At 47.5% G+C, this 142,388-nt stretch overlaps 3 protein-coding genes across 5 annotated transcripts; 2 read left to right on the top strand and 1 right to left on the bottom strand.

The window, feature by feature from the left end:
- Window positions 1-49,104: 49,104 nt before the first annotated feature.
- On the top strand, window positions 49,105-91,635 carry SCHIP1 (schwannomin interacting protein 1). Of its 3 annotated transcripts, XM_075098585.1 has the most exons (8): window positions 49,105-49,176; window positions 49,296-49,838; window positions 82,958-83,076; window positions 86,241-86,358; window positions 87,015-87,212; window positions 87,776-87,899; window positions 89,425-89,518; window positions 90,993-91,635. In XM_075098585.1, exons 2-8 carry the CDS (start codon window positions 49,314-49,316, stop codon window positions 91,042-91,044), a joined length of 1,230 nt encoding a protein of 409 aa, XP_074954686.1. In that variant the 5' UTR covers window positions 49,105-49,176; window positions 49,296-49,313; the 3' UTR covers window positions 91,045-91,635. The 3 variants fall into 3 exon arrangements, with proteins under 3 accessions (XP_074954686.1, XP_074954687.1, XP_074954688.1); XM_075098586.1 differs by lacking the exons at window positions 49,105-49,176; window positions 49,296-49,838 and adding an exon at window positions 55,385-55,728; XM_075098587.1 differs by lacking the exons at window positions 49,105-49,176; window positions 49,296-49,838 and adding an exon at window positions 71,687-71,893.
- A 15,080-nt stretch (window positions 91,636-106,715) lies between these two features.
- On the top strand, window positions 106,716-109,828 carry IL12A (interleukin 12A). Its single transcript, XM_075098363.1, has 6 exons — window positions 106,716-106,842; window positions 106,947-107,143; window positions 108,367-108,474; window positions 108,576-108,617; window positions 108,720-108,824; window positions 109,661-109,828. The coding sequence occupies exons 1-6, from the start codon at window positions 106,716-106,718 to the stop codon at window positions 109,826-109,828; spliced, it is 747 nt and encodes a 248-aa protein (XP_074954464.1).
- Window positions 109,829-111,104: 1,276 nt separating this feature from the next.
- Window positions 111,105-123,727, bottom strand: LOC142059679 (uncharacterized). Its single transcript, XM_075098584.1, has 16 exons — window positions 123,617-123,727; window positions 121,076-121,107; window positions 120,757-120,810; window positions 120,130-120,180; window positions 119,619-119,648; window positions 118,431-118,478; window positions 118,301-118,344; window positions 118,115-118,164; window positions 117,120-117,340; window positions 116,782-117,032; window positions 115,990-116,124; window positions 115,561-115,699; window positions 115,038-115,091; window positions 114,844-114,927; window positions 113,466-113,735; window positions 111,105-112,671 (listed from the first exon to the last, which is right to left on the bottom strand). Exons 1-16 carry the CDS (start codon window positions 123,643-123,645, stop codon window positions 112,652-112,654), a joined length of 1,512 nt encoding a protein of 503 aa, XP_074954685.1. The 5' UTR covers window positions 123,646-123,727; the 3' UTR covers window positions 111,105-112,651.
- Between the last annotated feature and the right edge of the window lie 18,661 nt (window positions 123,728-142,388).

The following is a 142,388-nucleotide window of genomic DNA, read 5'->3' as shown; positions in this document are numbered from 1 at the left end:
CATGCAGTTCTTGGGCCTGTTTCTCTGCAAGTTAACAGACTTTGAAAAAACTGACTGCAGGAATTTTTCTTTAACCCTGGCTTTGAGTAAAACTTTTGTTGTTGAACAAAACTGCCAGAAGCTTATCAGTATGGGCTTTTTTTGCCTGAGTTTTGCTTCAAGCTCATGTTCCTCTGTACCAGCCAGTTATCCCAGGGATGCAAATGAAAACTTCAGATAACTTTGAAAATCTTGTCATTGGCTGTGCCATGCTTCTATAAACGTTCTAATGCATTGTCAGTGCTTTTACTGTGTGTACCTTGAAGACACATTTTTAACAACAATTGTAAATCTCTGGAGCAGATCAATGTTACTTCGAAATCCAGTGCCTTTGATGTATCGCTGTGTGATGTTGTGGACGTTCCTTACACTACTAATGCACAGGAGTATCTAGGCTGGGTATTGCTCTTATTGAAGTAGATGAAAAATGAACCACTGGCTTTAGTGGCAGAAAGATACATTCCCTAAAAAATAATATACTTTTGGGGAAAATCTCTTTATTTCTGTGTTACAGTAAATGTCTAATATTTTATATATATGAAAGAAACTTTGAATAGTTATTTACCTACACATGGCAACTGTAGGCAGGTATGCAGAGGTTAATTCAGCTCACCATAATTACCAGTGTCCAAATCTGAAGAATCAACACCTCTTGTGCAAACTAACCCTTGTACCCGATGCTGTCTTCAGGGACCCAATATCCTAAGTGCCCCAGACCCCTAAAACTGGAGAGAAGTGTATTCACTCTGAGCTATGGATCATCAGTTTTAGTCCACAACAGATGTTATTTCAGATACTTCTCAATGACAACATGTGGATTTGACTGCACAATATTGCAGAAAGTGTGTCTGCTGTGTAGTGAAGAAGTCCCAGCAATGTACCTAGTGTGGGAAACAATGTAAAAACTTTACTAGCAAAATATTATAAGAATTTATAAGCCCAAATATAGTTTGTAGATCAGTGTTTAAACAATGGTTTTTATGTACATGCTGAACAAGATGTACAGCATCACGCATCTTCGAAGGGTACAGAGATAAAATAAGCAATGCTAAACAGGCAGCGGCTGCTGCTCTTAAAAGATCTTCACTGTTCATTAAATTATCTGGTGCTGTCATCTAATATTTTGGGATCAATGATACTCCAGACTGCATTTGTGCTGTTATTAGGTTTTGTTACTCTATTTCCTGTGAATGAAATTTATACTGGTGCTACGTTAACACTATTTTGCATGCTGCTGCGCCTCCTGCCTGAGGGCTTGGATCAATCAAATGAGAGAAGCCTTTGCTAGGTCATTGATTTTCATTTATCCAAACCCATCTGTTTGTTCTGTGTCCTGGTATGGGACTAGTACATCTTTAAAGTGTCCATGGTATAAGCTTGCTGCTGTGACCAGGTATTAGCAATGTGTACATGATGGAAAATGAAAGCCAATACTGTTCTATGGTTTTGGAAGGTGGGAGGGGGAAAGTAAAAATAAGTGTCACCCCAATTAAGAGTTTGTGGGTTCAGTTTGGAGCTCTTAATGCTGTGGGTTTGTCTGGTTCTGCTGGCATCAAAGCTGTGCACTCTGCCCCTGGTCTCTACCAACTTGTTTGGCACTTCCAGTCACTGCCCTGAAATGCAGACAATAACCCAAATGCAAAGTACTTATTGTTGCTTTAAAAAATAAATCAAAGCAAGATACTGTTCTCTCCAGCTGGATTGCATCTGTCGTTAGTGAGAAGCACTTTGAGATCAGAACTGGCCCTCTCTAGAACGAAGTGACTTTTTTGGTGCTGTTGATCTTGCCACTGAGAATGTAGGACAGGAAATGTAGAACAGCTTCTCCAGCACAAGGCTCTGGAGCCCCTTTTTTGGGGGGATGATACGCATAGTCCAGGAGCTCTCTAATGTGCAGGCAGTTGCGCTCTCACTGCATTTGAAAGTTGCTTTACAGGGGAGCAGGGATGGTACATGCAGCCAAACCCAGGGGCTGGAGTCATGAAGAGCGATGCAGGTGGGTGGTCGGGCAGTGGGAAACCTCCAGCTGGCTGTGTGGTTTGTGTGTCTGATAAGGACCACTCGTACTTCAACTGCCTATAAAACCAAGACCAAATTCCGCTCCCCTGAGGTGGTATTGTCAAAATTATCTGGTTTAGCTTTTTTTTTCCTGATAAAAAGTATTTGGTAAATGTGGCTTGGTTGGTTGGAGTTTTTTAATAATTTGAAAAATTAGTATGTACCTCTGGTTAGATTTGGTGTAAGCCTCTTGCATCCCTGCAAGGCAGGAAATGGCACACCATGAAAACAGGCCCTCCTGAAAGCAGAGAGAGCACTTGGTGACCTCCACCCCTGAGCATTGCAGCACAGCAATCAAACCATGAGATCTAGTTGTGGCCTTCTGACATTTTGTAACTGCTCAGTATTTATTTGCAGTATCTGTTCCACTAAAGTCTGTTGCTAATGTTGAGTTGATTGGGTTAGGGACCTTAAAGGGGAAGCAGATTGTGTTAGGCTGTCTGGGGAAGCTGAATGGGTCGGTAGCAGTGTGGGGTCTTTTTTCTTTTAAATGCACCATGCTGCTTTTTCCTCCAAAGGGTTGAATTTCATTTGACTTTCAGGGGCACCAACCTGGGTTTCCTAGGTTTAAATTACTCTTTAGATTCAAACTACTGTGGGAGTCCACAGCCTCTGCCCAGCCCTGGGCAAGCTCTCCCTCCCGAACAGACTTTTCTGATGCTAGGAGAGAGTGAGTGGCCACACATGAAAGTAGCTTACCATGCAAAATGTCCTGGAGCCAAGTGGAGACCAGACAGGATAAATTCTCCATCAGGCATTTTCAGTAGTAACTGCCCGTCTCTGCAGGGTGAGGAGGTCCTGCGTAATCCTGCTGGGCAGACTGTTATGTTGCTTCTGCCCTTCATCTTGGGATCATGATGAAATGGCATTCGGCAAATGCCAGACCCTGGCAAGCCAGTTGGAAAAGCCAGGAAAGCAGCAGGCAGTGACACCTGACCTGTTTTGGGGTGATCTTTGGTATGGACAACCCTGCTTAGGCTGAATCTGGGGCTCACTTGGGGTTACCCCTTGCATCTGGAGGGAGACATGCAAGTGCATCATGCTTAAAATATCTACTGAGAATGGAAAGGTGGGGGCAGGAGAGGAAGTTGGGAAAAGTACCTTGAAATAACCACTTATTGGGTAGTCTTAACAAAGAAATGCCATGTTTAATGTGGGCAGCTGGGTCTATGTCTGTCCATGCCAGAGAGTGGTGGTAAACCACTGGCATCAAACCTGGCACTGTGAGCTGGGCTGGCATCACCAGGAATGGGTGAAGTGCTATCCAAAATACACTTAGCAGAAGACACTAGAAAAATTGACCTTTCCTGTTCTGCTCTCTTATTGTGTGGTATACTTAGAGAAAAACATATGAATTGTATATTACACTTCCCTGCAATAAAGGGATATAGAAAGGCAGAGATTGAATAAAAGAAGCCTTAGTCACATTGAGCTACAACTGTTCTTTCTACATAGCGATTTTGGTTTGGAGCTTTTCCTGGATTTTTGGAAAGTCTTATCCACAACTTGTACATGTGTATTATGGTATTGGGTCTAGATACCATATTTTGTATCTTTTGATGGCTGTAGGATTCCAGTTCTTTAACTCTGCCTGTACTCAGTATTAGCTCACCTAGCTTTTTTTATTCCCCCCCCAGAATATGGGAACGTTGGGTACCTCCCAGGGATTAAAGCTTGCTCGCTGTCATTCTCCAGAGCTGTCAGTGTTCAGGAGAAGGATGCATGAGAAAGCGCTGCTCTGAATGCCAGCAAGTACCTCACGTACCTGTTCGGCCCAGAACTGGTAACTCAAGCCAGAGCTGAAATCACTCCACAACAGTTCAATCCTATTAATGGTTTATTTTTGCTGTTTTTGTTACTAATACCTCTAAAGGAAAAATAATGATTGCAGCAATTTAAAAAATTTTTTCTTCTGTGGGTTTTTGTGTTTTGTTTGGGCATGGGAGGTTTTTTGCTGGGTTTTTTTGTTGGTTTGGTTTGGGGGTTTTTTTGTACCTTGGTTGCACTGGGATTTTATTAGGGCAAAGCCCTGTACCCACACCTTTTATGGGGCTGTTACACAGGCAGTCAGGTCTCTGCAAAGCTTTTGGTGAGGGATTACCAGGCAAAGGGTAGCCATTGCCACAAGGTCTGATCTTAGCACCTGTTTTGGTGGGTTTTTTTAATTTATTTTTAAGTAGAGCAGGTCTTGCTAAAGTAATTAGCTTGCCTGTGATAGCTCTGCTGCTGTTCTTGGTGCTCCCGCAATGCCAGGGAGCATCTTGAATAAAAAAAAGCAATTTGGGGCTCCACTGTGTCTCAAGGGTCCCTTTTTGTACATGCTTATTACAATAGCTCAACAATTATGAATTTGGGCAACATTTTAATTGCATTCAGTTCTCTGTAAGTAGTAGTGTAAAATAAGCCATACCACTGATTAATTTTACAGTGTGATTAAACTGTGAAAATGCAACATTTTTATTTAATCATGCTATGCATATATTTACATACATTTGCATGGACCTTGCAGTGAGATTTCAGTGAAAGCCCAACATGAGAATGGTTTTTGAGGCTTTAGATTTTACTCAAGTGGTTTAAAAGGTGGGGCAGATAGGAATGTAGCTAAAAATCAGAAGTGTCATTGTCATTATTTATTGTCCACTGAAAAATAGACACTATAATTATGGGTGTTGGGTAATGTGCACTGAAGCCAGCTGTGTGCCACAGGATGTAGCCACCTCCCTGCATCTCACTTCTTGGTGGTGCCAGGATCTATTCAAGCCTTTGTGGGTTTGGGGCCCTGACTGGGAGCAGGCGTAGCTCCCTGCAATGAGAAACCTCAGGCTGAGGGATAGGTGGCTGCACATCAGGTTTGCAGAACCCATAGGAATTAAGGAACCTACTTGAAAAGCACATTTTTAACTATTTTCCTCTTTCTTTTAAAACACAGCTATGGCTGTGGTATGTGATGCTTCACTATGGGGAGCAGCAAGGTGGTAGAGCAATAACCTCCAGCTCCAGGGGACCCTGGGGTGACACACAACAGTTTCAATTGGGTTTTTAATATATCTGAAAAATGAAATCCCAACAAAGCATTTGGGAGGAGGGGGGACATACTACAATTTTACTTATTTGCAAATTCACCATTCAGGCTGCAGTTTCTCCTGCACGCCCAGAAGCACCCACTCACCTGCATGAAGAGAATTATACCTACAGAGGAGGGTAAAAATGTCTCTACACGTTGAAATTACTCACATCACGCTGATGGATATGCCTCTGGGGAAATAAGCAGCGGTTCCAGAAGTTCAACTCCTGTTTTAAATTAGATCTATATAAGCAGATCAAGTTATTAGCTTTGCCTGCAGCTTCTCTGGTGCTGGCATTTTCTCACTTGCATCTTAAAATTTTGTTCAGATAATTATTCCAAAATAACAAGGAAAGCAAACCAGAGGCAATTAGTTTGCTCTCAGGTGTATTGTGGGGGATAGCACACAGAGAGGACAAAATGCTGCTGTAGGTCTGGGAATGAGAAATCAAGAAGGACGGGCAGTTCAGCAGTGGCTCCAAAGGCAGAGCATTATCTCAGAAAGCAGTCGATTGCGTGGGCTGAAAGGACTGAAGTCTTGGAGTTGTTTAGTATTCCTCCTAAAAACAAATCACACACAAATACATGCTGCCTGGGTAATACAGGTAAAATGCTACAGTAATTTGTATGGTCACATTTCCCCTGGCTTTATCAGAAATATTTCTCAAAATCTGTCTGGTTTTCCTTATTGAAGTCGTTCATTTGCAATTACACCGTTGGTTTTATCAGGATCTCCACTGAAGAGAGGGCTTTGTTGCTGTTTGGTTTTTGGGGTTTTTTGGTTCGGGTTTTCCCCCCCCCCCCCAGCGTGTTCCCTGTTTCTCAGCTCTTCTAATCCTGCTAACAGCCCTCTCCCCACCACAGCTGGTGTTGTGGTGCTGGGGATGGCTGGTGAGGCACCCCACTGGGACTCTCCTGTTCCCAGGGTAAATGAGGGGGGACATCCCTGTCCATCAGCTCCCCTGCAGAGCTAGCAGTGGGGGGCAGACTGTTGGTCCGCTTGCATGGCACAGGGTTGGGAGCAGCCTGTTGATTTGGCACATGTTTATTTTGCATGGTTGATTTCTACCTTAGAAATGAGCTTGATGGCAGCTGTGGTACATGGTTACCTTCCTGAGCAATGCCTTACGGCTGGTTCTGCTTTCTACCATTATGAGAAATCCCAGCTGGAGGAGACCCAAAGCTTTCCCTTAGCACCAGGGTGTTTCAGCTGGACCCACGGTCATTCCCATCCCACTCCTGTACGTTACAGCGGCTACACGGGAACATGCTACAGTAACCATGGATAACACCATCCATACTCAAGAACAGTAGTGTTGTGTGCGAGTGCAAAGCTTGCAATTAATAGTTACGCAAGATTCATTAATAAAACCGTAGGTTTGCTTTGTCAGTGCTGCTGAGTGACGTTACCTTAAAAATGTAAATTAATGCATCTGATGACTCTGCTTTTTATAGTTGAATAGAGCTCACTGATCACCTGAGTTTACCAGCAAACTAAATATATCTCTTTGGCTAAACCTAAGAATAGATTGTTGTAACATTAGGACAGAAGGGAATATGCATTTACAGTAGGTATTTCTTTTGTATCTTATGTGATAATTTTATTATACTAGATTATGTTCTCCTTGATTAGACTTATATAATCTAAAATCAGTTGTCTCTTTCTGATTAAGTATCCTGATAAATACAAGATAGGTTATAGAATTAATTAATTTTAAGATCAGATTTTTATTGCCTTTAAACGTTCAGTACTCCTCCAGGCTCAACATTTTTCCTGTCTGAAATCTATGTCTGTATGAAGTTACTAAGAAGTTAAATATTATTTTTGTTGTTAATTGGTTATTGTGAAGCAGGGTTTTTTAAAGCTGCACTGTTTTGATCAGTGGGAAAAAGCAGCTTTGTTCCCAAAATTATGTGAGAGGATTTAATTAGACATTCACCAGCAGCAGAAAAAGAACACAGCTATATGCTGCTTACGTAACTTTGAGGTTTTCTTATGTTAATAACCTAGAAACTCCATAAAGAACTTTCCTTTGCAGCATGGATCTTGCCTGAGCATCCATAGCCAGGTCCTGCTCAACAGAGATATAGGTTATTACCAGCCTAAATGGCCTTTTCATGTCTTGAATGGTTTTTCATGTACTCATTAGCTGCAGCTAGAAATAATGAGTCTCAGAGGCTTTTGCTTTGCCGGCATACTGTTCTTCTCCAGGTGCTGCCCAAAGCTTGCCCAGGAGACTGGATGTGAGTGGAAGAGAGCAGTGGTGATGGCTCCTGCAGGAGACATTGACTGTCTCCTTTGCTCAATGAGAAAGTGAGGACTGTGGTACATAAAGGCACCTCCTGCACCCCATTAACATACAACCAAGACAGTCTTACGGATACACTATACTTCCATTCAAAGTTAGTCATAGGCACTGCTCAGGCAGACAGCCCAAAGTTCATCCTGCTCCCTGCTGGCCACTACTGTCCTGGCACTGGCCCACTGCTGCCTGGGAGCTCTGACTTCCCCAAAACTGGAGCTGTTGCTGATGAGCAGCCCAAGGGAGGCTTGATGCAGGATCACATAGGACTGAGCAGATGCAGCTTGCAACTCTTTCCCTTCTAGGAGCTCTTCAGTGCACCTCTTCCTGAAAGGCAATAGTTAGCTCTCACAGGTGTTCTTTCCCTACTTCCCAAGCAGGTGGCTGAGCAGGTTAAAGGAAGGCCATGAAGCAGGATTAGCCAAAGAGCTCTACACAAAGCTTTTTGCCTTTCTGAAGCTGGCCAGAGTAGTTCATGGAGAACTAGACTGAAAATCTCCTTGGCTGGCTGGGGAGACCAGCAGAAATTCTTCCTCTGGACCCATTCCTCTGAAGACTTTTTTTAATATCCCTTGGTCCTTGCCTTGTGCTGTATTCTTGCTCAGGTGCTTTGTGCTCCACACACGTTCACATGTAGCACCTGTGACTGCTGTACAATAGTGGATGGTCTGAACCTGCAAGCGCTGAGCTCCCAGAGCTATGACAAAAAGCAGAGTGCAAATTGGTCCCTGGCACCTCTGAAAAATTGGTCCCAAGGACTTGAATTGGCTACTGGCAACACAACATCATATCATAATAACTTCATCTTGCCGGGAGTTTTGCTAGCAGGGAAAACAAGAGTTTCAGAAGCCTAATGCAATCAGGCTTTTTTTCTTCATCCTATGGGTGCTGCAAATGGGGAGGAAAAAATAAAGACAATGTTCTTTGTGTTCAGACAAAAGGAACCCATTAATTTTGAGTTGCACCAGTCTGAGGAAAGGGCAAAATGACACTGTGGAAAATGTAATTGAGAAAATGAGCTCTGGTCTTAGCAGAACTACTTGTGGTGTCTCTTTAACAGCCATGCAACTAGAGCTGTTGGCTCTTCTCAAAACTTCAGCAAAAACAAATGACTCCCAGAATTGCTTGCAAACAGACCTAATTACACTGACCTACCTCAGAGCAGCAGTAAGAATAAATGTCATGAAGAATAAATGTGAATTCAAACTGTCTTCCTTGTAGGTATGGCTTAAAATTGATTCATTTTTTTCCCTTGCAGTTTTAATACCTGTTAATTATCATTGTATGAGAAAAATGGTTCCCTACTCACTGAAGTTAGTTTTAATTAAACATTCTGCTGATCCTATTTAATAGGATATACACCTTACATGAGGGATTAGTGCAATACTTTATAGCGATCTATATACAAAAATTTTAAGTATTTTGTATATGAAGCTTTCTCTTACACTCTACAATTTACTTAAAAAAAAAAAAAAAAAAAAAAAACCTGAGGAGTGGGTTTTTTGGTTGTTTTTCCTTTCTCTTTTCAATTAAGTTGCAAGCTCTAGGTGTGCTTAGTAATGCATATTTTTAAGGAAAGATATAGTTAAGCCTGCTATGTCTTTTTTTTTGCAATTTGCATATGGAAGGGATAGTGTGAAAAGCCATTTGGAAAGACAGAATTTAGCATATGGAGACACCTGTGCCTCATAGTGGGATCCTGCCCAGCAGCTGCAGGTGTATGGCTTCATGAAAGGAAATAGGATATGCACTGCTTTCTGGAGCTGAGGTGGCTTCCTGTCATGGCTTAATCCCAGCCAGCAGCTAAGCTCCATGGACCCACTTGCTCACTCCCCCCGGGGGATGGAGCAGAGAATTGGAAGGGTAAAAGGGAAAAAACTTGTGGGTTGAGATAAAGACAGTTCAATATGTAGAGCAAAAGCACAAGCAAAGCAAAACAAGAAGTCATTCACTGCACCCCATCAGCAGGCAGGTGTTCAGCTGTTCCCAGGAAAGCAGGGCTTCATCATGCACAATGGTGACTTGGGAAGACAAACGCCATCACTCCAAACGTGTCCCCCCCCCTTCCTTTCCCCCCCCCCCCACTCTATGTGCTGAGCATGGCACCATATAGTGTGGGACATCCCTTGGGTCAGTTGGTCAGCTGTCCCTGCTGTGTCCCCTCCCAACCCCTTGTGCCCCCCCAGCCCCTCACTGGTGGGGTGGGGTGAGAGGCAGAAAAGGCCTTGGCTCTGTGTAATCCCTGCTCAGCAGGAGCAAAAACATCCCAGGGTTATCAACACAGTTTCCAGCACAAATCCAAAACAAAGACCCATACTAGCTACTGTGAAGAAAACTAACTCTATCCCAGCCAAAACCAGCACACTTCCTAAAATACACATTAAAAATTAATATATATATACAGGAAAAATCATAGATACCAGGGAAGTCTGGCAGGAATGCACCCTGTTCTCTCTTCCCATCTCTATTGACTCATGTAGTAAGAACATGAACATACAGTTTAAATAACTGATTATATTTAAATGAACTTATAAAGAGCCAACTTAAATCTAGGTCTTTCAAATTTTGTTTCATTCTTCATTGATTTCAGACAACAAAACAGAGTTAAACTCAATAGTCAACCTACTGCTGTTTCCCTCTTGACCCTGCCTGGAAACATGGTAAGATATTCTGTAGGAGTTGTACAGTTACACTGAAACCTAATTGTTTTAGATCAGTCTTGAGTCATCTGCTGATAAAAATATAAAGTTGGATTGGAAATGCCATTTAAAAAACATCTTAGTTCATAAAGATAAAAGCCAAAATGGAGAAAGTATGAGTAAGCTGTGTGTGATGGAAGTGGTTTCTGTGAAAACACAAGCTGGGTAAGACATCCATCTTGGTTTTAGTACTGAGAGAGGGGGAAGACATGGACATTTGTTTGGGTGGTTTTTAACCAATTCAGTGATTACTGTAACATCCCTCACTGCCACGTTCATCCCCGGCACCCAATTGCTCACAACTGATGGCAAACACTGTGCAATATTCTCTGTCATCAAGTACTGCTTTTCCATACTCAGTCTTGAAGTAAAGATGAAATGCTTATTTCCGTGTGCTCTATAAGCCTTGTTGGCTGAGGAGCGTCACAGCATGCTGCTGGCCAGTCCCAGGCATCTCCCCAGCAAAAAGGCTGATGATCCACTTCACCTGTTACTGAGCAGAGCAGGAAAAACACATGCTAGCTCACGTACACATTTCAAATGTAAAAGATCAATCTTCTAAGGGCTTTCATGTAAGTTTGGGTCTTCATCTGTGTGTGTGTGTGTTCAGCAATAGAAGCCCATGTCTACTTGCTGCTCTGAATGGATTTTCCTTTGATCACTAAGGAAGAACAAGGTCATAATGGATTCAACTTCTGTTTAAGGGTGGAAAGTGAACTGTGCTCATTAAAACTCCAGCTGGTGGTTCCCTCAGTCTGCATCTGTCTTGTGGTCACCCTTGCAGTGGATGGGGTGTTTCAGTACTGCAGTCGTGGTTGGGCTGGGCAGCCCTGTGTGGTGTCCCAGGGGATGCTGCTCTTGCAGGCAGGGTCTCTGCCCACCCCGCTCCAGTCCCAGCAGGTGAATAACAGCATGCAGAAGGATGTTTGAATGCTGTGGCTAGAGTAGGTGCTTACTAATCGATACTAACCTTTACCCTGTGCAAGTGGGTTTTATGGAAGTAACGTGGATTAATATGGACCTGCAGCAGGTTACGTTGGTAACTGAATAGCTCTCAGACGAGTTAGGCTTTTGAGTAAAAAAGCAGCGCACACCAGTACTGTGGCACACTGGAGGTGAAGTGGCAATGAGACAGGATGGGGATAGGAGGCAGCTGACTGCCCTCTTGCTGTGGAGCCTCATCTGTGCTCCAAAAATTTGGGAGGAGGAGCTGGCAAATACCATCTGCAGTGGGACAGGGAGGTACAGCCAGAGTGAAGCTTCCCCTCCTTACCAGAGAGTGAATTCAGATGACATTTAGATGGAATTAGCAGTTATCGGCTCTAAATATTAAAGCTTAATAGTGGAAACTATGTGTGGTATTATGGCAATTCATGCTGCATTCAAGTGATGCAGAGTACAAAAGCCAAATCATTTTCCTCTTGAGACAATTTATTCAACGTTATCATTTGAGTGACCTAATCACATGCTGCCATGGATCAAGGGAGATTATCCATGTCGCTGTGCAAACAAATTAGGGATTCCTCTTCAGCAGAAAATGTATGAAAGCGTAACACAATTTACATATAATCAGAAGTATTAATACTAAAAGCTCTCTTCAATTTTAGAAAAGGGGAAAATCTGTCATATCAGCACAACTGCTTTACTGCTGAATTCAGGCCAGTCTCAGGTTTTGCTAAGAATGAAAGATCAGGATTTTTTTTATTTTTATAATTCCTGAGATGGGTCACCACAGAGTGGCTGGTGGCTCATCTGGTGCTGCTGTGGGTTCGTATGTGCTGACCAGAGCTTCTCACAGCTCTTGGTTTGTCCCATCTCCCATTAAGCAGCTCCTTTTATTGGCTCTTGCTCAATAGTGTAGAAAATAGACCTGTTTAGAAGCTGTACCAGACAGTTACTGTAACACACCCTGATGCTGTTTCATCTGCGAAAGCCACAATTTATCGCACTGAATATGCAGAAAGAAGCAACGATGCATTTAACAACTCCACGCTTGGTTATATCAAGAATTACTGTGGGAACACAGAGTACGGCGCTGTTTGCTGCTTTCCTGTGTGTGCTCTTGGGGTCTTGTTGTAGGAACATATCAGCAGAGCAGCCTCTGCCCCTGGATAGTAATATAGTTCTGGTCTAAACAAATTGGTCTCCCAGTATTAGTTTAAAATATCAGATTTTATCCTGGTTAGAGAATTCAGGTGTTTGTAATACCTGTTTGAGATGCTTTCTGTTTACCATAAGGGAGGTGTGTCCAAACAGACTCTGTCCTGGGACTTTCTTGCATGCCCAGACAGACCTGTTTGCTCTTTTTTTATAGCTGTTCTATCCAATTAAAAAGAAAAAAAAGTTAAAAAAAAATCAGCAGTTAAATGCAAATGGAGGTACATCCTTAGTTGAAGCTTATGCACTTGAACAAATGTTGGTGGAAACAGGTTTTTGTGATTCCCTGGGCTCTTGTGGCTCAGAAAGTGCCCATCACAAGGTGGAAACTGCTCCTAAAATACCCTCCTTACCCTTCTCCCCATTTGGGTTAGTATTCCCAAAGGCAGTCATAACAGTAACAGAGCAGATCTCTGGGAGCCAGATTCCCATCCTTTATTGAACTTGGACTGAGAGCTATTTTATTCCTTAAACAGTCCTGCAGGCTAGGTGGTCCCCACAAGCCAAGTGCTGTAGGACTGAAGGCACCCCTGGCTGGGTGCCCCTGGACCCAAATATTGTTACCCCCATCTTTCTCTGAGACCATTGGACTTCCCTGTCTGATTCCAAGATTTATTCCTGCCTCACATGCACATCAAGCAGGGCTCGAGTTGATGCAATTAGTGTAGATTTAATGAAGGAGCCATCTGCACAAAGACAACTGGAGTGGAATTTCTTTTACTTGGCAGAATCTGTGTTATTTATTTCACCTTTCTTGTCTTGCCTGTTAATTGGGGGCAACCCATTTCAGCCCTCTCTGCACTGCCCAAGCCACGAGTTCCTGCTGTAATAGTGGTGGGACAAGCAGCACCCTCGCCGTAAGGAGTACTGCCTCATTACAGCTGGGTGGTTAATTTCAAATAGAGCAGTGGTCCAGCAGGACCATACAGGTGTTCCTTTATCTCCCATCCACCGTACCTAGCTATGACCTGGTGGCACCACCACCATGACCACACAAGCTGTGGTTCATCATGTGAGCTGCTGTCTTACACCTGCGATGCAGGTGAATAAGTGTTTTAAAAAAAAGAAAAGGGGGGGGATATATCTTGTGTAAACATTTGTATTTTAATTCTCTTTTAATTTCGTAAGGCCCATTATGTGTTTATCAAGGCATGTAACAGCTTTGTGTTAACAACGCAACAATGCATCATTAAATGTGCGCCAGCTGTTCCTACCCTGGTTCCCGTTACCAACAACCCTCAACAGCTCCTGTCAAGGGGGAAAAAAAAATACATGCTTTGCTTTAATAACTAACACTAACACTGCAAAACAAGAAGCAATGGCAGAAAGGCTCTGACACATTTCTTTGACAAAATACTGCCTGGGAACTCATTAGCTGAGCGTGCAGATAGTGCAGAGGGAAGTCTGATCCTGAGTGGTATACATGACAATTTTGAAATGAAGGTTAATCCCAGGGATCACATTGTTGATGTTATTTCTGATGACAAGCTTATTGATGTTTTATGAATCCCAGCTCCAAAGGAAGTACTTCAAATTATGATGAATGATTTCTGCAAAAAATGTTCAGCAAACCTGATCAAACCAGCGCTAGGTAGCTGTGCGCTCCCGTGGGATACCCCCAGGAGCTGGGAGAGACCGTGGGGCACCTGAAGGGAGGAGATGCAGCATGCTGTGTGCTCCAGCATTGCCTGGGGTGGGAGCCTAGGTCTTGACTGCAGGAGATGGCTCCAAGGTGGCCACAGGACCATTTCTGTAAGAGATCTGCTTAGTGACTTTGGGCTTTGCTGGCACATGAAATTTCATTCCTGTTTGTTTGCCTTTTCTTGTTTTAAGCTAAAAAAAATTGCTTATTTTCATGGTATATTTTTGCATTTTTTTGATGAGCATAAAACAAGTTTTATTTCAACATCTATTTGATACTTTGCACGTACAAACACTGTAGTGAAGTGGGCAGGTGTAGGGGTGGAAATCTATCTTTCCACAGCCCTCAAAGTGCAGACGGGGAAGGCTGTGCCCTGGCATGCTGCTTGTACCCACCTGCGGGCTGGGGGAAGGACAGGCTGCCCTCCCCAGGGTGACCGCCAGGTGAGGGAGCACCCGCTGCTGGGAAGGTGCACCAGGGATGCACAGACCAAACCTGGGAGATTCTCTCTGCGTGGTAGCCCTGTGCTGGGGAGCTGCTCCTCCCAGGGCTCCCTTACATCAGGGGCTGAATGTCTGCCTCTTCTGCTTGGGCTGCCCCATATGGTTCAAGATCTAAGGAGGGTTTGAACTCTTGCAAGAAGCTGACATAGGAGATTTTGTTGGAGGGTATATTAGGGAGCTTAGCTCTGCTTGATGCCAGTCTCTGCTGATGGGAAGGCTCAAACACATTTATTTAGGGTAGCATCAACCAACCAGATGATGCTAAATTAACAGGTAGGAAAAATCACCTTGGTGTCATGGTCCCTTAAGGGATTAATTAGCTTGTGTATCACTGACAAGATGGAATATCAAGAGCTGCCTGAGCTGCTGAGAGTCATACACACTGATTTTTTTTTCCTTTCAATTTTTGTACTGCAGTGACTTTATCTGGCTGAGGTACCCCAGCTTGATGGGGAGCAGAGCAGGGGCTGCTGAGTCCCAGCCCTGCCAGCAGCACTGCTGGCTGCTGAACCCAGAGAGTTTGTGAAACCAACTCAGACACGTTTTTACCCTTTTCTTACATGCTGGCAGTGCAAAACATCATTATAAGATGTTCATACGGCCTTTTCTATATTCTGAAAAAGAATTCAATGTCAAAAATTTGGTACTTCATGAATGACAGCAAATTTGCACTTGCGCAAAACACAATATATCATATTTACTCTAATAGACAATAATAGTATATTTAGGTAAAGCTCATACGCCAGCACCTGCTTTTTGTAGGGATGGACACCAGGAAATCACTGGAGGGCAGTGTAAAAGTTCACATTTTTTTCTGTGATTTAGGCTCAACAAATGAGCAAAGGGTTTAACTTTATACTCAGAGGGGCAAATTATAATAGGTATAGTTTGAGTTTCATCACTTCCTCATATATTAATACATATATACTGTCTGTAATTCAAAGTTATCATGAGAAGTTAAAACTTTGCTGTGAAATCTGTTTACAGAAGATTACTCTGGACTGTTTCCTCTAATGGATGGGAAATGGCTGGTTTGACCCTGAGGTTGGTGTTTCTCTCCCTTAGGCTTAGCTGGGTGAGAATGGGCTGTCTGGCCTGTGGCTGACTGCCAAAGGAACACAGATGACTGGCTTAGACCAGTCCTTATCCTTAATACAAACATTAATAGTAAGAACATCATCATTACTAGCTGATAGGCAAGGTTAGATTAGGAGTTTAGTGTTGTATTTTATTTCTCTATTGTTTTCTTTTGTTTTGGCGAACACACTAGGTGGCTTATCTATTTCTTGCCCAGCCAAATCAGACCTTCAAATGCTTAAGTCAGGGCTCCTCAGTCTGTACAGAAGCTGGTGAGAAGACTCATTGCCTTCCCTAGCTCATATTTTGTGTTGTAGCTGTGGCAAAAGTGGAGCAGAAAATGCAAATTAAAAAGGGATGGCAGATAGGGACAACTACGGTACAGCAATAACATTGTGTATTTGTTCAGCTGGAGGCACATGCGCATCCTGATGGTGCTGCCAAGGTAGTCCAACATGAGGATGATGCAGGCTATGCATGCACGTGCCTTGCTTTTGCTTTTCAAGCACATAACACCATCCAAGGGAGAGAGAGCCCACCAGCTGCCAGTACCATGCTGCACAGGTTACGCTTCTCCCAGCAATGTTGGGCAGCATAATGTCAAAAATAGCATCCATGGGTGGCATCCCACCAGTATCAGGGTTCCCAGTGCTGCCAACGCTGGAGCAGATGAGCTGGCACCACTGGTGGTTTTTCCCCTATGTGTCTGTTGACCATGAGCAGCTCCCAACCCTCAGTGCATTGGCTAGGAGAGGCTCCATGCAGATGGATCGACAGCACAGGAAACATCATTCCCAAGGCATCAACCCAGGCTTTTACAGTTGTGATTCTCTGCCTTGTTTTACTGTAGCCCAGTCATGGGATTCTTTACAGAAGCAGCCTTTGGTCCAGACACTTTTGATATTCATGCGCTTATCCAACATGTATAATTTAGTAGTTGGTACTTGTCATGGAGTAAATAAAAGATCTGCAAAACTGTATAATGTAATCTATAAAAGCATTTTAATTAAGCTTAAACCTCTTATAAAATAGACATAGCATTAACCACAGACAGGGTAAAAGTTGGCATTGCTGTAAGTAGTTACACCGCACTATTGGGCCCGTGCAACACTTGATCCAAAACCCCAGTCACCTTACCCTTAAACTCCCCATTGATTTAAAGAACTTCCTTTATTACCTGACAAGCTTTCTCATTCTCTGCATTTATTTTGATTTTGTAGAGCTTTCAGCCATGCCTTTATTGCTGCTGAGGAGTAAAATATCTGTTATAGCCAGAGCCATAAATCTCCCCTCTACCCGGAGACTACATCTTCATGACTATAGATCACTTTAGTTATTGCCAAAAAGTGCCATCATATCACATTGCAAATTAGGGGGCCCAGAGACAGGGCTTTGCTGATTATGCCGATTATGCATGTCTGAGGAAAATCCTTTACTCCCCAAACTCAGTTTAGACAGTTGGACAAAGTTCAGGAAGAAAATCAAAAATTGATGGTCGGTGGCAGCTCTTTCCTTGGTTTTATCTGAACATAAATCCTGGGAAGGGAAGGGTGGCCACCAGCGTATCCCCTCAGGCGTGGAAGGAGGAGGTCAGGACCTGTGCCATCCCATGGGCTTCTGTCCCTCGGTGCAGGGGCTTTGGTACCCTGCCCTGACAAACAGCTTGCTAAGACCTCATTTGTGGAGGGGGCTGGGCATGAGAGCTCCTCAAAGTGATGGGCAAGTAATACTCAAGGTTAACTGATATCCTTTTAGTCACTGAAAAAAACAAGTACCTGGCTGGTGTCCTTGGTGCAGTGGTACCCAGCAGCACTGGGGATGCTGCAACCCATCCTGGGGACCTGCTTGCACCCTGCTGTTCTCCTGTATCCCTCAAACAGCGAGAGCCCAGAGCTCTTCATAATGCCTCCCTCCATGATGGTATAGACCAAAAAGCCTGGAGCAAGGCACAGGAATACGTCCTGCTGATGCCTGAAATACTCTGAAAGGCGCGTTTAATCTGTCCTCCTTCGCACAAGGAGTAGCTTAATTAATGATGGCTTTTAACAGGGCTGATTTTTAGACACCTCGTTGATATAAATGGAGATCAAAGTACACTTTTACTGTGGAAACTGTAGTGAAACGTATGTCTCTTGTAATGCTGAAAGTGCAGCAGAGAAACAGCAGCTGTGCCACTTGTGGCCAGAGTTTTGCTGGGCTCTCTCGGGCTCCCTGCCTTCCCTCCCCTCTCCTCGTGACTACAGTTACACAGGCCCATCCTTTAAGCCTTTCTTGCCTCTCTGGAACATTAGTAAAGTAAAGAAATATGAATAAATTAAATGCAATATTAATTATTTACCAATCTGAAGTGTCTCTTCCTGCTTTTTCAGAACCCAGCATCCCCCTCTGCAGCACAGCTCTATTTTATTTTTTAAATTATCTAACATTTCTTTCAATTTTTAATTCTCCCCCCCTATTTAATAATTAATAGGCTAACTTTCCCTTCAATATCTTTTTCCAAGCAGTGCTGCAGGGCTAAGAGAGAGGCCTCGGAGACAGGCAGAGTGGATGAGGCAGTAGCCCCGTGTCCAACAGCTCTTGTGCCCTGGTGCAGGTGATCCTGCCCTGGTGCAGGTGTCCCCTCTACCCTCAGGTGCCCAGCTGCAAATTAAATTTGAGGGGTTCTTTTTCACCCTGTTAGTGTGGTTTTTCTGGTCACTCTGCTCCTGCATGGACCTTTCCTGCTCCTTTTTACTGTTGGTCCAATTTCTTCCCTTTATTTTACCTTATTTTACTTTGGGAGGCTTCTCTCTCTTCTGTACCACTGCCACCCCACGCTGATTTTTCTCGGGTTTTTTTTTTTCTTTTTTTTTTTTGTTTTTAAGATACTTTCACCCCATTTTTTTAACTTTTGACTCTAATCTTTCAGTACAGTTTTCACTCCTGCTTTGCTCGGTAGTGTTTGCACCAGCTGGCCATGCTGGAGATACTTTGCAGCCAGTGTATCTTCATGATACTTCCATATTTTCAACAGCAGATGGACCTAGAATGCCAAATTCTAGGTTTCCTTTTCTTCAGTGTAGCTTACTGTTGTTTAATCAGGGTGTATTTTGATCCTGGAAAATGAAAAATTATCTCTTGAATGACATTTGCCCCACCTCACGTAAAACCTTGAAGGAATTTCTTGCCCTGTATCTCTTCCCAGAAGGAATCCCCTGAGGCTTTAGCACATCCCTCAGCAACTGCAATGGCAAAAGAGAATATAGCACAAATATCTTTTAATTTAACATTTTTTTCCTGAAGGAGGCTTGCAGGTAGTGGTTTGTACACAGTTCTCAGATGCTCAGCTACCGTTGTATTTTATGTACACCTACATGAAAGACTCGAAGCAGGGCACTGAGGACACCTCTCCTGGGATCCCCTCTCTCTGAGTGTCAGCCTGAATTTCCTGTAAGGAAACACAGCATCCTAACATCTGCGGTTAAAACTTTAAAAGCTTCCTTTTAGTCCATTAAGAAAGAGGATTTTAGCATTCAAAATAGGCTTGCCATTATCTGAGAGAGTATTTCCCCCTGATGGGTAAGCTTTCAGAGCTTTGTTAAGGAAGATGCAGATCATGACTCAAAATGTCAAAAGGCAGCAGGCAGCGTGGTGTTAGGGGTTGGAAGTCAATTTGTCTTTGAACAGTTTAGTAGTGGGTTGGCTTGGAAAAAAGGGGAGACCCTTTCTTGCTTGCCACATCTGCTGTAGGGAGAGCCGACAGAGATGGGGAGGCTGATGCACAAACTCTGCCCAAGTATCGATGCTTTTAAATTAATCCCCATTTCTGAACCTTCTGCAATTTTCTCATTGCTAGAAATATTCCCAATTTTTTTCTCCGATGATTTATAGTACCAGAGGTGAGGTGGCAGAGAGGGGGGTGAGGATGCAGCGTGGCTGGCCGGTCCCCTCCATGGCTGTGCCTGGGCTGGTTTGGGTTGCATGAGGAGGGTGAGCAGGGCCTGGGCTGCTGCTGACCATCACTGAACTATTTGGGTTTGGGTGTTTTTTGTTGTTTTTGTTTGGTTTAAGTTTTAATTTTTTTTGGTTGGCCAGATTGTAGCATTTAGAGAAGTATCTCGGAGTAAATATTGTGTGAACACAAATAATTCAAACCCCATACAGGCTGCGGAAAAAGAGAAAGCCACAATCCTAGAGAGCTCCTTAGAAATCTTGCCTGCAATGTATTAAAAGGGCAATTTTGCCTTTGGGAACCATTTTTCCCATTTGTTTTTATAGCCTGTGTACCACAACACTGTCAGGGCACAGCTGGTGGCAGCAGTGCTGGAGGGGAGGGGACCCGGGGAGGTGTTGCAGGGGAGCATCAGCCCCGTCCAGCCCCTTCCCACCCTGCCTGCATCCCCCGGGAGCCCTCAGGGCTAGTGACAAATGAAACCTGTGAAGGCAGTCCCTGCCATAATGCAAATATTTAAACTGACTGTGATAAATCCTGCACGAGCCCCGGCGCTCTGTAATACCTGCACAATTGAGTGGGCTGCGCACTTTAGCCATATTAGAAGTATACTTTATTCATAAATTCAAATTATAGCCATTTACATACCAGATAACACGTAATTGCTGTTTAATACTTTTACATCCTAATGCTGTTACAAAGGACAAAGAATTATTAGGATCTTTCTCCAATGATCTCTTTTGATGAAGAAAATATTAGCTGGGAGTTCTTGGCATTAATTCTGAATGGCTGATATTGATGGCTTACTGTAAGCTCAGCTTGAGCTGGCAAAGAAGATATTTCAAAGCCCAAAGCAATACAAAGACGTGAAAATGAAGTGACACATACGTTTTGAAAACAGCTTGAGAATAGCTTAGAGGAATAAAACATGGCTTTATAAGTTAAATCTCCCAAGGCCTGGAAACGCTTAACCCCAGCCCATTTGTATTCAGCATCCCTGGATGCTGTCGGCACTTCACTTGCGATCAGATAGGCAGGTGGGTTTTTGCTCATAGAGGATTATGTTAGTTTGGGATTGTTCTTTATTACTGTTTAGCAGAAAGCCTGACGACTTTTTGTAAAGTGAACAGGAGTGATTTAGCGTGAATGCTCAGAGTATCCCTCCTCTTGCAGGAGGCGATGCCACTGCCCTGTGCATCAGATGTGGTTACTGTGCTATAGTATCCTGCCCACTGGCAGAGCTTGAAACAGAGATAACACAAAAATATATGGCACAAGTATAATTCAGGGCTTGGGCTCCCTGCCACAGCACCAGCACCACTGCCTGACCTGTGCTTTCCCCTCCTCAGGCTATCTTCTTCTGATGCTTGGTCCATTCCACGCCACCCCTCACGGCTGCTCATGGTGCATTACAGGCAGCAGCATGGCACAGCGATTTTGACGTAAAATGTTGATTATTGCCAGCAAGGCTTTCAGAGCCTCCCCATTTGCTGCAGACAGCGTGTGGATGTGCAAGGAATGGGGGGTGTATGCTTGCTATAGGTGATGCCCTATGAAACATGTTCCCATGTGTGTATTCACATACATGTCTTCATTTCTTGGCCTTACCAATGAGTAGCACTGAGCCGCGGCACAAATTTTAAAGCTAGCAATTAAGCTGACTCAAGAGTAGCTAATCATCAACACCAAGTAGGGGGTTTTATGGTTTTCATTCACTCCAGGTGCACTTTCCACCCAAGTCCTTGCAGTGCTGGTATTTTACCAGGAGCTACTCTAGTGTGATTCCTTGATATGGCATGGTGAAGACAGACAAAAACTCCACCACCTTCTGCACAGACTGATTAAAATACCAAGTTTTTGGTGCTCTGACCTGGATGGTGTCCTCCCACCTGAGCCCAGGGTGTGGGCTCAGGGCACCTCCAGCTGCCAGCTCTGGTCTGGGGTCTGCCACACCATCACTTCAGCTTTTTTAGTTTCTTGGAAGAAGAAATACTGTTTCATACAATTGTATTTCTTTCTAAGAAGACATTTAAAATCGAATTTCTGATTAATCATAGCCTCTCATGTCAAGGTTTGAGCAGGTTCCTAAAATATTTTATGCTTGAGGAATTAGACTGATCTCTTTGAGTGTAACCTCAGGGAAGCCAATTTTAAAGAGGGGTTATGAAGCGATATCCATCTTTCAGAGGTGACTGCTGTCTATCAACATCCTGGAGTTCATTTAAAATAAATGATTGAGCTTTTATGGCCTGAATAGTCATGCTGACGCTGTACTCTTCTGGAATTGCTTTATCCCAGTTTCCATTGTTTCATGGACTTGGGGCCAGTGAATGGGCCAAGCACTGAAAGATACTTGCTGGTACCAGGGGCCATGCCCAGTACTGGCACTATCCAGCAGGTTAATGAACCACAAGAGGGGATTTATAAAGGGGCCATTACTCTATCAGGTCAAAGTATTTTTTCAAAATGGTCTTAATATTAGTCTTCATAAGAAGCCATTATCGCCAGCTAATAACTTGAGCAAATAATTTATCTGTCTTTTGAGGAGCTTTTCTCCAGGCATCTTGGGATGCTGTGTTAAACAGAAGCTAGAAACTTCAAACAGGGTCCATCGCCACAGGAAAACCATCTCATGAAAACAGGCGAAGGAAACGTGGCAGAGGAAGGGTGTGACTGACAGGTACCCCAGAGTGGTACAGCCTTGGACAGAGAGTGGCTGTGGATGGAGGCACTGCCAGTGCTTGCAGTGGTGCTTATGCATGTTACTACTGGGAGCAGTGCAGTTTCACATCTGCTTAAACACAGACGTGCAGAGGTAGAGCAGACCAGATATTGTGTGCTATCCCTGTCGCAGACTGTTGTTCATTCTGTGTGGACATCAGCTCCTGAGAGCACCTCTCTGAAAGGACAGGAGCTGGGGTGCTAGCTCATTCCCAGCCAGCCCTTCCCAGCAGGTTTTTGTTTGGAAACATGCTGCTCCTCTCCCTTTTTGTTCCTTCTGCTGGTACCTGCCTGCAGGCTGCAGAGCATGATGGATGGGCTTCTCTGTGAACGTTTGTCAGTCTGTGTTACCGTTGAATTTCCTGAGAACAGGAGCTGCTTCTGCTCAGAGTTACAGAAATGGGCTAGTTAGACCTGGGCAGTCCCAAGCACATCATGGCTGTGTCTGATACCTGTTTGCATAACCTCATCTTAACACTGCAAACCTGCCCATAAAGGATCTGGTCTTAAAGCTACCATATCTCTTTGAATACAGTGGGTTTTATTTCAGATCAGGCCTGTTAAGTAAATCTCTTTCAAATATACATCAAGGGAATAAACAAAGCGCCATTATAGTGGCATATTTAAAAGGCAGCTGCGCTAGAAACAACATGCTACTGTGAACCACAGTCAACCAAAATTAAATGGAAGCATATAAACAGAGCTTGCAGTAAACGTTAATGCGTTTTAATCTGCTCTACTACCTACCTGCCAATTAAATTTCACAATACGCTTGTAATAATGAAATAAAACATGACAATAAGTATACAGCAGAGTTAACCCTTGAATGTCTGACAGACAGAGGTATGGGAAGAGCGTGCCCTCTACCACTGACCCAGAAAAGGTTTAACAGGGTTGACCCCATGGCTGTGCAAGGAGACAGCCATACTGAACTAAACATTCTGAGCAAATTATATCTTTTTATTTACAAAATTATTATTACTGGTTTCTAAAAGCCTAAAATGGATGAAAAAATCTGCCAACTTTGAAAATTTGGGGGAGCTGCATAGTCACTGGTGCTAATTACATAGTTACAACATGAGCAGAGTGAGCAGACTGAGAAGGCAAAATTTTAAGTAAACAAAAATGACAGTGGGATTTAATTAAAACACAAGGAACTGCATGAAACCTGTGAACTTCATGTAGCTGCTAGTTCTTGCCAATACCATGGGTGATGGAGAGAGGCTGAAAAGGCAGCAATTGCAAGAGATGAGTTTTTGTCTGTCTTCTGTCCCCCCTTCCCTTAAACTTGAGCAGCAAAGGCTGAGAAGTGACTTCAGCTGGCGCCTGGCTGGCAGGACAGCAGGGTCTGCTCCTCTGCATGGGACCCAAAAGGCTCAGTTTGGGGAGGCTGCTAGTGGGAACCCTGGAGCAGATGCTGCTGCCCATAGCAGAGCTGCTGTTGCCCAGGTCCTTGGCAGTGGTATGGGAGTGGATGATGTTGCTGGAGGTGTCATGGCTTCACCCATCCATCTTTAACCTGGTTGCACTGTGGGATGGGGAAAACAGCCCGTGTCCCCTCATTCAGGTGGGGACAACAGCGATTCAATCAGTTTCTAGCAAAAATCATTACTTATTTCTGGGTGACTTAGGTTTGCAAATTGTGCCGAATTTTAACTCTCCAACAGAAGGTTTCTGTAGCTCTGGGGATAACGCCATAAAATGCCCCTGGAGTAAATTCAATCCCAGCAGCCAGACTTCCTCATGGTTATCATCCCCTTGACACACAGTCAATGTCCCTGAGACAAGCCTGGGCTGCGCTGCCCTTCTGCGACTTGGGGGATGCCATGTGTGCCAGCCCCACAACAAAGGAGCCCAAAACATGGGTGCCCCCTTGCAGCCCTTCCCTCAGCCAGGCCAGCACCACCAGCTCAGCAGTTTTAAAAGTGACTTGCTGAAATATGCATGCGGATTACTTCAGGGCAAGTCAATTTATGCCAGGTTGACTTAGCGCAGCCCTTTGTTTAAAGATACTGAAAGACGATGCAGGCTTCCTTCAGCAATAGTCCCCTGAATGAGGACATGGGGTTTGGGTGTATGTTGCCAGAGATGGCTGTGCTCACGCGGTGTGGGTGTGCATGGCCCCAGACCCTCAGTGCCTGGTCCTGGTGATAGCTCGATAGCCTGCACCTTTCTGCTGCCACGTACACCTCTGCCATGCCTTTTCCCCCCTTTCTGCACATGAAAGGTGAGGGATAGATGGCACAGGAGAGGGAAAGGCTCTTTAGAGCTGATGGTCTGTGTGTGGCTTTATATCCTTTAAGCTAACATCAGGAAACCTCTCTCTTCAGAGAAGATCAGCAAGCACAGAGATGGCGAGAGGCAGTAACCACCCAAATACCACGCTACTGAGATGAGCAGCTTCTTGCAGAGGCCAAGCCAAATGTATTGCCCAGGTGTCTTCTAGATGACAGTCAGACCTTTTTCTTTGCCTTTCTCTGAAGCCTTGGTGACGGGTGAGAGCGAAGACCATAGCATCAGCTGCTTGCGACTATGGGTTGAGGGAAAACGGGGGAGTTTTGTGTTGTGTTTCAGATGGCATGAAGAAGGAAAAAAAATAGGAAAAGCTGTGGATCTAGGGCCCAGGGAAGATTATATCCTGGGTGAGATGGTGAGGACCACTGCCGGGAGAGGGGACCACAAGGAGGTGAAGCAGCACCTCCCTGGGCACGTGGCACAGCATCCTGGCATCTAACCCACCCTGCCAGCATTAACACAGGAGCCTTGGGGTGAAATGATTGCATTACAACTGCAGAAGTGAACATACATATCTCATGGTGGCCTTCAGTTCTCTGAAGAGATTTCCACCTCTCTCTTGCCCCATTCCCCATGTCCCTGAACCTTTCCAGCCCCAGGCACATGCCAGTGCTCCAGCAAAGGATGCTGCTGACTTTTCCCCAGTGTGTCTTGCCCAAGTTGCAGCTCTCCCAGCCCTAAAATATCTCCACGCCTGAACATTTTGCTGATGGGAAATTGTGTTGGTACAGCACTGTCTCACTCCCAAGAAGCAGCATCAGCTGTGAATGCAGCGCTTCCCAGCCAGGCGTAATCAGTGCATTCACAGCCTTTCTTTGGGTTACTTTCATCCTCTTCTGCTATTCCAAATTTTGCGCAGGCTCCTCATTACCCTGGCGGTTAATAGCAGCTTCAAATGCAAATCCAACAACACAAGGGTGAAATTGTGGTACACAAAGAAGCTGGGCTCCTGTGCCTGCCTCAAGTGCCTCGTCCCACGGCTGTAGAGGCAGGAGCAGCCCCGGCAAAGCACAAGCACAGCCCTGCAGCTGCCAGCAAAAGGGAGAGGTAGGAAGTCTCTCTGTGGAAGAGCTACATTTCAGATATGCACTGAAACCAAAACTCAGGCTTCCTTGCTTTGTTAGAAAACTCAACAAGAATAGAAATGTTTACCTGTCGTCTTAATTTTTTTTCTTTGTAGTTATTGCCCAAAATAGGCTTATAAGTGAGGGGTTCCTGAGCACAGCAGCATTTTGGGTTTGCAGGCCCTGCTACACAGAGCCCAGCAGACATGGGAGCTCCCCCGCACCTGAAGGGGAAAGAAGGGCTCCAGGGGGCTTCACGCTGCTGAATCTATGTGATCATCATGCTATTTTTTTTTTAATTAATATTATTCAGTACCTTGAGTATCAACTTAGCCTCCAATCTATAGGTCACCCTCCTAAACCCCGGCTGCTCTGCTCTGCAGAACTGTGTGGCTGCAGGATGGAACTGGTGCTGCTGCTCTCCAGCGTGGCAGCTCCCCGACCACACTTGATGGTTTCTTCAAGACTTGGGCTATGAAAACAATTTGTGATCTCCCACAAGGCAGTTGTATGTTATTTGTATTATGAGATTAGCTCAGGAGCCTGCAGCATCCCGGGGGAGGAGGATGCGATATTTTGGATGCAACAAGGAGTGCTGTACCCAGCACCAGGCTGGAAGGGATGCAGGGTGCTCATCCTCTCTGATGGGGGGCACCTAAACCTGGCAGGGAAGTGTACAAAAGCTGGGCTGGACTTCTGTACAGCCTCTTCCCCCGGCTACAGCTCTGCTGCCTGCAACCCATACCTAGCCCATCCCTCCCTCCTTGCTTTAGGCACTGTGATGGGCTTGCCGGCAGCATCTGTGCAGGTGGCTGGGAAGGCAACATGCTCACAGCTGCTTGAGTGATTACTTTGGGGAGTATGAGCACTGGCCAAGATGTATTCAAGGGATGGACCTGGGAAGAGAATGACAGCACCAGCATCAAGAAAAGCTTTTTAGCTGCAGAGATGTTTGTGCTCCACTCTCCTAAGGAATTAGTGGAAACCTATTATAGGAAGTCCTAATCCTGTATTGGAAAGGTGGGATTAAGCAACCCAAAGAATTGCTGCCGTTCGGGGTGGTCATGCCCATTGCCCTGATGGGGCCATGGCTGCTGCCGGACCCTGCATGGGAAGGAGCAGCCCCAGCAGCTCTGCACCTCGGCTGCAGGCATGGTGTCTTCGGTTTGTACCCCGACCCTGCCTCTCCCCACCACCATGGCAGCCGCCAGCCCAGGGAAGGGCCTTGCTATCACTTTACTTGTCGGTCACTAACTTGTTGGGACCATTCAGTGAAAGGTATTAGGTGCATGCTAGAAAATACTGAAATATGTAATATCTTAGTAGACCTGGTGACAGAGAGAGAAATGAGCCAGCGCAACTACTGCTCAAATTTAGATGGAGGATTCAGGTTTAAAACCCTTTAGCTGGGGGAACAAGCTTTGCTGTTTTTAGGTGCCTAACACTTGAAACTGTCATTTCTACCTCAAGTCCAAATATACTAGGTTATGCACCAAAATGCTTTGTATTTTATAGTATCTTATGTTTTGAACTTATAGCACATTATGAACAGTTCATTAATTACCTCTCACAGCACTGAGCGAGTCAGACAAACTGGTCCTGTCTAAAGGGATGGAAGATCTGAAGCTAGGGAAACATTTTTATGAAAGCATGTAGGCAGCCAACAAAAGACAAGGTCCTCCTCCCCACATCCCACCTTTAATCACCTTCAGTAAAATTAGGGCGCAGCTCCCAGCCATGCTGGTTAGAAATTACCTCTCGGTTCACAATCATTGATTTCAAAAATGCCAGTAAAATCTGAGAAATATTTTCCTGAAGTTTTGGACCCCAGGGCTGGCTCCTGCTTGCGCCAAGGACAGCTTGTCCTAAAGTGCAGCTTCACACTTTCAGCCATAGTAAAAGTCAGTGTAAACATTTACAGTAGTCACGTCACAAGAAAACCCACAATAATTTAGCTGTTGGGAAATGTGAAGTAATTTGCCAGATAACTATGGGCTGGAGCAGGCAGCCACTGCTTGCATAGCTTAAGTAAATTGTGAAATGCCAGTATTGGCATGGTGAAGAGCAGTCCCAGCTAGAGGTCAGGCATGGTGCTGCAGGGAAGATGGGTGCTCGCCCGGCCCCAGCCACGTGCCTGGCTACCATCGCACCGCTGCCTCTGGCTGCACAAAATCAGCTGTTGGCTGGTTATCGGCTAGAGGATAAGACATGCTTGCAATAAACTGGGGGTGTAGAAAAGCTCCACAGAGTCTTCTGTGGGGCAAGAGGCTGCAAGGATACAAGTGTCCATCTGTCCTGGGCATCATGATGCTGAACAGTTCAGGTTCTCAATGCATTTCTGTTATAAAACCAGTTTGGGTTCCTATGTAAAATCCACAAATGAGGGAATCTTGCTGAACTTGGTGGGTTATATCTGTTCCTATTTCAGCTAGATTGGAGCTGCAGCACCCTGTGCATCTCACACCCAGGGTGCTGGGGTGCCTGGGGCCGGGGCAGCAGCCAGGTGCCCTTTGCTGAACTGAGCCCCCATCTCCCTTCATATACTTAGCAATGAGTCCATCTCAAGTACAGAAAATAATTTAAGGGATGATGAGAGCAATGAGTTCAGGCTGTGATTTTATTGGCAGAAGTTCCCTGCTGCTGAAATGTCATTTCCCTCTTCAGATAACATGACAGAAATTTCAGCCCTTCCAGCCTTGAGTCAAGCAGCAGGAGCTGAGAGAAGCATCAGCCTCCCGGCGACCAGCTAATTGCTCTACCCAACTTTCAGTTAATAAGTATTGTCCATGGGAGAGAGAGGACCCAAGGGAGCCAGGGGCTCAGCTGCTGTGCCTGGAGTCCTAGCTGGGCTCCGTGCAGAAGGGGTAAGGATCCTGTGGGCTGTTTAATTCATTTGCAGACCCCAGGGCAAGTCTGGGATCATTGCAGACTGCATCACTGGGCAAAGCTCCAAGGACAGATCCTGGTGTGAGCTGGAGGGATGCACCCACCAGGCAGCACTGCAGGGGGCAGAACCTGGCCTGGCCACCATCATCAAGAATGCCACAATTTGCCATCAGCTTTACTTAAAAGGGATGAAAACAAGCTCTTTTATAGAGTTCACAGCATGATTACCTTCCTCGGGTTTTTTTCTTATGATGCTGGAATCCTACCCTGCCTTCCGTCACCAGCCAGGCTTGCAAGCTGTGAAATACTGCCAAAAGTGTGAGCTCCAAACATGGTTTGCACTGCTTTAGCTAGAACCAGCCGGCACTATCCCTGTTCCTGGAGCTGTTAAAGTGGTATTTCCCACCAGGAAGGGCGTGTATTAGGATGAAGACATTTTTTTTTTATTTAGTAAATCAGATGAATGCTAATTAATATAGTCACAACCGCATTATTTTGAAAGCGGCAAGTCATGTAGGAGAAAAGATAGAAGTCCAAAAGATTAAAAAGTCATGACATATTAATGATTGAAAATGTATGCTGGAGCTGGCAGAACAGAAACTATTATGAATAATTCAAATGAGACAGGATTTCCCTTGCAAGGTCGAGGCATGTAAAAGGGAAGGCTTTTGGAAAGAGCAGCATCGTATTCTCCTGGCGTTGCCGACATATCTCCATCCATCTGGAGGGTTAAGACAAGTTCAAGCATCGTCCAGTCGTTCGGAGGGGAGATTATATTGGAAACGATTGGCACCACGGCTCCTTTGGTGGGACATGACAGCTGCTGGGAAGAGTTAAGCCAGAATCTTTGATGCCAAATGAATTAAAAGTCTATTTTTCAACTCAACTGGCAAGTCCCGGAGGAATGGCCAACGGCAGGCAGGGGAAGGAGGGAGCGGAGCTCTAGGCAGCAGGCACGGGGCTCTGCCTGGCCCGACAAGTGCTGGGATCTCTCACAAAATGGCTTGAAAGAGGAGCCCAGGGAGGAAGATGAATGTGAGTATGCTGCAATCGAATGCTTTCAGGCTGCACTCTGTTTTCACACTGGCCGGTCTCTTTTTTTTTTTTTTTTTTTTTCCCTTTAGCCATCTCTGTAGAAACACAGTTAGGGAGACAGATCCTTTAAATAATGTCCAATCTGAATGCCTCCGAGTGCGACTGCCCATCTGGCTCACCACCTTACAGATAGTGTTGTAAACTGTAATGCAGTTAGGACAATCAGGACTTTACCCGTTTTGATATAATGTAGGTACAAGTGAAAATTATCCTGTACCTTGTCTGAATGAGCTGAGACACAACAGGATTTCTATAAGCACTAGGAGAAAACTAAAGGACAGTGAAGATCTCAGCGTTTCTGATTTCAGAGCCCCAGCACAGCCCGAGCCTATCTCTTGCTGCTTTTCAGCAACTTGCAAAGACATTAGGGGATACGCAGGAAAACGTATTAGCTAGTGCTTTGCGTAATTAAATGTATCGCAACTTCCAGTCTGAAGCATTTGTGGGTGCATCTTCTATTAACCAGCAATAGCAACAGCTACAATGTAGATGTACTTCAGGCAAACCTACTGGATCCTTGAGAGAGATCCTAATTCACCCTAAGTCAATATTTTTAACCTTAACTTGATTTATGTGATAAATTGTACAAGGACTGTTTCTTAAATAGTGTATAAAGGGTAGTTGACGGCTTTCTTGGTGTGACTTTAAGCTAGCAAGGGTGTCTGGAAATTTTAAAGAAAATTATTCCAGCGCCATTTTTAAGCTGTGGTCGTTTGTGGGTATAAATGAGACCCTGCAAGCATCTAATTGCCTCATAGGAACCTTTTTGGACTTGGATATCTCGTTGCAACACATTGTGCTCAGACAGGCAAAAATCTACCTGCAATTCCAAAGTGCAAGGGGCTGCAGATATTGCAGTTATTTTTGGTGTTTGGCTGTGTTTGTGACTCAGCATCTTGAAACAAGCAGCTGCCCAAAAGTAGGCATGGAGAGAGAGGTGGGAGGCAGGCAGGAGGCCACGGTCGGGTCTGTGGGGCTCCCTGGGGACTGGTGGGGCATGCAGACCCTCCATGGCACAGCCTGGCTCTGGGCATCTCTCCCTGTGCCTCTTGTGGGGGGCTCTGGCTTCAGATGCTGCCCTGCACTGGGAGGAAACCCCCATTTCCCCACCAAGGGAGGGACTGAGCCGTTCGGTGTGTACACCGTATCTCACAGATATGCTCCATCTGTACTGTGTCAATGGCAAGGGGCTGACAGCAGAGAAACCACCTGGGGATGGGCAGAGCAACGAGCTCTGCCTGGGAGAATGGGTGTCCACCCCAGGGATTTGGGGGGTGCTGGGCAGGCAGTCCCATCCCCCATCCCCTGTCCCACCCCTACTCTTCTTTGCGTCTGTTTTAAACAGGTTTTGACAAGGTGTGTATTTGACTCCTTTCAGCAGGGTATTAATGCTCAGGGCTCTTAACAATAAGTAAATTGGGTCTTAAGTGTCTCAGGGGGACCACAGCTTCAGATCGGTTGAGGTACTGTGGGAAAATCCCACATATTGATACTGCTCGCCACTCTGCCAAGAGCCATAGGAGTGATATTTAAGTCGTTTTAATGATTCAGACAAGACATGTTCACATAATCACGCTCTTGGTAACAGCTGGACCGTTTTGAGCTAAATTCGTGATTGGAAAACGTGGCTCCAACCTTGCTCGTGGCAAAAATGATCCTGCCTGTGCTGTGCACCACTGACCACTGCCCAGCATGGGGAAGCCAGTGGGAACCTCACAAGCAGGGAAAATTAGAGTAACTCTTGTGGGGAGGGGAGGAAACAATCTCAAAGGGCTGAGCCCTGGCAAGTCTGTGCATGGAGAACTGATGCTGGAGCTGTGCATGGAGGAGAAGTGATGCTGTAATTACCTGCTGCCTGGAATAACCATGTGTACCCTCAGGAAGCAGCCTGCATGTCAGTCCTCTCTGCATGTGATCCCTGGAAAGCTGTGCACACACAACCTGCAGAAACACGTGGGCTTCTGGGCTGTATTTGGGCAAAAACCTGAGGGGTGGAGGCTGCAAAGCTGAGCTCTGGTCCTGAGTCTCTGCAAACCTGCTACATACTCTGGGGAAATGGCATTTCTTGGGCTCCTGACAGCACAGCTTGTCCCTGCTCCTGCTTTGTCCCCTTTTTTGGAGATAAGGACACAGAGGAACCGATGTTTGTCAAGCATTTTCTACAGCAGAACAGCTGCAGAAAGGGAGGCTGTTGCTCCTCAGCTGTGGTTAGCATCCCTTGCCAGAGTGCTGGAGGTCCCCTGGGGCGGAACATGGATGCCATTGCCAAGGCTATCATGCCTAGGGTGGAGGGGGAGAAGGTGTGATGCTCCCTCTGCCCAAGCCCAGAGCCAGCCCCAGCAAAGGGAGCAGGTCCCCCCGGCTCAGCATGGCTCTGGCTCCCCGTCATGAGGCAGGAGATGCTCCTCCATCCACCCCAGCCATGAAGACCAGGTCTGTCCAGAGGCATTAATAACTACGGCAAAAATGAAAAGGAGCTGGCTGTGAAAGTTGTTCCTAATTGGATCTGTAGGCAGCTATAGAATCATAGAATCATTTAGATTGGACCTTATGATCTTAAAGATCTTTTCCAACCACTTACCTAGCACTGCCAAGTCCACCACTAAACAATGGCCCTAAGCGCCACACCTACATGCCTTTTAAATACCTCCAGGGATGGTGATTCAACCACTTCCCTTGGCAGCCTGTTCCAGTGCTTGACAACCCTTGAGGTGAATAAATTTTCCTAACATCCAATCTAAACATCCCCTGACACAACTTGAAGCCATTTCCTCTTGTCCTATTGCTTGTTACTAGGGAGAAGAGACTGACACCCACCTTACAACAACTGCCTTTCAGGTAATTGTTGACAACAATAAGCCTCCTTTTCTCCAGGCTAAACAACCCCAGCTCCCTCAGCTGCTCCTCATCACACTTGGTCTCCAGACCCTTCACCAGCTTTGTTGCCCTTCTCTGGACACGCTCCAGCACCTCAATGTCCTTCTTGTCCTGCAGGGCCCAAAACTTAACCCAGGATTTGAGGTGCAGCCTCACCAGTGCTGAGCGCAGGGGCTCCATGGCTGCCCTGCTCCTGCTGGCCACACTATTGCTGATACAAGCCAGGATGCTGTTGGCCTTCTTGGCCACCTGGGCACACTGCTGGCTCATGTTCAGCCGGCTGTTGACCAACAGCCTCAGGTCCCTTTCCACCGGGCAGCTCTCCAGCCACTCTTGCCCAGGGCTGTAGCATTGCATGGGGTTGTTGTGACCAAAGTGCAGGACACAGCACTTGGCCTTGTTAAACTTCATACAATTGGCCTTGGCCCATTGATCCGGCCTGTCCAGATCCCCCTGCAGAGCCTTCCTACCCTCAAGCAGATCAACACTCCCATCCAACTCAGTGTCACCTGCAAACTTACCGAGGGTGCACTCGATCTTCTCATCCAGATCATTGATAAAGATATTAAACAGAACCAGTCCCCCGCTGAGCCCTGGGGAACACCACTTGTGACTGGCTGCCAGTTGGATTTAGCTCCATTCACCACAACATTCTGGGCTCGGCCATCCAGCCAGTTTTTTACGCATCGAAGAGTACACCTGTCCAAGCCATGAGCCACCAGCTTCTCTAGGAGGATGCTGTGGGAGAGAGTGTCAAATGCTTTACCAAAGTAGGTCAGGTTGGTCAGGCAGGGCCTGCATTTCATGAACCCATGCTGGCTGGGCCTGATTCCCTGGTTGTCCCGCACATGCCATGTGACGGCACTCAAGATGATCATCTCCAGCAGAACCTTCCCCAGCACCAAGGTCAGAATGACAGGTCTGTAGTTCCCTGGATCCTCTTTCCGGCCCTTCTTGTAGATGGGTGTCCATCTGCTAACCTCCAGTCAACTGGGACCTCCCCAGTTAGCCAGGACTGCTGATAAAGGAAAGAAAGTGGCTTGGTGAGCACCTCCGCCAGCTCCCTCGGTACTCTCAGGTGGATCCCATCCAGCCCCCTGGACTTGCCTGTGTCTATGTGATGTTGCAGGTCACTAACCGTTTCCCCTTGAATTATGGGGACTTCATTCTCCTCCCTGTCCTCCAGCTCAGGGGGCTGGGTACCCACAGAACAACGGGTCCTACTACTAAAGACTGAGGCAAGGAAGGCATTAAGTACCTCGGCCTTTTCCTCATTCTTTGTCACTATGTTTTCCCCCACATCCAATAAAGGATGGAAAAGTCTCCTTAGCCCTCCTTTTGTTGCTACTCGATTTATAGAAACATTTTTTAATTCTCTTTTACGGCTGTAGACAGACTAAGTTCTAGTTGGGATTTGGCCCTTTTAATTTTATTCCTGCATAATTTCATTATATCCTTGCAGTCCTCCTGAGTTGCCTGCCCCTTCTTCCAGAGGTCAGAAAGCCTCCTTTTTTTCCCTGATTTCCAGCCAAATCTCTCTGTTTAGCCAGGCCAGCCTTCCCTGCTGGCCTGTCTCTCAGCGCATGGGGACAGCCTGCTTCTGCACCTTTAGGATTTCCTTCTTGAAGAATGTCCAGCGTTCCTGGACTTCCTATCACGGTCCACCTCTACCTCTGACCTCCTTAAAGGGGATCCCTAGGAGCACTGCAGAGGTAATGACATTAATAAGCTTATACTCAAAATGGGAAAAGCCCGGTGTCATGTCCTGTCCGTCTGTCCATCCTGCCTCAGGCTTAGAAGGGTTTTCCTCCCCACCCTGCAACAGTTACTTTCATTTCCTCCAGCCCCCAGCATCCAAGCGCTGCGTACTTCTTAATTCCCATCCAATTAATAGCACCCAATCTCATTCCGAGGCTAATCTCTTTCCAATTGTATTGCAACATAAGAATTACACGCTTTTTGTTTCGACAGATGTGATAAGGGGAGGAAGCTGCCTGTGCAAGGAGCTGCAGGCGGACGTGCCCCAGCATTGTGCACCTGCCTGTGTCCCTGCATCGGTCCAGTTTTTGTTGCAAAGCCTCCGGGTGTATGAAATATGGGAAAAGCAGCTTCTGGAAAAAAGTGCTGTCTTCAGCCATCCTCACAGGGTGTGTCACCTGAGCTGGGCAGCCTGGAGCCGTCCTCTTCACCACAGCAAACCCTGGGCTGTCAGAATTGCACTTTCTTGGGTGCCAGCAATATTGCCATTTACGTCTGCCCAAGGAGCTGCAAAATACCTAAAGCAGAAAGAGAAAAATCTCTTCCTATGGTGTGCAACAATCTTGAGGTCCCAAATGCTTTTTAAGGGAAAAAGCAGACTATTTTTAAGCATTATGTCCCTTTAGAGAGACACGCAGTTTTATGCAGCAGTCCAGTGGAAAGCATTGGTTTGCACCTACGGAAGCAATTCCCTATTTAACATAGCCAGCTTCTTTTATCTTAAGCATGTTCTCATTACTTACAGGTTTTCACTGTTAAATGGAAAAGCTATCAAGTGTGCTAAAGTTTATAAATGAGTTATTCAAGAAGCACAATGATAAGAGCACCTGGGGTGCAGGGCAGGGTGAGACCAGCTGGGTGGCATCTGGGGTGGGTGCAATGGGTCCCTCTCCCTGGCTGAGCTACAGGGAGGGAGCAGAGGATTTTATGGCTCCAGTCCCGTCTCATCTTGTGCATGTTTGGAGGGCAGTTCTTGCTTTTTCCCAGAAGGAAAATCATTGAAAACTACTGTGTGCATTCTGTGTTTAAAATAAGAAAACAAGATTTTTCTGTGAGAGCAGTGCAACTTTGAGACCCCAGAAATCGCACTCACACAAACCAAGGTACTCTGCAACCCTCTGTCTGAAAGAATAACTGTAGATTAAACATCATCTTGGAAAAGTGATAAGGGTTAGTTTACAATTTAAAAAAAACCTGTCAAAGTAGAAGCAATGCTTGGGCTGTATTTTGTGGAGGATTTGTTGCTATGAATAGGAAAGGGACTCGGTTTGGGGGGCAAAGCTAAAGCTGAGCTCAAGTCACACTGCTGGCTCTTGGGCCATTTCCAGACGTGCCAGCCCCAGGAAAAAGCAGCTTTTGGCTTTCAGGAGCATGTCCCAGGCCCTGGTTTATGGGGTTGTCTGTGGTGAGCCCCAGCACGAGCAGAGGCATTGGGAACCAGTCCCCACCCTGCTGGGGTGGCTGGGGGCATCCATCCTCCATTGCAGGGACAGTGTTGTTTCAGTGCTGATTTCAAGGCATTAATTTTTTTCCCCGTGAGTTATTTTAGGACATCTCCTTTCTCCCAGCCCAAGCAGCCATGCACTAAGCATGCTCAATTCTCCTTCCCTCCCATAATTAATAACAAAACCTCCGGCAAGGCTTAGCCGCTGGTGTTAATTGGAGCACAGCACGGGCGATGGCAGCCGGCACCAGCCCTGCTAAGAGGATTATTCACTTTCTGTCTCACCAACTTCCAGTTCCAGTGGGAAAACCAGCGGCACGAGGCTGTTGCTGAAGCCCGGGCTGCAGTTTGAGCTATGGGGACATAAACATTCACCGCAGCAATGTGCTACACTGTCCTACCCTTTATATAGTCTGGGTTGGTCTTGGGAGTTAACGTCAGGTTTTTACTTCCATAAAAATGTAGGATCAGGCTTTATGTTGCTGAAAGGTACTTCTGTTCCTTCGCTCTGCTACCCGGCTTTCTTGCAGAGGAATGCAAATGTTGGTCCCACGCTTTCTTGCAGCACAGTCAGAAATATCCAACCCACCCACTTTGCAGTTTAGGAATAGCTGAAGATGGAGTTTCTGCCTTGCAAGGGTCCTGTAAAATAAACAGATGAAGCTCTCAAGAGCTGGATTAAATCTACCACTTCTTCTGAACTCCTGCACTTGGTATGTTGACTATTAAGGCATTTAAATAGACACAGTTGGTTTATTCAAGATATTATCCTGGAATGACTGTAGGGAACTGAATCTGCCGTCTGTTTGGGAGCCAGCCTCTCCCATTAGACATAGCAAAAGCCTAATGCCAATTGCTGAGCCAAAATATCAGCACCTGTATCTTGGTTTTCAGTATACACCTTGAAGCCTTGCTGGGAATAGGAGTAGGGAGAGTTGCCTTCAGCAATAACATCTCTCTCCATCATACTGACAACTTTTCTTCTTCAGTGCATCACAGGGCTTGGGTCAGGGAACACCGAGAGCTTATGTCAGTGATGAGCCTCTTCATGGATGCATGCAGGAGACCACCTCTTGCCCCATGGACACAGATGAAGTTAAAGGACTATATTGCCTGTCACTGTACCTTATGCAGGAGGCAGCATGCTGTTGGGTGTACACAGCACGCATGGTGGTGTCCCCTGCACATCTTCTTGCAGCCTCCCGCTCCCTGTCCCCAGGACTGGAGAGGATCTGCTTTCCCATCCCAGCACAGGCAAGCTCAGAGGTCATGGTAGTGGTCCCCAGCCTGCCAGAGCTGCAGTGTAAAGACCTGGAAATTATCCCTGTGCACCAATAATCTAGACTTTTAATATGTACCGTGTTGTTCCCTCTGTGATAACGTAGAGCAGTCTTGTTCTGACCTGCTGCGTTGTGCCAGTGTGTCACTGGTGAATAAGCAGCCAGGATCTGGCAATGATGTTGCTTTATGCCTGAAGCTTTGCCTAAAGTGGGTTACAGCCTAAGACTCACTAGCAATACGTCTGTTTAAATAGTGCATGTATCAGAAATAGATCTTTTCTCTAAAGTAATAGGTCATCGCAATTTGCTTTCTATTTTTTGATGTCCTCCTACCCTGGCATTTGTGCACTGAGTTCAGCAGCATCCCTCTGACCTGCTGCTCTGTAATGAGAGCTCTCAGAAGCAAAGCTTTCTGATTTTTGGTCTTCCGGGTGGGGCGGGCGGGGGAAGGCATGTTTCTCTGTCCATGCAAACAGTGGGGGCCTTTCTGCCATGGAAATGGCTTTGGCCTGACACCACACACAAGGGGAGAGGTTGGGAAGATGCCCTGTCTGGGCAGGGCAGCTGAGCCACAAGCACCTGGGACCCTCCAAAACCCCCCAGCCTTCAGCTCTGCCTGCACAAGCTTACCATTCCTTAGCCTGATTTAAACCCCCTTTGGCAAGAGTTTCTGTACCCATCCTCTGCAAGGAAAAATTGCTTTACAGGATCAGAGGGAGCGGGGACTGTCGGTACCAACATCCTCTCTGCTGTCGCCACTGCCAGTGACTTCCCGGCACACTTTCTCACGCCCCATAGCCACTCGTAGGCAACGCTTCCACCCTGTAAAAAGTGCAAAGGTTTGTTTCAGTTGTGAGATTCAGCCTCAAAGCCATCCCTCATTTCACCTGGCTTTTACCCATGTGCCCACCTGGCAAGTCCTCAGCAGGGATGGAGCTGCCTTCCTCCCCACCAGCACCAGTAAAGGAGGTTAACTCTGAGCCTGCCCAGGGGAAGGGCCAGGCTCCAGGACAGCAGGAGCTGCTTAGACTGCAAAGCATAGGTGGGATCCTGGGAAGGAGCAAAACAAGAAAGGCTCTTGCCTACGAGGGTAAGGTTGCTCACTGTGGCTGTAGGACAAGGCTGCTCCCGTTAATGATACACTGCAGTAATTGTTTACTTGCTTCGTTGCTTCAATTTCCAGTGCACAGATATTAAATAAGACTCCTTAGAGGAGAGGGGAAAAAAATCTCTTGGAGAATTATGTTCTGGGAAATCCTATAGAGAAAACCATAAATTCATCAGATGCATTTTGTAAAAACAATTAAAAATAATTTAACTTGACACCAATAGTGTTAAACAAGATTATGAAAAGCTGAAAAAATGGGCTCACCATTTAATAAGATAATTATATTTGGTAACTATCCTTTTTATATTTTCCAGCTGCTATTGCAGAATATTCCTCCCATCACCTGCACCCCATGCATGCTCCCACTTCTAGGTTTCTTGAGGAATAAGGCTCCTGGAGCAAACCTATTGCCCATCACACTGGGGATTTGCTGCCAGCCATGCTGCACACCAACACGATCTTCACCAGCCATCCCAGCTCCAGGGAAGCCTGTCCAGCTGGCATCAAGCAATAAATTATAGATGATATAAATCAAGTAGCAGAGCAAGACCGTGGCTCTCGCAACAGCTCCTGTCTCTGGCACGAGGTCATGCAGGCACAGCACCCACCCTGGCATGTCCCTCCCTGTTTACTTGGGTGCTATAAGCCCTAGGGCTCTGCCCGTTGCTCGGGGCTGGGGAGATACCGTCCCCATCAGCAGGAACTGGTGGCCAACGGCAGAAGAGAGGTCGCAAGCTCCACCATGCATGCAGCAAAGTCACTACGTGGTCAGTGTCCACCCACGCCCTTGTCGCGTTTTTGGGGCTGGAAAAGCCCCAAAATGGGGCCGTTTGCCAGAGCAAAGCTGTTCTCGGAGGCCCCAGCCCCGCACTTGAAGGCAATCAGCTGAAAAGAGCAGTGAGTGATGGAACCAAGGAAAGACAAAGCACATACAGTTGCTTTCAGGCTAATATGTAGATTTATGCAGAAAACAAATATAGAGAGATGCATCTGTTGCAAGCAAAGTATAATTCATCATCAGGGAATAGGACTTGTTTCCTCACAGCTACATTTGCTGCAGTTACTTACTTTATTTTCCCTGGTTTTGCATGTCGTGTGGATTTTGGTTTGGTGTTTTTGTTGGTTTTTTTTAAATTTACATTTCTTACTTTGAATACAAATGAGTACCAAAATACTCCTCAGTGCCAGGTGACCAGATTCCTAATGTGGTACTTCAGAAATCTATGGCCATCAGCTCTTCGGTATGTTTTGCGAAACCAAGTGAGTAAAAAGCCAGCAATCGGTCTTTGAATGAGTGCAGAGCTGTTAGGTGTGATAACAGACACGGCTTTCCTGGCCTTTTTGTATTTGCAGTCTGTTTAGTCTTCTGCAACCCAAGGGATGATGGAGGGAAAGCTTTCTAACTGAAAGTTGCCCTCTAACAGGCAGCTGTTATGCATACACATGTATTTTGGAAAGTAGTTCCCCTTTGGTGCTTGAAAGGAAGCTGTGACTACACAGTTGCGGGTTCTGACAGCCTTTACTGCCTCTTTGGGCCCCTTTGCTGCTATGGGGCTGCTCCACGGGCACAGCACCCTGAGCCAGGTTTCAGGGATAACTGCAGGGAGATGCTCAGGGAGGCTGCTGGCTCTGCCCAAGGCCACAAGAAATGGGTCGGTGGTCTCAGTGATACCCTTGTAAATAAAGGTTTCAATAACCAAAGCAGAAAGGAGAGCAAAGCAGGGGCATACCACGGACAAGCCCGCACTGCCCAGCACTGTGCTTCCTCTAGCAAAATAAATAACAGGAAAAGCTGTGGAGGAGAAGGCAGTGCAGCGAGTTCAGTGTCGTCCCTGAAATTTAGAAGGAAAAAAAAAACCCAACAAACTGCAAACAATTCATTCTTAGACTGTTTATTGAGCTGTTATGTTAATATTGCATTGCTGCGAACAGCTGTATTAAGCATATCATAAATCATTAGAGAAAAGCAAAGCAGCAGTATGTAGTCCTGTAAACCTGAACTGCATCTAAATGTATATGGGCTTGTAAAGGTGCAGAGACAAAGAAATAACAAAAGATAATTGCCCTTGACTGGAAACTGGGAATCAGCAAGAGTTGTAGACTCAAAATTAAATGGTAATTGAGCAGATTGATGGAACCTGATCCAACCCTTTGAAGGGCAACTGCAGAAATATCTCTTTCAGCAGTAACTGCACCTTTTCCTCTCCCAGTTCACAGGTTCCCTCTGCGTCCCAAGCTCTGGCTGCTTTAGGCTGGGTCTATTTATATGTGATCTGAATCTACCCCTGAGCTGAACTGAACTAAAAGAGTGGTGAAAGGATGGTAAAACTTCTTGGGAAACATTATGCATGGGAAGAGATTGTCTAACTGCATAAGGAATATCCTAACTTTATTTTCCAAACCACTTTCTGTGACTCTCGTTTAATAGGTTGGGCAAGAAAAGATCCACTCTTAGATATTTATGATCCCAGAAAAAAAATCTCAGCCCTAAATCAGGCACTGGGCTGGATCACCTGGGGTGCAAAAAGAAGTTGGGAGAAATCCCTGAATGTTGGTTCTTGCTTTAAACATTACCAGCTTCAGCTCAGCCAGCCAGGACAAGACCTGCTGGGACAGCGATGGAGCTGAGTGCTGTCCTCCCTGTTTTTGTTAATAGTTATCTTCAAACTCCAGCTATGATAACCAGAGGCCCCTGAGGCAGATATCACTGTCCTCGTTGAAACTTAATTATGGGGCCAATTCCTCCCCCATTCCCACAGCCCTCACCCCACACCTCTTCAGGGCAGCAGTGGTTATGTGCAAAGAATCACGAGCAGGAGGGGTTTCTGAGCAGAAACACTGCATAGCCTTCTCCGCACATGTTGAAATTTGTGAGTTAATGCATTCAGAGTAACCAACATAAATATTAAGATGTGGCAGTGCCATTGTGGACTCTTGCATTTGAAATATTTCAGCTATTTCCTACTTGCATTCCTTACCCACATGCCTTCAAAACCAGTTTATAAAAGGGAATTTTTTTTTCCACAGCCTTGATGATTACACTGAATTCCAGTGGCCTTTTGACAGATAAGGAGGATCCTTATTGACCTTGCTTTTTGTTTATCCTAAGTGTTTTACTGGCTCTCCTGTGCCTGCCAGACATAACTGGCACAGGGAAAGCCCCATTAGGACGGAGAGCAGAAGGAAAGGAATTCACAACCTCACCAAGTGTCAATCAACCCCAGCAATGTGTCCTTGCTGGAGAAATATGGGATAGCAGGCTTATTTCTGGCTTGGCTGAGAGGAGGAGGAGGGATGATTATCAGGTTTCCTAAGGTACCAAGCACATCTGCATCAACCCATCTCAGCTTCCCAGTCCTGGTCCTCAAGATGACATGTGACACCCCCGAGGACAATGGGGTGTGTTGGGTGGTGGTGTGCTGGGCATGGCCAGGGTGGGGTGGAAGAGATGGACATCCACATCAGGAGTGAAAGGAGAAGGAATAAGCAGAACTCTTCACCTGGAGATAACCATTTCCTGAGCAGTCCTTGGGGAGTTCTGGCACCGGACTGCTAATAACTTAATTGCAACCCATTTACTTCTTGAAGGGTATTTTTTGGCAATTGCCTTTAATGCACCTTTGTTAAAGCAATGAGGCAGTATTCACTTCCTACTGATTTCAGCATCGTTTGAGTTTAAATATATTCAGGTGGTAATCCCTGCCTTGCCGAAGCAGTGATAAAACTTCTGGTGTGTGTATCAGCACATTTCACAGTGTTTGGGAATAAAATTAGTTATCCTGGCTGGCTAGTTTGGTCTCCTGAACAACAGATGTCAAGATATTTCAGCAGTTTTCTCTCCTACTCTATTAAAATGGCCAAGAAATGGTTTTAATTTAAGGGATTTTTTTCCTTCCTTGTTTTCCCCTTCATAATCCACTGAGAAGCAGAAAGGTGTGGTGAGTGCTTCTGAAAACAGACATGTGCCCTCTCTTCTTCCTTCCTCACCGTTACCTTTTTGAGTATTCCCCAGATGTCAGGATGTGAATTTGTCATTTAGTTTGGTCAGAGATGCATATAAAAAGAGTTAAATAAGATATGTAAGGGAGGTTGTTTTAAAAGCTTGCCCCTTTTCGTCTGCTTGGTTCCTGTGATGTTGCCCTTCCATTCATCCTCCAGCCCACAGCCAATTATTTAGAGGAAAAGCAGTTTGGACAGGGACTTTTTTTTATTATTCTTTAAGTTGGACAAAGGATAGGAGACAAAGTGGTCTTCGCAGGTGTGTGTTAGGATACCAGTAATGGCTATTTTTGTAGCCTCTGTATAGCTGCAGGGGTATTGACTTGGCCAACATACACAGCAGCATCAGTCCCCATGCTGTGACCCCGCTGGTGCGGGGAAGACCTGCGGGAGGTTTGTGCTCCTCTGAGCCTCAGCGAGGGAGCTCGGGAAGCCCTGGCAGGGGATGAGCCACCCAAGCTTTTCTTGCTGTAAAAATTGCATCCCAGCATGGGGAACTGGGGCCTACCAGAGCCAAAAAGATGAACATGACCTGAGAGGGGATTAGTGTTGAGATAGTGCCATTATTCCTCTGTTACCTCCTCTGCCAGCAGAAGAGCTTTAGTGAGAGCATAATCACTCAGACTCTTGGTGCCTCGTGCAATTTCCCTCCTCCCTTATCCTCTCTCTAAATTAAGCAAAGGATTAATTTGCTAAATTTGAATAGTTAAACCTGCAAATCCAAATAGTAACGTACAAAAGCAATTCCCACAAAGCTTTTGCTTGCAGCCACGTAAGCTGCTCTGTGCCATGCCCTCCAGCTCCCCCGAGGGAGGTCACAGCTGCCCAGGGAGGGGTGCAGCCGGCCAGACCCTGTGTCTGTGCTCCGCCAGGCTGCAGGTGAGTGCCCCACCCTGTTAATTTTCAAATGAAATGGCATTACTTTGTGCGTTTCAGGGGTGGTGTGTGTTTGGTTTCTTGCTGTAGTCTCAGTTCCAGGGATGCACAGGACTGGTTTGGAAACATGGAGCAATGCAGCATCCTTGGGCTTCTAACTCCTGAAGCCAAACCATCGGGGTTGTGGCATGTGATAGGGCTAACATGAGCATTCAGGGACTGCAGGGTGTTATTTGTGATTTTTAGGGAGGATATGACCTTTTATCTATGAATAAGCAGCAGTAAGTAAAAAAAAAAAAAATTCAAATACCAGATGCAATGCAAGTTTATACTGAATGAAGCAAGTCGGCAGCATGCAAGGGCATTTGGCTGCTCAAACTTTTAAGAGTTTGTGAAGGTGTTGAGAACCACACTGCATGGGGCTGGTGCCAGGGCTGCATCAGTGGTCTGAACATGCACCTGCTCTTCTGAAATATTTACCCCTCTGAGGGATCACAGAATTTGTGTTCTGATCTGTGGACAGTTTTGAAGGATTTTCATCATGAGGCCCTTCCCCTGCTACTCTGAAGCCAAAGTAATCTTGTTTTCTTCCTTTTCTAGTATTATTTACTGGGCGGGGATATAAATGGGGTCACACAGCACTTCAATGGGGCTCCAACACTCCCTGAAAACAAAGCACTGAGCAAAATCCCATCGCGTCACCCAGGTGTGGGGGAGTGCAGCCACCTCTTCTTCACTTGGGACAAAATGATGCAAGAAGCCCCAGTTGGGTGTGATCACAGCTACTCCCAGAACAGCAGAAATCCCATGAGGTGGGAAAATCTTACACTTGCGACCTTGTGGTCAGTATAAGAAAACTTAGTGCAGGGAAAAAATAAACCAAAGCATCAGTGCCCAGCTGCACGGGTGAGCAGGAGACGGCAGAGACGTGGGTATAGCCTGTGGCACATAGCACCAAGACAGCTGATGGAGGGAATAGCACCTCTCACATGGGTATATTTGTAAATGTATTATAGTCATCACTTCTGCATGAGTGATACATTCCTCTTCCCAGCAGCATTTGAGCTTAAATTTGACCTTTTTTCATTCCTCTGCCTACTCTAATGTATTTTAAAGGCACCAATGTGCCAGCTCGGTTGTATCTGGTACTCTGAGCATCACCTGGGAAAACAGCTGAATAACACCAACTGCAGCTGAACATGACACTGAGGATATCCCAATGTCCCCAAGTTGTGGCTCCATCCTCCCGCAGTTGCCCACAGCCCTCCAGTAGCTGGCAGTGGGACCATGGCGGGGCTTGCCCGGCTCTCTCCCATGCGCTGCAAGATGTGTGTGGGAGGCTGGCATGGCTCGGCATGGCTCAGGCAGGCAGCAGGCCAGGGCTGCCTTGCACAGGCATTTGTTAAATCTCTCCAATAGAGCCTAGAAAGCATGAGCAGTACCTCCCGGCACTAGCTTGGGATTCGGCTGGCAGCGGGGGATTAATCAAGCAAAGGGTACTAATAGGAAACAGCGACGCATGTCAAGCGTGTGGTGCTCCTATATATAATTTGGCCTTAAAACACAAATTCATGAGCTCCTGTTTGCTTTTGTAATGTTGGAAGGTGTCTGTCACCATGGTATCTGCGTGCTGCAGGCAGGACAGAACCAGGCTCTCCTCCACACCAAAAAAAAGCAGGTTTTTCCTTGGAAATGGTGTAACACCCATCCTGAGCTGTGGGGAGAAGCTGGGGGTGTGCATGGTGCATGGGATGGTACTGCTGTGAGACTCCCCGGATGGAGGCAGCTTGTGGGCTCTCTTCCCTCCTCCTCCTCCCGAGATGGTGCCAGAGCGGGGCCATGGCACGTTGGGGACAGCTGTGGTTGGGGACAGCTGTGGTTGGGGACAGCTGTAGTTCCTGGGATGGGGAGTATTTACCAAAGCGGATATTTTGAAGATGCCTCAGAATTAAGGCAGTGACGTGAATGAAGCCAGGGACCCTTCTGGCTCCTGCAGGCTTAGGAAGAAGAAACCACAGCTATTGCACTTGGCTTACACTTTATGCAAAAGCTGGCAGATGCATTATTTGTAATGAAAGATTAGAATACATCCACAGCAAGTTCAGCAAGACAGACCCACAAAATGTGTGGCAGAAAACTTTTATGGAAGGGGAATGGGTGAAAAAAATCTCCTGAATAAAAATGGCCAGTTTAGGGGCCAGAGAATATATTGTCCATCCAATGTTTGGAGGCCCATGCTCACTTGTGTGTGTGTTGGGATCCAACGCAGATTCCAGGCAAATGCTGACAGCCTTTCTCCCGCCCATGGGATGACAAAAACCAGAAATACTTACAGAAGTCTTGTACTGGGAAAAGGAGATGTGCATTGATCTCAGAGCAGTGCTTTTCCTTTCTAGGGTAGTGGGAAGCACAAATTCTTTGTGTTCGGAGGAAACTGCACATTCCTGTACTATCTCAGGGCATGTAGGTCAGCATCATTTCCCTGGCAAGTCCCCACCTGTATAATGACGGTGCCCAACTCTGCGTGGAAGTCAACTAATGAGTAATCCTCCCAGAAACCCCAGCCAGACTGTTAAGGTAAATGCACAGTTTCCTTGGACCATTTGTGGGTCTAATCTGGGGTTCTAAGTGGGCTCCAGGCTGCACAGGTAAAAGCAGCAAACCCGTTTGCTATAAGGAACACAGTCCTGTTTCAACCGAAAGTACCCATAGGATGCAGTTTTGTCTTCACCCCTTACAGCTCAGCCCAAACTGAACTAGCCCACCTGCAGATCCTCTGGTTAGGTTTCCTCTAGGAGAAAGCACTCTGGAGAGACTAAATCAATGAGCCTGCCAGGAAAGAGAGGCTTTCAAAGCTGGGAAAAAATCCAAACTTTTTAAAAAGTCACAATCCAAAAGCATTCTGTTAAAAAATATCAGATCAAATGTCAGCATTAGCTACTGAGTGTGCTTAAAGCCATCACTAGCTGCTGCCTTGAGTAATTATCTGAGGACTGACTGATGCCAGGAACTCAACAGTGTTCTGGAGCAGATGGTCTACATGGTCTTCTACTCATTTCTCATCACCTGCATCAGGCAGCATGTCCTGTGCGGGGGTGCCTTAGGTTTGGGAGCTCAGGGTGGAAATGAGGGTGCTGAATGGTAGGTGAGATGAAGACCCAGCTGGCGGAGATGTTCTTGTACTTGCATATTTGGATGATGTCTGTGGAGGCCAGAAGGAGGCAGCCTGAGGGTGGTTGTGACTTCCCTGCTTCCCTGTCTTTCTCCTTCCCCACCCCAAAAGCTTCAGCAATTTCACAGGAGAGAGAGCATTCACGTGAAACACATTTTAGAATGGGGTTAGAGTAGTACCAAAATGAAATAAATTTAATAGCTTATGATAATAAGCAAACTGGCTTTTTAAACAGCCCTGCATTCATCCAATGAAAGTAGTATCTTATTTTAATGATATATTTCTGTTTCAGAATAAACTCAACATGCCTTGTTTGTATTAAAGCCTCCTTTGCACTGAATAAAATAACTGTAAAGCACTTACTTTCATCTACAAGGGCTTGTGTTCACACTCTTCACCCTCTAAAATTCATACGAATTTCAAGTTTTTCATTGCGTTGGAGAAGCAACCTATTTGATGTAGGCTTGTAAAAGAGAGAAATTACATATGTGTTTTGAATAACAATATCTGGTTTCTTCTTACAAAGGGTCGAGTGGAAATATACTCTCCATATATAATTAGAAATGTAGAGGGCTTACTTCAAGATTAAAAATTATTGCATCTGTTTGCAATGAAAAAAAAGGAATAAAAAAAAGATAAAATTAGAAAATCATCAAACGTGTATTCTTGTTAACCTCATGAAGAATGCCATTGTTTGAAGACAGGGTGGCAGGCTGGCATTTGCAAACTGTGGCAGTATGGAAAAACAGTGCTGGGGAGTCAACTCTGTTGGGCTGAATGATGATCACAGCAGCTGAAATAACCTTATTCCACCCAGAACAGGCAAATTTGCAATGGGAGGTGACCACCACCCATATCACGCCCTCTGGACACCGCAGACTGGCGCTGCACTGGGAAATTCAATGTGCTACGCAGGAGGGGAGCTCTCTCATCTTCCACAAGATGTTATCAATGCACTCATCGCATCGAAGAAAAGAAATCGTCCTAATCAATCAGGCACACCATGAAATCCTATAAATAAAGCCTTCCGCAGCCTGGGACTGCCAGAGTGGAACCAATCAGGCAGCTGCTCCGCTTTGCTCAGCAGATATTCACTTCTTAGGGTGATGGTGATATTAAAATACACTCAAATAAAGAATTATACCCTGGAAAGTATGTCAAATGCCATCCCCCTCCTAATCTTACAGGTGTGCAACTGGTAAAAGCTTTTGCCAATATAATCCATTTCCAGGATCAAGACTTAACTCTTGCTCCCTCCTATTATTTGCTGGAATGACTTTTAAAACTGCATTTTGCACAGCTACTAATTTTATGAGTGCCAACCACAAGTGCCAGCAGCCTGGGAGGCAAGCAGGGCCTGAGCAGGGAGGAGGGATGCAGCCTTGAACATGGCTGCTCTTGGTTAACATGAGAGTAATTTGGGTTAATCTGTGCCAGTCACCTGGAGAGCACCTGACAGAGACACTTAAGCAGAGAGTTTAGTATCACCTTGGCCAAATAAGCCGCATTTTGCCATGTATCATAGTCCCATTTTATCCCTCCCAAGCTGTGGCTAGGAGCCAGGGTCTCCCACCCCATGGGGCGCCCTTACATGGGAGAAAAGCAGGTTTCTCCATGACACCTAAAATGTTTCAGCCCAAGTCTGTGCCCTGGCTCCCGACAGGTTACACCAATCTCTTTACTTTCTGCCTCATGTTGTTGGTTTCTTGGTACCTGGCATGAGTTCCTGGGACTGAAACCATGACCCTCCATGGCACTTGGTCACTGCTGCCAGAGAGAGGAACGTTGAGTAACACTCATCACCACAGTCAGCGTCATCAGCATAGGCATATCCTCTCCCTGCTCCTCCGGTGCAGGTCTGTCATCTCCTCGGGATGAACAGCTGCATAGCAATGAGATCAAAAGTCCCAGCAGTTAACCGGCTGCAGATGTTTCCCTCCTTCCCCTCCTCCCTTTACCCTGTTTGGAAGAACTGACAAGCCCAGGCTGGACTGCCTGATGCAGGCAGGGCACCAGCTACCAGAGCAGGGAACCCTGGAGGACAGATCCCCCCAGTGCTGCCACCCTAGGCCAGTACACACACACACTGGGTGTCTGTGCTATGTGCATGCTCCAGTGCACGTTGGAGCTTGGCATCGCCCTCACCATCACACCAACAGGATATTTTTAAACCCCACACAACCTTACAGATGTGTTTCTTACACTTCTTTCCCTATTTCTGCCAAAAAATAAACTCTCAATCCAATTAAATGTTTGAATTTAATTATAATTAAGACCAGTTCCTGGCTCTCCCTCTGCCAGACCCCAGGGCTGTAAGAAGTTTACCATCCCCTATATTCTCCCCCACTGCATGTGCTGGGTTGGGTCTCTGTAGGTATCTGCCACCCGAGGCTCAGAAGCCAGCCGGGTGCTGCCGCGTCTCCCGAAGACCGCACTGAAGGTGCTTTTCAGTTTGATTAATGCTCTCCATTTCGGCCACGCAACATTAAAAGGTTCTCTTTAAATGAATTTTGGAGTGGGAACGTTTGCATGTTGAAGGTGGCTTCAGTGACCCAGAATGTATAAATTAAATTACGTTTGTTAGTAGAGTTATTCATGGGCCTTTCTTAAGCAGTTATTTTAAAATACTACCAAAGAAAGGAAAGAAATTGATGCGAGCGAGAGGTGGTCATTTGTAACGGGCGCCTGTCGGCCCGCGGGGGTGCGGGGTGCAGGACGCCGCTCGCGTGGTAAATCACAGCCGAGCCTCCCCGCACACGCGGGCACCCTGAGCCTGACGCAAAGCGGTGCCGGGAGGTGCCGACACCACCCCCCTTGCCAAGCCATTTTTCGGCCCCGGGAGCTGTATCCCCACGGCACAGGCGCCTTTCCCGCTGGGAGGCGAGGCCCGGCGCTGCCCGCCCCGCAGCCAGCCCAGCCTGCGGAGGGGGGCCGGCCCGGGGGCAGCCGCCGCCGTGGCGCCCGGAGCCGGCTCCCCCCGCGGCGGCAGTGGGGAGCACCGCCCCCTCCCCTCCCACCGCCCCCCGCTTCTCCCGGCTCCGCCCGCGGGGGGCGCTGCGAGCCGGGGGCCACCGCCTCCCGCCCGCCCGACCCGGGGCCGCCCCGCGGCGGCGGCAGCGGCGGCTCCGGTGCGCGGGGGCGGCCCCGGCGAGGCGGGCGGCCCGCCCCGGGCCGGCGGTTCCCCTGCCCGGCGGGCAGGGCCGGTCCCGGTTTCTCTGACGCGGCACCTCTCGCTTCTCTCCGGCAGGACTCCCGGGAGGATGGGATGGATTTAGGGAGCGACGCCGGCAGCAGCCGCTCCAGCTCGGAGTCCAACTCCAGCAAAGCCACGCCGTGCTCGGAGGGCAAGTCCTCGCCGTCCCCCAGCAGCCTGGACCTGGCGGCGCTGGAGGACTCGGAGGAGGAGGAGGAGGAGGAGGACGGGGGCTACCTGCCTTCCCCGCCGGCGCGCCGGGAGCCGCCGCGCTGCCCCGCCGGCGATGCCCGCTGCCGCGCCGCGCCCGCCCGCCGGAGCGGCTCTCCCTCCGCCGCCGCCGCCGCCGCGCCCCGCCGCCCCGCCGCCGCCCGCCCGCGGCCGCACCAGCACCAGCGCCCGCCGCCGCTGCCCCCGCAGGAGCGTCGGCGCGGCGGGGCGGCGGGGCCGGGAGGGCGGCGGGCGCGGCGGGGCGGCGGGGCGCAGCCCCCGCGAGAACCGCAGCCACCGGCCATGGACTGGGCGGCCCTGGAGAGGCACCTGGCGGGGCTGCAGTGCCGGGAGCAGGAACGCGGCCAGCGGGCCAACCCCGCCTCGGTGAGTCGGGCCGGGAGGGCGGGCGCGGCTCGCCCTGCGGCCGTGGGGGGCTCCGCCGGGGGAGCTGGATTTGGCGGGCAGCGGGGGGACCGAGTTGGGGGATGCCCTCCCCCGGCACCGGCAGCCGGTGGCGCTGGGGCGGCGTGGGGTCGCGCTTGGGGGGGTGGGGGGTGTAAGCGCCCCCCACGCCGGCACGGCGGTGCCTCCCGGGAAGCGGGGGGCTGGAGGAGGTAACTTTCCGGAGCATCTTCGGGCAGCGGCGGCTGCCCTGCGGTCGCCCCCGTGGCTCCGGGGATGGGGCAGCAGCTGGTGCCGGTGCCCGGCGGGAGCGACGAGCCTCCGTACGGCTGGGCTGCCTCGGAGGAATAGCACCGTTCTTGCTGGCGGGGGGCAGCGGCAGACTAGGGGTGTACCTGCCCTTTCGTAAGGGATGGTGATGAGAACCTGGTGTCAGCCAAGATGACACCCCCAAACGTGTTTTTACAGGAAACCCTGTAAATTGTTACGCGGTCGTGTTATTTACAGAGTGTTTTAGAAATTGCATGTAACTTCTGAGACGCAGCGATGGTTAGATGAACAAGCACTGCACACGCGCTTGTGACACCGCACCGGTTGAGACTCTTCCATAATGTATGAATTAAAAGGAATCTACAAAATCTCCTGAAACCGCTGCAGGAGCCCTCGGATGTTGATGACACACGTGATGAGAGATGTGTGCCTCACCACCCACGCCCTGCAGCCTCGCCGCTGGCATGCTTGATTTTTTCTTTTTATCCTTTTTTTTTTTTTTTTTAAGGCATTCTATCCCCTTACTTCCTGTGAAGTCATCTGGCTCGGGGAGGTGGGGATTTCCCCCTAAATCCTTGTATTACAACTAATTGGTGAGAAATCTGGGTGGGTGCTGGTTATGGTAAATCAGCTGATAAGAGGAGTAGGACAGCTGCTGCGCAGGACACTTTTTCCAAAGCCCAAACATTGTAGCCGCAGTGCCCTGAGGAACTGACAGGTAACATCCTTAATTACAGTCATTTGTGCAGAAGCTCAGCCTAAAAAAAAAAAAAAAAGCTCATTTTTGTGGTTTGGGAGCTTATTTCTGCAGCGCTATCTGATAAACTCTTGCTGCCTTGAGCTGCTGGCAGCATCAGCAGTGCTGGAAACTCTTTGCCTCTGGGTATGTGCTTAACCAGGTGAGGTGTCACCTAAGGAATTTTGCCTGTTCACCTCTGTAAGGATTTTCCTCCTCCATCTTTCCGGAGCACAAAGGCACTATAAGGCATTCACGGCTGCCTCACGCCCAGACCTGTCCTGCCCCAGAGTTGGGGTTTACAGGTTGTGCCGTGCAGCACAAGCACCCAGGTGCTCCTCAGCAGTGCATGGAGCCAGGCTGAGCCACAATGAGTGCCTGGCTTCGGGCATCAAGCAGCCCAGCACCTTGAGAACGCCCCCCATGGGTAGGGCTGAGCTCAGTCCTCTTAGACTCACAAGCAACTGGAGCTTTCTGCTGAGCAGGCATCAGTTTTTCACTGTATGTGGCCCTGGAGAGACTCCTTCCTTAACTCTCCACCCAACCAGCAGTTCTGGAGGCACCTGAACAAGGCGGCTTTCGGTTTGCTTTCGTCTTCACTCCTGTGATGACAGGATTCCCCTTCCCCTGGTGCACTGGGAGGAGGAGGAGGTATTCCGTTCCTCACCTGGGGGGAGGGGAAGGAGCTGTTGACAGCAGCCCAGACCCTGCTGGGAAGACGCATTTTGCCTCCTGGCCAGCTCAGAGGTGTGTGATGCTCCCCGTGGTACCACTGTCCCCTATTGCGTGGTTTGGGCTGTCTGTAGCACTCAGACCTATGCCCCACAAGCTGCAGAGACTCAGTACCTTCAAGCCTCACTAAAACCAGACTGAAGAGAAAAATCTCTGGGTTTGTTTTTGTTTTTCTTTTTCTTTTTTTTTTAATCTTGCCCCTGACATTTTCCTGTGGTTCAGTATCTTGCTATTTATAACAAAACCTTGCCTTGCCCTGCTGGAAGCCCAAGTGTTTGTAAACATGAAAATCATGAAGTGAAATCAGCCAGGAAGCAACTACAGAGAAGATGGACTAGCTTGCTCCAACTGCTAGCAGAGGAGAATATTAGGAAAAGGGAAATTTCAGTATTATTAGGCCTTGGCTGGTATATATTAAAATGATCTTGTCACTAGGGATGTGATGTGAAAGCAGCTGTTGTTCTGAGTGGAAGTGTTTCTTGGGCTGCTTTATGTTACCAGGAATCCAGCATAGATGTTCTATTAAGAAAAATAAAGTCCTGAGCAACTCCTATGAAATTAGAGGAACAGAGAGCTCTTTCCACTGTCGGTACCTATATTTAATTGCTTTTTATCTTGCTCCAACAGAAGGCAGGGCAGAGGCTACCGCACTGGGATAGGAGTAATCTGTCATGGCTCCGTCTGGCCTCAGCTTTGTGGCCTGGCTGGTGCTGCACTCCTCACCATCATGTCAGACGTGGTGCTGGGTGCTGGGAGAGCAGCCCTGCTTGCTCTTGCCGCTGCCTCCTGTCCCTCGCTGGCAGTGTCTGAAGCTGGTTTCAGGAGTTTCTGGTGACCTGCAAGCTGCAGTGACCTGTGCTGAGTCCTTGCAAGCCTTCAGTGACCTGCACTGAATCCTTGCTGAGGGGTTTTGGTCAGGCTGGAGTCACAGGAAAAGGAAATTCAGACTTCTAAGGAAACGCTAACATGGTTTTAGGAGGTCTTCTAGGCAAGGAAGATCTGGGCTGAAATGCAAGGAGGGATTGGGAGGGCTGCAGCTGGACTAGATAAAACATTTAAGCTGAAGAGGGACCTTTGATCACATCTGTACTTGCCGAGATCTGCCCAAAGTCGCTGGGAAGGTCAGAGGAAGTGAATATTCATTCCGTGGGAATGGTTGTTTAGCTTCCAGATGCAATCACACAACACAGACGAGACATGAGGACCAAGGCTGATTCCTCAGCTCACAGACAGGATAACGGTGGCTGAGAAGCTCCTACCAGGAGCATTTGGGAAGAGGACGGCAACTTCTGCTTGGTGTCAGCAGCCCTGTTAAATGATGCTGGTGAGAGAACCACAGGAGCAGCCGTGCTGGAGGTGCTGGGCTGCAGGTCTGTCTATCCTGGCCATGCCATGTCCATGGGCAGGTTGTTCTCAAGATGTGGGCTTGCTGTAGTACCACCCAAGTCCCTAATGCTGCATAGATCTGGTGGCTTTGGGAGGGTTCGTGTGGATCAGGTACCTATGGGAAGAGGATGTCTAGAAATGGAGGATGTTTCCTTCTTCCTCCCCAAGTACAGGCGAAATGACTGTTTCTGGAGCTGCAGTTGGGCAGATAAGCTGCCTGCAAGCCCAGTGGATTGTGTTAGATGGCTCTTGAGTCTGCTGGACATCTACCTAAGAGAGCAAATGACATCTTTTCTGGAGGCAGTTTGTGCTTATAAGGTCTGTCAAAAAGATGCTTGGACAAATCTCATCACCCAGCTGTGGGAAGACTGCCTCCCACATTTTTTTCCCTTTGCTCAACTCCTGGCTGCATCTGAAGTGGTAACAAATGTGCCATGAGATGATTTATGGTGCTTAGGAGTTGTCGAGGTGCTTAGGAAGCAACGGCGCTCTGCTTGCTGTTTCACTAATGGCTCTAATAAAATCCAAATCAGTGTTAATGGTTCTAATATTCTTTCCATTGCATCTCTGAGGATGGAAATTACAATCAATAGGATGTATTTGCTGAAAATAATATCTGGAAATTCCACAGTCGATTAAAAAAACACTTGCAGGAGAGGAAATGGCTCAGCCAGCCGACTCATCCCTGTAAAGACACTCGGGTGCTTGTGACAGTCAGTAGATGGATGACACTACTGAATGAATTTTGCTGCCCACAAAGTAGGCTTATTGCAGGCAGTGGCGATAAAAGCTCATCCCTGCAGCCTCCAGGTCTTCTGCAGAAGCCTCCTATATAGGTAAGAGTGTGCTGGAGCCTGTATTTTCCCTTTTCATCACTAAAATATTCCTACATACACTGTCAAGACAGATAGATGCCCGTTATCTGGTACCTTTGGCAGTACATAGCACAGAAGCACCGTCTGCCCAGACACATAACTTACCCTCTGGCATGGGGGCTCGTGCATTTGCAGTGTGTTAGGAAGTTAAGTTTCTTTCCTTCTGACTCGTTTGGTCCTTGAGGCTGTCTTGAGTTAGTGGAGGTGGGCACGGTTCTCCTGCTTCACTCAGAGCTGTGTTTGATCAGTGGCCGGCTGCCCGCGAAGGTTTGCCGACTGCTTTGAGGAAGACCGTGAAAGGCAGCAAAGAGCAACGAGAGCTGTCGGTGGCAATCTTAAATTCTCTATCTGTAGGTTGGAAAAGTTTTAGGTTTGCATTTTAAAACAGTTGGAGACCTCTGCGAAAGGCTTTAAGGGCTCACACAGGAGGTGCCAAAAGCTAGTAGGATGGAAGTTATGGACCATGTAAATACCTTCGTCTGCTGGTGGCTTTATTGGTGTCTCCTCTCATGGCTGCTGAAAATTTGAGATTAATTCAAAGTATATATTACAGTGCAGGATTAAATCTTTAAATAATTGGTCATGGGCAGGGGTCTGTTTTTGATGGAGCGGTAGGGCAGCTCTGAAGAGAGAGCTGGGTCAGAGCAGCCATGGTGGAAGGAGAAATGGCAGACCACGTAGGTGAGGGGGAATAGGGGAACAGAGCGAGCAACGATGCTTCTGCGCCTGACAGGTGCTGGTTAAAGCCCTGTGAGAGTAGTAGGGCTGTTGGGAACGCAGGCCAGGATCAAGCGCAGAGCCTTGGTGTTGCATGTTGCAAAGCTTTAGTCTACTTCGGTGTGTTGTCCCTAGCATTTAGAGAGCAAATATTTGCTTGAAGATTTGCAGTGAATTTGTTCTCACTTAAAATAAGTAATAATTGCTTGACTGAGCTTGCTTAAAGTGTTAGGTTCTTTATCCCTAGATGATGTTTGATGTTGTCTTGGCTGCAAGTGTTGGGAGCGGGGAGTATCAGCCAGGGCTTTAATGCCTGAAATCAATTTTCCCCAGACAAGAACTGTCGGTGCATTAACTTCTGACACACTTGATTTTCAAAATCAAACTTCCGGCTTGCAGGAAATTGCATTTCTGTCATTCCTACAGTGTAGAGGCCCGGCAAGAGCTTCTCTCTTCACCTGATGGCTCTTTCACCTATTCAATATGACCATTTAACTCTTCATCGGGCAACTGAAGAAAGTCAAAGTAGTGATGAGAGAGGTTCTTTGGGGCAGTTCGTTTTAAGGCTTAGCTGATATGAAAAACAAACCTTTTAGCTGTGGAAAATACTGTAATTTCCGTCAAACCAGAGGTTTGTGTTTGCTTTGTGCCAGCGTGCCTCCAGTGTCCCTGGGCACGTGGGACCTGCGGGGGTGTATCACAGTGAGCGATGTACCGCTGCTGTGTTCTCCTGTGGATGGATCAAAGCAGCACTGTACTTTGGCCACTTTCCACCCAGCTCAAAGGTTAGATGAGGCTGGCGAGATATTAATGATTCTGCCAAAGTGTGCAATGTTGTTAAGCTAAGAAAACATCTATAGGTACTCTAAAATGCTTGTTGCTTGGAGAGCATTGGTAATTACATAGATGGGAAAGATGTATGTTTGCTGCTTCTGAAACTGGGCCAGGCAAAATGCCCGTGATTAATAATCTTGAGCAAAAACTTTATCTCCATTGCTGCTGCAGAGCCTTTCATTAAAGAAAGTGCTAAATACATGGGGTGACAGCATACGGATTCTTTCTTGATGAATGATTCTCCTTTATCTGGGTATTACTATTATGCGAATTCCTCTGTGTGATGGACCCCAGCAAGCTGGCAGTGCTTCCCAGTCGATTGGTAAGTGAATGGTTCATACAGGATATGGAAATCGCCAAAAAAAGCTGAGAAAGTTGGGTTGCTCTACTGCTAATTGCATTGCAGGCAATGGTAAATCTCCCTTCAAAGTGCTTGTACGCAATACTGGAGAGTGCTGTTTGTGCTGCTGGGTATATAAGGCCAGTGAGTATTTGGTATTGGATATAGTAAGTAGCAAATGCTAAAGATTTCCAAAGAGAGAAGTGAGCCTTTATGCAAGTCGCAATTTTGATCGTCTCAGAACATAATTTTGTTGGTGTAATCTTGAAATTGAGGAATTCTGCAGTCTGGAGCTCTGTACCTCTCCCCTTCTGCGCTGTCACTAATACTTTCAAATTCCCACTTAAACCTAAATGAGTATCTTGGGTTGAAATCGCAGTGGGCAGCAGTAACACTTATTTGATAGGATAATAATTATGTACTTACGCATCTGTTTCTTGCATATTGGGTGTGATAAATGCAAGGGTCGTGGTTGTTAATTCTCAGAATTGACCTGTGCTGTGTAAAACCTGTTATTTTTACTACTGAAGGACAGCAGTTACTGCGGTTGCACTCTGCCTGGCAGTGGAGTAGGATGGGGTGTCTGTAACACCTGGCACTATGGAAAATAATGCTGTATGTGGAGAGAGAAATTATAGGCAAGAGGGTATTTAAAAACCATCTGAAGAGAAACTGCAACTCAAACTACATTGCAGATCTACCAAGGAGTACTCGAAAGCCAGGCTAGCTCCATCCCAGCACTGACTGCCAGAGCTGCTGCTGACAAAGCCTTTCAGGAACAAGTATTAAACTCACCAGGCCCTCAAACTCTCACGGGCGCACAGAAAAGGTAATAAAATAAATGTAACAAGCAGAAAGTGATAGGGTTGAAGTCTGACCAGGCAGAGATTGCTGAGGGAGCTGGAATGGCAAGCGGTGATTTGCTGAGCACAGAGCAGCCCCTCCTGCCCCACCGGCGTTGGCCCCGCACAGTGGGTAGGCGGGCAGGCAGGCAAGTGGTCCTGGGTCTGTCACGGAGAAGTCTCTGCCCCTTTCATGATCCTGCATCTGTAGGGCAGGACCATCTTCAACTCCAAAGCTAATGGTCGTAGTTGTTGCACAGGGGCCTCAGGCATGTCTGCTGAAACTCCGTATTTAAATATTTTAAATAATACTCCAAATACCCCCAAAACCTTACCAAGTGTGTTTGTATGAACAGCAGGATTGGCTTAGCAGTGATATGGACAGCAAGAATTGTTGTGATTTATTTCCTTATTTCTCTCTTCCTGGATTTAGGGCGGTTTTGCATTAACTGGCTGCTGGTTGCAAAATCAAGTGCAACGCTTGGTTATTCTTCAAATAATTCTGTGGCATAAGAGCTGTAAAGAAAGTCAGAGATGGGTTCTGGCTGCATTCAGGGTGTCATTTCTCCTAACAGCAAAAAGACCAGTAAAATTAATTTTGGTGGTGTAAAGCTGGGTCCCCGTCTCCTGCAAAGGTAGGTACGCTTGGAGACCTGAGCCAAGCAACATTCCTGTGATTATCTAGTATTGTAAACAGCATCTAGAGAGAGATTTTCTGGGCAGAACCAATCCATACTGCTTCATGGTGTGCCTCAGATAGCTCCTTGATGTTGTTCGTGGAGCATTGATATGAGTTGCTCCAGAGTGGAGATGCTCCCTAAAGCTTGTGTGCCTGCTGTGTGCACCAGAGCCCAGTCCTCTGCTCCCTGCATGTTTCTGACACTGCTGCCTCCCCTCTTCTAGTGAACATGGGCGTCCTGTTCTCCAGCATAACTTCTGTTATCAGGGGAAGGAGCACCTCGACTTTCAGTGCCTGTAGGACAGGGAGCAATAGCAGTGAGTGTGCACTGCCCGTGTGCAGGCAGGGCTGGAAGGACGGCATGATGCATCGCTGTGATGGGCAGGCAGAGCCATGGCACGCTCTCACACTACTTACTTGCTGTGCCCATGCATGGGCAGGCAGCTCGGTGCACAGACGTCTGTGCACAAACATGGAAAGTGGGTTTGCAAGGCATACTTGAGATTTGTTCTCTCATCTTAAGAAAGCAAAGGATACACAGAAAGCCAAAGTGAACTTCCCTGCACTGTGTGATCTAGTTTGAATATACTTTTATGTGAAATAAACCATTTGCCAATATTTTGGCTAAACTGCCTTTGAGAAGGTAAAATAAGCTTTCTGACCCCAAAACCAGTTTGTGTTTGGATACTGTACAACTTCCCCTAGTGAAATAAAACATTAACTTTCTTGTGTCAGGAGACTTCAGTTTGGTAACTATTTTAACGAATAAACTTATACACTTAGCGGTACAAATTACTGAACTTATCACATGGCCAGGATGCAGCAGTGCAGCCCAAAGGTTTAAAAAGAGCACCATTTTGTATTTGGTGGGGAAAATGGACTTTTATGATACTTTTTGAGGGGAAAGCCTGTTGGGAGTGTGTATACAATTCCTAAGTGAAGCTACAGAAGTTAGGGGTAACCACCACTGGAAGGGAATCTGGTTTCCCAGTTTCTCCCAATGTCTCACTATAGGTATTTATTTTTTGAAGCAAATAGCTGTTTAAAATAATCACATCATCTGATCAGTTTAGTGTTGTTCAAGGCTGGCCACCTCGGACCGTGAGTGACTGTGGCTATGGGCTGCTCCCCCAGAAAGGCATCCCCCGGCCTTCACATTGCAGGTGCAGGGCAGAATAACACTGCTGAGGAGTGGCTGTAACTTCTCCAGCAGCGGGGTTTGGTCTATTTTGGCTGTTAAATCTGCAAATAATTCCACCTTTGCATGAGAAGTTTCCTTAGCTATAACTAAATGATTTGAAAATACTTCCTTCAGCTCGCGCTCTAACCTGGGTCTGCAATCAATCCCGCTTCTGTAAGCAAAGCGCTGATGGCTTCGGTGGAAAATGAGTTTCACTCTTGCAATTATCTGCAGTTGTTGCCTTAGACGTGAGGTGCTACATAATCGCTCTTCTCCTCAAGGGTTTCCAGCTTTTTCAAGTACTTGTATCATTTTGGGGCACTCCGTCTTTCCCTGTCACGCCTATGGAGTCATTTGCGTCACAGAAGTGGTAGATCTTACTTATGGCACCAGTCTGAGTTTCCTGCTCAGTGATCTACAGATCTCCTTTAAATGAGAAAATCGTGCTAAGGCCATTTATTTCAGCTTGTCCATGCTTTGTTAAAATGAAATCCGAGTGCTAGGCTGGGCTGGAGGAAATAGCTGCAGTTCAGAAGGGTTGGGGAGGAAAGGGAAGTGCCGGGCTGAGATTTAATCCTCTCTCAGCTGGTAGACGGCAACGCAAAAAAAAAGAACTATATTACAGTGCTTAATTCTTTATGCATACAAAAGCTGCTAGTCTGTACAGTCCATAGGGAATTGAAATGCTTTTAGTGAGTTATTAAAAATTTAATCTAAACTTTTTATTTAATGTAATTCCTATATTGAATTTATTAAAGAGGGACTTGGGGAAATATCAGAATTCTGTACCTGAGTCATGTGTGGCTATCCTCTTCTGTCTCCTATGCCTGATAGGAGGTTGATGATAAACCGTTCTTAGTGGTTTAAAAAAAAAATTAATTTGTGAATCATTTTTCCTTACTGAATTCTCTGTGCTGTGCATTTGCATTAATGCATAATACCCAATAGCTTAGCATATATCCTGGCACAATCAAGCTGGCCTTTTCTTTCTTCTGCTTTCTCATCTGTTATTTCTCAGGTTGAAAATCATAAAGTCAGCTTCTGGCTGTGCCTTGCAAAGATGAAAGAGGCCTTTTCTTAGGAGGAAGACTCCCAGCTTCTTACTTCTGTAGGCTGACCTGGGAGCTGTTGGGAGCAGCAGGGAAACATCCTGTAGCCTTGAAAAAACACCTCCGGGACCTTTATCGGTTGTCTGCTTCTGGGAAGGGCAAAGTACATGAAAATCGGGGCCTGTGCCTGCAAACCAGACCTTTGTACAGCCTTGTCCGCCTCTTCTCATGGAAGTCTTCTAAAGTGCATCCTCAAATGACCAAAACGGCTAATATTTCCATAGTTTAATAATTTTTAAATTGCACAAAAAGGTTGCTCAGGAGCTTATCCAGTCCTCTTCCCTGCACAAAGCCTGGATGAACTATAGGGAGGTGATTCTGTCCCTCTGCTCTGGTGAGACTCCCCCCCTGCAGTGCTGTGCCCAGCTCTGGGGTCCTCAGCACAGGAAAGATGTGGAACTGTTGGAGCGGGTCCAGAGGAGGCCACAAAAACGATGAGAGAGGGCTGCAGCACCGCTGCTATGAAGAAAGGCTGAGAGAGGTCACTTATTGCAGCCTTTCAGTACTTAAAGGGAGCTTGTAAGAAAGATGGGGACAAACTTTTTAGCAGGGCCTGTTGCAATAGGACAAGGGGTAATGGTTTTAAACTAAAAGAGGGTAGTTTAGATACAAGGAAGAAATTTTTTACAGTGAGGGCGGTGGCACACTGGCACAGGTTGCCCAGAGAGGTGGTTGATGCCCCATGCCTAGAAACACCCAAGGCCAGGCTGGACGGGGCTCTGAGCAGCCTGATCTAGTTGAAGACGTCCCTGCTCACGGCTGGGGGGTTGGGCTAGATGGGCTTGAAAGGTCCCTTCCAACCCACACCATTCTATGGTTCTATAGCTGTTTCTCCCAAAATATCAGTCCAGGCTGTCCATAAGACATGTGGATGAAGGCTTCCCACATTTTACAGATAGTACCATCATACATACATATGTGTGTATATATATATATTTTACTTGCCATTCCACATCCCAGCCCTCTGCACGGCTTGGTCTGATACGAAGCAGAAAGCTGTGTTGTCTCTAGGGAGCTGCGCTGCCGTTTCAGGATGACTCTGAACTCCCATCCTCTCCGGCAGTTTGTTCACAGTCCCTCCTACCTTGTTATCTGTACGCTTTCGTACTGATGAAATTATTTGGATATAGAATTAGCTGAAGGTTAATATCATTGAAATTGCTGATACTAATAATAGATGCTGGAGAGCTGCTACAGTATCCAAAAACTCTTCCGAGGGCTTCAGCGGCTGGGCAGGGCTGAGCCTTTACGAAGCCACGCGTGAACGAGTCCAGAGCCTGCCGCCAGCATTGCCTGTAGAATATAACACACTGCTTAAGGTATACGTGTTCATTAGTCTTATTTTTGTGTTTTGCACTGGACCAAACAGAACTGGAATCAAGGCTGGAGTAGTTTGAGGTCTGGATCCAACCCTGCAGATGTCCCTGCCTTGAGCCCCAAGGGACGGCATTTCATCCCAGAGATAAAGCACCAGCTAGCTTGAAGTAGTAACTGTAGCTTTATGAAAAGTATTTTTGCTTGTTAAAGTAATGTATTTGGAGGAAAGCTAGTAAACAAATAACATAGCACATGTCTGGTGGAGAAATAACAGCTTCTGGTAAAGTAAACTTTCCACAGTGAAGGCCACCAGAAATATCCCAGTACCCTGGACATGTTGCTGCTGTTTCCAGGGCGGTGATGAGTATTCCTTGGAGAATACCCAGCTGCGGCAAAGGAAAGGGCTCCTCTGCCCCCAAAGCAGTACCCTGAGACCCGGGGTAATTTATTTTATAACTTTAAGCTGTAATTGATTTGCTGTAGCAGCTAGCATTCTCATTGCCATCTCTTTTTCCTCCCATGCTCAGGTGTTTGGTATCTCCTGTTCCCTTTCTCCTTTGTCCCCTGAAAATCAAGCTGTGCCGGGGCCTTTGGGCCAAACCTGGGCTCTGCTTCCTAAATGGGGTGCCGATGCAAGCTCCAGCACAGCCTGTGCCACCCCAGACATGCAGAAGCACCACCCCAAGCAAGGGCAAACAAAATGCCAAATAACTGCATTTATTGTAAACCGCTCTGCTTTGCATTCTCCGGGTTGGTGCATCAGTGGCTCTGCGCAAAGGGTGACCTGCCAGGTGCCAAAGCCAACTTCTCTGGAGCAGCCGGCCACCATGAAGAGTGAGGACAGACCACGCAGTTTTTCTGACCTACAGCAGTAGCTCTTTGGGCCAAAAGGCATTTTACCTTTGTGTAGTAGAGAGCTGATTGAGAGGAGAACCACAGCCAGCCCAGGGGAAGGTGCAGGTGAGCAGGGAGGCCATGCAAGCTGCTTTCTCCAGAGATGCTCCTTGGCATGGAGATGCTGGCGAAGGGATGACTATGATTCCTTGGTTTACAAACTAGGACTCCTACCTGGCTGTTGCTCTGGTTTCATGTTAAAATGCCATTTATTAGCCTTCTGGTCTGGATTTGCAGCTCCCAGAGGAGGTGATGGAGAGAGAAGATGTGCAGCAGAAAGAAAACGCCTTCCCTGAGCATTTTCTTTCTGTATTTTTTTTCCCCAGCTTCTTTCAGACTGATAGTTTTGTAAAGTCCAAAAATATAAACCATAATTTCTCTGTAGAGGGAGTCTGAGGCCCAGAAACAGCTTCTGCTTAATGGCATATTGAGAGGTTGTGCTGATACCTCATTGCTGGGGAGTTCCTGAAGCTTTGCAAAAACCTCACTGGGTTTGTTTGCAAAAGGTAGGGCTTAGTCCTAGAGCCGCCTCAGCCTACCCTGGCAGTGCAGGCGTGTGATGGTGGATTTAATGTCCCTACCATTAAATGCAGAAGTTCAATATACCATTAAATGCAGAGGTGTGGTAGGGCATGGGTTGGCGTGGGTACCCCAATTCCCCCGGCCAGCTGCAGGGGCTGAAATTGGGCCAAGGCAGGGGTTTTATCTGCAGTGCTGTTCTCTTTTCCTCATCATATTTGACTTCTTGTTTGTCTTCACAAGTGTTGAAGTACTAAAACCTTTTTTTCACTGCTTAATTATCTTTATTCCGTTCAAAACTGAAAATGATATTGGAATAGTGCACGGAGCCTGAACGCATTGTGTGTGCATTAGTTCTGCTGGAAAAGGGGCTTGGAGAGATGAATGCCGTTTTGGATGAATGTGATGCTTGGAGAAGCTCAGAAGGCAGCCCCTATCATGAGAACAAATGGTAATTCTCTGCGTTTTGGCCTCAGGAACAAGGAGCCAGTGTGTACAAATGCAGCCCCACTGTGCAGAGATGATGTGCTGCTCCCTGCTCCCCCCTCCCAGGTATTTTGAGCACTCCCAGGAATTTTCACATTTGAGGTGCAGGAAAGCTGCAGGCGGTCGCTTTGCTGGGCTGGGGTGTCCAGGTGGACAAGCCATGCAAAGGTATGACTTTGGGTGAGGTGGCCCTGAGATGTACCCTCAGCACCCACCGGCCTGCAGCAGAGCATGGGTACAGAGCTGCTACACATCATCTGCTGGGCTGAGGGACTGGACGATGTCGCTTGTATCCCCTTGGCAAGGTGATGGCCCTGCTTGTTTTGGTGCTGACTGGGTGAAGCGTGGCAGAACCAGTGTGATGCTGTAATTACAATTAACACCAAGGGAGAAGATGGGGGGAATGGGGTCGGTGAGGCTGGTACAGCCAAATGCTGCTAGAGCAGCCTTGGAGGGGGTTCCCACCAGTCTGAGCTGAGTTTGGTTATTGATCCTTCTGTTGTCCTGTGCCTTCATCCCAAGATTAAACACTGCATGTTGCACCTTACCCTTTCTGCTCATCCAAATTAATCTTCCCAGGAGCAAGCACTGCCTTTGCTGCATGCTTCCACCATCAGTGATTTCATCATCACTCAACTCAAAGGCCTAATTTTGACACAAAGGTGGTGTAAGTAAAAAAAAACAAACTATAATAAACCCCTCACATGCCTGTCTGTCAATATTGGTCCAATTCCAGCAGACACCCTAAAATGAATCACCCATGATCTTTATTCTGTTTAAAGAGTTGTAGAAAACAATATTCCGTATTATTAGTAGAAGCTGGGGGCTGCCAGAGCAACTCTGCTCGGAGGAAGAGAGTGCCTGAGGCAGAACAGGAGAGGGGAAAAACCTGATTTAAGAGACAAGAGTCTTTCTCTTGCTCATATATGGTGCTGCTCTGCCACCAGGCAGCAGCCCTGCGTGGCTCCCTCGCTCCATGACTAATAAGGCTCAGCTGGGATCCACCCTTGCTTATCCTGTTATTTTTAGCTTTTTCCAGCCTCATGCTCAGTGTGCCTGCCCTACCGAGGGGTATAACTTCATGTCTTATTTTAAATACTGGTTTTGCAGCCTGGCAGTCTCTTGTGGAGGGCTGTGGTGTCAGGAACAGGCAGGGATGGTGTGTCTTATCGCCGATGGTGTTGTTTTTGGAGCTTGTAACTGATATCCATTGCAAACTCTGCCATGTCCATTAAGTGTAATCAGCTTTCTGACCTACAGACTGCTGCAGCACAAGAGGATTATTTTTTTCCTTTCTCAAGTAACAGTGGGGTTGGGAGTCAAACTCAGAAAATCATCTTTGCATCCATTTTCTTAAAGGCTGAAAATTTACAACAAACCTAAAGCAAGAGCCAGGCTTTACTCGCATAGACCTGGGTTTGTTCCCACACAGTAATCTCATCCTTCCAAAAACCCCTGATCTTGACAAGGTAGGGGTTCGAACCTCTCTGAAGGCTTATTGACTTCTGGAGAGTTGCGTGCATGGTATAAGTAGACCCCAAAACCAGGAGTGTATTTCTGCCAGGCTGTGTCAGTAAGCTTGGAGTTACGGACATCAGACTTCAGAGCTGTGTGAAAAATCCGCTTCTGCCTATTTTTATCCTGACCATGACTTAGAGGGAGGTTTGTCTCTGTAAACTCATGCTTTTGTTGAGCAAGCATTTAAAGGACACTGCTGTTACCTGTTTGTATTAGTACATTCGTATTTATGGTATTTGGCTCTGATTGAAAGAGAAAATATATTTCATTTTGAGTTTGTACTATGGCTTGTTTACTTCTTTAGCCTGTGAGTCCCTGTTCTGTGGTTTTACCATCCATTTTGCAATTAAAATGAGTTGCAAAATAAAGCCAGCTCATAAATAAACCCTCTCAGCCATTCGCTGCTGGAAAGCACGAGGGGAATGGAAAGGGATGGAGGGGCTCAAGGTGACCAGTAGCAGGATAATCCTGTCCCCACCCACAGATGCTGCCTTCTGACTCCCATGGGGTCAGTGGCTTAACTAGAGTCGATAACTTGGCACCTAATTTTTGCGATCAGATGACCATCGATGCAGCCTGTTGGTACGCACCGTGCTAAAGGCAAATTAATCGCCCGTATTGAAATGCTGGTCATACTGCTGTCTGCCTGCCTGCGTGGCCGGACTGGAGTTTCAGGGAGTTCGCCACAATTAAAAGGGCTTAATATTTCATCCAGAAATTGCTTTTGGCCCCAGACCAGTAGCTTAATGGTTGCTAAGTGTTGAGCGTGGGACATGGGATTTCTGTACATGCTTCCAACTCATCAACATTTCCACATAATTCCTGCTCTCCCCAGTCTGAGGAAGCTAAAGGCCACCCTGTCCTTCATCCTCTCAGGGAACATCTCTCTCTCTTCCCCTTCCCCCTCTTCTCATATCATTATTTTAGCTCTCCTCTGATCTTCTTCAGAAAATGCATCAACTCCTCTCCCTGCCTGTTGTTAGAATTCAAGGGTGTGTAACAGGGGCCCAATGCAATTTTGGTTTTTTTTCAAATATAACGAATTTCTAGTTGAAAAATGAAAATGAAAGAAATAAATGGGGGAGGAGGGAATAGGAAAGCCTGCCTGCAAGCTGTACACAGCAAGCCTGAATGTGCTGCACAGTGAGGGGAATTTGAAAATGCATAACTGCATTATTAGCTCCGTTAAAAACATCTACCAGATTTGTATCAAAGAGATCTGATGAAGATGTTATTCAGAGCTCACTCATCAGAAGAAATAGCTTTAATGATTTTGAGTTATTATCTATCAATATTTATACAGCTGCAGATTTGGAAATCTTTTATGCAAGATCTCAAATGTTTTGGGGAGCCGCTGGGTGCCTCCCGCTGGTGCCAGCATCCCCTCACCCAGCCGTGGCTTGGAGCAGAAAATGGGCTTTTGAGCTGAAGTTGGGGGGCGGGGGCTGTTGGCGGGTCCCCCTTGTATTTCAGCTGGTGGCGTGCCGTGCCAGGCACGATGCCCTGGCTGCCGGTGCCTGGCTGCTCTTGGTGAAGGCAGGAGGATGAGGTCGGGCGCAGCTGGTCTGGGCAGCGCTGGTGGGTCATGTCTTGGTCCTTTGGCCAGCTGGGGATGCTGCTGGGGGTCAGCTATCCCTGGGGCTGGTTTGCACGTCGGCCGTGGGGAGAGCTGGTGTGCAGGGTTTGATTTTGGTTTGGTTGAGGTGATGTAAAAATAATAGGCTGTGACTGAGAGAATTATTATTTATTCCAGCTAACCCCAACCCCCCTGCTTGCATTGAACATCGGGTCTCCTGCATGGCACTGTCTGTCTGTACAGGCCAAAAATGCTGAAAATTGTTTGCAGCTGATGGAATTTGCTGTAAATCCGCTCCCAAATGGGACAGACATAGTGCTGGAGAGCGAGGTGGATTGTAACATTTTGGTTTACTGATGCTAATGCAAAAACTTACAGGTTAACATTGTCCTGCTGAAAAGCACGTGTTCTCCATAGCATTTTGCATACCATTAATATTGCATTTCAAAAGGACAGCTTATTCTTAAGAATATAAATAAAATTGCAAGGAGGTGGCTGTAGCTCTTCTGTTGCCATCTCCCTACCCTCCTTAGGAGCTGGTAGTTGAAATGGTTCTCCATTCATTAGCAGTAAATACTTGGTGGGCTATCATAGCTCATCATCAGACCGCTTGGTAATTCTCTATTAAGCATATGTGATCCAGCCTAAAAATTGTACAATTGAAAATTAAGCCCATGCAACTGTATCAGTGAGTCTTTCTAGATGAGCTTCATGGAAAAGTCTCGTTGTTTACCTTATGTGTTGTCACTTCTATATCACCAGAAAGTTATAAATACTTGGGTGACTTAAATTATTCACTCCAATTCCCTGTAAAGTGTTTGACATCCTGTGCATCAGAGGTATCAGAATGTGAAATTACTGTAACCTTCTGTTCCATGTTTTGAGGGAAGAGAAAATCGTGGTTTGATTATGTAATGGCAAGGATGCCGTCTGTGGGGCGTGTAGAAAATTGACATTTTTGGATCAGTCTCTTACCACTAAAAATGGAGCATGAGACTGTTAAAAGTGCAAGATGCGCACTTCAGCATCAAAATAAAAATGCAACGGGTACCTTTCACAGTGCTCCTTAGTGAATTTCTATTATTTTGGAACTCGTATGTGGCCAAGGAATTATCATGTGGGTTTTCCCCTGCATTTCCCTGATAATGTCATATTTGGTCCTTGGAGGAACCAGAAGAGTTTTATTCTAACATTTCAGCAGACAAGTTTTTATCCTAAAAATTGATCAGTTGGTACCCCCGTGCTTCAGGAGGGTTTTGTAACGCCGCTGCTAGTAAAGGACTCCAGAAACCTCCATGGAAGTAAAAGGGTCATGGAAGAGGGAAGGGCACTATTTGGTTTCTTAAACCATCAGAGGTTTATCCCCTTGTAGAGAAGAGTTGCACATCGAAAATGATGGAAAACACCTCAACATCATCCTCCTTAAATAAAAAATTAATAGTCTGAAGCATTATATGTGTATGTAATCCAAACAAACATTCCCCTTTCCAAGCAGATGTCTAGTATTAACTTATTAAAAAATAATATTTTTCTTTTTTTTCCTGCTAGATTTAAACCTGGAAAAGCTTTAGCTTGGCTTAAAGAGGAGCTAAATCCATCACTCCTAGTAAATCATCAGCAAATAAAGCTGAAATCCCATGATGCCATATATAATTCCCACTTCCCTGCAAGCTTGCTGTGCCTGGGCAAGCCCACAGACTTGGGGTCAGCAGGAGCATCCCAGAGAGGCCGGTGGGGCTTGCTCAGGGTGGGCTCCCTGCCTCTCCCTCCGCTGTGCGCAAGTCATGTGGTGTTCATCTTCTTCCTTATTTTTACCTGGTACGTGATCCAGCTACATATTTATTTTGAGGTTTGAAGGAAAAAGCATATTAATTTAGACTAGCTTTTTGTATCAACCAAATGGGTTGGCCAATACCAACCTGAAAAATAAACTTCCCAGCTCAACCTGATAAGGTCCCCTGAGGAAGGACTGTGGGCAGGATAATGTTTCTGGCGTTTTCTTTGGCATTAAGGAAACCCATCACTAGCCTGCCTTGTTGAAGGAACGAACGCTGCTCCCACTACCCTTTGCTTTCCCCTTACATAGTTTTTGGGCTGAAGGGCTGTGCGAGTCCTTGCAGCTGGTGGGGTTTAGGAACACAGCATGAGACACGTCTATGTAAAAACAAATGTGTGGGACAGTGAGAAATTACAAACTCATAAGGAAAAGGGCTGTCTGTGGCTTTCGTGTGAGTAATACGTCCGGGCTCCTTCCCTTCCCTCCCACGGCGGTAAGAACGTGCCCCACTTGGCTGCCCTCTGCTCCGAGGCAGCATGAATGGGAGGGTTTGGCGTTACTGCAGAGCTTTATTTTTTTTCAAGGAGTGTTTTCCCTGAGTACGAGTGATGATGGGGAGGGTTGATAACCTCCATATATAACCCCCTCTCCCTTGTTAATGATTTCCTTGGTCCTGGGGCAGAGGCTCAGCAGCCCGGGAAAGCACAAATGGTTGCGATGGGGGCAGGCAGGGCCAGCCTGCCTGGAGGAACGGTGCTGCCTGCATTTGCCACCTCGTGCTGTGAATATGGGTGGCGGAGAGGGCCAGGGTTTGGGATGCACTGTGGGACCCAGCCAGGGGGCTTTCTGTAAGTTTAAAAAAGAAAAAAAAAAAAACAACCCACAACTAAAAGATGTGCACAGAATCAGAAATTACATATTTTCCCCCAGAATTGGAGATACCAGGTATTTTCTCCTTCTGTAGGTGGATAATTAATTAAATCCTGTTGTTTCACAAGAAGAATTTCAGTGTGTCTGGTAAAGCTCTATCTTTCTCTGCGGGGTAGCTGCCCCAGTGATGTGTCCATGGGGAGTAAGTAGAGGAATGCTGCTGCCTGTGCCATGGGATTGAATTTCTCGTGCCCTCACCCCTATAGCCCTGCAAGCATCCAGCGCGGCAGGACTGGTTCGTTCCTGGTGGCCCACCATAACTGCAGTGCAGGTCCAGGCTCGGGGACTGCTCAGCCAAGAGGGACCGCAGCAGGTCTCCTGCCCTTAAGAAGCATCTCCACAGACCCTCTGGAGGAGACCTGGGGTGGGGATTTGAAGGGAAATGTTTCATGCTAGTGTCCCCAGCTTGGTGTCAGGCCCCCAGAGATGTTCTCCAGAGCTTTCTGAACCACACGTTTCTAGTTCAGAGCTGGTTTTGAGTAAAGCTTCAGCAAAAATTGTCAAAATCGTCTCATTAAGTGGTATAGGACACCCTAAATTAGCGGATGCCTCAATAAGAAAGGCAAAAGGAGGCAGTGCAGGTACTCCCTGTGTTTCTCTTCCCAGCTGTGAGGGGCTGTTAGGGGACGCCGGAGGTTTCCTGGGGCTTCCCGCTGGGTTGTGCCTGTAAAGAGAGCAGCAGCGCTCGTTCACCGCCTTCATCCAGGAGCATCATTTCCCATTGACCCACCTGGATGACTGCCAGAAGCCTTTCACTCAATTTAATCACTCATTGCTTTAATTATTACCTGCCTGCCCGCCTCATTTCTGAACGGGTAAACGCAAATGGATACAGAACAGAGGAGCAAATCTGAGAGGTTGAGGGCCTTTTCCACCTGCATCACAGGTGCATGTGGGGCTCCCTGCCCTGGAGGGAAGAGCCTTGATGCAAACGGGTGGCTTTTCTGCTGCAGGTGACATGCTAAGCCAAAGATAGTGCGCTCTCGGGTCATTTTGCAAGAGGAATAAGCTGCTAAATAGATTGAGGGGGATTTGCCCAGTGCCGCACCACACCTGGGTGCGGGGAGGTTGGTGCTCCCTGCTGGAGATCTGCTGCACACAGAGCGGCTCTGAGTCACTGCTGTTATAGATAGACCTGCACGTGGGAAGTGGGGGGTAATTTCAGGAGTTCTCCTTGTGATGCACATAATAAACGGCATTAGAGATTACGTAATGTGTGGAGCTGCTTTTAGCTTGCCACAGATACTTCTCTAAAGCAAGCCCAAGATTCGGGCAGTATATTGAAAAGTGGGGATTTTTTATTTTGATGTTTGGAAATAGCTGCCAAGCTGAATTTGATTCTTTGCAGATGCAGCAAAAACCAGGCACGATTTCATCCTCTCTTAAAAACTTATGCAAAATATAGGGGGTTTTTTAATTTTAAATTAAAGCTCTTTTTTTTTTTTTTTTTTTTTTTTTCAAAGCTCTACTCCTGTAGGGGAGAGGGCATCGGGGAGGAGGGTTGGAGCTGAGGTGGGTCTGGAGGTTTCTGCCCAGCCATGCAACCCAGCTGCACGGGGACTCAAGGGACTCTCCATCCGCCCACAGCTGCTCCAGCCTGTTTGCACGGGTGAGAAGCTGGGAAAGCTGGGGCAGAGCGGTAATCCTACAAAGGCCTTTTTTTCTAGAGGCACATCTGGTGCAGGGAATCAAACCTGAGATGCCCTGTGAGCAAGTGTTTCTGGGTTTCAGAGTCATGTGGGTTTCTGAACTTAGCCACAGCTGGCTGCGACTGGGAGCACAATAAAGCCCTATTTGATGAACGAAGGAAGGCGAGGCATGGAGTTTCGGTTAGTTGCAAGCAAAAGTGCTATTGCCTGCCTGGGTAAGAGTTCCCAGTGCATGGTGTGAGCCCAGCCTGCAGCACCGCCGTCGCTCTCTAGGTGTTTTGGTGCCCAGATGGGTCGTGTCCAGCCAAAATCAGGGCTTGAACTTGACACTTGCTGCATCCTCACACCCTGTGCGCCAGGGCCAGCCTGACCCCAGGCTCTTCCAAATGAGGGTATTGGGGTACATGTATCCCCTGGAGAATGAGTGGTGAAGTTGAACTGAGCTGACTTGAGCTGAGAACCCAGCACTCAACAGGTTGCAAATGCAGAGAATTAGAAACTCATTCTTTCCAGTCTCTCCTATTAGGGACTTTCAAAATAGAAAGCACAATTAGGGTTCGGTTCCCTCCACGTGTCAGGCCACCAGCTTGAGCTTGCAAACAGGGAAGTTTTTGCAATTTTGGGGTAGCAATGGGGTGTTCTGCAAATGGTGAATTCCTGCAGGGTGTGTAATGATGGAGGGTGCTGCAGAGGGGCTTCCCAGCCCCAGGACGGGGTGGCTTCACTTCCCCTAGGCTGCAAGCGCCATCTAAGCCCACCCAGCCATCGTCCTGCAGAAAGACTCTGCAGAGCCAACACTGCATATTTGCTTCATCTTCACAGGCCTTTTCTTCAGAGAAATTAGAGAAGAGACTGTTGAGGGGGGAGAAGGGCATTGGGGCGAGAGCAAGCGTTGCCTCCCTCCAGCCCCAGCACAACACTTCCCTGTGCCCAAAACCAGGTCACATCTGTGGTCGGAGCGCCCAAGCGGGTGCTATGGGAGAGGGCTCCGCGTTCACCCTCGCTGCGGGGTGGAGGTATAATTAGCTGGAAATGTAGGGCAGAGCGCTTTCCAGAAGCGATTGTGCTGTATTTCTGCAGCAGAGGGTAAAAGAAAGGTATCTTTCAGCTCTTATTTAACGGCTCGGTGTCTCTCGGTGTTTTGAGGAGGTGACACCGGCAGCTGCCTGCCTTGGAGCCGCGATCCATCGCCGGGCCGGAGCCGGGTCAGCTGCGGAGCGGGCCCGTTCCCAGGGCCGGGGGGGAGGGCTGCAACTGCGGCTGCCGCTGCCGCTGCATCGCCCCGGGGCTGCCCTGGGGGGACGGGGCTTCCCCGCCATAGTGTCTGCGCGGGGAGAGCACCGACCTGGGGGGGAAGTTATTTGTTCCCCCCCCCCCCCCCCCCCGCTCTTTGTGCCGCCAGTGCAGCTGGCGGCGGGGGCGGTGCCGTCCCCCCCCACCCAGCCCCGCCGGGGCCGCCGCTGCGCAGGCGGAGCAGCGCGGCAGCATCCATCTTACCGGCGGGCGGCTGGCCTGGGCTCCCATCCTCCTCCCCATCCCCCTCCCCATCCCCCTCCCCCGCCGGGACCGGAGACCCCGCGGGGCGGCGCGGCGGCTGCAGAGCGCTGCCGGCTGGGCGGCAGCGGCGGATGATGCTCGGAGATGGTACACCAGGAAAACTGCTCCTACCAGGTAAGGGATGAGCGCGGCCTGCCCCCCCTGCCCTCCCCCAAACCCGAGCTGGCCCCGGGGGGTGCGGGCAGCCCGGGTCCAGCCTGCTCGGGTTTAAACCGTGGGCTCCTGCCACCGAGGCATCCCGGGGCTCGCAACGCAGCGGGATCAAAGCAGCGGCGGCGGGGAGAAGCCGGCTGCCCCCGGGGCTTTTGTGCTCGCCATGTGATGCTCGCAGGCGCGGCGGCCGCCGGGGATGCGCTCGCCCGGCGGAGCGGCGGAGGGCGGGTTTGTCAGGGGGCTGCCCGCACCCCGCTCCCTGTGCTCCGCTGCCCGCACCCCCCTGCCCGCACCCCGCTCCCTGTGCTCCGCTGCCCGCACCCCCCTGCCCGCACCCCGCTCTGTGTGCTCCGCTGCCTGCACCCTGCTCACTGCCTGCCCGCCCGGATGAAACTGCTCCGTGTAAGTGAGCGAGCCGCGGTTTTGCACTTCTGGAGTTGCGGTAGGAAAGCGGTGTAAATCTGAGACTAGAATAAATAGAATATTTCACTGCGCTTTCCAGATTTATTGGAAGCGTGAGAGCTGACCTGCAAGGTAATTATTCTCAGATGCGGTCTCGTCGTGGTTCATGCCGTTCTGCTCAATAATCCATGCAAGAACTGGTGATGGGTTTGGGGATGAGTGTTTCCCTCTCTGAGCATCCACCACAGCCACCCCCATCCCTGGGGGGGCTCTGGGGCCTGGCAGCAGCACGAGGGGAGGCAGCACCGATACCAGTGTTTGCTGAGCAACGTCAGGATTATTTTAGTGCGGCAAGTGGGAGCTTGGGGTGGGCTCTTATTGTGGCTTCATTTCCCTCTAAAGAGAGGTGGATGCTCTTGGGTGCACCTGCATGGGAAAATGGCATGTTTAGGGCTTGATGGTACAGCAGATTATTAAATGCACAAATGCCTGTCCGTCTGCTATGGTGATGCTGAGAAACGTGTTTGCGTACGTGCGGTGGAGTGTGTTTTGCAAAATAGCTAACAGGCATTCCCAGCAGTGGAGCTGGACCCTTGAGAGATGGGGCTTTGCTCAGGACAGTGGCTCATCCTTGTTTTCCCTGCCACTGCATTTAAGTCAAACTTCAATCTGGATTTTAAGACAAAATATGTCATATTGCAAAATATATCATGAAGGGAAAAGATACCAAAGCATACGTATGTACAGAGAGAGAGAAGAGTTCAAAAGATTTTTCACTGAATGTTTTCAATCTAGCAAATGGTTCTGGAATTGAATTGCCATTTTTAGCTCCTGTGCAAGAAAAATCATGGGGGTTTTCAGCCTCTGTTTTAGAGGATCTGGTTTTTCTGCAGCTCCGAGCCTGTTGCTTTCTAGTGCCTTAATAAATGGTGCCATTGTTTCTGCGCAGCGGATGTTTTCCCAGCATACTCGTAGGAACGCAAGGGTTAAAGGTTGCGCATTGTTTCCCGGGTGGAAGCTGGTCCGTGGTGGTGGGCGAGCAATGAGCGATGCCGAGTGCTGCTGCGGCTGCAGCGCAGGCCTGGCCAGCATCCCTGCATGTTAATGTGCTGGGCTTGCTGCGATGGCAGCGCTGCTGCCTTTTATCTGCTTTAATCTGCTTGCTTGTTTATGAATTGGTTTCTCCTCTCCAAACCAATAAATATTAGAGTGAAAACAGCCAGAAAGCATGCAAATTGCAGAAGAAAGTCCAGAGAAAGTGTCTTTCAAATGAAATCTGTTTCAAAACCTTCCTGCAACACTGCAAAGATTAGGAGCAACCCCAACCCCCTCCCAAACAAATTAACCTAAAGGCCAAGTTTTAATCCTTTTGTGGCCAGCAGTCCTGTGTTTCAGATCAGGCTGGAAGCCAGAAATGATAGGATTTTGGCGGCTGCCTGGAGTGCCCCGGGGGAGAAGGGTGGCAGCGTGTAACTCTGCTTTCCTCCCTCCTCACACCCCTTTTTTCTGAAGCTACTAAATAAACTAAGAATAAACCAAATAGAGGAACAAGCCAATGCATGAGAAAGGCTTGTGTTTGTTTTGGAGAAATGCAGCAGAAAAGCTCTGACATGACCACGTCACGTCTGGGACGTAAGCTCCGCGTCAGGGAGGGCGCTGGGGATGGGGCGCAGTGCCGGTGGGTACTGAGGGAGGGGAGGGTACTTCTGTCGTATGCTGTGCCTTGCCTCGAAAGTCCTGTTTCACATCATAAATGAGCGGGCACTGCTGCTCTCTGAAATTCGGGTGGCCATAAGTCCTCCTGGGGTTTTGGATGTGGTTAAGTCAGGTTCATCACTTTGAATTTAGGCCAGGACCTCGATGGTCAGGAGGACCCAGCACCTGACATCTTTCCTGTGGCTTCATCCTGGAGTCATGCAGGCTGCTGCCACTCTTTGTGCTGTGCATTTTTCTTTTAGTTATTTCTCTTCTCTTATTTTATACTGATTTATTTTCCTGTGCCAAACATTTTGTTTCAGGCTTCATATTTCTTCTACCGTTTGACAAGCGAAATGTCAGCTCTTGCACAGTGGGTAATGTTTTGGGAGGTCCTGAGCTCACACAGAATAAAAGGCCAGCATGCAAATCCAGGCCTTAACACAGAAATAAAGGTTTTATTCTAATGTGTGTATTAGCAGTGCTTTACTGGCCTGCAGCCTTAGCCAGTATTTCAGTTTGCTTTGTAAATGTGTATTTTCAGCATTGCCCGACAGGCCCACCTTTTCATGGAGGAAAACAGGATTCTTCGGGCTGTTGCTGGCTTTGTCTATGTTTCTTTGCCACTGCCATACAAGTGGATAATATGTCTAGATTTATATAATCTCCTTGGGTTGATTTCTAATGTGCCTTTAAAAGTGGAGAACCCCCCTGGCAACCGGTGCCCCTGCCTAAGGCAGGAGTCTCCAAACAGGCAGTTGCCTGTGGGAACCAGTTTTGGCTCCGTGCGCTGGCATCAGTCACGGTCTGAGCTATCTGTTGGCAGGAGGGTCGCTCTGGAGATGTTACTGGGCTTTACACGTGCAAAGAAAATAAATAGGAAAAAAATCTGATGTAAAAAATGAGATTTTATTTGCTTAGAAATATTTTCTTAGGCAGGTCAGGTTGTGTGGTGCATCCTGCTCAGCCCTTTGCTTGGGACCTGCTCAGGGTGCGTGCATCAGGCTCGACTCTGCTGCTCTGGTGATGCCAGGTTTATGTGTGGTTCCTATGGGGGGTCTGTTAGAGAGACCCCTATAGTGGGGAGGTGCTGCTGTCACTGCGGGTCAGGCTGGCTGCCCAGGGGATGGACCAGGCAAGGCTGGCCAGCACCCGCCGCTCACAGGGTCTCACCAAGCACTGAACCATAGAAGTAGTCTGCAAACGTCACAAGATTAAAATATGAAGTGCTCATAAAAAAAAAAAGATACATTCTATTAGGTTTATTTTGTTTGATATCTTTCAGGTTTTGTAGGCTTTCATGGTGCGTAGAAATACCAGACTGTCACCATCTTTCCTTTAAAGTGAATACAAATTCTCATGGCAGATAAACCCCGAGACAGGCCTTGGAGAAAACCTCAAATGGCATGAAAGCCACCGGCAGAGCGCTGGCAGAGTTGGAGAGCTGCTGGCCTGGCCTCTCCCCTGTGGCTGCCACGCTGGAGGGAGGCTGCGGCATGGTAGCACAGAGGAACTTCAGTTCACGTGGCCGAGCACACTGACCCTGCACCCCAAACCACTTGCAGTAAATTAAAGTAAAGCCTGCATTATAGAGGGCTGAGGGTGAAGGCCTTCTTGTTTAGACAGAGATCAAAAAAAAGCTCTGCAAAGTAGGTGGGAAGCACTTGGTGTGCTAAAGCTGAGGGAAGCATCCTCAGAGGGAGGACATGGTCCATCTCATCCCTAAAATTGGAGGGACTTACTGTAAATGCATTGTACTGGCTGCTCTGCGCTGGAAGGATGTTGTGTTGTGAAGGGACTCTTCTGAAGAGATTTATTCCAGCCTTTACAATAAAATAAATGTTTTATAATAGTTCTAGCAACTCGAGACTTCTACGAATCTGGAATTCACCTTGACATCCTGGCCCGAGCGCCCCATGGCCGTGAACACCACTTTGGCAGGGAGGGTGCTCAGAGTGCTTTCACTGAACTTCGCTGGGAATTTTGGGGTTTTGTGTACCAATTCAGTAACCAGTGGGGTGTGGGGGCTGATCCACTACAGAAAGGGGGCAGGGGTGGTTTCCTCCCCTAATGGAATATGCCCCAACAGCACTGAGGCTGTTTTTCATTGACTCAAGCAAATGTTACATGTGCACAGTAGAGTTAAATTTAGCTGCTTGCTTGTCCATAAGCACTCCATGCGTGTTTAAAGCACACAGAATTCAATGTACCCTATTTTCTCACCTTGCTTAAGAAGGACTTGAGCACTGCTGTCTCCGGCCGGGGTGTTCCCTGCAGCGCTGTGTCTGTGGCTGTGTGTTCCTGCCATAGGGACACCCCAGCTGACCTGCTTCAGATACGCCCATTCTGAGCTTTCCCTTCATGCTATAAAAAGAAAAGCAGGCTCTCTCTCCCCTCTGCCAGTGTTGGTGTTGGCTGCTGGAGGATCCGCCTCAGCGGCTGGGGCTGTGGAGGCTGGTTTCCTTCTGATGCGATCTGACATGAGAGGAGTCCTTGGCCAGTGATGCCAACGTGGAGCGGACCTGACAACGTAGCCCTGTGATTGCTTTTCTGTTTGTTTAAGCCCTGTACATACAATAGATGATGTGTGTGTGTTTCAAGTGGAGGCTGGTTGCCAGAGGGACAGTTGTGGGTGTTTGTTGGGCAGGCTGTGCAGGCAGCCCATGGTGGCCTCTTAGATCATGTGGAGAAGGGGCTGTACATCAAAGGGTTTAGTCCCTGCACTGAGACAACCACGGAATTAATTTGTCTTGTGTTTTTGATATCCAGAGTCTAAATTGGCCTTTTCTGTGCTAACAGGGAGGTGTCCCACGGAGGGGTGCAGGGTTGGGTCTGGTCCTGGCCACCAAGAAGGGCACCCAAAATATGCCTTCAGTAATGGTTACAGGGGTGCAGGGGCTCCAGCCGTGCTTCTTAACCAGGCTTGGTTTTCTCCTGTTGCCTTGAATGGGGTGGCTGCTGGAAGCAGCGTTTTCACTGGAGACTGGGACCAGCTCTATGGGATCCACTCAGGGGATGCCCCTCCATGAGGCCGGTTCTGGAGCATCCCAGCTCAGAGGGCAGGGCAGAAATGAGCTGGCCTGAAACCTGGAATGGAGAATAAAACATTTTTTTTAAATGTGGGTGAAAAGTGCTAAATATATTTCCATTAGGCCATGTCGCTTCCTACCTTTAGGGTTGACTTTGATGTCAGTTTGCAGAGGGGTGGCTTGCACGTAGCATAGGTTCACGCAGCATCCCCCCTCCACATTGGGTACTACGGGCACAGCGGGACCGGTCTGGGGCTCACTCACTGTCTCAGGCGGCTGGGGAGCAGGTGTGGGGACATACCCTCCGGCGGACAAGGGCAGAGTGATGCAGGGACTTGTCCCAAACTGGGGGGGAAGCATGTCACAAATTGTAGGCTCAGCGCCCAGTGCCAGCCCCATGCTCCTGGCCACCACATCCTTCCTCTTGGGCTACGGGATACTTTTTTTCAGATTTATTGTGTGAGGATCTATCCCCAGGCCTGGGAGAGGAAGTTAATTTAGCAATGGCAGGAAAGGACACAATGAGTCAGCGGTGGAGGGGAACTAAAAATAATGAAATATCCAGAGAACAACTTTGTTTCATTTGGGAATTATAGTTACAAAGCAGCATCCTGGGACAGGAATGGAATTAAACAATCCTGTTAGTGCTGTTTTTTCCTGAAACTTCAGATTAGAGTAGTGTTGTGATGCATAATTTGTATGTTGTTAGAGCCAGTAATCTGACTATAATATGCATTTTAGCTGAAATGGTGTCAGCATGACTCGGACAAACCATTTAGACATGTAAGCTTTGTAGGGCTATTAAAATTATTCATCTAGCATGCAGTATAATTGTGTCACACCAGAAATCAGTGCTTTTGGTGCTGGTGTGCCACGTTTTGAGGATCACTGAGAGACTGTGGCATAAATTCTATCTTTCTAAGGATTCCCTATAGAAATGCCTGCCCTGAGCATGTGATCTCAGCCTCTCGCTGCCTACCTAGAGCTGATCTGGAGCAAATGTTGTACATAGTGATGGGTGCGACAGAGATGAGAGCTCGGCAAGGACTGAGCAGGATTTGTGTGGGTTTGGGAGACAGCGGCTGTGTTGTGAGTCCTGATTCTCTGGGCAGGACTGCTGGAGGCACAAGATGGAGCTGTAAGCAGTGCAGGTTTGGGGGCTGCTGAGCCCGCAGAGCCCCTCGGGAGCTGGGAACTGGGATGGTCAGCCACCACCCAGGCAGTGTGGTGGTCCCCAGGCTCTGCAAGCCTGTGGGATGGGTGGTAGGTTAAGGCTGGACACCTTTTTGAGCTATATTGGTTAATTCCTAGAAACTTTTTTTTGCACCTCAAAGAGCTGGTTTAGCCAAGAAATAGCTCCCTGGGGTCCTTTCTGGTGTTTTTTGTGTAAAGAGTGAAAACTGCATCTTGTGGTTGACATTGCTGTGACTGTCCATCCTCGAGTGTCTGTGCGAGGGCTCAGGACTGTTCCAGCTCTGCCCGGGTTCACAGCCCTGGCCGTGGGCAGCTCCTCTGACCGCTGGGGTTTCATTAGGATAACTTTCACAGTGAAAACCCCAGGAAAAAGCCCCTTCCTCCTGCCCCCTCTGGCCGTGACTACACTGTCAGGCTTGGATTTTGACATTAGACACCGGGTTTTTTCCTGCCCTTGTGTAGCCAGCGAGGACTCGGGGCTATTTTTATCTGGCGCTGGCAGTGGCTGGAGGAGGACGCGGCTTCCCTGGCCCGTGCAGCCCTCGCCTCCCTCTCATCAGCTGGCCAAGGCTCCAGCACTGCCGTTGACTTTATTAGGGAAAAGCAAGGTGCTTCGGAGTGGCCAGGAGGCTGGAGGGGCTGGGGAAGCATCCCAGCCAGGGGACGGTGGGCTGCCACAGGTCTTGGCTCCGGAAGAGAGCACTTGATCGCATGGTGCCGACTGAAGAGCAGAGGAAGGACTGAGATGCCCCAGCAGGAGTGTTTCACCGGCCACGTGAGGACCCGGGAGCGAAGGAGATGAGTCGGGAGGGTGATAGCATGGGTGACGTCATCAGGAAAGCAGCCTTGCCAGCTGGGGAGGGGAGTTATAAAAAGGTAAGGGACAAAAAGGGGCCTTTTGTCTGACAACAGTCGCCCTCTCAGCAGGAGGGGGACCTGTCAAAATGCTGCCCAGCACCCTCCCAGGGCACTGGGTTTCGGGTGCTGGAGCAGGGAAGTGCTTGGCAGTATTTAATGCACCAGTGCAGGGGAGCAAACCTTCCTCCCTCTGCATTTCCATAGCACTTTATGATAAAGAAAATGTAAAGAGATGTTTCCAAACGCGTTCTCGTACCTCGAGACCCCTGGGTTTTAAGGCAACTTGCCACGTGGCTTGAGATACACAATTTTGACTTGGTTTTGCATTTACCAGTAAATCCGCCATGAAGAAAAAGGAGATCTTTGTAAATCTAAGAATAGCCCTTGTACTTTACAGAGATAAAATAAGGCACTGCCTATGGGTCTGGAACTTTAAATATAGTAATTGTCCGTGGCTGGTAATGACAGACCCTGGCAAAAAATGGCTGTGGTGGCCCAGCCGTGTCCTGGCACTCCCGGATGGGGTCAAGCACGGGCTGTGCACCCTGTTTGGTGCCTCTGGATGGCCACGGCATCCAGCCTCCCCTGGCATCCAGCCTCTGCCGGCCTCGCTGCATTTTAACCCCTCGCATCACAGTGACACTGCCCAGCTGGGACGGGTCCTGCTGAAGTGTTGCTGGCACCCATTAATCTGTTATTCACTGGGTAACTAGACTCTTCCCTCTCCAAAAAGGCAGCACCTTAGCAAAGCACGCCTGGTATTCAGTCCGGGTTTGGTACCCAATTAGTACAACTCCAGAAGTGCTGTCAGCAGCTGTTACTAGATGCTGGCTGCTCTGCCCAAGGTGGGGAGTCTCAGAGCACAAGAAGGAACCTGGCAAATCACTGCTACATCTCAATGCCAAATAAATCTTCCATGTGCAATTTTATGTGCTGTTTCGGGTGCTGTCTGTAATGAGTAAAGGCTGCTAGTACAGGTGCCTGCATGCTAAATAGTGTAGAGTGGTACATGGTGAAAGAGCAGTCCAGCTACTACTTAAGGGACAGAAATAACACAGTACGGACTATGATTGGTTTCCCAGAAAACTGCAGAAATCTTGTGCCCACTGCCGTGGGTGTCCACTCTCCTTCCTGCATCAGATCAGTCAGGGACAGCCTCTGGCATCAGTGGTACCTCTGTGCAACCCCAGGGATGGGGTTGTGTGGGAAGAAGGCATATATTGCTTAAATTCAGGCTTTCTCAACCAAAAATTTGGCATTTTTTGGTGTTGAGGTGCCGCAGCATGTTGGGGATGGGCTGGGTGTCGGCACATGTTGGAAGTGGGTGACGAAGAGCACAAATGGTTGTGTCTGCAAACACCAGCAAGGTGATTATTGCAATAGATTTGTAAACAGCAACAATTATAGCAGGCAATGGGTCTGGGAAACAGTGTGCTGAGTCCGCTGTGGGGAAAGGCTGAACCTCTCCTGGCAATTTGCCTTTACTGGAACAGTTGTGTAAAGCGTTTTACATGTAGGCAGTCACAGCCACAATCTGACATTGTGTTTTTATTCATGTACTTAAACAAAAGTAGCTACTGACCCTTCTGAATTGGAAGGTCAACGGTAAGAAGGAAAATATCTGCCTAAAACTGTTTTGTCTTAAAAATAAAAAGCCGTCTTTTGTTTAAAATAATTGTCTGAATCAGACTTCAGCTCAACACCAGACCCCTCTTTCAGAAATACATACATTTTTTAAAATTCAGTGTCAAAATACACGTTTAAATAACATGGGGTTTGGGGTTTTTTTGCTAGTACCTTTGCATTTTGAGTATTTGGTCCATTATTTTTTATATACCAAGTAAGTATATTTGATAGTCAAAAAAACACTTGCAATTTTCCATTGCAGTTTATAGTTTTCAGTACCCAATTCAGGATGTATACTGCAGCTGTTGGGTAATTTATCTAAAGCCTAAAGTCCAGTTCCCTTAGGTATATTATATTTCTTAGTAACTGTTCCGTATTTTATAATAACAAATAGGACTCCTGATTTCTTTATGTTCATTAGCCTGTGTCTGGTTTATAGAATGGGATATTCTGAGCTCAGTCCTGGGGGAGCAGTGTTACTTAGTATCCTCAGTAATGACCTGGTGGAGAAAACAAATTGCACATTGATTAAATGTACAGATGTCAAACCGGGAGCGGTTGCCATCTCGGTGGGAAATGGAGCAAAATCTAAAAAGATCTGGAGACACAGCCCCATCTGAAAGGGGTAAATATGTGAAAGTGTATTTATGTGTATTTTAATGCAAAGAGTAGTAGTTTTTGGCACATACAGAGTAGGAGGGTATGCTGCTGAGGGAGGGAGTGGTCCCAGCCAGTGTGGGAGGGTGGGATGTGCTGTCCTGGCCAGGCAGGAGGGGGTAGAGCTGCACTTTAGGTTCCTGATTTCTGTTGGAACACAAATAAAATCAGAAGTAGATGGGAAAATGTGGGAGAGGATCATCTGAGTAGGAAAAACGGGGAGGCTAAGTATCCATGGCTTCATGAAATATTGATGCACTGAGGGATGCAGCTGGCACTCACAGGGGAGACACCTATATGCATCGTGAGATGGGCAGCACAAGGAACTGGCACAGGCAACCCTTTCTCTGCTCTCAGTCCATTAAAAAACCATTTCTCACTCATTTTTACTTTTTTTTCACTGTGCTGCCATCACAGGCAGGGCTGGCTGTCTTTTCTTCTAAATCCATCTGCCTTCACGTGACTGAGGAGTCAATTATTGAAACCTGAAAAAACAAAGTAGAAAAACATAGCTGGGTGGTCTGGGTAGAACATCAGAAACTGGGAGCTGAACCTGAAAACTCAATATCACTTGATGCCATGGGGGTTATTTTTAGTATTTTAAATATTTTAAATGAAAGAAGTTAGGTTACAAATTAAGTATGTATTTTGGTAAGGAACTGACAACATAATGGGCAGTGTGAAAATGTAATGTATGTACTCAGCGCTGGAGTTGGAATTAAATTATTAACTATTTTAAGTTAATAATTTGCATTGTGTTATATCTCACTTCCTTGTATCAAAAAAGGTGCTTTAGTTAGACAGGTAAAATATGGGGAGCACAGTTATATTAACTAACACTGTGGAAGCAGCCCATGCTTCCCTGCTATGTTTTCTTTCGTTGTGTATTCTTGGTAGGGTATTTAGTGTTATTTTAAAATGAAATGTTTGAGGCTTCAGAGTGTTCCTTCTATCAATAACTTGCTGCCTTGTATGAATTTATTGTCAGTGTTGGCACATAATCCATTAGTGACAGAATCAGGATAGTGTTGGTACTAATTTTGAATCTAGATCTGTGATTTTCATTTATTGCACATTGATTACAGTCATTTCTGTAATCATTGATCGGTCCTACATATCAAATCACTTTGTAGATTGCCCTTATTCAAAAACCCATATATATAAAAATACATTTTTAAAACTGTGGATAATTTGATGGCAATGGTTAAAAATACAGCTCTAAGTATGTTGGCAGGAGAATTTTGTAGTTTTGGAGGCTCCTCAGGGAGTTGGAAGATATTAATGGTGCAAGTGTGGTCTTGGTAGCTGTATATGGATATAGGTATGGATGGTAATGTATATATTAGGTATATATCAGATGTTTGTGTGTATAGATACATATAGATATATATCTCTCAATATGTGGAGGGAGAGAGATGCAGATGGGCTTTTCCGTTGGGATGGGCCGTGTGGCCCACCCAGTTGGGCATCGTGAGTGCAGAGGTGGGGCTGGTGGGACAGCTGTCCTTCCTGCACGCTGGTGGGACTGGAAGCTTCATCCTTTCTTGTCGCCCTTCCCTTTCAGGCCCAGAAGAATGAGCGTGAGTCCATCAGGCAGAAGTTGGCTCTGGGCAGTTTCTTCGACGATGGCCCGGGACTTTATACCAGCTGCAGCAAGAGCGGCAAGCCAAGCCTCTCCTCCCGGTAAGCCAGGCGACCTCGAAGCCCAAAACCTCTTTGGAGGCTGAAAAGTGTGAGATGCCTCCAGTGGGACATCCTGAGGCCCTTTCTTTCAGAGGATCCCTCAGTTTTTACTTGCAGCCATATTCTTGAATTTTCCTTGTTTTAGAACAGCATCTTATGCCCCAAACACAATTGGTATATGTTATGTAAATAATTGCAAATAACAAGCTAAAATATTAGGTTAAAACTGTATAGAATAGATATTTGGACGCTCAGCATGTAATCCAAATGAGATGTATCTTCCTGAGTTAGGTTTCCTTCAGGTTTTCATCTAGGATCTCTGTCCTGAGCAGAGCATTGCCTTCAGAGTTGGGCAGACCAAGAACAGCGGTGGAAGTACCACGAATGTACAGCTGGAGTTATTGTTGTGAAAATAGTTGATTAATTTTGTTTTTCAAGGGGTTCTTTGCATTCAGTTGCAAAATATTGAGAACGTTGATGTCTGAATGCCTGCTTTAATGCCAAACCTGTATGTCCAAAGCAGAGCAGGGCTCGAGGATGGTCCCACAGTCCCACTAGTCCTGGGTCAGGCAGCATGGTGATGGTGAAAAACCACCGGTTTGTGAAAGTATATCTTCCTTTAGTGTCTTGGGAGGTGGCAGCCCATTGGAAACAGATGTGATGCTGCTAGCTAGCCCTGGTGACAGCAGGGCAATGGAGAGCACTCAGGGCTGCAGTTAATCTTGCACACAGAAAGCACCAGAGAAGGGGAAAAAGTGAGCTTTAACGTGGCTCACTGCCTCCCCCCCACATCCACGTGCTCCACACAGGTGCTGCTCACAGAGGCTGGGACATTGCATAGCACAGATACCTCACTTATTCTGATTTTTAACATTTCTACATCAAATATAGTCCAGAAAGGCTTGTTTATATATGCTGCTGCTGGGAGTAACCCGTGGCACTTGGGAAGCATCAAATGCTTCCCATGTTGGGAGTGGAGATCTACCTGTTGCCATGGTGTGGGGGGAGAAAAAAAACCTTAGAGAGGCATAAAACCAGGAGGAATACTGTTATTACACCAGAGAGGTACAATTGTGAAATTAAATTGAACTGCAAGTCATTTGAAAGGGAAAACAGTTTTGCTCTGTGTAGTTACAGCTAAACCAGGAGCTGCTGTCTTGTAATTATAGCGCAGGTCTAATTAACGCTGCATGGCAGGGTTTGGCAGCTGTGCCACGAGAAATGACCAGCTGTGCCTGAACGCTTCGATGTTTCATTAATATTTATAGTCCAGGCGAAGCATTAGTATTGCACACTGCCTGTTACAGGACCTACAGGAACCTTTGGAGAACGACTGCTCTAATTTTTGTGCTCACGTATGAAATAAAAGAGCATAAATTGCTGGGTTTCAGGCATTGGGGTCATGCTCTCAAGAGGCACATGAGTCACAGACCCACATTTTGCACTTGCTCTGCCCTTTCTGTGTGATGTAAGTTGAAGCTGAGCCAAGGGTGCATCCTGCTCCCTGGCCAGAGTACCCGTGTCTGTCCACCATGGCTCAAAAGCTTGTGCGGAATGATAGAACAGAATCATGGAATGCTGTGGGTTGGAAGGGACCTTTAGAGCCCATCTAGCCCAACCCCCCAGCCGTGAGCAGGGACATCTTCAACTAGATCAGGCTGCTCAGAGCCCCGTCCAGCCTGGCCTTGGGTGTTTCCAGGGATGGGGCATCAACCACCTCTCTGGGCAACCTGGGCCAGTGTTACACCACCCTCATCTTAAAAAATTTCAATTATTAATGCTATCTATTTTATGGTAATAATGAATAGAAATTCCACTAAAATAAATGGAAAATAAGAGTTTTCTACCTGTAAGTACTGATATAAGCCCCCCGTGTTGGGAATGAGGAATAACAGGCAGCAGAACATGTGTGGGGTCTTGCCCCATCTTCAGCAAGTAGTGGTTGATCATGGTGCTCCAAGGAGGCTGACAGAGGTGACCCCAGTAATATCTAGTTTCTGGGCTTAAGTTTTCATTAATTTGGAAGATGAGCAAAGCCTGAGCACATTTTGTAGGAGGCAGACGAGCCTGATCCTGGTGGCAGGTGCGTGAATTGTCCTGGAGAGCCTGGGACACATGAGTGCGGCTGGTGGCTGCGGAGCTGCTCTGCAATGTGAGCATCAGTGGGGGCTTTCACGGACATCCTCTTGTCCAAAAAATCCATTCCCGTGTTTGCTCTTGGAGGCTGGTCTGAGCAGAGGGAACTGTGGGGTCCACCTGGATCTTGGTGTGCCATGCTTTTCCGTTGGCATCAGCCGGTAAAGCGTGTGTTACATGGCGGACGACCTGCTCCGCGGTGGCTTTGGGGCATAATGTTATGTGAGCGAAAGCTGGGACGCTCTCAGCTGTAGAAGTGCTTTTCCCTCTCCCAGCCTGCGCTGGGATCCCCCTACCCTGAGCCACTGCATCCGGAGAAAAACAGTCCTGGGGAGCTGAATTTGGGTGATCTTAACTTGCCCAAACTAGGCAATGAAGTGGAGGGTCCGGAAAACACAGTAATAATCTCTTGCAGTACAGTGGTGCCTGTTGGCCACAAACAGATTTACTACCTTTCTGAATAAATAGTTCCAATCATTAACACATTATTTTATATAGTAGAATAATATTATATTTAATGTAGTATTCATCTATATAACTTATTCTGTATATTTTATATATTAATATAAGATATATGTTTTATATTTACTTTATATACAATATTTTATTTAATGTAATAATATAGCCATCCGTGATGAGAAAAGCCCTGCAGTATCTCAGCAATTCTGAAGTTCATCAATAGATGGTGGTAGAAGCATTATCATTACCATGCCACTGAGTTTCCAGTCCCACGTAGAGCTCCCACTCAGAAATGGCAGCGCTGGGCGGCAACAGGAGATTGCCCATGCCCTGCTGCCACAGGCTGGTGGTCATGGCTCAGCTTTTGGGTGAGAGACAACCATCATCTTAGAAAAATGTGAAAATGGTTATATTTTCCTGAGGCCAATACATTAGGACAACAGCATCCTTTCAAAAGCTCAGAGACTCGCTGCTGACGGTGCTCCAGCATCTCACCCGTGCAACCCATCAGCGCGGTGGGGAGAGTGGCGCTAGGGGGCTGCAGTGTCACCTCTCCTTTTCCCCTGCAGATTACAAAGTGGGATGAACCTGCAGATTTGCTTCGTGAACGACAGCGGCAGCGATAAGGACAGCGATGCTGATGACAGCAAGACAGAAACCAGCCTGGACACACCGTTGTCGCCCATGGTAGGTCCGAGAACCCATCCCACAGAGGCTCCAGAGCATGGAAACCATGAAGCCATCCGTAATGGAAGCTGATAAAGAGCTGATCCTATTAAAACAGCAATGCTAAACCCCAGAGCAGCATCTTTATCCATCAGTTAAAGAAATGCCAAGATGCTGAGAGGGAGATAGCAAATTGCCCCTGGCTTGCACAGAGCTGCTGTAGAGCAGATGCCTTTGTGTGAAGGTGTTCCTACTTACTTCCTTCCTCCCTTTCTTTTTGGCTCTGATAACTATCAGGGCAGTAATGGATATGACGCAGTATCAGCTCCCATCAGCTTTCCTCTCCTCTCTTTTCCATTGTGTGTATAACACCGCAGCCCCAGATGTTTTCTTCCAGCTTAACCATTCTATCCCTCACGACCTATTGATCTGGTTGGCTCCTCTTTCCATTTGAAGTGTTCAAGTTGCTGTTAATAGTCAAGGGAGCCTATCTGGGAATTACTCTGATTTTTAAAGATAATGTCGTGGATTAAAATTTCTAAAAAATCTGTGCTCTTCACCTTTTCTGTAGAAATGATACCACTTGTAAGTGTGCAAAAATATGTTAACAGCAACCTTCTTTGCTGTGGCACCGTTGGGGTGATGGTGCTGTAATGGCTGTGTGTTTACTTCTCTAGAGCAAGCAGAGCTCATCCTACTCCGATAGAGACACGACGGAGGAAGAGTCTGAGTCCCTCGATGACATGGACTTCCTCACCAGGCAAAAGAAACTCCAAGCTGAAGCCAAAATGGCCTTGGCTATGGCAAAGCCCATGGCCAAAATGCAGGTCGAGGTCGAAAAGCAAAACAGGAAGAAATCGCCGGTAGCGGATCTTGTAAGTGGGGGCCATGGGACAGTGCAGGGGGGTAACACCAGCCCTTTTGCTGTTTGCTTTTGCTTATTGAGATGCACACAGTGGCCAGCAGTGCTTGTGCACGGTGCTTGCAGCCATGCAGAGAGGAGCAGTGGAGACAGGGACTGGCTGTCAGGAGTTGAAGGGTCAACACAAGTTGTCTTATCAGGGCGTTATGGGAGTGGGATGGATGCAGGGAATGAGATGATGAAGCTTGGAGGTTGTTACTGCCTTGAGGTTGGCAATGACATGATGCCTAAGGCGTAGTCTGCGTAGCCCATCTCGGCCCGAGCTGGAGCACTCCTGCCTTGGTACAACGCTGCTTGCAATAGTCCTCACCTCCCCTTGCATCAATCCACTCCTGATGCTGGTAGATCTGAAGATTTGGGTCAAATGTCATGTGGATGTTTCAGCTCGTTTTGGTACTCTCAGTGTGGTCCTTGAGGCAGGCTTGTGAGAGGGTCATGCCTGCAATGCAAACTGCCGCTGTTCAGGTATACAAGTAATTAGAAGAAAACAGTAAAAAATTGAAAATGTCTTTTCAGCTGCCACATATGCCTCATATAAGTGAATGCCTGATGAAGAGAAGTTTAAAACCCACTGATCTAAGAGACATGACTATCGGGCAGCTACAAGTGATAGTCAATGATCTCCACTCACAGATAGAAAGTAAGTGATACTTGTTTAATTATTCTTTGGTATGTCCTGTTTAATTAAGAACAGTTCTCCAGGATACACATAGAAATGTTAATAAATGTATAATAACATGAATATATGGAAGAGGGGCACCACATCTCATGGTTTAAGCCCAGCCAGCAACCAAGAACCACACAGCAACAGAAGCTGGAGATGGAGTCCTCTCCAGATTTGGCTCCTTCAGCCTTCTTCTTTCTTTTTTTCAGTCTCTCCTAAAACTTGGCTCCCTAAGAGAGGAAGGTTGTTGCATTGTGCCAGTACCTAACACCCAACTTGTAACTCAAAACCTGGTCAGGTAAAAATAGTCTTGGGAAGTCTGCCTGTCCAGGAAGCATCTGCCATTTGTGGCTTTATGGCTATGTCTTCATGTGACACTATGCCATGGCATTAAAACCATCCATAAGTGGAGAAGCCCTCCAGTTTAGCAAGCATCCCGGGGTAAATCCTCTCTTGCAGCGCTTCAACACAATTCATGGGTCCTTGCGTTTGCTCACAGGAACAGTGAGTGCCCTGCTGCCTCACCTGTCTTTGCTCCGTCCAAAAGTTCCAGGGTTTTTTTCCCCCAAGGGATCTCCATCTTCCAATTAATTAACAGTTTTGGGAGTAGACTTCTCTAGCAGCTGTAGGTCAAAAAAAAGGTTGGTTGGGAGCTGCTGTGCTGCTCCTTCCCGACTTGCATTGGTTAACTGGCATCCCTTCTGGAAGCAGCCCTGCTGAGGATGCAGAGCTGCGCCGTTGAGTTGTGATCTGCTATTTTGTGCTGCAAAGGCAAAAAAAAAGTGCTCATTAATTAGCCTCATTTTAGACAGCACCCAAGTATGGGAGCGTAAGTGTTAACGTCATTAACACTGAGCTTGCTTCCCAAACTGAAAAGGTGTTAAACCAGTATAGCTGTGTTTAAGCAGTCTAAACACCAGCTCTGGCAGTGAGTGATGGGCAGGTACAGCCTTCAGGGGAGCCTGTGCTGGCAGGTTAATTTTTCACATGGTCCTTTTTGTTTTCTTCTTCTTCCCCACTCTTTGACACAACCCAGAGCAAGAATCCAATGTCACGAACACCCCTCTTGAGCAGAGGGAGCAGGTTGGATAGTAACCCCAAACCAGGACAGGTGGGCAGCATTCCCTGCATTGCCACAGGGAATTAAAAAGCTAAATCTGAGGTTGCCTGGGTGAGTGGCTCGGCAGCTTTCTGCAGTGTGTTTCTTGCTCAGGGTTATTACCCAGAAGTGAGTGAAAGCTGAACCAGCAGGACCCCAAGCACTGAGAAATTCGTCTTTATTTTTGCTGCCGCATTAAGCTATTTCAAGAGAAGGACCTGCTTGCATGCAGTGGCAAGGGGCTTACAGTTTATCCTAGAAAACATGCATCCTTTGGGGAGGTCCCTCCTGATTCTCCACACCAGTTTGTGTGTGATGCGGTGGGGAAGGATGATGTACAGGTCCCAAACCGGGGTTCCCTGGTCCATCACAAACTCTCATCCCCTTTTTCCCTGGCGCCAGGCTTGAACGAGGAGCTGGTGCAGCTGCTGCTCATTCGGGATGAGCTGCACACGGAGCAGGACGCCATGCTGGTGGACATCGAGGACCTGACCAGGTGAAGGAGGCTTCTCGGGGTATTTCTCTCTCCTCACAGGTCCCAGCTCACTGTCAGCAGTGTGTAGGGTTTTTCTTTTAGCAGACTATCAGTAGGAAGGCCTTTGCCATCAAAGGTAGGTAGAAGGTGACACTGCTGGCTGCAAGGCACACGTTCCTCTGCCGAGCACTGTATGTGAAGAGGGAAGCAGGGCTGAGCAGGACACTGCTTTCTCCTGCAAAACAAGAAGTCAAGGCACTTGTTCTGGAGACCAGCAGCAGCTTCCAGGAGCTCTCCAAACACAGGTGTTGGTGCATGCTCTTGAATTGGCGCTTCCCTTTCCGAAGCTTGAGAAAAGCCTGGGAAAGAGCAATGCTGCAAACCCCCAGTGCATCCAAGGAAAATCCAGGCAGCTCCCCGTGTCATCCCACCCCTCTCGCTGGGGTGAGCAACAGCCAGTCTGCCTCCACCATCAGGAGGATTTGACTGACAGGAGAATTTCTGAGTCTTTTAAATATTAATGTTCAATAGCTGATAAAATGGAAAGCCTTACAGGATATAGGCAGGTCTCCTAACGGACTCCATCTCCTGGGCAGCAAGGCTAAAAAGGCATTTTCCTTTGAGATAACTAATGATGTGCTGCAGAAACACTAAGTAGTATTGAAAGCTTTGGGGGAAAAAAGCTGAAAAAGGTGATACTGGTTATTGTCAGCACACAAGGACTGCAGTTTCAGAACTGAGCTTGCAAAAAATGCAGCCTAAATTTGTTTCTAGTTTACAATATCGTGGTGCTGCATAGCAGCTGGTTGAGATTTGATGGTGCTCTGCCTGGAAAAAGTTTCTGCCAACTGGGGTGGCCATGAGGGGTTTGGGGAGCGCTTCTTGTGCTGCCCACGGGGATGATGGCCCAAGGGACAAGCAGGCAGGCTATCACTTCTGAGTCTTGCAAGACGTCGTCACCGCTTTTCTTAACGAAGAGCAAGTGCTAAAAGGGGGGGGGGGGGATTTGGGATGGGGGATGGAGCTGGGTCAGTAGACAAATGCCAAAGCCACCTCGCATCTCTTTCTTCTTCTGTGCTTCAGGAAACGCTTTGCTTCCTAGATGTAATTAACGGCAGTTTAGTAAATAAAATTGTTTGGAAGGCTGGTCAGCATGGTGGGGGCTTTGGTTCTTCCCATCCCAGTATTGTTAGGGGGGAGAGTATGCCAGGCATCCCTGCAGGAGAGGAGGAAGTGATCCCAACTGACCTGAAACTGCTCCGGAGAAGGGTTTCCTCTCCCCTTCGCCCACCTCCTAGTCTCCTCCTGTCAGGAAGGAGCCCAGGCAGAGACCACACATCCCTCACCCAGTGCTTGTATTTTCCTTGAGAAAATGTTGGGTTTGGTTGGCTGCCAGAGCAGCACGAATGCTGGCTTGGAGCACAGCCCTGCATGTGGTTTGGGTTTCCACCTCCCCACAGCACAGTGAATAACGCAGCATCTTTCCTCCCCCCAGACACGCCGAAAGTCAGCAGAAGCACATGGCAGAGAAGATGCCGGCAAAATGAACCCCGGAGCCCCGGGAGCAGAGCTCGAGCGAGACTTCATTTTGCTTCTGTGTGTGTCCAAGCGCTGATGTCCACGGTGGCGCACAAGAAAACCAGTGTTAGTCATTGACCATGTCTGAAGCTTTATGTCCAGTGATTGGCCTCTGCTTCTTAATTTATTTTAATTTTTTTACTTGTGCCACTAAATATCAGGCATTTTAATAATATTATTACAAAAAAGTGTACAGTACTTATAACATTATAAATCATGGGTGAGAAGAGAGGGTAGTTTAACTTTATTTTTGTTTGTTTAGAGATTTTCAGTTGAACGATATTTTACCATTGACTACTTTTTTATTCTTCACTGTAGTTTTAAAATAAAGAAACTGTACTTGACGGTGCTATACAAGTCAAAAAAAATACATGCCTGCCTCGTAGTGAAGTTGTAGCTTTCAGTAATATGTATATTTTAATCAGTTTTCAACATTTTGTGAATGTTGACTACCTGACATTCATTTTTAGATGTGCTATTAACATTCAGTTGGATTCAGAGAGTTACCTTGAAAGTTTTATGTATAAATATGTAAAATAAAAATTAAAAAAATTGTTTCATATGATACGTCTTTTTGTTGCCTAGTGGTTGACTTTGGTGATGCACCAGTAATGTATTCCTCAAACTAAATGTGCAATTCCTAATTCGTCATCACCAGAAAGAGCCTTTTTTTTTTGCCTATCACATGAAATTACAGAGAGAAGACAGGATTTTTGTAGAGTTATTTATTTGTAAGTTCATAATGTATGTATGACCTGGACTTCAGAGATTCTATAATAACATTCACTGGGCCCTAATATTGTGACTATTGTTAGAATCAGCAGGCACATACTGTAGATGGTTTTTTTTTTAATATATTTTATTGTCTGGGCTAAATATTTAAATGACTCACCAATGTCAGAAATAAAAAAAAAAACTATGTTAAAAATCTAAGTAGCATATTAAATGTATTATATACGGTAATTACTCACCTCTCTGCCTTTGGGCTAAGTTCTCCGTTAGCAGCTGTGTTCATCAGCTCAGTGCTGGATGTGTCGTCCTCTGCGCGTACAGGAGGAGGGACACTGGGAGATTAATAGATCTGTCTTCATCCCTCATTTATTTGATTTAATGCTGAAACATCTGGGCCATCCCCTTCCTAAGGCTGCCTGGCTGTAGCCAGCAGCAGACACACGTCACGCACACCAGCTTTTTACATTTTAATTCTTTTTTCCTCGGCAGCAAATTCATCTTAGCGAAGGGGCTGGCTAATGACTTATTCAGGGTGTTTTCAGGAAAGTATGAGCTGCATTAAAATTTCAATCCCCGCCAAGAATGTATTTTACAAAATTACTTTTCCCCCCCCCCCCCCCCGTTTTTGCAGAAAGTACAGGTTACGGAAGCGCCAGCCCTCGGTGGGGTTTGGTGGGGCTGGGGTGGTGGGGGCGGTTGGTTTAATTTAGGGTTGTTTTTCTTTTGCCGGGAGTTGCTCCACGGGGCTTCCAGTGGACAGTCCCTGGCCCAGAGCCCCCGTGGGGGAACCACGTCCCTGCTGGGCAGTGTACCCGAGCAGGAAGCTGCACTTGCCCCCAGCTTTTGCAGAAAGATGCTGGCATGGGTTAGGCTGCAGAGCCCTTCCCTGCAGACCAGATGATATAAATTCCTCTTATTTTGCTTTTTTTCAATCTATGCAGAAAAAAATAAGTAGGTTGGGGTAGTTAGTTTCCTTATAGCTCTTGGCTGGCTTGATGCTGTTGCCTGCATGTTGGGAGACCTTCTGGATTTTATATTTCTGCTCTGTAAAATGCTGTGTTTGCAGTGCTTTGAGACCAAAATCATCCCCACGGGCACAGAATGGGTACCTCCATCAGAAACTGCTGTTCAGCTGTCGGTGAGGAGGTGCCTGCCACTGGATTTAAAGCATGAACAGCAAAAGCCCCAAATACAAAAAGGTTGCTCTCAGCTTTAAAAAAAAAAAAAAAAAAAAGAAAGAAAGCCCCCGGGTGCTCCTGGGGAACCCCGTGCCCTCCACAGCCACCCCCGGCATCGTGCTCGGCATCACCCCTGCCAGCATCCAGCTTGTGGGGCACAGGGGTGAGGCAGTCTGGTCAGGCTGGAGTTTCGTTCCCTTGCTAAGTGCCTTTAACTTGCTGAAGAGACTAGTTATTCCGGTCACCTATCACTGGTTTTCCCCCTTACATCCTTAGGGGACAGGTTTGTTTTAAGAAATAAGTGTGTTTCTGGGTAACTGCATCTCCTTGGCTCTGCGTCCCATGTACCGAGGTGTCGTGCTGGTGTGTATGATGGCAATGCTGTGGAATTAATGGATTAAATGACATTTTTAAAAGAGAAAGGTGTTCTGTGGTTTCTGAGTGGAAGCTGCTGCCCTGTCACAGACAATATGTATTTTGTCACCAATTTCTTTCTGGGTATTAGTCCCACTTTGTAAGTCTCTTGTATCTTCCTTACTGGAATTTTGGTTCCTCCTCCCCTTGTCCCCACAAAACATAAACCATCATGCACAGCGCTCTGTGTGCAATGGGAAAAGTACCTCCCAAGACTAGAAGTCACCAAAAATACCTGATGCAGTCAGCAAAAACACCTACCCGCCCTGCATATGCACAGGGCTATGGGGCTGGGGGTCCCGCAAACTACTCGCATGGCCCAGCCTGCTGCCCACTGTGCACCAGCCACACTTGGCTGTAGCTAATTATGTACATCCATGGGGAATAGCTGCTCCTCCAGCATGGGATTCTTGGGTGTTCCATCTTTGGGGAGAATTTGGGGGTTTTGTGCTGCCTTGCTTTTTTTTTTTTTCTTTTCTTTTTTTTTTTTTTTTACTTTTTTCTTCCATGAATGGGGGCATTTACGCGGTTCCACTTGGGACTCCCAGTATCAGTACTGTAACCATGGAGCCGAATTCCCCAAAGGAGATTCAAAGGGCTCTCAGTCAGAAGGTTGCTTTCAGGGAGTGAGCTCAGCAGGGACAGTAATAAGCAGCTTCTGTTATGACAGCAGCCACTGCTCCACCCCGGGGGACCAGGATTCAGCATCTGACCAGCGGGTGCCTGAAGCAGCCCTCATGCCTGGTGCCCATAATTGGGGAGTGGGGTGTAGAGTATATTAATTTGGAGAAAACATTCAAATGACTAAAAAGCCAAAGGAACACACAGGGGTATGTTGGACAGACTGGGGCAGGCAAATGTCCACCAGCATTAGCTGCTGACTGCAGTGATGCTGCCTCCAGAGATCAGTGGGCCTTCAGCAAACGCATATATAACCCATAGCATGGGGGAAAGAATCATAGACTTATTAAGTTTGGAAAAGACCTCTAAGATATTCAAGTCTAACCATCCACCCAATACCACCATGACTCCTAAACCATGTCCTGAATTGCCATGTCTACACATTAATTCTTTTTAACACCCCCAGGGATGGTGACTCCACCACCTCTCTGGGCAGCCTGTTCCAATGCCTGACCACTCCTTCAGTAAAGAATTTTTTTCTAATATCCAATCTAAACCTTCCCTAATGCAGCTTGAGGCCATTTCCTCTCATCCTATCACTAGTACCTTGGGAGAAGAGACCAACACCGACCTCACTACAGCCTCCTGTCAGGCAGTTGTAGAGAGCGAGGTGGTCTCCCCTCAGCCTCCTCTTCTCCAGGCTAAACCACCCCAGTTCCCTCAGCTGCTCCTCATCACACTTGTTCTGCAGACCCTTCCCCAGCTCCGTTGCCCTTCTCTGGACACGCTCCAGCACCTCAATGTCCTTCTTGTACTTAGGGGCCCAAACCTGAGCCCAGCATTCGAGGTGGGGCCTCACCAGGGCCGAGCACAGAGGCACCGTCACTGCCCTGCTCCTGCTGGCCACACCATTGCTGACACAAGCCCAGGTGCTGTTGGCCTTCTTGGCCACCTGGGCACACTGCTGGCTGATGCTCAGCCAGTTGTCGACAAGCACCCCCCCCCCAGGTCCTTTTCCTCTGGACAGCTCTCCAGCCATTCCTCCCCAAGGCTGTAGCGTTGCCTGGGGTTGTTGTGACCAAACGCAGGACCCGGTAATTGGCCTTGTTAAACCTCATACAGCTGGCCTTGGCCCATCGATCCAGCCTGTCCAGATCCCTCTGCAGGGACCTCAATCAGGTCGACACCTCTGCCCAGTTTGGTGTCATCTGCAAACTTAATGAGGGTGCACTCAATCCCCTCATCCAGATCACTGATAAAGATATTACACAAGACTGGCCCCAACACTGAGCCCTGGGGAATGCTGCTTGTGACTGGCTGCCAAATGGATTTAGCTCCGATCAACACAACCCTCTGGGCTCAGCCATCCAGCCAGGTTTTTACCCATCGAGGAGTACAGCCGTCTAAGCCATGAGCCGCCAGCTCCTCTAGGAGGATACTGTGGGAGATGGTGTCCAAGTATCAAAGTGCCAATGACAGTGTCAAAGGCTTTACAAAAATCCAGGTAGACAACATCCACAGCCTTTCCCTCATCCACCAGGTGGGTCACCTGGTCAGAGAATGAGATCAGGTTGGTCAGGCAGGGCCTGCCTTTCATGAACCCATGTTGGCTGGGCCTGATCCCCTGGTTGTCCTGCACTTGCCTGGTGAGCTCATTCAAAGTGAAAGAAAAGGAGGCTGGAGAGCTGTGAAAAATGGCTGCAAATGTGTGTTGTCTCCCCTGGCTGGCATCACCAGCTGAGACCAAGAGAGCATGGGGTAACATGTGCATGAAATCTGTATCACCCCCTTCTCCCTGCCTGGCCCTGGGACTTGCATGGCCCCATCACACACAGCCTGCGCCACCAGCACAGAGCATTGCCAGGGTCTGGGCAGGGGTGTCAAAACCACAGGGTGCTGCCAGGCTCACCATCTGCGCATCACCCACAATCTTACTGGCCAGTGGAGCAAGGGAGAGATGCAGAGCTTTGTACATCTTGGAAACAGTTTTGGCGCTTGTTTTGGAGGTTTGGGGGTTTTTTTAGCAGCTGTTGCAACTTTTTTTTTTTCTTTTTGCATGCTGCCTGATTAACTGGGCAGGAAAGGACCTGCTCCTCAGCATGCCATGCCCTGTCTTGATCAAACTCCCCTCCACCACCACTTTCCTCAGCCAGTCCCACCCATCCAGGGGAAATTCTGCTTGCTCTTCCTTGCCTTCCTCCAGCTTGTCTCACAACATAATGTTTCTTATTTTTTTTAAGGCTGTCTCTTGGTCCTAAACTCACCTGTGCTTGAAAAGCATGAACTGTTGCATTAAAAAAAAAAAAGAAAAAAGAAAAAAATATCATTCTGATGTCTGAGGTAACATCCTGCTGATGTTAAAGCAGATATTACCTTTCAAACAAACCTTGTGGCTTGCATTCCCCTTTTATTTTTTTCCTCCCTTTTTGGTGAACCTACCTAGTAGCTCTCTGCCATGGAGGAGCAGCGCTCACTGTGCATGGGCCGTGCTGCACATCATCTCGCTGGGCACGCGGGTACCACCACAGAGTGTGAGCATGTAAAATCACGGCAGAGCATGCACACAGTCTTTTACTTTCTATTTCAGCCATCAAAAGACAAGCACTAACAAACTTAGGAGAATTGTCATGCGCGGATTCAGATGAGAAGGGTTGGTGCGGTGGGACACAACCCTGTGCGTGCTGCCTGCAGTGTCCCTGCTTCCAGCCCATTCGAGGATGTGCCCTGTTGGTTTGCACTGCTGCCGGGGAAGGTGATTAGCACAAAGGAGCTGATTTTTTTACCTCTTTAAAGCAAACCTGTCCTTGCACAGCCCCGAGGGAGGCTCAGCTTTGCAAAGGGCATCCCCAAGGAAAAGCCATCAGGTTGGGGACGCTTACGGTACGACTAGTTTCCCTGCAGAAGCCTACACCCGCTCCCGGGGAGTTTCTCTTCCTTCTTATTGTAAAGCAAAGTGAAACCCATGTGTGGGACCCTTCATCCTCCACCCGCTGCCCCAGAGGTGACCGGGGACATCCTGCACACTGACAGCAAAGCCACTGGGTGCTTTGCCACCAAGTACCCGGTCTTGTGCTAAAGCAGCATTCCTTGGTCACATGTGGTAGGGTTAGACCTCCCCTCATCTCTTACATCAACCATCAGCTCCTTTTTAGTGGTAAAATATTATTTAAATTTTTTCATCTCTTGACTATGGAGGGAAAAAGGGATCTATGCAAAATAAATTATCTTAGTTCTCAATGGTGCATAAGGCTCTGACCCATCACAGCCTCTTCCAGTTCATGACTTAGTATTCCATGCCAAATTGGGATGTTGGCTTTATTGCTGATGGAGCAATTGCTAAAGACTGACAGCAGAACCTGGCCACCATGCTGGTCATTGCCGTACCCACTTACCCCTCAGCTTCCTAACAACAGCACATTTGGGGAAGAAACATGCCTTCAAAAGAAAAGTGAAATAGTTATGGCTGTATGAAAAAAGGGAATTGCAGGGTTTCATGTGGATCTCCTGAGCTCACAGCCTGTGGGCAGCAGCCGTTTCCAGGCAGCTGCCCCAGCACTCCTCCGCTGCTCAACAGTGAAACTGCCGGCAGAGCTGTGGGAGGAGGAATTTTCCCAGGTGTTGGCCTCAGCCGACCCTGGAGGTAGGGCTGACACCCTCAAGCAGGCACTAGTTCAGAAAACTCCCATCAGATACTCAGGGAGTTTTGCTGGAGTAACCAGTGTCACAGCTGCAGAGGACCGAAGCCCCCAGAGCAAGAATAAGAGCTGGCAAGGGGGTCTGCAGAGCTCTGCTGATCCAAAACCACCCAGAGATCTATTTTTGGGAGCAGAGAAGAGATCCACATCACTGTGTCAGACCACTGGTCCTGTACCTTCCTGCTGCCTTGGAACATGAGGTCTGGGGAGAAAAGGGACACCAGCCCCCACATCTCTGCACAGGTCAAGAGCCTGAAGCAAATGTTTTGGGTTGGAAGCTGTGGCTAGAGGTTGTGCATTCATATGTGGGGTGGTTTTGAGTTCAACATCAGGCCAGCAGCCTGCAGCTTAGCACAGCCCACTTGGAAATGGTTTAGGTCTCGTGCAAAGCCCTTGCAGGGCCAAGCAGCTGGAGGTAACCATGAGCAAAATGAAGCCTCTGGGCTCTCGGTGCCTTTGCCAAGGGAAAGACAGCATCTGAAAGTGCCGCAGGCCCCATCCATGTAGAAGACAAAGGGTTTCTTCCTCCTCAGGTTGGAATTTGCTTCTTGTAGTGAACACCCAGCTACAGCCTGGGGAAACAAGACTGACTTTGTCACAGTTCCCAACACATGTTTTCAAGTGACACCCCACCCCCCACCCCACCCCATTTAGTTTTCTGTTCGCTGTATAAAATCCAATATTGCAATTTTTTTTCTTAACCAAAACCTGGAGACAGCTGAAGACTCTTTTATAGTGCTACCATACATTTTCTCCTCTCCATACTCTGTCTCCTCTATGCTAGCAGTAACAAGCTAGTTGACAAGCAGGGCCTGCCCTGGTGCTGGGACATACAGAGCAGTTGATGCTGCCTTGGCCTGGGAGGAAAATACCCAACCTGAAAGTACCAGCTCTTCTGCCAGTCCTTGCCCAGCCTTGCAGCACCCAGTCATCTCCGCTCCTCCCTGCCCAAGCCCCCTTCTCCACAGGAGCTGCTTTACCTTATACCTCAGCTGTGACCCTGACCCCAGCACACCAATTCCTCTCTGCAGGATGTCTTTAGGGTGACGTCCCAGACCAGTCCCAGGGCTGCCCCGCTGTGCGTCTCAGGGCTGTCCCCACACTCATGTGCTCAGCAAGTTTCTTTACGGGCAGCAACTTCCTCTTCCAGCACAGGAGGACCCAGATGTCAGCCGTCATGAAGCGAGCCGCGAGCCCAGTCGTGGATGAGAGACTGACCCCTGCAGTGCCCTGGAGGTCCTCACAATGCCATAAATACATGAACAGCAGCTTCTTTGGATTAGCTACAAAGCCTTTGTTCCCTGACAGTTAGGGCTTCATAGCATGTACTGCCTAGCCAGCTGTGCACAATAGGTGACATGTATGTGCCAGGCTATGGTGAGAGATAAAAGAGGTTCAAATATGTATCAGATGACCTCAAGGGAAGAATCATTACACACACGAGGAAAAAAATGAAATCTGACATGCGTGAGCATAGCTCACAGCTCTCCAAATTGCTCTTTCTGATTTCAGAGGGCTGCTCCTCCCGCATGTGGGGCACCACAACTGCTGCCTCTCTTGGCTGTTGAGAGAGAGGGCTCTGTGTGCTACCCTGCCTCAGCGCCCTTGTTAATGGGGCTGTGATGAACAAAGCCTCTTCACTGCCGAGGTAAAGCCAAACATAGCCAGGGAAACCTCCTGGGGCAGCAGCTCTCCCGTGACTCACAGTAGATCCTCATGAAGGGCTCTTGGTGATGTGTGTCAGGGTGCCAGGCATCTCCACCGCCACCCACAGCTGGTTTCTGCACCCCCTCTTACAACAGGCACCTACGACAGCACAACCACCACAGCACCTGGTGTCCCCAATCACACCCAGGTAGATGCACATCCTTGGGCTCTGCGGTGGAGCCAGCCACGCCACGCTTGCCCTAGCTCATGGAAATGGGGGATTATTCTGCCTAACAGAACAACACAGCCCAACCTGCCCCACGGCTGTCACTGGGGCTTCTTTTGCTTTCTCTGCACATGGGCAAAATGCAGCTCTCCACACTTGCTGGCAGAGGTGGGCCAACACATGCAGTTCCTGGGACCCGATGGGGAATCTCCTCCTTTGAGCAATCACACGGGCTTTGGGAAAACCTTACATATAATTATACATCTTCAAACAGTTTAAATGTGCTGTTCCTTTCATGCTCTAACCAAAGCAAATCCAGAAATTTCTGTTTTGAGTATTTTGAAATTAAAACAAAATTTGTTGCATTTACATTAAAAATAATTTCACAGGCTAAATCTCTTAAGTCTCTGTCACGTGACCCATATTTTGCCCATTGACCACTTGCAGCGAGCAGAGCTATAGCCACAGCCCAGCCTCACACACAGCACAGCACATATGCTGTGAGAAGGTCTGAGCACGCAAAGGCAGGTGCTGGACTCTGTACCGTCAGCTTTCCTTTGCCGATGCTGAAGCATGCAGCCAGATGTGAAATGAGTCATTAACCCACCGCAGAGCCTCTCATTCATATTTAGTGTAAGCCAGCTAAAGAAAAGCAGTGCTCACCCCTGCAGAGCTTCAGTCGCCCAGCCTGCGTCAGGAGCTCGCATCAGCTGGCTCCCCAAACCCACAGCGGATTAAAGCTCTGCCAGGAGAGATGTACATCCCAATTGGTGGCAGTTAACTAAAATCAGGTTTGTGGTAGCGAGCAAATATTTGTGGTATTGAAAGTTGGAAGTCAAATGGCACTTGCTCACACATGTAACCCGTACTTTACTCACACATGTAATCCTTACTCCTGCAAGCACATCAGCTGCTCCCTCCTAGCAACCATTGCAGGATCCAGGATGTCCCTCCAGCCCATGCTGCCTGTGCCTGGCAGACAAAATACTGCCCTGTGATGCCACAAGTGCTGGGTTTTGCCCATTGAGAGACATTAGTTTATTCTAATAATTGCTTTAGTGGAAAGGACCGGTCCCTTTTCCACCTTTCCCACAAACACCTAGGGGATAAAGCCCTGACCGAAGGCAGATTGTATTTCTCTGAGACTGCATTACTACATTTTTTTTTTATGCTTACCAAGGTATTACAAAAAAATTAAACATTTCCCTGTATAGAAACTATCTGCCAGAGGAGCACTCAACCTGGAGGAGGAGTGGCATGGGAAGCCAGCGATGCACTCCCTCCCACCCATACAGCACATCACAGCTTGCTTCGCCCCGGCGCAAAATCCTGGGCAGAGCATTTCCCAGGGGGTTGGATGCTCGAAGAACTCTTACCAAATAAGTGTTCTTGGGACTGGAGCTCAGTTCCCTCTCTCGATGGGGAATGCTGTAACCATGAGTCATGCCAGCAGCTTTCTGGGTATCCCCAGGCACTCAAGACCTGTGCATCTAAGTAGTCTTGGGTATTGAATCATCAGCTGACTCAGCACCAGTGAACGCTTTCCCCATCCTGCTTCTTTAGGGTGGGGTGAAGGGTTGAATCCATCACTAATGTGATTCAGACAATCATGTTGCATCAAAGAAATGTAAAAAAAAAGCTGTCCTGATGCATTTCCTCGTCAACCAAGATCAACGCTCCTGTTTCTTTCCTGGGTGCATTACCACTGCCAGGTGAAATGGTGAATACAAAACCAGCAAGAAGAGATCAAAACTACAGTCACCCCTTGCTCCCATCACAGTTATCCTCCTGCCTGCCCATCAGGTCAGAGCCACAGCAGCTGAACCCATGACAGCTTTTGCACTCCCAGACAGGAGATAAAAGGGACAGATGAAAGAACAATAAAAAACCACCCAGAGATGAGAAATGTTGCAGTGGGCGGAAACAGAAAGCAAGAGCAAAAGAAGGACCATTGAAAGTGCCGGCAGCCTGGCAGTGCTGCATTCAGCAGAGGCTAGCCCTCCCTCCCCGCACACAAAACCACAGGCATCGGTAGCACCAGTCACATTACTCAGCGGGTGTTTTCAGGGCTATGGGAGCAGAGAGGACAAAGAGACACGGGAGGCTCCTATGGGGCTCCTGAGGTCCCAGGGTGATGGGCAGGAGGGGCACCACTGCTCCATACTCTGATAGAGGGACCAGGGGACTGATGTGGTGCCCCAGCCCTCGTCAAGCACCCCTCCGCACTGCAGCACCATCCAGCCCCGTGAAGGTACTCACAGGAGGTTTTTATTTCTGTTAGTGTCATAAAACTTTAAAAAAACCCAGAGGGCTGATGAAAAGTTTTACCTGCATCACCAACCCTGTGTCTGTGGGTAAGGGTTCCTGGATCTTGCCCACATCTTTTCTTTCCTGAAAGTATTGTAAGCAATCCCTTAGAGTGACAATGCTGAGTTGGGTGCTGACGGTCCCTTAATAGAAAGCTTTGCAGTTAACCTTGCAGTAAACACAGCCAGTTTATGATGAGGGGGAAAAAAATCAGCTCCTACATCCAATTAAAAAAGCTGCTGGAAAAAAATTGGGATACAAAAACGTACCTCTTGTCTTATCTTAGGCATATGTCGATTCAAAAAAACCCTTCCTTTCTCCCCATGTTCTAGGATGGTTTTCAGACAATCCTCCCATTTCAACACGAGAAGTTACCTATCCAAAACTTAACCATTCAAAATACCTGCGTGCTTTTTAGGGAGCTACAGCACTTACTTAGCAGTCACCACCAGTTCCATCCCTTTCCTGGAAAAGGTTGTACCCTGCCATGTGGATTCGAGTTTTGGAGCAGAGTCTGCAAATAACACCTGAATTTGGGGGTCCCCAGTCTGGCTGGCCACGTAAGGACACAAAGGTGCCAGTCTGTCACCTGAGACCCAGCAGCCAGAAACCCAAGTGAAGACCAAAGATGCTGCAGTACATGGCAGGGTCACGGGGGAAACCGCACCAACCCCGGCAATGGCTGGAAGAATGAAAAGCCAAGAGATGCAGGTGATCAATACCCAGGATCTTACAGGTTTCAGTGTGGTGACTGCGGGTTCAGGAAAGCCACTTTGCCTCAGAAATAGCATTTAATTATGTGACTTAGCTTTTGAATCAATGACAATTCAGTGCATGCTTAGGATTATGTATTTCAGGGGATTCCTCAGTGAATAAGCACCAACAGTCAAAAAACCACCAGGCGAGTTTCAAGTCTCTGCTTTCCCATTTTATGGAGCTGTTGGTTCCCAACATAAATCAGAAGCAATGCTTCTGTCAGTGAGGCCATTTTGGTGAGGTATCTGACCCTGGATCTTCCAAAAAAATTATCCAGGAGCAAATAAATGATCCATGATCAATCCTCCATATGTTCTGAGAGTGGCAAATGGTATAAAAATTAATTTTATTTACTGACGCATCCAGAAATCTTATTCCACACAACATTTTGCTGTTCTCTTTATGTAGCAACTATCTACAATTAACTGTCAGCCTAGCTGTGATAGAATCATACTGCTGCTTTGATTTTTTATCTATATAACTATTGCATAATTATATATCCTTATAATTACGGGGAACAGGACTCTCCTACAAATAACACATCTCTTCCCATTGAAGATATGTTACAAGTTGCTACATGACCTTCACGAAGGGCTTGGGAGCTGGCCTGCTAATGAAGAAAAGTCATGTAATTTGCCAGGTTACAGAAGTAACACCACAAAAATGGAGACCTGGTTACGAAATACACCTCACCACTCATTTCACTGCAGCACACAGCTGACGACGGAGAGGATGGTTTGTGATGTTCATGGCTCTTCGTACGTAGCTTACTCTGAAAGTGAGTTGGTCTTCATTTAGCTTGGACTTTGAGAGCAACCCTGAAGACAAAAATTACATCGCTAATCATAAGAGGGGAGAGAGGCAAGCCAAGACTGAAACAAAAGGTTAAAAGGCACCACAGTGCCTCGTGTCAGCACACATTTCCAGGAACCTCCCAGTTTTTTAGAACAGTGTGGCTGGAGAAGATCCTATTTCTCATCACTCGCCTATACGGTCCTCAAAACTGAACTGAACTGAGGGGTTTGGGGGTTTTGTTTTTTTCTAATTGGGTTTCTTTATTATTATTGTTTTTTCCTTTCTTTTTCAAATAGGATTTTTAAGTAATGTTTTGGTTGAGTGCAGCGTAGGCAAGAACATAGTTTCATCCAGTTTTGACTACAACAATGTTACAGTTTTATAGCTAGACCCAGAATGGTTCTTATTTTTCTCTGGAGGTTAATTTCAGCAAGAGCAATTTATGGTTGAAATAAAGCCAGTGGAATTACATTTCCTCATGTAAAATCACACGTCTTCTAACAGTTTTAGTAGGCTATGGTATGCAATTACTGCACTGTATCTCTAAATGCGTACGTGATATATCCCTATCTTTGTTGCTTTAATAAGAAATGCATCGCTCCCCCTTCATCATCCTTCATTTGACTGATGAGATGGGTACCTCAGATCAAGACACAATATGCAATAAAAAGGACATGGATTTCTCCATTTCAAAAGAACTTGCTTTTCACTTTTGGATGGTGCTGACATAGAAAGTATTTTTGTCTAACTCCCCAAAATAATATTAATGTTAAATGTTAGGCTGTACGTAATCACTAAGGAACATCAAAACCCAGCCCATAGATCTACAGTTATTCCCATTTTGCAGCTAAGGGAGAAAGACCATTACAGCCTGCGACCAGACCAGCCTGGGGACCGCAGCACCAGCCTTGATGCTGAGGTTTGTTGCTTCCCCTTCCTCCAGGCTGGCCATGAGCCCATGCTTGCCCTGATCAAAGGAGGCAGACACAGAGATGCTCAAAGAGCAGATCATGCACAGTAATTATTGAGATGCTTCATTCAGACTCAAGGCTGGTCAAATACAGGATCCTTTGAGATGATGGAGGCAGACAGATGGATGAGGCTAGGAATGAAAAACAGACATAACATCTGCCCAAAATAAACATATCATTAAGACTTTATTACCTTATTGCTAGGACCCAGCAGTTAATATCGTTGAGACAAATCTCAGTAAAAAGTGCACTTGCATTCAGTCTGGGACCAAAATGCAGCTGCAGTCAGGCAGAGAATACAGATATGGTACAAATTGGGCAAAAGGAGCAGAAACTGGCCAGGCTCAACTCACCACCTATCCGAACTAGCACAGCCACCATGTTAACATCGTGTTCAGCATCTGCCTGGGGACTGTCACCACAATACCTGTGGGATTGCTGCGCCGGGGGGATTTGGGTCTGCAGAGTGTGATTACAAGCACTAGAGCTTTGGTGGGTCTCTGGATTTATCACCTCTGATCCTGCAACAGGTGTACAAGGATCTCCAGCAGCCCGCCATGGCAAGGACTTAATTTTCAGATGCTATCAGGAAAATAAATGAGTGGCGACAATGGTATCATTCAGGCATGGCTCTTTATAGATAATCGAGGAGAAACCTTCCTATTTGTAAAACAGCAAATGTAGCGACATTCAATTATTTCTTCTTCTATCCAGGAAAAAATTCACTCACCAGTATTAGGATATATTCAATTTTTATCAGCAAACTAAACCCATCTCGTGTTTCAGTAATACATTACCTAACTATTGGGCTGAGGGAGCACCGACCAAGAAAGTATTTCTGCTTTGGAAACACCTGTGCAACAACGGGACATTCCTTGCAAATTATTTGTGAACCATATATCATGAGAGATTACATGAAGAAAGCAAACTACAGCTCAAGCTTTTGCGTAAAAGGGAATCTGAAGTGTCCTACTTGCGTGGCTGTCCTACTTGTGTAGCCTGCATTTTTCAGTCCCCCTCGGCTGGGAGCTGCCGGGGGGCTCTTTGCAGGTGAAGTCATCTGGGGAGATGCTTTTACCACCCCAGCCAGCTTTCAGCAGAACGTATTGGACACCTTCTAGCCCCAGTTCACACACACACACACACACCCCCCCTTGGGTCACAAAGAAATCCCTCTAGGAGCTGGGACTCAGCAAGAGGAAGGAAAGTCCTCTTTCCTGGCCCATGAGACCACTGAGAAGAGGCACCTCCACACACAGCTTCCCCTGGGATAACTGTTCTGTGCACAATGCCCATTCAACAGCAGCTGCCTTCAGAGACCCCTGAAGGTATCTCAGATAAATATCCCCCCTTTCAGACCAAGAGTCTAACTAATATGCCAGTACATGCCTAAGCACAGCACAGGAATGCCATGAACAGGAAGGTACTGTCCAAATTGTGTGTCAGTGCCCACCTGAAGAGAAACCTATTGCCCTGCTGCCAAGGGTAATGCTGTGACTGAGCGTTGGGCAAAGAAACCTGGAAAGCCAAACTGATGCCTTTTCAAGAACATGAATGCAAGCATATGCCAAAGGTCTCTTTCACTTCTGTGTCAGGGAAAAAAAAAGTCTCCTACACAAGATTAAAACCACAGCCCACAGGCTAATGACTACTGCAGCAATGGAAAACACACACTGAAATTGGAAAATTATGCAGTGCTGATATTCTAGCAAAGTAAGTCTCTAGACACACCAGAACCTTCTTATGGGAAACAAGATGTCAATTAAAATAAAGAGAATCTGAAAATGCAATATAAAACAGTTGATTCATCCTGCTCCCTCCCAAACCAATAGCGAAAATCCCGCTGACTTCAAGGCAGACCCGACAGCTAGAAAAGTTTTCTACAGCCTTTTGCCCAGGCTAAGAATGGCCACTTGCAATATGAACTAATATTGGAATAGCTGGCGATTATACCAAGCGTATCAGCAAAAAGCAAGCTTCCAAGCAGGTTTTCATGACTGCTCATTAATGACATCTCATCATTGTAGTTCTTCGTAATGAAGAATGAAGATGGAAAAGCTTTTCTATGTGTCATACGCAGCCTTGAAGTAATTCTTATTTTTCTATAAGCCCGCTGCACGCTGCGTGCAAAGGGAACAGCCCTGAACGAAGGACTTCCAGCCTCCACGAGTGCCCAGAGCTGCCCCGCAGCATCCTCGGCCCGGCTCAGGCGCCAGCAGCGACCCCGGGAGGCCGAGCCCCCGCCGCCCCCGCCCCGCCGTGCCGGGATTCCCGGCCCCGCCGCTCTCGGGATGAGTGATGGCTGCCCCCGGCCCGGCCCCGCGCCCGCCGGCGCTCACCGAGCCGCTGCTGGGACGGAAAGGAGAAGAGGGGGAACTCCCGCTCCCGCCGCTCTATAAGAGCCGGCGCGGCTCCGCCAGCACCGGTACGGCTCCTCCGGCAGCAGCATGGAGCAGCGCGGCGGGGCGGGCAGCGGCACCGGCGGGGCGGGCAGCGGCACCGGCGGGGCGGGCAGCGGCGGGCGGGCAGCGCCGCGTAGCGCCGCGCTCCGGCGCTGCAGGCAGCGGGCAGGGCCCCGGGTGCTGCTGCCCGCGCTCTGCCTGGCGCTGGCCCTGCTGCCCCCCGCCCGGGCGCTGCCGACGTCCCCCCAGCACGGCCTGGCCGAGAGGCTGAGCCGCTCCCGGGAGCTGCTGGAGGCCGCCAACGCCTCCCTCCACCGGCTGAAGGTATGCGGGGGTCGGGGAGGGGACCTGGGCAGGAAGGGGTGGCACCCAGGAGGGCAGCGGTGGGTGGGTGAGGGTACCCAAGCAGGAGCGGATGGGTGGGTGAGGGTACCCAGACAGGAGGAGATGGCACCCAGGAGGGTGGCGATGGGTGGGTGAGGGTACCCAGGAGAGGATGGGTGGGTGACGGTACCCAGACAGGAGAGGATGGCACCCAGGAGGGTGGTGATGGCTGGGTGAGGGTACCCAGGAGGGTGGTGATGGGTGGGCGAGGGTACCCAGACAGGAGAGGATGGGTGGGTGATGGTACCCAGACAGGAGAGGATGGCACCCAGGAGGGTGGTGATGGGTGGGTGAGGGCACCCAGGCAGGCGGAAGGTCTCTATAGACTCCCTTTAAGAGTCTGTATCTGGTCTTTGCTTTCACGCCTCCCCTGACCAGCAAATGGGGATTTGCTCAGGTGTCTTTCTCAGCCCTTATTCACTGCAGCCCCACAGAAACACACACAGCGTTAGCGGTGCCAGTGGTGCATTGACAGCTGATTTGAGTGCTCTCAGTTTTGAACATGCTTTTTCTCTAAGGGCCTTGCAGAGTTGGCTCAGGAAATATTTGCTTCTGATTTTGTCGTTACATTTGCATGTTGTTGCTGGTGTCGTTGGTTTGGTGCTATAGCAACTTACCACACTAAAGCCTCCTGGCAATAGTGCCAAGAGGATTTTTTTTTTTTCTAAAATTCCCTGCTATTGTTGCAAGCTTCATCTCGGACAACCGCAAAATCCCCCACCACTAAATAGGGCCACTGTTCCCACACCTGCGGTGGGTCAGTGAGCACTGTTAAAAGTCTGCAGATGGTATTTATTAATTCTTTTTCACTTTCGAAGAGACACTTTACATTTGAGACTCTAGTGGCATAAAGTTCTCAATAGATTCAATGTCTGATAAAATAATTTAAAGTGATGGAGGTAGTGTAATTTGCAACAACATATAGAACAAATCAGTACAAAGCCTGAGTGTATTCCCATTAAACATGCATGCATTTCAGTCTCAGTCTATTTGCTAGCTTTCATATTTAACCATTGCCCTCACACAGCCTCATTCCTAGGATTCAGCCAAGTGCAGACAGCTGTAATGCATCGCTTATAATTGTGTGTATTTACATATATATATACACAAACAGTACTGTGAAGCTGAGTCAATGACCCTTTTTTATTCTCTTTTTAATACAGGAGCTTGGCACACTGGGATTTGAATGTACCCTTGAAGAGGTTGATCTTGAAGATATCACTAAGGATCAAATCAACACGATAAAAGCTTGCACATCTGAGGATCCAGGGGTAAAAAAAAATATGTCAAGTTTCAGCATCGTATTTTCATGGAACAGCTGTATAATTCACAATTCCACAAAATCACCATGTCTCACTTCTTCAATTTGCAGACTGGAAACTGTCCAGCACTGGAAAGATCTGCTTTTGATACGGTAAATTGCAAGTTTCCCGAAAGAACCCCTTCTTTTGCTTGTTGTATGTTTAAAGCATTTAACAAAAGATTCCTGCATTTCCTAATAATTCTGACTTTTCAGAGTAAATGCCTGCAGGGCATCTATGAGGATCTGAATGCCTACAAGGCAGAGCTGAAGAACTTCAATGATCAAAAGGTGCTGGCAGCTATTGATGAACTGATGAAAGTAGGTATTTCTGCCTTAAACCAGAGTTTTTGATCCAGTGTGCTCCATTCTGTAGTCAGTCAAATAGTGACCTTCCTTTAATCTGGTAATTTAAAGAGTCGTCTGTTACCTTTTTTCCTGGAAGGGACTTGATTCTTATGAATTACATGTCTCACTTTGTGTTTTTGCCTTGGGTCTATGGTCAACACATCAGGACTCAGAGGAATGGCTCCTTAGCGGCCCCCCTTCTTTCACACAGCTCTGCTCTTGCAAGGAGACAGGGTACAGGATTTTCTGCCAGTTCCTCAGAGAACTCAAAAATAGGGTAAAAGGATACAGGGACATCGCTCTATTTCTCTTCCAAATACTGAAATATGATACACCTGGTATACTGGATATGAAATAAGGAGTATGAATTTTGATAAATATTATTAGTGAGTACAGGGAATAGATATTAAAAGCTTGCTTGTTTGTTTGCTTAACGAAAGCTACTTTAAAAAAACAAAAGTTAATTGCCTTTGTATTGACACAGCATCTCCCAACAGCCTGGAGATCCTAGCCACGGGCAGATGAGCCTAGTCTAAGGGGTGGCTAGGCAAGGCATTATTAAATAAGCGTCTTTATTCTTGGGCAGAAAGAGCCTTTGCGCACAAATGGACGCTTTTGTCTCAAGGAAAGTACAGCTGCGCATCCTAAGTCTATTAAGTATATCATGAAATACTTGAAATTTTTCATTTATGAGAAGACATTCTTACTCCTAAGTTTTGTCAATTATCTCTCAGGGGGTGAAAAAACTTAGAGCTTCCTGTTTCAGCCACTTTCTGGTGCCAGTTTTTAATGCCCCTACCTCTCCCCAGGCCCTGAAGACCAGCAGCAGGAGTGTGCCGCAGCCACCAGCAGGCACAGGGCTGACCTCCTTCAAGGAAAGGATGAGGCTCTGCAGCATCCTTCACGCCTTCCGAATCCGCACAGTCACCATCAACAGGATGATGAACTACCTGACCTCTCCAGAGAGCTTGCTGTAAGCGCCCAGCCCTCCAGCACGTTGGGTATAAATTTGACTTAAGGAAGTTTTGGAGAAAAAATAGTAGGGTCAATATCCTGCAAGGTGGCTGGGGGCTTTCTAGGAACCAAGCACATAAAATTTCACAGAATTTCTTATATATCATGTTTTAGCAAGCTGTTGTCAGTGCCTTATAAGCCATCATGGTAAACTTCTGGATTTCTAGAAAATAAGCTACATCGTAGTACCAAAATGTTCTCAAACCACCAAACACTCAACTGTGATTTGTCTTATTTATTCAGCTGTAATTTTCAGAAATTGAAACATATTTATAATAATCAACTTATTTATGATTATATTCCTTATTTATTCTATTTATTGCCTAATAAAACTAAAGTTTGCATTAAAAAGTGGTGTGGGTTTTTTTCCTTCCTTGACCTATAGCATTAATACTTTTGAAATACTTTAAATATTGCTGGCATAGTATACCATAGTAACATTCAGCACTGGTATCATATTTTAAAATCCTCTTTCTGTCTTTTTACTTACATTAGCTGTGTTTCTTGTGGATTTTTTTCTCAGAGTGAACACTCAAAGCAACCCACTCTATTTCATCCTTATTTACAGTGATTTTCCAGCCAGTTACATAGTTTCTGTGGTGCAATCCTGGCCCCTCTGAAATCAATGGCTAAATTGTCTGTTTTGGTGAGGCAAGGATTTATGCATAGCTTTGAAGGCCAGGAGGGATGCTGGGATGATTATCCTCCCCATTCCTCCCTGTGGCAGGTAAGCCAGCCCAGACGAAGGTGTCCCTCTTTGGCGGGTCTGTCCTTGGCCATGACTTTGACCATGTATGTCCCAGCCAGCTCCCCTGCTGCCTCCGCTGCTCCTCAGCAACAGGGCCTTGCTCTTTAGCGCTCTTCCCCTTGCTTGGTTTCTCCAAGCTCGGCCCTCCCCTCTCTTCGGGGAGCCCCCAAGCAGCTCCCTTTGATGCTGAGGGGCCAGTGGGACCCCTGCTCTTCCAAATGCCGAGGGGACAGTTGCTGTCCTCACCCTCTCCCCTCTTCCCCACGCGTTGACGTCACCTGCACACCACACCAGCTCTTAAAATGTAATCTTATACATTCCCAGAGCTTTCTAACGGAACCAGAGCCGTGGTCCCTGCTCCCACAGACCACCCGCCACTCAGACCAACGTGTGAGGGAAGAGCAACCTCGTGCAAGTGTAATGTTTTACTTCCTTCTGCCTGCAAGAACTGGACAAAGCCAAAAGGAAGACTACGCAATATAATTTTTTTTAAAAGGTTCTTGATTTTGATTTAAAGATCCTGAGGGTTGAAGACCTTATCTCTTTTGACCATCGGCCACGCAATCCAGTTATGCTCACTGTTACAACCAACCATCTTATTTCCAGCTTAGATTTACTGATTTCTGCTTCTCACCAGAGGGTCCTATTAGCGCTTTGTTTGCATTGGGTATCTTCATGGTCCCCCTGCTGGCAACTTACCCCTGCTTTCCCAGAGATAAGAGCCAAGGGCAGCTCTGCCTGGGGATGGAGAGCCCCACACGAGCCTCCCTGCCTCCCACAAGCTTTTTTCCCCTAAAAGCCCCACTGGCAGAAAAGCCCACAAGGTCCTGGGCACCAGCACAGCCCTTTTACTCGGCCACCCCCTGGGATGTATGTAGCGGTAGAGCACCAAGGGTTGGAAAGATGGCCCACAACATACACAACCTTGCAACATTTCATCCAATAGCTAAAATGTAAAAAAAGGATTAAAAAGGAAACATTTATGCTATTTACATATGATTTTTCTTTTTTTTAAGTATGCTTTTTCTTTCATAAACATACACAGAGGAACATTCTCAAAAGAATCCCATGTCTTTAAAAACATGACAATCTCCCATATGGGGTTGCCCCTCTTTTCCACAAATAACATTATTTTCATATCATTCACAACTCTGTAGTATATGCATTACCAACAGAATAAAAGCCTTTGCAGAGATTTTGGCTTCCTCCATTTTTGTTTGAGCACCTAATTGTATTCAAGTTAATCAAGTAAAAAAAAAAAGTACAAAAAGTCTCTAAAAGTTTAAAAAAGTATAGAACATTAAAAAAATCATAAAAATTTAGACAAGGCTATACAGAAAAGAGTGAAGAAGAAATTCCCAGAGAAAATTCAAAGCTGCCTGGAGTTGACAGTGGTATTCCCGCGAAACTAGTCTTCAGCTTTTCAGAAAACAGAACAGCTTAACAAGGACTGAATGTACATGAGTATACACAGTAATTATGTATACATATAGTGATTATGCAAAAGAATTTATCTGCAAGTTTAGGGTTATTCTTCCCTGATCTTGGTCTTCTGTGAGAAATACAACATACCTCATGATTTCAGCAGTTCAATTTTTTTTTTACAGGGGACAAAAGTTTCTGCATAAATTTTGTCCGTCTTTACCTGATGTAAATAAAAACGTTTCTAGGTAACGATCATATACCTGAACAAAGTAAACTCATTTCTTCCAGTGTTCATGTCTTTTAGGACTGGCTCAAATGAGACAAAGCTGGGTGGCAGTGTTGGGATTCCCTGTCCATGATGCCCAGCACTCCCGGCTGCAGTGCTGGGATCCATGAGTAGTGGTAGTCTCTGTAAAGTCTTACGTGAGCTTATATCTGCACAAAATTTCATTCACATTCCTTGTGAAGATCCTACCTAAGCTTTCCACTGAGTGATGATGCCTTGCATCTTCCTTCCCAAATCTCAGCAAGATCCCAGGGAAGCGGCCGGAGAAGTGTAACGGCTGGCTGGGGAAGCTCCCGCCGCACTCCTCCTAGCTGCGGCTTCACCAGCTCAGCACTGAGCCAAGAAATCTGAGGAGAGGAACACGCACAAACACACACAGATTATCTGATTTCTACAAGTTACCGCAATATTCAAGTTGAAAAATAAACATATTAAAAGCCTATGAAACAGCGCAAGGCTATGGCGCAGACAGGTTTGTGAGGGTCAGGTGAGCGAGGGAGCACGAGCAGCTCTCCATGCCTGGAAACCAGGCTGCTTTTAGAGAGAGTTAAGAAAGAGCAAAGCTTTGCTTGTTTCAAAAAAAAATTATATATCTATTTCATCTTTAAGAAAGATTCCCCTTGGCTGGTTGAGTTCTCAGCCCACTGAACAACTCTGGTATGCGCAGGATGAACTGAACATAAAGGAGCCCCACCAAATCAGTGGGAGCACCCATGGGCAGTAAGGAAATAAATATACACATATATCTGCAGGACCGAACTGCTAAGTCACCCGTCAGAGGAAAGTGTTAATTAACCCTTCCTAAAATACATAAAAGACCCAAACATCTCTTCTTTGGACTTTCTGAGAAAACCAAGAATTGGTTTGGGTATATAACATTGACTGGTTTGGCCGTGACAGCTAGGTCATGCTGGAGTACTCTCAACACAGTCAATGCAAAAATATTATTCATTTTATATCAGTTTCTGAAGGGAAGTATAAAAAATGCCACAAGAAAGTCATTACTAATATGAGAAGGGAGACAATTTTGACCTACGTAGTAAAACTTTTACTAGGTATTCAGCAAACCTCTGATGAAAATTCTTAAAATACATCTGAAACATGCTGATGTAATTAAATAAATATAATGGGAAGGAGATACCTTCTAGGGTTTCCAGTATGTTATAGGACACTTTATCATGGAGACTTCTGTACAAAGCTTCTGCAGTTCCATTGCCTTGCTCTCTGTCTCTCCACTTGCTTAACACCCGAAATTTTTGCATATTAACTCCTTCCTCTGTTGCCTGAATCTGCTCAATGTCTTTCATTTCCACCTGAAGACACTCAATGGCAATTTCTTTCCACTCTTTCCCAAACAACTTTGCAATCACCATCAGCTGTTTATCAGTTAAGCTTTTTTTTCCTATTTCATCTGAAAAGATATAGAACAAAAATCAGATTTAACACTGCTTTTCTCATTAAACTTGTCACTAAATGACACTACTAGTTCTCTGCGCGGCTGGGGACATACGATGAAGGTGATCTTATTAATCAGACTACCCAGCAAGGTCAGGGCCAAGTGCTGGAGAAAAGCACCTGAAGGACTAAGAAGCCTGGCTCATGAAGATGACAACATCTGACTGCATGCTGGCTGCCATAAAGGACTTTTTTTCCATTTAGAAGCAGCTGTTCATCTAGTAGAATAACAGTACAAACTGTACATTAGTTCACCAAGCACCTAGAGATTTTGAGACGTGTAACATCAAGGCCATGTTAAACACTTGCTACCTCCTGGCAAGTTCAGATGCCAGTTTTTCTGAAACCTACAGCTGCTCCAGATGTCTCTTTTTCCTTTAATTACATCAGCTCAGAAGTCTCAGCCCGCAGGGTTACAGGGACTGAGCTGCTTCCCTTCTTGGTGTCACCAATCACACATAAAACTGAGGCTTGGATGAAAGCTCTCCCTCTGGTGGCTACATGCACCCATAAACACCTACATGGCTACTTTTGCTGATTTTTTTTTCCATTATTTATTGAACTAACATTATTGCTTCTGTATTTTTTCCAAGTAACTATTAGTAAATGCATAGTTTCTGGGCGGGAGCTCCCAGACACCAGGCATTTCTGACCATCAGAACATCACATGTCAACAATAAACAGGAGGGAACTTTTTCAATAAAAATCAGCCTATTATGGCTCAGGAGGTATCCCAAACACAAAATCCGAGACATGTAGTGGAAACGCCTTTCAAAAGGAGCCACTATTTCCCAGACTTAGAAGACAATACCATTTTAGCTGACCCTTATAAAGCAAATTTCCTAAGCTGCTTCTCCCTGTTTATTTACCGAATGAATGGCAAAGCGTACCGAGGTATACAAATGTAGGTACAAATCCTGCATCTACAAAAGCAGTACTTTCTCCTGCTATATTTCATGCTCACATTCGTGGAAGTCTTTAAAAAAAGTGAGCTCAGGTTCAGTTCACGGGATACAAAAACACCCCACAAATCCGTTATCTTAAACGACACAGAAATGGTCTACCTGCAGCATTGCCAATCTTTTGCTTTTTGCTAGAGAGCTCATCATCTTCTTTTGAAACATTGATGGCTGTCCGTTTTTTGACACCTAAGAAGCAAGTGAGAGGTGATGTTACTTCTTTCACACCACCCAGTCTACAACAGCAAGCGAGGTACGCAGAGAACAAGCAACCCCGACTTATCTTCAAAATGACTTACCGCCTGTGCTTCTCTTCTGCTCATTTTTGTTCTCATCATAATGTATCCAGTCACCTGGTAAACAGTTTTCAGAGGAAACAAAAGGTGAGGTAGGATTTCCCATTGGTATGCCCTATATCCAACAGTTCTCAGGCACAAAACCAAGCTGTTGGGTGGATTCTGGCTGCTGAGCTACAACTTTATACAATGAGATGATTTTTCCCCTTTTATCCAATGTGCTGCAGCACACCATCTATAATATGCACCAGAGATTGCATATTACTCCTAAGAACTAAAACTAAAGTGGAGCGTCCTCCTGCACACCCCACAGCCCTGATGCCTTTGCCTGTTTGCTCACAAGGGATTCTGCAGGTTACTGCAACATCCACTACATGACCTCCCAGAGCTTTGTGTTTTATCACTTCCAGCTCCAAACCTCACAATTAACAGCAGAAATTTCGGTGCATCTAAGGGCTGAATTATATCCCAACCTCTGCATCTTTTCAACAGGAACAAACTAGTCGTGGGAAGACCAAAGACTCACACTCTCTTAGTTTTGCTGTCCATACAGTTGCATCAGACTCCAGCTCAACCAAACGCAGGGTGATGTCATCAGGTTTCTCCAAATAGACTTCAATGTAATTTTTTAGTTTCAGGAGAGATTCATCAAAAAATTCAATTTCCTATACAATGTAAATATGTTAAAAATAAACATTTATCCAAACATAAACTAAAGAGGTGTATTTGGCTGTTGGCACAGATCTGAGCCCAACTGTAATCTCCCCAGAGTTTTGCTGTTGACTTTGGCATCAGGATTTCATCCCAAAATTTTAGGGCTGTAAGAGGCAAATGTTTTCTGCAGCGATGGCAAATGAATGTGAAAAATGCCCTTAATTTTGCAAGAAAAGCCATTTTGTACCACATTTCTAATCCAGCTGCAATGCACGAAATGAAGGTTGTGTAAAGGACTTACCTCTGGAGTTATTTCAGCTTCTGGCTCACAAACTAATCTGTATCTCTTTCCTTTCTGTAGTAATTTCTGGCATGCAGGGGGCTTGTCAATTTTAATGACTTTCGGCTTTGAAGATTTTACAGCTTTTGAGATATCCTAAAATTTAAAAACACAATGTAAAGGTTATTCACCTCAGTAAAGGAATTAACATTTAAAACCTGTGCTCATGGGGCTCCTTGGGCTCTTCTCTCCCCAGCTCTATGAAATGGCCACGACCTGTTCCACACAGCAAACTTTACAGAAAGCTGTGCACTAAACACCATGCTCAAAAAACATCAGATAGACTTCTTCAGCTATTATGCTACGTGGGCAAAATTAGATAGAAGAGTTTGCTACCTGAATAAAAGGAAGGTTATTTGTTGATGTCGTCTCCTAGTGCTTGCCTACATATTGTAGGGGGGAATGGGCGAGAGGACAAGAAGCTCTTTCAGATACAAACCCTAAGCTCCATGGATTTTGGTGGAAAACAGGTTTCTGATGTATTTCTTTTCTATAGCAGCTTGTGAGTGACTGTGTGGGCCAGTATAATTCCTTAAATATCAAATCCTAACTTAGCAGACCTTTTCAGTATGAAAGTCTTATTTTTTATATATATATTTTTTTTTTTAACACATATATTATTTTTGCATGCAAACATTGGGGCAAGAGAACAGCATCTCTTCACCATACCCCATCCTCAACACAGCATCCCCATAACCCACCCTGCCAGTATTTCTACATCACACCACCCTACATCACCAACACGAGCCATACCTTTATAACAGAGTCATTGTTTGTAGCCACGTAGACCCGAAAAGATAAAGAGGGATGCTTGTCGACAACTTTGTAGAGGATGACAACGCCGTAGTACTGCACTGGCTCCTGGCTCTGGATGACTGGTCCCACCGGCGAGAGCGAGCTCACCAGCCACTTCACGTGCGAGGCTGAGTAGTCAGCGGAGGGCTCAATGTCTACACCCTTGTCTTTGATGTGCAAAACCTTGAAGGCCATGCCAGCACCATGATCTGTGGGGACACGAGGCCATCTCAGCGCCTCCTGTGCCGAGGAGCCGGCAGCACCCCGCGCCCGCTGGGCCAGTAGCCAGCACTCACCACTGAGGCAGAGAGAGTGGGGAAACTGGATGGAGGTGAGAGCGAGAGGCGAATCACAGTGCACGTCGAAGAGGGGGCCACCCACGATCCACGGCTTTTCCACGAGGTGGGCATATTTGCTCCAGGATAAGAGGGAATACGTGATTTTGACAGCGCCCGTTACTTCAAAAATCAAGCCTGTGAGGCTGCACTGGTAAGTACCCTCTGCGTCCAGCTGCACCCTGCCATGGGCAAGAGTGACCCAGTTAGTTTAGTTTCCACTGCCTAGTAAATACCGTAACAATGCGGTTTGTGAGGAATAACAGAGAAACTCCCATCCCAAGAAGCACAGAGCACTTTATGTGAACAGCACAGAAGCCACAACAATTTTTTTCCTCCAGTCTCTATGTTTAAACCGTCACTGGAGTGTTAAAAACTGGCTGGGAGGACCCAGCCAGTGCATGCAAAATAGCTGCAATGAACGTTTTGCATGTTTCCTGCAAATGAGGCAGCTGCTTTTACACGAAGGGCTCAGCCCAGCTCCCATCGACGTCAGAGCCAACATTGTACACTGACAAGACCAATATTATACATGGACACCACCAACATCACACACTGATGACAACTTCCAAGCCAGAGAGAGCAAGCACAAGGCTGGTGTCCAACAAAAAATGCAAGGTCAGTGCAAACGGGAAGGACAGGTATTCCTGTGAAGCAGGGCAAGACCCCTCATGTGCGTCCAGACTGAAAAAGCAGCATGTAAAAATGCGCCTGATGTTAAAGACCGCAGCAAGACGAGGCAGACAGGAAGCCGCCCTAAGAGCTTTCTTGGACCACAACCTGCAGGCAGCACAGGTAGCTACTGTAAATTGTTTATTTTTAAGGATTTGGGGGTATCCGTTATAACTCCAAATGTATTTGTGCAGCAAATTCATCTTTTCCCCACTTAAACTGAAGACAGAAGTATCTTGATGAGAACAATATAAACATATGCCCATTATATTAAAAAACCATACACAAGTTGTTCTCTAGAAAGTCTCCTGGGGGTCACTTGCTCCCTCTGGTCCTATGGAAATAGATAAAAGAAAAATACATGTTTAAAAAGGTGATGAGAGAGCAGAATTACAATTTGCAGATTATCTCATGCAAAATAAGTGTTGGGGTTTTTTGGGTTGTTGGGTTTTTTTTTTTAATAAACATACATTTTCATTTCTGCAGTGCTCACAGGGTGGCAGACAGTTCACTCCTAGTGAGAAAACAGGAAGACCAGCTCATTAAGAGCAAAGTAATACTTAGATAAAAAACACCAACCCTCAAGAGACCTGTTACTACCTGATTCATTGCAGTGCCATAGCGATTCCTTCTTCTCTTGTTCTTCATCTACAAAAAAGAAGTTTGCAATAAATACCTCAGCCTCCAGCAGGTTTCCGCTCCCATATTCAGCAAGGACAACCCACTAGTTTAATTTGCTTACATTAAAAAATACCCAGGGAGAATATTCCCAAAACTAAGTTCCTACAGGCACACTTGCACGCCCACATGTGCAGGCTTCGGCACACCGTGGGGATGAAGCTGAATATCATGATACAACATTGGTCAAGAGCTTGTAACTTGCTCAAACTACTGGAAATTTTCACAGGGGTTAAAAACAGACTCGTCCCCAGGATGAGTCTCATCCTGTCAAGTACAAAGTTTAACCACCCGGCACAGAAGCTGGCAACAGCGCTTCGCAGTGAGCAGGTAACCACACTATTTGCAGTGTATTTGTTCCTGAAGTGATTTAGAAGTGCCTGAATCCTCCTCGCTAGTGCCTAACACAACAGAAAGCAAGCAGAGCTGACGCATCAGGCAAAAGCTTTTAGCCCGAAGGGTGGATTTTGCAGAAGCTGAGCGGCAGAGCTATTGTGACAAGGTGTGAGGATAGGCTGGCTGCCAGTGTGCAGGGGCGCGGGCGCTGTGCTGCTCGCTCCTGCTCCCCGTCCCACCAACAGCCCTCCTGGCAAGCAGGGACTCCAGCCAGGCTGTCCCAAAGTCATCCTGGGACATCAACACCCTCCTGGGAAAGGCAGCTGTGGGAAAACGTATTGCTGCAGCGAACAGCCTGGAAAGCATCAGGCAAACACCCGCCAGCGCGTTGGCTCCCTTCCCGCAGCGATGCTATTTCAGTCGCCGAGCTGCAGCGGGTTTGCAGTGACCTGGGGCCACCAGCAGCACACGGGTGAGGAAGGGTGTCTCAGCTCTGTCTGGCATCTCCCTGCATGCACAGCTCTGTGCTGAGCTCCATTTGCAAACAGAAGCAGCAAGCGTGCACTGTGCATGCACACACACCCCCCACACCCCCTGCTTTCTCGGGTGCGCTCTCTAGCAAATAGTTGTACCAAAAGACATGGGAGGCGATGGCTGGGCTAGCACTAAATCACTCTCTTGCCACCACATGACATTACCCTCGTGCATCCCTTAACCATGCTGCCCTCATACCTTGCAAGGCAGATATAAAGAACAAAATAAAAGCACACTCACCCGACCTTCTTCCATCTGACGACTCCGCATCTAATGAGAAAAAGCTTTGTAATTACTTAACTAAAGACTATCAATCTTGCATGAAACCAGAATAAACTGCTGGTGGTGTAACCCATGTAAGCGCAAACCCACAGGCTTTTCATCAACAGCAAACGCTTCCTTTAATTTTTTTCCTGTCCATCCTGTTTTGCCACTTTTGCTGCCAAATTCTAAGCTGATTTATAGTCTCTTGGTGTTTGGACAACTACTGTGGTGCAAAAAACTCTGCATGTATTGTGTCTATGAGGCTAAAGCAACATTAGCTGCTGCTCCTCTGTTATTGCTCAGCTCAAAACAGAGCAGCTAGGAAATCATTGGCTCACAAAATATCATTCTGCTTTTCAGCATACAATCACTGAACTAAAAGTCTCATACAATAACCCTGAGACTATTCCCATGAAAAGCAGCTGGTTTAAACTGAACATGCATTTTAAAAAGGGAGAAAATAGATAAATCGCAACGTGATGCTCACCTGACTCCTCTTCCGAGCTGCTGCTCAAGCTGTTTTCGGAACTGTCCTCTCCTTAACAAAATGACACCCCATTAGTCACAGGCAGAATGAAATAAAGCAATGCCACAGGTGAGTAAAAGGTGACATCTAGAAGTTTAAATGCATCAGCTTGGTCAGCAAGTTAGATAATATAACAAGGCAGAAAAAATACTTAGGCAGGGAGGAGCATCAAATACCAGCATCAGAGGAGACTTGGGCATCACCCAGGCCCTTCTGAAAGGTACGTGTGATGTTCAAGATGTTGAATTTTAATGTTTTATACAACCTGGGACTATTTTGGAGCTTCACCCATAGCACATCCCAGTTCACCCAGCTAAATTATGGTTTTCCGTGACACACACGTGAGGTGGGAGAAGGTGGGAGCTGGCATGTCCCACCAGCGACATGACTCATGGGGATGCGCCTTACAGAGCTTTAATAAATTATTCTTAGAAGTTGAAGAGAAACCAATATTGCAAAACAAGTGACTTGAGGAGTTGCAGCAGTGCCTACACTGTGGGTTTTATCACAGCACAGGGAAATGGTGGGTGCACGGCCAGCCATGCCATCCCACGCATAGGGAAAGCCCTCAGCCACACGTGTGCTCACCCGCGGGGTGCTCCTCGGCCAAGCCCTCTCCCTCCACACCGCTGACTGCCACCTCTGCAAGAGAAAAACAGTTGAGGGATATCAGCTTGAAAAAGATTTAACTCTTCTCTTGGTGTTTTTGTACTATGCAGGTCAGAGGAAGGGGATAAATAGCAAAGGAATATGAACTTTAGAAATCAGTATAAAAAAATCAAAACTCCTTTCCATTAAACTAAGGCATTACACCATGCCAGTTACACAATGACACAATGACAGTTATAAAATTGCCATTTCCATTCCACAGGATGGGCACTTCTCATAACAAACCCATTTATCGTACCTTGTTCATCTGAAGAAAGGGATTCAGCTCCACTGGAAGGCAAAACGGGAAACACATGAGCAGATCTGCCAGTCCTTCGCCACACCTACACACAAGCAGGCATTTACCCACCTTCCTGCCCGCTGGCATTGCTCCCTGGCTTTGGCCAGGGAACCAGAGGTTATAATGTAACTTAGGATGGGAGGCTGGGGGTTAGAAATTAATCTCCCCTAACACCACCCATGGCCCTGGCTCTTGCCCTGGCCCTGCCGCGGATGCCTGGCTCCCCTGCACGGCTCCCACCGGCGCTAGTCCTTGACCCTGGCCCCTTTTGCAAAGTACCCAGAATTTGCATGCCAGGCGCCTGTTGGCTTTGGTAGCAATCCAAAGGGTCTTCTTCAGCAAGTCTCGAAGCTCATATAAATACAGTGGCTCAGATGTGGCAGGTGACTCCCATTTGTGCCCGTGGCAATTTTGTGGCCCGTGCCAAATTCAGACCAACCTTCAGTGTCCGTGTGCTCTTGAAAAGGGGAAATGTGGGGGTTTTGTCATTTACAGATAAAGATCAGGTCTGGAAACCCTTCCATGGAGCTCTACAACATCCTACTTGCAGCCCCACCAAATAACCACCATAAAAGCTGCTGCTGCGGAAAGGAATTGCCCTGGGCGCAGTTACCATAAACCAGCAGGTGACATCCAGCTCTCCATCATTTCGGTGGCATGAGCAAATATTCCAGCCCCTCTGCCCTGCCAGCGCCCAGCTGGACCAGCAGCTGTATACCATGCGGGCAGGGAAAAATCAAATATTGCCTCACTCTTTGGAGGTAGGTGAGGGATTTCGGTGCTGCCCGGGTGACACCGAGGAACGCTAGCAATGGTGAAGCCAAGCTGCGGCAGTTGCTCAGCAGGCCGATTGTGACCAACCCAAGCCGCTGCCATGCATCCACAGCCCATCCACTCTGGGCCCCAGGTCCCTGGGGCGCACCTGGCAGCAGGGGAGTGCTACCAGGGTGAGTGGGCATCACCACGGGGGTCGGAGCCTTGGCCATTGCCACACTGGGGCAGCTCAAACATAAAATGAAAAAATAAAAAATGAATAGGTGGTAACAGTAGAGGCAGGAAAATAAATCCCCCAACATATGGCTTCAGGCACTAGGTGAAGCGATGCAAGCAAGGCAGGTCCTGGGCGAAGCACAGCAGAGTAGGTGGCTGTATGGGGATGGTCCCATACCACCTGGAGCTGTAAGAGTTTGTCAGCCAAGCGCAGAGAAGACAGTGCTGTGGCCAGTTAGACATGCAGGAGAAACTGGGTAAGGGTTCCACAGCTGGCTGAATGGGAAATTATGCAATGGGGTTTGCGCTTCCAAATTGTATAAAACAAGCAAACAAAAAAATGTAATGACACAGAATCTGCAAGATTTGGACAAAGCCTCGATATACCCCAGAGACAGCGCCTGAGCCAAGCGCCGCTTTTCCACCAAGTGCTGGCTTGCTAAATACAGTTTGCCTGCAGCAGGCTTATACCGCCTCCCAGTTATATTTCCCTCCTCCTAAGCTAAAAAAACATGCTCTGGAAGACAGAAGCGGGGAGGAAAAAAAAAAAAAAAACCAAACAAAACCAACAGCCCTACTCAGTATAAGAAATTATCGCCCGCAGTTAATTACAATGGGGAGGACGGGCATTGCCAGCTCCATCCCCTGCCCTGCCAGCGCTGCACGGCCGCGGTGTTGTTTCCCAGCCCCCGCCGAAGCAAAACCAAAGCGGGGTGACCCCGCTGGCCGTTAGAGCTTCAGAGGGAAACGATAAACGGCCCCAGCTGCCGCCTCTGATGGCGGCATCCGGGGTGCGGCGGGAGCGGTGCGGGGCGCCGGAGGGGAGCGGGGCCCGGGGATGGTGCGGGGCCGGTGGAGCGGGACCCGGGGCGGGATGGGGCGGTGCGAAGCCGGTGCGGGGCCGGCTCTCCCAGAGCTTTTGTCTGCCGGAGGATGATGAGCGGGGCCGGGCGGCGGGCAGGGGGGCGTGTCGGGGAGACCCCGCTGCAGGTGCAAGGCTGGGCCTTGTGCCCCAAAACCGCTGTGGCTTTTTTTTTTGGGGGGGGTGGGGGGGGGTAGGAAGGAACCCCTTGGCTCTGCGCCAACGCTGGGGTATGGCAAGGTGGGGGATACGGGACGGCGGGGGGGGAGTGGGGGTGGGGGTGTGTGCTGCCGGGGGGCGGGAGGCGAGGGATGGAGGAGACACGAGGATGTTGGGGGATGGGGACGGTGCGGGAAGGATACTGAGGGGATGGGGAGGGGCTGGGAGGGCGGGGGGGAATGGGGAGGGGGCGGGAGGGCGAGGAGGCAGGGCGGGAAGGGCTGCGGGCGCAGGGTGGCATCATCGGGCGGGTCCGGAGGTGCAGGGGGGCATCGGGAGGATGCGGGGAGGGGGAAGGCCTGTTACCGGGGGTTAGCGGGGCGGGGGCAGGCCCGGGGGGGTCCCGGGGACGCTGAGGAGGGCCCCGGGAGGCGGGAGACGCATCGCGGGGGGCAGCCGAGACCCCCGGTCCCCCAGTCCCCGCTCACCTGTCGGGCACCTGCCCGCGGCGGGACATCGCGGCGGGAGACGGCCCGCAACGGCGCGGCGGGAGCTCGCGGGCAAGCACCGGGGCGGCCCTGGCCACGGCCACGCCCCGCGGCTTCGGCCACGCCCCTGCTGCCGTCGTCCCCCCCAAAACCCGGCTGCGTGGGGTACAGGGTCCGCCCACGCACGTCCGTGACTTACCGAGACACGCACAGCCGCGGAGCCAGCGCGCAGCGACGTGCTGATGTATGCTGTGTCCGCTTCGCTATGCGTCTATATATACACACACCCCCAGGTACCTACACGTACTAGATATACTGGTATATTGGGTATATACTATATAGATATGTATGTATGCATGCTATATATGTGTTCCAGATACGCTAGTATACTCATGTACTAGATATATCCTATATAGATACATACCTATATATACACATGTACGTGTCGGTGTCACACACGGGCTTTCTCAGTATAGATACAGGTATATATGGTATACCTTCGTAAATATATATATAGACTACTGATATACTGGACATATTAGGTATTATATATTAGAATAGAATAGAAGAATAGAGTAGAATAGAATAGAGGTATCATAGAATCATGGAATGGTGTGGGTTGGAAGGGACCTTTAGAGCCCATCTAGCCCAACCCCCCAGCCGTGAGCAGGGACGTCTTCAACTAGATCAGGCTGCTCAGAGCCCCGTCCAGCCTGGCCTTGGGTGTTTCCAGGGAGGGGGCGCAACCTCTCCAGGCAACCTGGGCTGGTGTTTCATCACCTTCATAGTAAAATATGTTTTCCTTATATCCAGTCTAAGTCTACCCTCCTTTAGTTTAAAGCCATGACCCCTTGCTAAAGATGTTACCCCCATCCTTCCTATAGTCCCCCTTCAGGTACTGAAAGGCTGCGATAAGGTGTCCCTGCAGGTTTCTCTTCTCCAGGCTGAACAGCCCCAACTCTCAGCCTGTCCTTGTAGCAGAGGTGCTCCAGCCCTCGGAGCATTTTTGTGGCCTCTTCTGGACCCGCTCCAACAGGTCCATGTCCTTCTTGTGTTGGGAGCTCCAGAGCTGGACGCAGCACTGCAGGGGGGGTCTCACCAGAGCAGAGCAGAGGGGCAGAATCCCCTCCCTCGACCTGCTGGTCACGCTGCTTTTGATGCAGCCCAGGACATGGTTGGCCTTTTTGGCTGTGAGTGCACATTGTTGGCTCAGTTGTGTGTGTATTCATATATATACACACATGATTATATACACACACACTATATATATACGTGCGTGTAAATATAAAAATATATAGTGTGTATACATACTAGGTATATGGTGTCTATAGTTATATGTGATTTTACGCAGTAAAATACCTCACCTCTGTGCACACACAGCGCCTGGATACACCAAGCTGCCAGCCCAGACACAAGGGCTGCCGGCTCACATACTGGAGGCAGCAGGGACCGAGTCCACGCTGCCAGGGGACGGCAGGTTGTGCCCCGACACAGCCACACTGGCACACAGGCTGGCACCGCTACCAGTTTCCCGGCTGGTGCCATATGGGAACCCAGGCACCAAACACGGGGTAGGAAAGTGTTGCCTGTGCCGCTGCTGCCTGTGCTGCTCGCGTTTCCCCTTTGCTAGCCCTGTGGGCAGGCAGGGCGCGAGGACTGCCAGTGCCCAGCATCACCCACCTTGCTCCGCTGGCCGGCAACACCATTGATATCCCTAAGAAAATGGAATTTTTGGAACTGTTCGCTAAAGACATAACAATGAACTGTGCGAGCCTGGCAAAGCAGAAGTTGAGGGCCAGAGAGAGAAACTGAGAGACAGAGAAGCACTTATTTTACAACTATATCCTTGAGGAGAGCTGAGAGACTGATCAAAGCAACCATCCTGCCTCAGAAGCCACTGAGAACGGGGTGATAAAGTATATAGTCAAGCAGAACAATTGGGATGTAGATGAGAACTAAAACAAAGTGCCCAGGAGGGGATATATCCTCATTATAATACTAAAAATCAGACCCATAGGCCAGGAACTGCACCACCTCTAGTACGTCCCTTAATCCATGACCATGCGTGGTAAATTAAAAGTGAGCTGTACTGTTACATCCAAACAAGAAAGAAATTAACCAATTATTAGCTGAGACATGTGAATATTAGATGTGATTGACACGTTTAACTATATAAATGCCTTGTAGTTTCTCGGTGCGGAGTGCTAGCTTTGTGGGTTACCACCTAGCACCAATCTTTGCACAAAAATTACTTATATAAAATACCTCCACTCTGTGTGTAGTTTGGGATTTTGCACACCAGGCAAACAAACCTGCTTTTTGGTTTAACACCGAAAAGTCGCTACCAGCGACTTCGGGACGGCAGAATGCCACATGCCACCCTCGCATGCGGCTTGTCAGGATCTGCCTTTGAGATGCTGGCTGAACTGCTTATAAAAAAAGAAACAAAAATAAAAGAAAGAAAAAAGCCAGCCCAAACCTGCAGCAGCACATGGGTTGTTTGTTTGTTTTTTTAAAAAAGAAAAAGGGAATATAAGCTACTCCACCAGAAGCATTTTGGGAGTAAAGTGCTTCTGGAGCATCTAAGGTGCCCCTAGAGTTGCTGCAAACCTTGCAGAGCCAGCAGGCCCTCTGCCCTGTGAGTGCCAGCGGACAGCGCTCACCTCTGCAGGGCAATAAAACATCCCTGCGAGAGCCTCCCACACCCAGGCAAGGGCCAACTGCCCTGCAGGAACGGGGATTTCCAGTCCTCCAGATGGGCTCTGGACAAGGAAACCCTTGCACATCCTTCCACACCCTCACTTCCCCCCTCACTGCTCCTCTGCCTCCCAGCCAAGAGCACCTGGCTGGAAATACCCAAAGCCTTCTTGATTTGTGCCAGGACAAGCTAAGCCCTTTGGGAAGAGGATGTATCAGATATTTGTTTTAAAGCTTACTTGTTTAAAGCTCTTACACAAAAAGCCCATCCAGCCCCAGCACAGCTCTCAGCATCACCCTCCTCCCCTTGCGTTACCTTTTGTGTGTCTGCCCAGGGCACATATGAGAAAAAAAAGATAAGTTCTATAAACAAGTGTAAGTATATAAGTAAACATAGTCTCAAAATGCTGTTCCAGGTGCCTTTGAAGTGCTTAGCTCCCACCTCTTTCTGTGCTGGGTATTAACGAGCTGGATGTGGCATCAGGAGCCCCCTCAGCGCTTCCCCTCTCCCCCCTGCATCCAGCCAGAGCCCCCAGCTGCCGCCACATCCTGCCAGCCCTGTGCTGCCAAACAATTCTGGAAACCCACAGCCCCAGGGAAAATATATGCTCAGAGCTCTTGGGAACAAGCTATAATGCTCGGGCTGCAAAGGGTGTTTGTAAAACTGTGATCAAAACCTGACCAAATAAAAAAAAAAAAAAACATTTAATGTGAAACCCTGGAAAAGCAACAGGTAGGGTCAGTTTAGGCAGAGGTGAAAATGCCAGCAAAGTCGCCGAAGGAAATCCCTTTGTAAACAATACCCTGCTGGCAGGCCGGGCGCTGGGAAGTCCAGCCTGGAATAAAATAAAGGAGGTGGAAAAAGATCGTGGAACAATGACAAGAGTTTGAAAGTGAAAATAAGTGCCCACAATAGGACACAATGGAGAGTAAATAAGAAAAAAAAAAAAAAAAGCAAGGCAGAAATGAAATGAGAAACGGAAGATGGCTCTGTGATGCAGAGGGTTTGAGCTGGTGGTTTTGCTTTTCCCCGCCCCTTCCCTTGACAGCCACTCAGAGCTTCCTAAGGTGGCTGTCTTGAACCATTATGTTCCTGACTTTTTCCAGACATCCTTACACTGAGGTGAAGAAATATATTAATGCAATAAACGTCCTGATAACTTTGCCCACACAAAGTATTCATAAATTATCCCAAGGCAGGCCCAACCCGGCACACATTGTGGAGTCTCACAGCAGCTGTATCACTTGGTCTAAAATACTCAAATTAAGTCTTTTCCTTCAAGGGCCTGGGTCACCACCAGCAAATACTGTTCCAGTTTTGTATCAGCAACCCTTTACCAGTGTAAACTGGAGTCATGCAGGGGTAAAGCAAGGCTTTAATTCAGTTTCCTGAGGCATAAATGCCGTACTTCAGCCGCCGTCAGCAACTGAGCCCCACACAGACACTCACTCACTCCCTTAGTGGGATGGGGAGAGAATTGGAAAAGCAAAAGTAAGAAAACTCATGGGTTAAGATAAGAACAGTTTAATAATTAAAATAAATCATTAATAGTAATAATAATAATGATAGCAATAATAATATAAAGAAAAGGAAAATAATGAGAGAGATATGAAACCTGGGGAGGGGGGAAAAAACCAAAGAAGTGATGCAGCCGCTCACCACCTGCCAACTGACGCAGCTAGCCCCTGAGCTGCAATCACTGCTTCTCCCTAGCCAGCTCCCCCCAGCTAACATACTGGGCGTGACATCATATGGTATGGCATATCCCTTTGGCCAGTTTGGATCAGCTGTCCTGGCCGTGCCCCCCCCTCCCAGCTTCTTGTGCACCCGGCAGAGCAGTCCTTGACTAGTACCAGCACTACTTAGCAACAACCAAAACATCAGTGTGTTATCAACATTATTTTCATACTAAATCCAAAGCACAGCACTGTACCAGTGTGGAATAGTCACTGGAGGTGACTTAGAAATTAAACTTATGTTCTTAGAAAAAGTACAGCATTGAAGAAGCTGTCAGGGTGAAGCGCAGCTCATATGAGAGGAATCCATTCCACAGAAGTTCCCTAGTAACCACAGATGTTGGCAATGCCAGGAGAACTTGGCATCCTGACTCTAAGAGGTGTTGTCTGGAGGGCGTAGCAGTGTGGAGGCATCGTGGCCAGGCTCTATGATGAATGGGACCTCGAGGTACCATGGAGCTGGTACGCTGCATATTTGCTACCCTGGGCCAACAGTCCATCATACTTTTGACAAAACGCTGTTCTTTTGGTGAACTTTGCTCATTATAATACCAAAACAGATCTCCATCCCAAAAGTTACCTACCTCTAAGGTGCAACTACCCCTCACTGGGCATGCGCTTTGAATTTCTAGTCTACTTTTAAAAGTAAAGCAAGGAAATTTTACATCAATCATAATAAAGGTATGTATGACTAGAGTCACTCAAGCTCCACCTGAAAGATAAAAAATGGTGTGAAGAGGGTGTTAGGGAAGATACCATCGCGTATCACTCCAACTTCTGGGAGCAGTCGACGGGCTGAGCCTCTCTTCCCCCCCCACTGGGACACCTTTGGGTAAGACTGGAAACCTCTATAGAGTCACTTTAAAACCCTAATGTATTAGAGTTGCTTTGCTTCATATTAGAGTCACTTCATATTTGTTTTGCATGCTTGTAGCCTAGCAGTGTGCTCATATCTTTGGCATTTATATGTGTCTTGTAACCAGCAATCTTATCACCGGTAATTCAAAGAACCTGTTACCTGTTGCTTTAATAAATTGTACTATTCATTAACCCAGCCGTGGTCGTTCTCATTGAATGCAACCAGCCTGGGCAGCTGCCAAATTAGTTACAACAGATACTCTGATGAGTGGTTGCTCCTACAACCCTTAGAAAATAAACCGTTGACCAAGTCTGAGACTAAGACTGGACTTAGCCGCACCTAGACTCTTCTCAGAGGAGGAGTTTAGAAAGCAAGGGGGTCCTGTCTGAACCTCATGACTCAACGGTAGGGTCTCTCCCTAGCCAAACCTCAGACTCCTACCATTAATGCAACAACCAGCTACAGTGAAGAAAATTAACTCCAGCCCAGCTAAAACCATGACAATAAATAATCTTTCTTTCAAGGAGAGGGACAGAACTGATAGCAATTTACAGGTAGCTTTAATGGCACTCAATAAGCTGGTCCGTGCCACAGAAGGAGAAAGCTGAACTCTTAACTGAACCCTGGGATAAATTCTTGCAGGCAGCACCACAGGGATTTCCTGCCTCTCCACTCCGAGAGGAGATACGTGAGTGCCCCATTGCTGAGGTGCACTGGTGGAAACCGCTGCGGGCAGCCATCCAAGCCTCCACAGAGGACTCAGGATGCAGAGTCCAAGATGCCTTCAGATTTCTCCTAGGGTGCCAGGCACTTGTCACCTAAAAATCAGGCTCTGCTTGAGCCAGTCAGGTGGGGCACCGTGAACGCAGCCACCCAGAGCCATCCAGAGCATTTTCACCCTCCTATGACTCCCCCGCGATTGCAGATACATCCCCCAAACCCCACATCTGTCCCAACCGTCAGGCGGGGAATAAGCAATGCCACCTCCACAAGAAACTACCCAATTTTACAAATGGGGAGAAATCATATCAACACAGTACCTGTACCAAATACATGGAGGGTAGTAGTTTGTCTAAGGAGTGAGATGAGGAGAAGAGCCAACTCTTCTTTCTCCCTCGGCAGATTTGACAAGGGTTTTCAGAAGCAGATTATGCAGCACAGAGTTAATAATGACTATTATTATTATTATTACTACTACTACTGCTGCTGCTGCTGCTGCTGCTGCTGCTGCTGCTACTGCTACTATTATTTAGAACAGTCTACACATTTGATTTTTGGGTATTATTTGAGTAACTAATGTATTTACCAGAATGCTTCCAGAAAACAACAAGGAGACATAAAAAAACCTGATGTAAACGCTCCCAAATAGTCCACATTGTGGTCCAAGATATTTTTCTGCCCAAGCCAGCCATGACTACACTAAGACACAAGGCTGCAGGATTTTCAGTGCTTGAGTTGATTGTTTACCTCCTCAGTGGACTCATGTCCACTGAGCTTTAAGGAAAGCTCAATCAGCAATCAATTGTACTTGCTGTTTTCAGTTGGCCGTACACGGTCCCAGTACAACAGTGCATGTGTTCCAGCCATGTATGGGATCATTAAAATGTATGCAAAGCAAGAGAATTTGTTTGAGTGTATTCAAAGAGTAGCTATTCACATATTCATACAGGAATTTGTGGGAGTACCCTGTGCCAAACTTAAAATGTGGGCTGTAATTGTTAGGTTAGGACAGTACGTTACACTGTACAGTTAAATCCCCTTTGTCAGGAAATTGAGATGTTTTCATTCAAATGACAAACGAGTCACATACTTTGCATGTGATCCCTTTGCAATTAGCTTAAGCATGGAATTGGCCGTGTTCAAATTGCAGAGGCAGCATCTGGTCAGCCTTCCAAAGCCTGGCACTTCTCCTTATTCATATGTGTCCCTCATGCCCCTGCTAAACAGCTCGCCTTGGAATCCCATTGCCAGCTTCGCCTGAGCACGGGCCAGGTTGTTACTCATTGTTATGAAATTAGATTTTTCCTCTCCAGCTCCTGCTCTGTCCTTAAGTTAAACAAGCTCTTCCTGCAGCTGCAGGACCATTACTTATTGATAGCTGCAGAATTAAGTCCTCCCCCTGAAAGGAAGGGATCAATTTTAATACTGTAAGTTTACAATTGCTTCAGCTTCCTCCTTGGTACCATTATATATTGCAGCAACACATCTTGATTCAAGGCAAAACCATCCCCTAAATATTTTCCAGTAGCTTGCCGCTATTACATTTACTTACCTGGCACCTACAGTCGCCCTTCCGCAGGTGGTAGGGTCACAGGTTTTTGTACAGCTCCAGCAGCTAGCAGCTGGTAGGGGGTGAGGAAGGGGAACACAGCCCACCAGTGCCCGGATGTGGAATAGTCGCTGGGGGTGACTTAGAAATTAAACTTATGTTTTTAGAAAAAGTACAGCATGGAAGAAGCTTGCAGGGTAGGGTGCGGCTGACAGGTGAGAAATCCATTCCATGGAAGTCCCCTAGGCTCGTAACCTTAGATGACAGCAACACCAGGAGAACTTGGTGTGCTGACTCTGTACTGACTCTGACTACTGAAGAGGATTTGTGCGGAGGGTGGAGCGGTGTGGAGACACCATGGCCAGGCTCTGTGACCATGGAGCTGGTACACTGCACATTTGCTACCCTGAGCCAACAGTCTGTCATGCTTTTGACAAAATGCTGTCATAATACCAAAACACACCTCCATCCCAAAAGCTACCTGCCTCTAAGGTGCAACCACCCTTCACTGGGCAAAGCAAGGAAATTTTACACCAATCATAATAAAGGTGTGTATGACCAGAGTCACTCAAGCTCCACCTGAGAGGTAAAAAATAGTATAAATTAGGTTAAAAGAAAAGGGGTGTTGGGGAAGATACCATCGCGCCCCTGGACCTGCCTCTAGAGAAACACGGTGGTGCTGCCGTTCCCTGCGGCAGCTCTGCGAGCCCAGCACGGCCGGAGCCAGGCATGCTGCCAGCCCGTGCCCCAAACGGGGAGCTGCACCTGCGCCCCGTGTAGCCCCTGTCCCGGGCCTGGGATAGACAGTAAATAAAATGATTTGTGCTCGCAGGATCCCCAGACTATCATACCCCAGGCTCTTACACCAACTTATTTCCATCCCAGAAGCCGCTGGCCAACCCCCAGTGTCTGCCTTGGAGGGACTGGGATGTGAGGAGCAGCACTGGGAAAGGGGGAGCTGATGAAGAGGAGGAAGTGGAGGGGGCTCCCCCCTTGTCTGGTCATTAGGGTAGCAGGATTAATTAGGGAAGGTGCTTTGGTTGGCGAGCAGCTGGCTTGAAATGGGTGCTGCCCAGGGCTGGGTGCCCCTGGCCCCCGAAACCCCTTCACGGCGGACTTTCCCCCCAGCACACACCAGCGTCTTTCTGGCCGCCTTTAAAATGACCAGCACCAGCACCAACGCCAAGCAGCCTGCAGATGGCAACCGCTCCTCGGCCCTGGCAGCCCGGCCCGGCGCCGCCGCTCCCCGCGCAGCGCCGCACCGCACCCGCGCAGCGCCGCACCGCACCCGCGCAGCGCCGCACCGCACCCGCGCAGCGCCGCCCGCCTCTGCCGCCGGCTCCTCTGCAAGACTAACAGCTCGTTTTGGGGGGGAAAGGGCTCACTTCCTAAAAAAAAAAAAAAATTAACTTTTTGCTGTGGGGGCGATAGCATTGGGGTGAAGTCGGTGCCCGGCTACTTCTAGATTGGGGGTGCGGGGCTGCTTAATCATATCCTAAAGGTACGAATGGGCTCGTTGAAAAGCCCTCTGGGCACCTACTGCATCGCTCAGGCGATCCCAAATGCGTTATATTGTAAAGCAGAAATAGGTGGGTTTTGCAGATGCAGGTATCGTGGCACTTCGGGACATGGTTTAGGAGGCACGGGGGTGTTGGACTTGGTAATCTTAGATGTCTTTTCCAACCTTAATGATTCTGTGATTTTATTCCATTCCCAACACTTAATTTTTCTATTTAGTAATTTCTCTGGCCAGATCTGCTACAGCGTGCATAAAGCATACAGACACAGTCCCATATATGCCCTAGCATTTGATAAATCAATCTCACACTCACTTTTTTGACAGATGGATAGTCAGGAAGTTGGGGTAGGGTTTTTTACTTTAAAAACATTTAAGATAAAAACCACAATTCCCAGTGACCTGGCTCTCAAAGCACCATGGTGCTGTGTCACTCCAACACTGCCAACACAGGCTCAGGTCCCTACACCGTCTCCCAGTGCAGCAGATGCTAGCTGGTGTTTCAGCTGGAAATAAACCCAGATGCATTAAGAGGCCTTTTTGCTACTTTTGGTGTAGGTTTTGGGTTGGGTTTTTTTTAATAAAAGGCAGGGACTGACTGATCCTTGCAGTAAAAGATCAAGTAAGGAGAGAAGAAGACTCTGAGCCAGGAAAGGAGAGGAAGGAAACAAGAGGGAATTGCTGGTTGCAGCGGAAAGGACAGACAAAACCTCTGGCTGCGGCCGGCAGCAGACGGGAAGCACGGCGGAAAGGCAGGTCAGCTGAGCATGGGGGGAAACGAAAATGAAGAGGGGAAAAATGGAGTTTTAGCCTCAGACACACGTTAGCCTGTTCGGTAAAATATGTGTAAAGGGGCACCGCGTGGTTTGAGGAGGCGGTGGTCAGAAAATCAGTGTTTTTCCTCAAAATAATATCCAGAGACCCCCAGGAGAGGTGACCCGTCACATCCATGACAAATATTCCTGGAGTTCAGCTCAAAAAATAGAACCATAATCACCGGGAGATGAATCCCAACGCCTCCACTGCATCCTGCTTTATTTCTGATTTCATAATTGTGTACAGGCCTTTGTATAATATATGGGCATTAGCTGGTTTTAATTTCAACTGACTTCTCTGCAGACAGGCTTTTGTCTGGAAGCTGCGAATGAAAGCATCACATATGTATCACCACTTGTGATGTGGTGTCGTCACTTAGAGAAGTAATTACAAACAGCCATCTTCTTCGAGGTGAAAAGGCCAGAAATATGTTGCTAGGGTTCCTGCGACACAGGAATCGGTGAACACCTGTGTCTCGTAATTATGCCATGCGTATTTACTGAATATTCACTGTATTTAGTGCATTCTGCACCACATCGTGTCCTCATCCTGGAACCCCAAGAGATGACAGAAGTTGCAGGAGGCCTCATAGCATCTGCACTGAAGCATTTGCTGAGACACAAAGCATGGCACAGGGAGGGAGGAGGATGCTCTGGGCTCAGAATCTCACATTTTGAATCTCTTTTTTTTATCATATTAATTTGCAAAAAGTCCTGCACTGACAGACGCATGCTGCACAAGAACGGGAAGCTTTGAACTTTCCATCTGCTTAGAAAAAAACTATTTGGGGGTGGCACATGATAATCTTCATATCCCAAATGATACCCCAGCACTCCTGAGTACTCTGTTCTCCTCTACCATCAAATCACCCTGCAGCTCATTCTGTTAAAATTCAATCAATGCCATTTAATTGTCAAAAACACTTTAAACCACTGGTATTTTGGAAAGTTACTCAGTGTGGTCAGAATTAAGAGCTTTCCATGCGCCATCACCTGAGCAGATGACAGTTGGGTTGTCCATGCTGCAAAGCTGTTGGCACAGGAGGAATCCAAAACGAGCTGCTTTGCCAAGCGAGGACCAAACCTGTAACACAGGGCCAGAAAACCCCTTCCTCTGCACCAAAATAATAAAAGCAATCCCAGCCTATGTTGAGACCATCAAACACATTTTATACTAAACTCTATTATGTGCTGCAAACCTTTTTCCTTACATCTATTTGTGTCCATTTATGAAAAAATAAATCTGTTGTGCCACCTGGATGTGAGGCAGTGCCGGGCCAGTTTTCCACCCCAAACCCTCAGGAGGGAAACCTGAGATCCAGGTTACCTGCCTATATTTTCATAAACCACAAGTCAAACAAGAAACAGCCCACAATCCCTTGGAGATGCTCTCAGCAGGTTCCGCATTAACAGGGCTTCAGCTTGCCGACTGCTGGGCACACCGATAGTTTGAGCCACCTTGGAAATGTTAGCACAGATGGGAACTGGGGTCACCAGTGCCATTCAGCACATCCGAATGGGTGAGGCACCCATTAGCATCACCAGGCAAGACAGGGCTGAAAAGGTGGCACACCAGTCAGCAAATCGATAGCAGTCTCATTAAATAATGGCTTTAAAAAGGCAATGAGATAATTATATAGCAAATAGACAGTGGTAACCCCACCAACAGCAGAGGGTACAACTAGTGAATCCCATTACGTAGGAGCTGACAAGGTGCACCCAGACCCACGGCTCCAGGCAGGTAGAGGGTAGATTGGCACTGGGGATGGTAGAAATCACCCAAGACCTTTACCTGTAGCAACCCAGCTGCTGGCGGGACTAATACGTTTGTGCTGATTTATTGTTCTGGAAATGATGAAAGAAGAAAAAGCAATTTAACTAATTAAGTCCTTGGAGAATTAGTCAGCAATGTAACCTCACTGGTATCAGTTAGCTCTGGTGTCTCTTCCCGGAGACCCTGGTACCCACAGCCCTGGGCTCCATCAAGAGTCACTTCAGATTTTCTTTATTTTGCCTTTTTTTGTTTTGGTTGATTTCTGTGGAAATGGAGGTCTGAGGCCATGTTCCACCCCCAGCCCAGCTCTGCAGCCCCGCTCCGCATCCATCCCTGAGCTCAGCATCCCTCATGCTGCTCCCTTCCCTGTGCCTCCCAGCCTTGGTGGGGCTCTGGTTTCACAGCAGCCACCCCGGCACACAGCGTGGCGGGGCTTTCTTCTCTCAACAGCAAAACTGTCATACATTTTCTGTATTTTAATCCTGACTTTCAGTATTTAAATATCAGCTCCCTCAGATGCAACTGAACTAATAAATCCAGCCTGTGCAGAAAGCCAGGGCTGGCTCACTGGTGGGGAGGACACAGCAAATCTGCTATTACAACTTCACAGGACCCACGCACCTAATTTCCCAACACAGAATATTTACATTAGGCCCACCAGTATGTGGTCTGCTGAAAAGGGACCCACCAAAGCCCAGCTGCTCGGTGGCCAGCAGGGCCCCCCAGGCCCAAGGCGCAGATCCGGGGGGAGCCATGCCAGAGCCTTTCCTGTTTGCTGCGCCGCCTCCGAGGCCACCACGGTTAGTTCTGGTGTATAAACGCCACGGTTAAAAATAGCAGGATCAAACCTCCCCTGTCCTTTCATCCTCTCCCTGCGGCTGCCGCCTCCACGCTGCCCCCCCAACCGCAGCATCCTTATCCCTCCCTCTTACGCTTCTCCTGCGAGATGTGCGCGGGGCTGCACCGCTTCGTGCTGGCAGCGCAGGCAGGGTGCTTCCCTGCCGAGCACGCAGCCCCTCGTCTGCCCTGGCACAGCTATCACCCCCCTCCCGGCAAAACAGCTGGCAGGTTTTTCTCCCCTTTTTTATTTTTTGACAAGCTACTGACCTGCTGCTTAGGTGATGCCCTGACTGGCCTCGTTTGGGGTGGCTGTTGGATTTATCCACAGCAAAAACCCTCCAGCCACAGCATGTCGCCTGTGCATGGCGGGGATTTGGGGAATTTGGGCTTGTTCTGGCAAACCTGGGGTGGGAAATGTTTAGTTTAGTAGAAATAAAGCATCTTCAGACAGAAGGGAAGAGTGAGAGGGATAGAGGAGAGGGTTTTCAGCAGAAACGTGCTCACTCCCCTTGCCCGGCGCATTGCCTTGCTCTTAGTGACCCCTGATCCTTGGGGTGGGTGGCACAAAATCTGGGGCCAACTGAAACCCCTGTGTGGGATGGCAGAAACGCAGCTGGGTGACCCTGCTTGGGATGCGGGAGCTGACGGAGGGGAGGAACATCCCAGTGCATCCCCGGGGCATGGGGCGAGAGCCACTGGCTGCACCCCAGTTGTGAGCAGACAGACATTATTTCACCTCCGATGCTCAGGGTGAGCTCGGGATGGGCGAAGGCAGCCAGCGAGGGCCCGGCCAGCTGGGAACTGCTTCTTCGTGTGCCTTCTGACTCATGCGATTCGTGTGGGTGGCAGAAAAACTGCTCCGCGAGAAAAAGGAATGGGAAAGAATCTGTTGCTATATTTAACCACAAATAATAGGAAGAGGCTGAGCTTTTGGGCTAAGTTGTAAATAACAGTGAGATGAAATCATCTCAGAAATTCATGGCTGGATCATGGCAGCCTCTTGAGAAATGGCATGACTAACGAGGACTGCAGCTTGGAAAAATGTTGCCCCCTGTAAAAAAAAAGGTTTTTTGCAGACCACTGCAGCAATCCTTCCAACTGCAACAAATTGTCCTTTATTGCTTTCCGGTTGCTACTACATTTTAATACATTTCAGCATTTATGCGTTCAGCTGCTAATACCTTCATCCACAGCACACCGGCCATCCAGCCTCCTCCCGCCTGCAGCCACCAACCAGTCTCCCATGGGTCTCACTACCATCGGGAGCCTTCAAATTAAGCATGTACTTAGGGATGGTGTTGATCAAGGTTATAACCCTGGAATCATTTCCATAAATTTATATAATTTGATTCAGGAGATAAACAGCCATTGGAGGAAATCATCCTTATTATATGAGCATTGTATGAAGAGATGCTCATTACTAGGAGGCTGTAGTGAGGTCGGTGTTGGTCTCTTCTCCCAGGTAACAAGCGATAGGATGAGAGGAAATGGCCTCAAGCTGCGTCAGGGGAGGTTTAGATTGAATGTTAGGAAATATCACTTCATTGAAAGAGTGGTCAGGCACTGGAACAGGCTGCCCAGAGAGGTGGTGGAGTCACCATCCCTGGGGGTGTTCAAAACATGTGTAGACGTGGCACTTTGGGACATGGTTTAGGAGGCCTGGGGGTGTTGGGCTGACAGTTGGACTCGAAGATCCTCGAGGTCTTTTCCAACCTTAATAATTCTATGATTCTATACTTGCAATGCTAAAAGCCTCAGCCAAAACTCACTGCATGAATGGGAGCCTTTCCACAGAGACAAAGGATTCAAGTCCGAATGGCAAGGAATTATTGCAAGGGGAGAACTAGTATGATCCAATCTTTCTAATGCTTACTTTTAGTAGAAGGAATAAAACAGAATACATTAACTGTGACATGGAGTCTGGGAAGCCTGACAACACACTTGGTATCGATATCATTGCCCTGTGATATTTCCACCTTTTATTTAGTTGAAGAAAAACACATTCATTTTTTGGACATCATCCAAAATTGTTAACAGAAGAACCGACCTAGCCCAGGAAGGAATCAAAGTCATGCAGGAGTGTTTCGGCCTCTCTCACTCACTTTCTCTGTTTTTTAGTAGTCTAACAGCAAATATTTGCTGGCAGTAGAGATTTCTGAGCTGTGAGGTAATGGCCCTTTTTTTTTACATATGCAGAGTCATCTTCTTGTTCCTTAAGCCTTATTGCAGTTACAGATGTGCTTGAAATATGTGAAGCAATAGATCTCAGCTTTGTGTGTTTAATTCTAGCAACATAGACCTTTCCCTGAGCATTGCTCCAAGCTCGCTGCCGATGGCTTTCTTAAGAGCTTCTCTAGCAGTTTTTCCAGAAATGTTAAGAACTACGTATTCTTTATTTTGGCAGACCGTTGTGAAGACGGCCACACGGACAGCATGACCGCTGCTGGTGCAACAACCGCTGCAGCGCCCTGCCCGCCGGGGAAGCCCTCAGTCCCCGCACTGCCAGCTGCTGATCCAGGGGGAGCTTTTACCCCACTTGGACTGAAAGCAAACGCCCCGCAGCTACAGCCTTACCCACCCAGCACCCCAAAACACCACCTTCATGGCACCACATTTACTGATTCAGGGACCAGGGAGAGGAACACTTGCAGAAGGGCTGTAACAGAATGAAATGCAATGTGGAGTGCCTGCACATCCTCCAAAGCAGCGTCAATTTGCTCCATAATTCCTATAAAAGCCTCAACTACCACAAGGTTTGGGTCTATTAGGTTTTATTATATCATTGAAGCTGTGAGAGCTGAGCTTGTTTCTATCTACAGTCTAGATGGTCATCCAAAGCTGTGCTTCCCTCCATCAATCCGTGGGGTTATTCCTGCTACCAAATACTGCTCACCACATGTGAGGCTTTCAGAGTCTTGCTCAAAAAGAGAAACCCCAGCTTTGTTATGTTTTTGCAGTTAGTTTTCCCATATTTGAGGGAAAACACATAAGAGAAGAAGAAACGCAGATGTGAAGCATCATTGTACAAAGAGCATTTTAGGTAGCAGGCTCCCATGAAGGCGAGGTCAGAGTTACACGAACGCTAATGGTCACAGGGACAATTACGTACACTATAAAATAATTATTTTGCCAGGTCAGCTCTTTGGCACCATTTGAAAGATCTAGAAGTCAAGTATTTAATGATCCACTGCTCCAAAGGGATCGATGTATTTCTGCAGGGGTGATTTGCAGGATCAATAATTGTGCATCCCCTGCAAAACTGGAGAAAATGAACTTCTAAACCTCCTTCCCAGAAACTGCTCCAGCAGCCCTAGAGTTTGCCCAAAAGCCCAGGCAGCAGCAAAGCAGGTTTCTCACAGCTTGTAAAAAGAGCAGATTTCGGGATGGGGGAGGCACAATGCGGCTGCTAACAATTATTTATTCATGCTCAGTGACTCCTGGTGCTGCCCCAGTGCTCTGTCATGCTTGGGGAGCAGAAAGAAGCTCCTCACAGGCCTGAGGACAGCACTGCCCATGAGCCTGGACCACCCCAGGCTGCCACAAAGGTCCTCAGCAGCATCCGGAGGAGGAGGAGGAGAAGGAAGCATGAGCAGGAGAGCAGTTTGGATGGGCAAGATCTTCCATATTCACCTGTATTTGGGTTGGCTGCGTGGGGAGAAATGCTTCCCCTTTCCTCATATTCTGCTTTAGCATTTAAAAATATAAATAAATAAATTTATATTTGTTTATATATATGTTAATAAAATAAAAATCATGCAGGAGTTCTCACAACAAAACTTATGCCATCCTTTTTGCTGGGAAATTAATACTTGTGACAATGTGCCCTGCATTTTTGGCTCCCCACCTTCAGGTAGTTTCCCAGAAAACTGTTTCTTTTCTTCTGCCGTTGCCCATGGGGTTTGTCCCCTGGCCATGACCCTTCCCAGCTCAGATGAGTGCAAGCAGCCGCATCCCAGCCACGGCACAGTGGTGGCAGGGGGACGGTGATGGGATGACCATGATGTGGATGGCGGGGCAAGGAGCGCCGGAGATATGCCACAGTGCCTGCATCTGCTTTGTAGGTCTCACTCCCAAGCGCATTAACCAGGGTCTTACTTTGTTTTTTTGAGATCTAAAGAGGCCAAGGTTGCAAATGGTTAAGCATTAGAGGCATTTGTAGATGGAACATTTAAAAGAATGTATGTTACAACATCCTGATGATTTTTCAGGACCAAATCTGACAAATATTTGGGCCATCTCACCCTTAATTTCATTTCTCTCTCATTAATGAGAAAGGTCATGGTGATACGGAAAGCATCTTGAACTGCCTACGAGTGATGCTGCTGCTAATAGAAACAATGCTTTGCTTTATTATTGCACTCCCATCCCTGCCAAAAACACTTGCAGGATGATGCACAAGCCCCACATTCAAAGAGTCAGTTGTCTGGAAAAAAAAGGCAGCTAAGTTTCGATCTAACCAGAAGAAACCTCGCAGCAGATGCTGGGACTGCTCCGGCACATGGTCACTCGCCACACTTCAGCTGCTGATCGCATTGATTTGCCAGAAGCTTTCGGTGCTATGGATCGGTATGAAGGTTCAAACTGTTGAATTCGAGCTTTAATATAGCTGTAATTAACTGGTTGTAGGCTCATTTAAGGGAATTACAAGGCAAATTATGACATTTGCACCCCAGACTCTCCTGGCAGCTTTGATGCGCCAAGTCTGAGCATCATCTCCAAAACATGCACCCCTGGTCAGCAGGCAGAGAGCTGCCCCTGTGCCGTGGGCTGCGCCTGGGGGACCCTGGAATGTCCTCCCATCACCAGCACCGCCTGGCCTACAGCATCTCTTCCCCCAGATGTGGCGAATCACCACATCTGGTCCCCACGCTCAGCACATCTCGTGGGAGCCTCTGCCGTCTCCACCCTCACCTCGAGTGAGTCAGGGAACTCTTCACACCCCGCAGCTGGGCCATCGCCTCTGAGTGAGCTGGGCTGCAGGTGGGTGTTTACTGCCCTGTTTCAAGGTCCTGCATGCAGAGGAGGAGAGGTGAGGGCTCCTCCCCCAGGTACTGAGTGGGGGGCTGTGGCATCTAGGTTTTCACTGCACTGGTGCTGCTGCCTCTCCAGCCAGGCCAGCTTGTTGGTCCCGCTCCCTGCCTGGCAACGGGGCTACTTGGGGTCCCAAGGTGGCTGCAGCCCCCCCACCCCCTCTCTCACCAGTTACTATCCCAGGTAAGGAGCTAGCAAGAATTCCCTACACTATGCTGGCCCTTAGCAGAGCAGCCACACTTCTAAAAATCACCTATCCTTCATCCCCATTAGCAGCTGCAGCTGCCTACGGCTTCATTACTCCCACTGGTGACACCAATTACTCCTGATGGAATCAGTTACCCCTGCCTGCCCACCGTACCCACACAGGAACCCTCAACCAGGCAGCAGACACTCTCCATACATTTACCAAAACCCAACGAGCAGCCGACCCAGGTCCCCCGACGCACCATCCTGAATTCCCCCAAACCCACAGAGGATGCAGCATCTGTACCCGTAGCTGCTCCAGGATGGCTGCAGGCATCCCCACACAGCCGCCAAGCCAGCAGGAATGAGTCTGCTTGCCCTAACCCCCTCACTGAGAGCCTGTATCTCTGCATTCTTTCAAGCCAAGCTGAGGGAGCTGGAGCTGCTGGAGCTAGTGTAGTTGCATACCAGGATTTTAATTCTTATTTCTTCTTGCTATCACAAGCACCCTGTTCCCTCCAGCCACTGTTTTCCTCATCTGATGGGGCCCAGAGCCGATCCTCAGCCACTTCTGCAGGCTGAGCAGTGAAGCCTGGCCCGCGGTACATGCTGGAGGGCCAGCCAAAATGTTAGCTTTAATGAGCTATCAACCAGTTTTAATATTTCATAGCACTCTGATTGTGGAGTTACAGCTTATCAGAAATGTTGTTAAAATGCAGCACTTTATTAATGGATAAGTAGGCTTTGCCTGGCGCCCTGCTGTTTACTCACCATTGTATTTGCCTTGAAAAAATCACATTGGTTATTACTAGGAGTCTGAAGTAAATGCAGCCCCAGGCACGGTAGGGAGCTGCTGCTGGTGCTCAGCATCCCTGATCCTGCTGGCCACAGGCCAGGACATGTTCCCAAGGCAGAGGGCAGGCCTCACCACAGCCACCCCCTCGTGTGGGGTGGCAGAGCCGGCACTGCCTGGGCAGGTCGGTCCTAAAGCAGCTGGGGCCAGGGCTGTGCCCCCTTGCTGCCACCCTCCTGCCTCAGCTCTGTGCCC

Source organism: Phalacrocorax aristotelis, chromosome 7 (assembly GCF_949628215.1).
Source record: "Phalacrocorax aristotelis chromosome 7, bGulAri2.1, whole genome shotgun sequence".
Taxonomy (NCBI): domain Eukaryota; kingdom Metazoa; phylum Chordata; class Aves; order Suliformes; family Phalacrocoracidae; genus Phalacrocorax; species Phalacrocorax aristotelis.
The sequence above is the reverse complement of the archived record's forward strand: the minus strand, read 5'-3'. Positions and strand labels throughout refer to the sequence as shown.

Excerpts from the sequence above, each read along its gene's own strand:
- SCHIP1 (XM_075098585.1), top strand. The coding sequence starts at position 49,314 with ATGGATTTAGGGAGCGACGCCGGCAGCAGCCGCTCCAGCTCGGAGTCC. Across the intron at positions 87,213-87,775 it reads AATCGCCGGTAGCGGATCTT|CTGCCACATATGCCTCATAT; the intron begins GTAAGTGGGGGC and ends ATGTCTTTTCAG. Across the intron at positions 89,519-90,992 it reads GACATCGAGGACCTGACCAG|ACACGCCGAAAGTCAGCAGA; the intron begins GTGAAGGAGGCT and ends TCCTCCCCCCAG.
- IL12A (XM_075098363.1), top strand. The coding sequence starts at position 106,716 with ATGGCTGCCCCCGGCCCGGCCCCGCGCCCGCCGGCGCTCACCGAGCCG. Across the intron at positions 108,475-108,575 it reads GCACATCTGAGGATCCAGGG|ACTGGAAACTGTCCAGCACT; the intron begins GTAAAAAAAAAT and ends TTCAATTTGCAG. Across the intron at positions 108,825-109,660 it reads CTATTGATGAACTGATGAAA|GCCCTGAAGACCAGCAGCAG; the intron begins GTAGGTATTTCT and ends ACCTCTCCCCAG.
- LOC142059679 (XM_075098584.1), bottom strand. The coding sequence starts at position 123,645 with ATGTCCCGCCGCGGGCAGGTGCCCGACAG. Across the intron at positions 120,811-121,075 it reads CCTTTCTTCAGATGAACAAG|AGGTGGCAGTCAGCGGTGTG; the intron begins GTACGATAAATG and ends TTTCTCTTGCAG. Across the intron at positions 115,092-115,560 it reads GACAGCAAAACTAAGAGAGT|GTGACTGGATACATTATGAT; the intron begins GTGAGTCTTTGG and ends ACTGTTTACCAG.